General features: G+C 37.5%; 1 protein-coding gene across 1 annotated transcript; it reads right to left on the reverse strand.

Annotated features, from left to right (window-relative positions):
• Window positions 1-10,631: 10,631 nt before the first annotated feature.
• On the reverse strand, window positions 10,632-119,154 carry PARM1 (prostate androgen-regulated mucin-like protein 1). The gene is made up of 4 exons (XM_074274597.1): window positions 118,443-119,154; window positions 42,002-42,769; window positions 19,147-19,225; window positions 10,632-10,831 (listed from the first exon to the last, which is right to left on the reverse strand). The coding sequence occupies exons 1-4, from the start codon at window positions 119,137-119,139 to the stop codon at window positions 10,747-10,749; spliced, it is 1,629 nt and encodes a 542-aa protein (XP_074130698.1). The 5' UTR covers window positions 119,140-119,154; the 3' UTR covers window positions 10,632-10,746.
• Window positions 119,155-144,179: the final 25,025 nt, after the last annotated feature.

Consider the following 144,179-nt stretch of genomic DNA (forward strand, 5'->3'; position numbering starts at 1 on the left):
GATCTGGTTCATCTCATTGTTGGAGAGGGCCACGTCCATCAGAATACATCCTCATACAGTATTGTTGTTTAAGTATACAATGATCTCATTTTATTCAGCATCAGTTCATGTAAGTCTCTCCAGGCCTCTCTGTATTCATCTTGCTGGTCATTTCTTACAGAACAATAATATTCCATAACATTCATATACCACAGTTTATTCAGCCATTCTCCAATTGATGAGCATCCCCTCAGTTTCCAGTTTCTGTCCACTACAAAGAGGGCTGCACAAACATTCTTGCACATACAGGTCCCTTCTTTCCCTTCTTTAGTATTTCCTTGGGATATAAGCCCAATAGTAACACTGCTGGGTCAAAATGGTATGCACAGTTTGATAACTTTTTGAACATAGTTCCAAATTATTCTCCAGAATGGCTGGATGTATTCACAATTCCACCAACAATGTATCAGTGTCCCAGTTTTCCCACATCCCCTACAACATTGAGCATTATCTTTCCTTGTCATTCTAGCCAATCTGAGAGGTGTGTAGTGTATCTGCAGAGTTGTCTTAATTTGCATTTCTCTGATTAATAATGACTTGGAGCATCTTTTCATATGGATAGAAATAATTTCAATTTCTTCATCTAAGAATTATCTGTTCATATCCTTATCAATTGGAGAATGGCTTGATTTCTTATATATATTTTGGAAATGAGGCCTTTATCAGAACCTTTGACTGTAAAAATGTTTTCCCAGTTTATTACTTGAGTGAGGGAGTTCTTGATTATGACCCAGCCATTCTCTGCCCACAGCTACTACTACACTAGAAGATACATGAGAAATATGGCAAATATTTAAATTAAATTAAAATAAATAAGGTAAATTTACCTTGAAAAGACTTGGAGTTTGCTTGTAGGAATGGGCATTGGAAGAGTGATTGCCACTTGTGAATTATTATAAAGTTGTGCAGTTTTCTGTGTCTCACTGTTTCTTAAGATAAAGTTTCACATAACAACCATGAAATTTGTCTTGATCTCCAATTGTTCCCTAATATATCAATCATGTACAACAAATTTGCATTTTCAGAATAAGCATTGCTGCTGAATTGTCTGTAAGGAGGAAATATTCACATCATTCATGGAATCCAGTGTGTATAGGAATAAGACCATGTTAAAAATGTTATTTTTAAGTAAAAATGACTGATAAAGATTTGAAAGTTGTTTATAAGGTCTCTATGTGATTTTCTCATGAGTAATCTGAGGTCATTAATAAGAGCAGAATACAGATAATCTTACCCACTACTTTTATTTATCTTCTATGCAGCTGCCTGGTTGATATTCAAGGTTATTTATTTTTAAAAAATAAATAACAATAGTTTCTGTTCTGGCTAGAACTCTGAAGGTCTTCCTCATTCACTCTGATTCTTTAAGGAAGTCAAAGTAGGCCAGATTTTGCTTCAGACAAACAGCCCTGGGAAAGGCCTTAGCTGAAAATGGCCAGGTCTCCCACTGCATCCAGGATCATTGCCAGTGGTCCTGTCCTGTTTTGTGACTAGATTCTGATGATTCTGATGGAAAGAGAGGCTGATGACTTTGCAAACGCCTCCCTCACTTAAATCCACTTCACTTGCAACTCAAGACATCCCCCTCCTGAAGGCATTGGTACTCCTTGAGAATGAAGGATGAGCAGCAACAAATGAGGCTCTGAGAGATTTGGTGACTTGGCCCTGGTTACCCAACTGCTTAATATCAGAGACTTTGTACCTAAGTCTCTCTAGACTTCAGGCTGATCTCTTTCTTGCCTCTCTGGATTCTCACCAGTGTGTTGTACCACACTTTCTATCAGTTAATTGAAATGAATAGTTATTTACCCCTAGTTATAGCTCCAGACTTTTTTTTGGGGGGCGGGGAGGAGTTAATTTATTTTCACCATTATATATATGTGTGTATATAATATATGTTATATATAAATTTTCAACATTATAGTATAAGTGTCTCTTAAGGTCTTTCAAAAATCTCTTTCTTAAAAAAATAAATATCATCTATTTATCATCTATCTGTGTCTTTCTGTATATCTATCTATGTCCATCTATCTGTGCCTATCTGTCTTTCTGTCCATCTATTTTTCTATCTACTTATCTGTCTGTCTTTCTGTTTATCTGTCAATGTTCCTCCATCTATCTGTTTGTCTTTCTATTTATCTATCTATCTACTTGTCTGTCTGTCTGTCCATCTAGCTATCTTTTTGTCTTTCTATCTGTATCTGTCTATCTATCTATCTGTCTGTCCGTCTATCTATCTACTTACCTACCTTATCTGTTTGTCCATTTATCTGTCTGTCTTTCTATCTACCTATCTGTCCGTCTGTCTTCCTTCCTTTCTTTCTTTCTTTCTTTCTTTCTTTCTTTCTTTCTTTCTTTCTTTCTTTCTTTCTTTCTTTCTTTCTTTCTTTCTTTCTTTCTTTCTTTCTTTCTTTCTTTCTTTCTTTCTTTCTTTCTTTCTTTCTACCTATCTATACATCTATTTGTCTATCTGTGTATCTGTCCATCTATCTGTCTGCCTTTCTGTCCATCTGTCTGTCTTTCTATCTATCTGTTTTTCCATCTTTCTATTTGTCTGTCTGTTTATTTTTCTTTTGATCTATCTACCCAGTTACATGATGCACAAATTTAGAGAATTCACCCCAAATGTTCACCTTTTGTGCCTGACCTGTGGTAGAACATTTCAAGCTTGTGTTAGTCTGATCAGACTATTGGACACATTGTAACTTAACTCCAATAACATGACATCATTTTGGTCTTCTTTGCAAACAAAGGACAGCAAGCAAAAACCAACCAACCATGTACATATCCCTACGTTTATCTTTATGTTGCTGTTTATTAGAGCCACAGGTGAGAGTTAGATGAACGTGGACTATAAAAATGAATGAGTAGCCCTGAAGAGGGCTCAGCAAACCTTCCCACCAGAGGTGCTAGTCCTGCTGGAACACCCCATACACACCAACTATAAAACACAGACCACCTCATATAGAACACATATGTAATGTAAGATATGTGCATATGCATGTGCACATAATTTATTTTATTTATTGATATTTTTATTTCTATATAATTGTCATTTCAAAATATGTCCCTGCCTCATCTAATATACAAAGAACCATTTTTTTAAAACAAAGATTAAAAAAGAAAGAGGGGAAAAAGCAGCATTATAAAACTAACCTACACATGGACCCTACAAGCATATGCAACCTTCCATCGCCACGGAATTCCCCTTCTCTCCTAACCCATCCATGCAATAAAAGGAGAGTACTTTTGACTCTTCTCTCGGACCAACTTTGATCATCAGTTATACATTGTTCAGTTCCTTTTCATTGCTATTTCTAATTACATTTTTCTTCTATAGTTATTGGATATATTTGCTTTACTACGCATCAGTTATTTTAAATTTTCCCATGCTTCTATGAATTGTTTATATTGTGGTTATGTACAGAGTAATAACATTCCATTAAAGTCGTGTGGTAATTTTTTACTTAATCACACTAAGTCATCCTTCAATCAGTACGTACCCACACCATTTCCAGTTCCTGGCTCCTATGGATATTGTGGTGTATATGGGATTTTCCATTTTGTCTTTGCCTTCTTTGAGATATAAGCTGAAAGAGGGGTACACAAATGTGGACATTTCATATATTTTTTGGAAGCATATATATTCTGGACCAATCCCTTGGCAGTTTAGGTTCAATATCGGGGTGAAATGAAGCATTTATATAGACAATTTTATAGTTAAACAAAAGGGATTATTAGCCATGGCAGGAGAAGGATTAACAAAGATAGGCCTTGAGGAAATCTAGAGTTGATTTAGTTAAGTGATAATATCTTGACTGAGTTATCAATTGTTTTTCTTTAGCCAAGCATCAGCGAGAGCTCCTGGGACTTCATTATGTCAACTTTTTTTTTTACCTAGGCTCCCAAGACAGGGGTCAACAACCTGAACCTTTGGTCCTCTGAGCCAACCAAGCCTTTTAAGGAGATACTCACATAAGTTGTTAGGATAGGTATTGCTCCCATTACAGCATAATTCCCACTTGCTTTCCAAAATGATTAAATTGATTCATAGTTCTACGGTAGTGTTTTAGTGTGTTTGTCTTCCTGTAACCCCTTAAATATTGATAATTTCTAAGTTCTGAGAATTTACTGGATATGAAGTAAAACCTCAGAGCTTTAGCTCATTCTTTGTAGTCTATGTGCTTGTGTGTGTTGATTTTTTCCCCTCCAGCCTAGTTAATGCAATACCAGAATATAAGGAGCTAAGTGAAAGACAAGGTGTTAATGTGTTAAAATGAAGTGTAAAGATGAGTTGACACTTCATTAGCCCTTTCCAAAGTAGGAAAAAATTGCCCTGTAGAAACTGGAAGGGAAGGTGATTGTTGGCTGGCTAAATATTGGCCTTACCCTTGTAGAACTCTTTAAAAAAACTAAGCCGGTCTGCTGCCAAGATATATCAGAAGCAGTTATCCCTTTAAAATGATCAAGAGGATTCGATGGAATTGGAAGCACTGAAATTTTGACATCAGGGTCTTTGTTTTACTTCCATCACGTCATAAAGGCATTACCCCTATGTTGCTCTGTGAATGTTGCCTACCTGGAATTAAAAAAGACCTGAGTTCAAATCTCAGACACTAATTGTGTGACCTTGGATAAAACACTTAATTGTTTTCCTTATCTGTCAAATGAATTGGAGAAGGAAACGAACTCCAGGATCTTTGACATGAAAACCCCAAATGGGGTGCAGACAGGCATTTATTCAAACTAAAGAACAATAAATATTGCCTGAGCCACAGCAGAGACTTAGTGAATGAAGTCACCCACTGCCAGATTAGAGCCCTGGTGACTAGAGGATGATGATGATGATAATAGAAATAAAACAGCAGTTTAATTTATGGCATTTATATGATACTTTAGGATTTGCTAAATGCTTTCCATCCATTATCTCATTTGAATCTCCACACCTTTGAATTATAGCATAGTATCACAAAGTAATGAAACTGTTCCTTTAAAATTATTTTATGGTTTGTAGTTGTGGAAAAATTCAGAATTGTCCACAGCAGCTGTGGAGAGAACACTTGTTATTCTACATTCCATAAGTTGAAAATGCTCCCATCTAGGGACAGGTAATCTGGAAACGTTCACACGAGAAAAGCTGTGTCCACCCCTTCCTGACATCCAGCTGATCTCAAAATTGACCTTTACTGTGATTGGTTTAAGCTATTCCTGCTAATGCTGCAGAATGATGCTTAAAAGCCGTGTATAAAAAGAATACATTGATTTTATTTCCTTAGTATCTACCCAGCCAGCTGAATAATAATAATAATAATAAAAAAACCTTCTTGTTTGGTCTCTTGATTTCTTCTTACTCACCAACCCCATCTTCATGGACACATTGAGATTGATCAGGAATGACTCTTGGGGGTCACCTTCAAATTTAATTCCACCAGACTTTTCACCAAACTGTGTTCTTCATCTGTAAGAGTGCAAGGCTACAAACACAGGATCCCTGACTCTCCTAAGCTTTACTTCTGTACCTAAAATTCCATTTAACAGCAACCTAATTAATTTGTGGATCAGAGACTAATAGTCTTTCAGAATCTTAGAAATTAAGTAGATTAGAGCAATTTCCCCAGCTTAGAAATGGGGCCTCGAGAGATGAAATGACTAGCCCTCAGGTAACACTGGAAGTAAGCAGGCATTGCTAAAAAGAATTTGGGATTCCTGGCTCCAAATCCAGGTTCAAACAGCAAAATACCCAGTTCAAACTGCACTGTGGGCCTAATGAGCTAGAATGATCCTCACCCAAGATTCTAAGTCTGATGCGAAATATAAAGTTAAGAAAGAGAAATCACAGTAACCAGACACGCACTTAAAACAACTTTAATGGGTATGATAATAATTGGTACGCGGGGTGTCTTAGGACAAATGTGGTTACAATGACATCAAATATCCAATCAACTTGCCCACTTGTGTTCTTAGCTTTCAAGAACAGTTTTTCCCATCCCCAAGAAAAGTAAACCAGTTTCTTTTCTATTCATTTGGTTTTCTCCATCATCCCTTACAACCACTACTTTTAAAAGCAAGGTGTGAGTGATACATTCATTTGACAAAGAAGGTTAAAGGCAAAGAAGGTGAATTATTGTACAAATTCGCATCTGGTGCAGCTATGATCTGTCCTCTCTTCTGAGAGGAAAAGGACTGAATCATGCATCTGTGCAAGAATGATGAAGGACCAACAGGTGACACGAAATCCAAAGAAATCCCACCAGGGACCAGGCAGAAGATGGGATGTTCTACAGCTCAGCTGTCCTCGGGGCTTGGGGCTCCTTAATATACCATCCTGCTATCTCTGGCCCCTGACGTTACGTGACAACCCATGCCGATCATGCTCCATGAAGCCCCCTTTCCACTGGAAGTCGGAGACTGGAATTCAAAGTTCTAGGCTGGTAATGTCCAGCAATCTACTACTGTATGAGGGGAGAACATAGCCATCATGACACTCAGATAATGCTCGGATACAAATATGCTTTTGCATTTGGAAGTGGGAACAAGAGATTCATGTATCAGCAAATGAGAAACTTAAATACTTATATGCCTACATATTTCTTAATATTTATAGTGATTTTCTCCAAAGGCTGAAAACACAATGCCTACATGGTCTCATTCATTCTCACCATTTACCTGTGAGGCAGGTGGTGGAGGGAGCATTGGAGATGAACCTCAACTCCATTTTATAAATGAATAAACAAAAATACACAGGGGGTGGGCTCCTTAGGCAGGGTCACATAGAATGGGCCCCAAATCACATCCCTTTATCCTATGTCTTGATGATCTAGACAGACCAGCCTGTATGCCTACTTAATAAGCAGTTTATCACCCAGTTGTACCTACAATGTTTTCCTTAGGGTGAAGAGAACTTAAAAGTCTGTCTTCCTAAGCCAGTTATATCATTTATCAGCATATTACTGGTTTCATTTCTTTGTCAGGATGCTTAAAACACACTAACTAATGATCAAATCAATTCTTTCACATAATGACAAAAGAGACCATTATTATTAGGGCTTTTTGGAGGGGCGGTCATTCAGGGTGTGATCTATATCTCTGGCTCCCGGATCCATTGATGTAATATCTTCCCTTGGGATCAGGATGGTTCAGTTTGAGCAACCATTGCTTCAGTCTGAGCAGGATTCCTTCAGGAATAAAGTACCACCTTCTGCAAGAAGTCTTTCCCAATTCCCTTCATATCAGTGGCTTCCCTCTCCTGATTGTCACCAATTTGTAACATATACATATATGTACACACACGGACATACAGGTATATACACAGTACATATATGTATACATGTTTATATTACACACATATGGGATATATGTATATATCAGTTGCATGTTTTCTCACCAATTAGTCCGTGAGCTTCTTGAAAACAAGGATTGACTTTTCCCTTTCCTGTTATCCCCATTGCCTAGCACTTAATAGATGCTTAATAAATGACTGTAGACTGATAAACCAATATGAAAGACAATTGGAACCCAGCATAAAAGACACTCCAGTGAAAAAAGATACTTCTTGGATCCTATTGACATGAATTGTTACTCTTATGAACTCAAATGTACATCCCAAGCTCCACATATTTAAAACAGAATTTATTATCTTCCCTCTGAACCCACCCATCTCAGGAACTTCTCTATTGTTGTGAAGGACATTATTCTTCCAGTCATCTGGGTCCTCAATTTCAATATCATCTTTGATTCTTTCCTGATATAATGAATTGCCAAATCTAGTCATTTCTTTCTCTCCTTCTGTCACATATATTCCCTTTTCCTCACTCATGTAGCCTCCAAACTAATTATCTATCCTTATCTCTCATCTGGACTAGAGCTTTGTAATTAGTTTCCCACCTTCAGGTTTCTTCCAATTTCAATCCATCATTCATAACAGCTGCCAAAAGGATATACTTAAAGTTGTAAGGCCATTTCAAAATGGCTCTTGCATGTCTAGCATCAAATGTGGTTTTCTTTTGGACGCTTAAACCTCTTCCCAATATGGCCCCTTCCTATCTTTCCAGTTCTCTGACACGTTGTCCCCTCCATGGTTCAGTTATATTGGCCACACACATTCCACCTCTTATCTTTTTTTCAACCTTTGCACCTGTACTGGAACGTACTCCTTCCTAACTTCCAACTCTCAGAATCCCTAGTTTTCTTTTAAGATGTGATTTAAGTGCTTCTTCCTAAAGGAGTTTTTTTTTTTCTTGTTCTATTAACTGCTATGACTATATATTTTAAAACTACTTTCCATCTCTGGATTTATCTGTGTATACTGTTTCATTAGCATGAAAATTCCTGCAGGCCAGATAGTTTTCACTTTTTATAGGTGTCCTCGGGGCTTAGCACAGTGCTTAGCATGTAGTAAGTGCTTAATAAATGTTTGTTATTGATTCCTCAGGTAGAGTCTGAACTCTCTCAGGACTGTTTAAAACTTCAGGGGCAGACCCCAGCATCCAGAGGAATTGACATCTCTTGGCTTAAATGCTGCAAGGGTACCCTAAAGTTAATTTACATGTCTTTTGTTTCCCAGGGTGGGGTTCTCGCCTTCCTTCCTTGCTCTTCAAAGGGCCCAAACTCTTGGGAGTCCATGAATATATCAGCTACCTGTCATGTTGGATGCTGGGAACATAAAAAGAAACATGAAACAGGCCCTGTTTTTGAGGAACATCCATGTTAAATTTAGAACAATTGGTATGGTTGAGTAGGGGAAGAATGAGATTAGAGATTAGCCCTTTCTACCTTTTTCTTTAAAGATCCTAAAAGGAACATGCAAGAAGCTCCATAGCTAACAAGTAATGTGAAAACTACTCCTATTCCTGAAAATACAAGAAGATAAAATAGGGGGGGGGAAAGATTTGTTTTTTTTTAATTATTAGATAGATGATGGCTAGCTAGCTAATGAGAGGTTGTTTCCTTTGTCTTTTTAAAAAATAATCTATTCTTTAATAAATAGCTGCTGTAATGTTTATCCCTATTAAATTCTTGTAGTGAAGGATTAAGGTGGTAGAACGTCAATTTTGGCACCTGAAAGCTTAGGAAACAATTCTACTTCTGGACAGTGATGGAAGAAAGGATGTATACCGGGTAATTACCCCTTCTTATTGTTTAGGGGTATAATACATCATTTGCAGGAGACCAGAGAGATGCAGGAGAACCACAAGTTCCTGTAGGCCAAACATAGATCTATCCACAGCAAGGGTTGGATTGTAAGCTCCTTGAGAGCAGGGATCTATTAATTTAACGATTAATTTTGCCTTTCTTCATATATCCAAAGTTTAGTACAATGTCTGGCAGGAGGTAAGTGCGTGAATAAACGCTTGTGGACTGACTGAAATAATACCTGACCAGATTTCACAGTCTCTCTATCATTTAAAAAAAGAGGGTGACATGTTTGAAAACAAGTACAAAGTATTTTGAATTTCACCAGGATATGGACCTTGCAAAAGTCAATAAATATGGTGATTAAAGCTATAGAGGGGAAATAATTGCTATTTATTTGTGTGGGCCTCATTTTATCCGAGTGAGCACTGTCCTGTAATGGTTCTTTTTCCTTAAAAAAGTGCTGGTATTTAATCAAGTTTCTTTATGCAGGAAATAAATACATGCCTTGGCGTGTCTATATAGTGAATTAGAGGAGAGTTAGTGAGTGCAGGAACTAGGGGACAAGCAATGAATTGATCACGCAGTAAATTCCCTATCTACAGGAATATGTAGGTGAGAAATTGAAGAAATGCTTCAGAATTCAGCTGTGGCTGACCTTGGATTACTGAAAGGCAATAAGACCATGGCCAGCAACCTCAAGGGCTCGTGGAGAGGGTGCTGTGGTCAGATAAACTGCAGCCCACAGCCTACCCAGAGGTCTCTCTGACAGCCTTTTCTGCATCCTGCCCCAACACATGCCCTGATACCCAAATACTCTCTCAACTCCAGAGGGGCTGGGGCTCTTCCTTGCCTCCCTCTCTGCCTCAGACTTTTAAAGTTTACCTTAAAGGACCCTCATTGGGTCCATCAAAAAGCTTGCAAGCGCATGGTTTCCAAGGAAGCTGGATGCCTTTGGCATCTTTAATCCGAGACACCTTGTGAAGCAAGAACACGTCGGGATCTGAAGCTTACTTGTTAATTCTGCCCCTCGGCAGGCTCCCTCCTTTCATGCGCTTTCTATTTTGATCATTCCTTAATTAGGAGAAGAAAGAGCCTGCAACCATTTCTGCAGAGCTGCAGCTGGGATCCAGGACCAGATAAACAGAGATTAAAAAGGAATTGGAGAAACATGAGCTTCTGCAGATGAAAACCCCTCTAGTGATCATTTTCTCTGGCTTTCTTTTATGGAGATTTAATATGATTTCCCACATAAAAGCCATCCATGCTCCCCTAAAAGTATATCCCTTCTCCAGAGCAGCCAGGGTGGTCTCATCTTCCATGTTGTCTCATTCAGTTGAGATTTAGTTTGGATTCACCTAAAAATGATAGCTCTTTTTTTCCCCCTAAGGAGAAGGGAAGCAGAAACCAGAAGAGAAGAAAAATAAAAATTAAAAAACAAACAAACAATAAAACCAACAAAACAGGCCACAGGATTGTTATTGAATGCATATCAGGTAATTAGCATTAATGCTACTGGATAAGCACTTTTAAATTAAAGAACATATATGTCTTGTCCCATTCCGTGTTTCTCTGTTAGGAATCATCATAAAGTGGGTTGTTATAATTGCCCCAGGATCCGTAGTCATGATCATCCAGCAGCCTTCCATAGGAAGAATGCCTGGAAGAAAAGGGAAATGAGAGAGTTGGTTACTTGGAGTGGAGTTGGAGCTACCCCACATTCTTATCTCATCTGTATCTATTCTTATTGCAAAGGCAATCGGGGTTAAGTGACTTGTAACTGTTAAGTGTCTGAGGCCAGATTTGAACCCAGATCCTCTTGACTTCAGGGCTGGTGTGATATATTTACTATGCCATCTAGCTGTTCCTTTGTGGTAAAAGTATAATCTAGATCTTGGTAACATCACTCTCTCTATATTACCCTTAAGAAATACGCCCTATGTTATTCTGGGTATAGAATCTACCCATTACCTCTTTCTTCTGGGCTTTTTAATACTTTAGAGGTTCTGTGGCTGATGAGATTGCCCATGTCTTATCCACTGCCCTTGCTACTTGACATGTTTTTTTTTCCATTCATAAATGCTACTTCTCTATGATTCTGAAAGTTAGAAAGTGTGACAAGCTTCTTAGGCAATTCCTTTCACCTTCCTTCCCCTCATGCCTTCCATACTTCTTGTCTCCAGTTTCCATCACTGGTTATTCTCTGATTGGGAATAAAATCGATATATTCTAATAGAAAATGAGATCCAATGATTGTTTTTAAGTCATTGGATAGAGTTACATCACAAAAATATGGAAGCATCAGCAATAAGATTTTTCTTGTGTTATAAAAATGTGAGAAAATTAATGTAGAAACAATGTCTTTGATCTGATGTCCTTCTGATCTCCTTTGAAGCATGGAGTAGGTAGATGGTTCAGTTGATAACAGTGCCGGACTTGGAATCAAAAATGCTTGAGTCCAAATTCTGCCTAAGACATTCCCTAGCTGCTTGGCTCTGGACAAGATACTTAACCACTGACTTCCCTAGTTTCCTCATCTGTTAAATGGGAATAATAATATCATCTACCTCCAAGGATTGATATGAGATCAAATGAGATTATATATATATATATGTATATACACATGTATACTATATATATATACATATATATATATTAGTGTTTTGCAAAACATAGTGTTACATAAATGATAGCTGTTATTATTTTAAAATAATATTTTATTTTCCCCAATCACATGTTAAAACAATTGAAACATTTTTAGAAAATGTCAAATTACAAATTCCTTCCTCCTCTTGCTCCCATCCCTCTTCCTTTGGAATTAATCTCGTATCATTGTATTACTGAGAATAGCTAAGTCATTCACAGTTCTTCATCATAAAATATTGCTCTTCCTGTGTAACTAACTTAAAGGAGAGTAGCCATGACCTTTGCCTTCAATCAGTGTCATCTAAGGGGTCCTCCACAAGGAAGGACAAAAGTTTCTTCTTAAACTGAAAACAGGTCTTTATGTAGAATAGCAATGATAATGACTGTTAATGACCATCCAAGGTGGAGGATGCTTCTTTGGCAGTGAGGAGCAAGGCAATGGAAACTCCCCAAACTGTGAAACTTGTACACCTGAATCAAACAGAGCAAACTGCCCAAGCATCAGTCTGTCAGGAATGTTAACTCTTAGTATTCCATCTGTTTCTTCCTCCTCCTCCTCTTCTCACACTGGAATTCTTGCTCCCCTCTGTACTGCTTTTCTCAAATACTGAGGTGCTCTATGGGACCCAGCAGCAGGTGAGGATCAAGGCTGGTATTTTCCGTGTGCTTCAACCAGATGCAGTTCAGATTTCAGTTTAAATTTGTTTCTTAATTTAGAAATAAATGCTGATAAAAATGGAGGGCAGGATGTAGGAGATGGGAATATGAATGGATGACAAGAGATGCCTAATAATTTTGCAAATATTTCAGGAGGAAGCTAATCCAAGACAAGTCAACAACCATTTATCAGGCAGGTACAATCTGGTGCCAGGTCCTGGGCTAGAGAAGAGGAGATGGAATAGGATCATTTATACCGGTCAAGAGGGATATAAAAAGTGTGAAAATGGTGACTATCCTCAAGGAACTCACAAATTAATAGGGGATACAGCATATAAACAAGTGTATGTATGCAAACAGCTCATAAACAAGATATAGAAAATGGAAGCTAGTAATGACAGAGAGAAGCACTAATATCAAGGGGAAGCAAGAAAGGGAGATGGGGACCTGAAGTACGTCAGGAGAACTAGAAGATGGAAAGAAAGGAGAGAATTTGAGACATGGAGGAGAGCCAGTGGAAGAGTTGGAGTTAAGAGATGTAGTATTATGTGCAACCAAGGAGGCAGTGTTATTAGAGCATATATTGGGGAATAAAATGCAAGAATATTCTAAAGGAAGACTAGGTTATGAAGGGCTTTGAATGCCATACAGAGGATTTTATATGTGATTCTGGAGCTGATAAACTTCTACTGAATTTTATTGAAAAGAAAAGGAAGGAGTATTAGACTTGTGCTAGAAAGATCAGTTTGATAATGGAATGGCAATTGAATTGGAGTAGGGAGAGACTTGAAGCTAGAAAACCAAGGGTGTAATGATAAATGTTTAACAACCAGCTCTCCTTCAAACCTATTAATGATTTTGCTTTTAAGGTTAATTTGCATTATTAACATTTTTCTATTACTTGAAGTCTAGGTAATCAGCATAATAATAAATCAAATCCTGGTCTGTAACATCTGCTAAACTGTCCACAGTGAGTTTAACAATCAATTTTTGTTTGCTGGTTCAAGATGGCTCTATCATACCCCTGAGAATGGCCAGTCTGCAGGCTGCTGTAATAATCCTAGAGACATGCTATGAATCTGTACCAAGGAGTGTCAGTGTCAGAAGGGAAACGGGGCCATATTCCAGAGATTCTGCAAAGGGGAAATGGACAGTGATAGACTGAAGAATGAGGCCTCAAAGATTACACCTGCATTGCCTGACTGAAGGACTGGGAAGATGGTGGTACCTTCAATAGTCATAGGAAGAAGAAAGAGTTTTGGGGAAAAGCGAATGAGTTATCACTCATTCACCCAGTTCACTGGGACACATAGAGTTTAGGATGTCTGTGCAACACCTAATTTGATATGCCCAATGGGTAGAATGCAAGACTGGAAGTCATGATAAATGTTGGGATCAAGAATCATTTTCAAAGTGATAACTGAGTCCACATAAGCTAATAAGAAATATTGCCCAGGGGCAGCAGAAGAAGGACCAGGAGAGCATCCTGCGGGATCCCTAAGCTTAGTGCACATGACCTTGGTGAAGAGCATGCAAGGGAACATGAGGAGGAGAAACAAGAAAGGGCAAGGGCATGAAAACCTAGAAAGAAGGCGGCATCTTCTTCCTATTAAAGGGAAGATGGTTATTGACAATGTTCAAGGTTATAAGGAGATCAAGAAGGATAAGAGTTGAGAAAATTCATTAGATTAGGCAATTAGGAAACTACCTGTAACTTTAGAGAGATCTGTTTCAGTGGAACGATGAAGACAAAAGCCAGAGTGCAGAAAGTTGAGAAAAAGAGGGGAAACCCCAATTATAGATGACTTTCTCAAAGAATTTAGTTATCAAAGGGAAGAAAGACATGGGGCAAAAGATAACAGGGATGGATTGATCAAGTGAAGGTTTTTTTTTTATTTTTGAAGATGAAGGAGATAAAGGTATGTTTGTAGGTAATAAGGAAGCAGTGTGTAGACAGGGAGACATTCAAGATGGATAATAGAGAGAGGATGGATAATAGAAAGGGAAATTTATTGGAGGAGAGGGGATGGGATAAGATGGCTCCAGCAGGTAGAGGGCTTAGCCTTGGTAAGGACTCCTCACTTAGGACAGGAATGAAAGAAAATACAGTAGCAGAATGCAGCTGACTGATAATAAGATGAGGAGGAAGAGAGAAAGGGGAGCTCTTAGAGAATGGCCTCAACTTTTTTCAGTGAAATATGAAACAAATCCGTCAGTTGATGAGGTATGGGAATGGGGAACAACATGAGGTTTGAGGAAGGATGAAATGATTTAGTAAAGCCATTACGTGAATAAAGATAGTGAATCAATCAGGAGAGATATAAAAGGATTGCCTTGCCACAGGGAAGGTGCTGTTAAGATCATGTAACATAAATTGGTACATTTTGTTATTTTCTCCAGCTCTACTCAGTTGCCCAAGAATAGGCATGAAGGCAATGCATAGTGGGAATAATCCAAAACTGGGGATTGGCAGGACATGAAAAACAACAAAGTAAAAGGAGCATCCAAAAACGAATTGGGTCACCAAGGGGAGTGTAATCAGTGCAAGGTTGATCTTCTGGGAAAGAGCAAAGGGGCGGAAGGATTGGAAATAAAGGTTTAGATGAAGACCATGTTAGACCCTGCAGGCAGAAGGAAAAGTGGAATAATCAGATTATAATCAGATAGAGGAATTCAGAGTTCATGAATATGGAGGTGGAGTGCTTGTGGATGGTATGATCATCTTTGTGCATGGCTGAAGTATAGTAGAAGAGGTCATGAGAAATGAGTGAATAGAAGAAGTTGGAGGTTAAGTTATTTGAAGGAGTATCAATCTCTCTCTCCCTCCCCTCCTCCTTCCCCTCTCTATTTCTCTGTTTCCCTTTCTTTCTCTCTGTCTTCATGCCTCCCTCCCTTTGTCTCTGTCTCTATTTCTGTGTGTCTCCCTCTCTGTCTGTTTCCCTCCCTTTCTCTGTTTCTCTCTCTCTCTTTCTGTCTCCATGCCTCCCTCCCTTTCTCCCTTTCTCTTTCTCTCTGTGTCTCCCCCCCTCCCTCCTTTTCTCTCACAGATAGAAAATAGGAGAATCAAAATTTGAAACCAAATCCTTTGACTACAGGTCCAGTGTTTATTTGTTATTCAGTCTTGCTGGAGAAGTAATGTGGTGTGGTGGATAGAGAATTGGTCCTTTGATATATAATCTCTGCCTCTGATACATACTAGCTATAATACCCCTGCGTGATCATTTAACCTAAGCATTTTTCTAAACCTCTAGTTTATGGACTAAATGCTAATCTGCATTAAAATGAAGAATTTCTACACTGTGAGTTCTCCACATCAGTGAAATCACATATATAAGCTTAAAGAATATTGGCATTTGTAGAGTGCTTTATACACATTATTTCATTTGATCCTCATAACTCTTATGGCATAATGATGTGAATGTAATTATAATCCATTTTTACAGATGAAAAAACTGAGGCTCAGGGAATGTAAGAGATTTGGCCAAGAGAGAGAGCTAGCAAGCATTAGTAGAATTTAATACTTCCCCCTCCCAGCCTTGGCCAGTGGTATTTTCATTTGGTTATAAAAAATGTCACCTTCATTGATTTTTGGTATAGGACATCAGTTGCCATAAACTAAGAAGTCTCAGAAAATAAAATATCTTCTTTGCTGCAGTTTTTTTGTAGAGATTTGGAGAAAATGTAAAAGGGGATTGATTGAACTTCTAGTTAGGGCAAGATCTAACCTCAGGGAAAAATACCTTTGAATTACTAATAATTTTCCGAGCATTGGATAAGAGCCTTTATAGATGAGTAACTAATTGTTGTTTGGTGATGGGGAGGGGAGGAATAGGGGAAATCCAAGAGACTGTTAAAACAACTCTTGATGGGATTTTTATTGTGGGCTTAAGATCTGTGAGGGCCATTAATCCATCGCTTCTTTTGCCCAAATTCTAATAGAGCAGCAGAAAGGGTTTTTCCTTAGGGGATTTCTGTATGAGAGATCTGTTCATTTAAGTTGTCAGTGTCAGATCAATAATGATACTCCATTTCCATCTCCATGAGAACTGTCAGCATTTGAGGGGGAGGGATTGTTCAAAGGAGACAACCAAGACCCATTTCAATTTGATATTTCATTGACCTTTCCCATCTGGGATAAACTTGGCTCAGAAAGAACTATTATATTCTTCTGGAAATTTTATAAAAATTTAATCAGACATCAGTAGGAGCTACAACAATTTTAAATGGCCTGTTAATGAAACTTGTAGATTTTATTTTATAGTCTTTTCTTGTTGGGGGATCAACACAAAAGCAATTGTTATTCTGGTTTCTTATAGCATATCAGTCCTACAATCCTAGGTACTGATTCAAGATAGTTTGTCTTTATCTTTCTTTTGGCTATAGTAATTGGTAGAATGTCTCCTCTGGGCTAAACCTAAACCAATACCAGAGATTCTACAACAGGAAGTCTTAACATTTTTGTGTGTTTTTATACTTTTAGCATTCTGGTGAAGACTATGGACCCATTTTCAGAATAATATCTTCAAATGGATTAACCAAAATATACATTTATATAAATATGGAGAAAAGATCAGATAACAATTTAAGGAATCCTGATTTACATTCTTGGTGGACTGGGGCTGGCTCACACTCTCTGTCGCTGTCTCTATGTTTCTCCCTCTCTCTGTTTTTCTGTCTTTCTCTCTGCATTGGTGGTTTGAGGTATCATTCTTGCTGTAGATCTTCCAGGCATGGGAAGTCTCTTCAGGAAATCTGTCATAGCTTCATAATTGAAAGGGATCTTTGAGGACAATTATTTTTGCAGAACTGGAAGCTAAATAAGGCTCATTGAGTTTCAGTGACTTATCCAATGTCAAAAATGTCTGGGGTATAATATGGACCCTATGTCTGGTGCTTTATCCATTATGCTATTTAGATTGAGGAAATTCCCAACTAAAATGGACTAAAAATATATTAAAAGTTTTTTCTAAGTCAGATGTTTGAAACTTGAAAGTCAGTTTCTTAGAGAAGTTGTTATAAATAATACTTTGGCTCATGGGATATTTGCTAGAATGTGATTTGATCCATTTAGCTACTAAAATACATATTTTATGAAAAAATATCAACAACAATACTATTATAATATTAATAAATATAAAAATGACACAACTTGAATATATGGACAGGAATATTTATTTTATTATTTACTGATGGTAAATAGTTGAGGAAAAGCAGGTTTTATTAACATTGGAGGAGGAGAAAGATTTTGAAGGTGATTCCAGGGTCCTTTTAATAATTATTTTTGCTTCTAGGTCTTCCCTATTTTGCCCAGGCTAGAATACACTCTCACCTCCACAGGGATTCTGCATTTATGTCAGACTTGATGCAACTTGCCCTCTTCACCCCTGCCTCATCAGTTTGAGCCCAAATGCATCTCCAGAACTCCTGAACTCAATCTATCCACCAGTTTCAGTTTCTTTCACAACAGAAATTACAGGTGTGTGCCACCATGCTTAGGCCTATAGATACTTTGAAAGAGACATTTGTTTTCCTTCTGGACCAGATTTATGTTTTCTATGAACTTTAAAAAAATTTTTGGTTTCTACATTTCAAAACAATTAGTTTCTTTTGCAATCCTATTAATTTTATTTTATCTACTTAAAAACATTATTCTGAAAAGGAGTCAAAGATTTCATCTAGCTTCCAATGGGTATCCAACACCAAAAAAATTAAGAGTCCACATAGAATGCCTCTAGGGCTGGTTCTCTATCGGCTGCCCATAGATTAAACTTAAAAGTTTTTCAAGATCACACCTTTTTTTTGAGAGTTGGTTTTTACACATTTACCAGCACACCCTGCGTAGCTCAGACTTCTTATTTTACCCATGAAGAAACAAAGTCTGCTACCTAAGACCTAGGTGACCTTGAGTCTTGCCCAAAGTCACGTAGGTCTTAAATGGGAAAGATGTAGTTTGAACCTAGATTTTCTGATCCAAGATCCAATATATGTTCTACATTTTGTGAAGCAGGCAAGAAATAAGAGAAAAAAGGAGGATAAGGATGATATAGATGCATTATGAGAATGAATTTTCTGATATGAACATGATTGAGTGAAACATATGTTGTTTTTCAGGTGTTTCTGACTTGTCAAAGATACTGGAGTGATTTGCCACTTTCAGCTCATTTTACAGATGGAGAAACTGAGTCAATCAGGATTAAGTGACTTGCCCCGGGTCACAGAGTTAGGGAGTGCCTTAGGCCAGATTTGAATTCAAGAAGGTGAGTCTTCCTGACTTCAGGCCTCGTACTCTAATCACTCAGCCACCTAGCTGTTCTTGAATGAGACATATCCTGAATACTAAATTGTTGAGAAGAAATAGAGAAAATAAAGAGACTGAGAAATCTGGGAAATAAAGAGACTCTGAAAAAATTTAGCAAATATTAGTGCCTTTCCTTAAGAGGATCTCTGATTTATTCTGGCTGTATTTTGTTTGCATGTAGCCATCCAGATCTTGGAATATAAACCCTTTTAGGATAGGGACTTATTTTATTTAAAAAAAACTTTCTTTGCATTCAATTGTGCTTGGCACATGTTAGATACTTAATAAATTATTTTTGATGGCTTATTATTGGCCAACAGTGCAGAGCTAGGAAATACGATTTAATTCATGAGGGAAAATAAGGCAAATGTTACCTGATTTTCAGATAGGCGGCTACTCCAAACACCAGCAACACCACTGCAATCACCGTCACAGTAATGGCTACAATGCTTCCTGCAAAGGAGGAAAAAAGATGGAAAGGGAGAGAAACGCGAGGAATTAATTGACTTGGGAAAGTACATGATTCAGCTCCCTGCTTAACCCCATTATTCTCTCTGGAGAAGACTGAAGGCAACCAGTTCATGTCTGCCATGCTTCCTAATGCATGAAGTGCAGGATCATAGTGAGGTGCAAGGTCTGGCTTCCATCAACCAGGCTCCTCTTCTACAAGTTCAGGGAGAGGCAGTATGTACCATGTGCATAAGCCACTAGAGTCCCCCATTTATGGAATGCTCTGCCTCCTCATCTCCATCTCTTGGTTTCCTTCAATCCCAACTCCAAACTCACTTTACCAGTCCCTCTTAATTTCAATGCCTTTCCTCTGCTGATGATCTCCAACCTGTCTTGTCTATATCTTGTTTGTTATAGCTGAGTGATCTGGGGAGACCCAGGGTTCCTCTCTTTTTCTAAGGTTTAGTCTTTGAAGGCTGAATGAACTTTTCCCTCAATCCCGGTGGGACCCCACTCAAACTTCTCTTCATGGGCTTGGGTGGGGATAAATTCTTTGAATAGATTGCCCAAGGCTGGGAAATTTAGAAGTAAATAGCATGATTAAAGTTTATTAGAATAGATCTAGCTCCTCACGGTAATATAAATTTTTTCATTAGTTGTTAGTCGGTCAGAGTTGATTGCCATTCTTTGGAATACCCAGTTTTCCAAGTGAGCCTGTTGCCATAATGGTCTTTGTTACTAAAGAGTGCTACTGATCTTTTTTATTAATACATATTATAGGACCTTATTAATAAAGTGATTAAATTACCCAGAAATTGTCAAACTTTTTAAATGCCACACAGTTGTTTGCATGTTTATTGAACTGTGAAGTAAGCTCCTCAAGGGCAGGGACTGTCTATTTATTTATTTGATCTTCTATGTATCCAGAGCACTAGGACAGGCCCGGCACATAATGCAGACTTGGTGACTGGTGATGATTGTCTTTACTGACCATTAATTAATGATGAAATAAAGTTGTGTATGTACAGTCTGGCCCAGGGATCTGAGACACTTAGGAGTATCCGTTCTAACTGTAGCATTGTGCGTGTAATTTTGGACCTGTTATTTAAAATCTCTGGGAATCAGGATGGCAGAAACTGTGCGAGACCAGTATCTTACACCATTTACCAAGGTAAGGTCAAAATAGATACACAACTAAGATATAAAAAGAGATATTACAAGAAAATTAGAACATGAAATACATCACTTATCAGTATAGATAGCTGGACAATTTATGATTTTAAAAAATAGAGAGCAAACTTAGGTGTAAAATGGTCTATTTTGATTACATTAAATTTAAAAAAATTTATAAGTAAAAGAAATATAGCCAAGATTATAAGGAAAGCATAAAATTGGGAACAATACTTCTATAGACAGTTTCTCAGATAAAGGTCTCAAATTTCAAATATATAAAAAACTTTGCCAAATATATGAGAATATGAGTCATTCCTTGGGAGTGGCAGGGGGGAAGGGAAAGAAAAAAAGGGGAAAATTTACATGATAACTTCATTATATATTTAAATAAAACAACAAATTATGCATAACAGATTTACAGTTTTATGTGCAACCATTTTTTATTATAATACGGTATGGAAATGTTTGTTTTATTCCATAAATTAAAAATAGAATAAATAAATATTTTTAAAAAGAATATCTAGAAAAACATTCCTATTTCAACAGTTTTTCCAAGTTGCATTTTTTTAATGATATAACATGATTCTGTTACTACATAATTTGTAAAAATGAGTAAACACTTTACTTTTGTAGCATGATGTATTAAAACTTATTTTGAATTAAAAAATCTTTGGGGTTCTGATTTTTCTCTCTCAACATGATTCATAAAAAATGTTAAAAAAGTAATATACATGTATAACCAGAAAAATGTTTAAAAATATCTCTGAATGTCTCATTATCTTCATAAACCTTGATTTGTATTACAACTTATATATAAAATAAGCCCAGTGGAAGAGAAGCAGTTAGTAGCCTACTATAATGATTGGGGGCATAGTAGGGGTTTAATGAATGCCTATGATTGATTAATAATATAATATGTGACCAAAATAATATAGCTATTTCTTTTAAAAATGTAAAGAAATCAGAACTCTTCCATCTAGATGAATGAGATTTTCTTCAAAGAACATATAGGTAGATGAAAAAATTCAATACTTTGATATGTGTTAGAAATTATGCTAAATGTTAGAAATACAAATACAAGTAAACAAGACAGTCTGATTTCAAGGGTTAGGGCATTTGGAGGACCACACAGAGAGATATAAGAAAGACAGAGAGCCAGAGGGGAGATAAAGACTGGGAAATGGCATAGAGGCCTGGACCTGGCAAATAAAAACAAAAATTCACTTAGCAGAAGTAGGTGGTTCAGTGGCTAGAGCATAAGATTTGAAGTCAGGAAGACCAGCCTTAGATGCTTACTAATTGTGGGAAATTTCTGGGGAAGAAATTCAACCTTTGTCAGCCTCGATTTCCATATCTATAAAATGGGGATGATGATAATAGCATCTATGCCACAAGAATTGATGTGAACAGTAAATGAGATAAAATGTACTAAACACTTTATAAACTTTAAAGAAGTATATAAATGTTAGCTATGATGATGAGAAAGGTGAGAGTGGATAGGATGCATTAGGGAAGAATGAGTAGTCCAGTTTGGCTACAATTCGGGGTACAGGTAGAACAGTATCATGAGGTGTCTGGAAAGATAAAGCTGGGACCAGACTGCGGGATCTTTAAGACTATGGAAAGACTAAGGTATTTATATTTGATCTTACAGGAGCCACTGAAGATTTTTGAGAAAGGAAGAAGCAGCATGGCTTCCTTCAAGTTCCAACTAAAATCTGCTCTTAATGCTCCCAGTGAGTAAGTGTGTACGGCTGTTTTTGAACTCAGGTTTTCCTGACTCCAGGCCCTGAATTTTATCCACTAAACCACCTGGCTGCAGGAGAAAGCTAAAGAATGCCAAAATTAAGTGAGTGGCAGGAATGTAGTAGGATGCTTTAAGATTTATTTTTAAATTCACAAACATTTTATTTCTAGGGGTTCACGCAGCTAAAGAGATGCAGCTCTGTCTGACTTCTGGTTAAGTATAATTATAAAATGAAATGATCAGAAATGTTCCTGCCGACTCAACACAAAGATGATTATTTCTTTAGCCCAAAGGACTGGGAGTCAACTCTCCCTCATAGTAAATGTCTGGCTGTTTTGAAGGGTTGCTTTCTGCTTTGGGGGAAAGGAGAGAGGTCTCCAAAATGGATTGAGATGAGACCAATTGAGAGTTCATCAAATGAAGACTCAATTTCCTAGATACTTAATGCTTCCTGATGATTCTTTTCAAATGCCCTGGAATTTTCACAAGCTCAGAAAAAGAGTGCCTGTAACCTAGAGGGAAGGGAAGGAGGCTCAATGATTGCCACTTAGTAATAAAATTTTGAAAATTAACCCCTTGCTCCTCTTTCTGTTTAATTATCCTTTTTACGGAGACTTTAAAGTGAAATTACATAAACTCTTTGTCTTCCTTTCCAAATTTCTCAAATTTGCTTCTATTTGCTTCAGGGATATTCATAGTTTTGGCTTTCTTGGGAAAATTTTTGTCTTGACCACCAAGATGCCAAAATAGTAATTTTCTACTGCAGACTTGTCCAACTCTGAAACTTCAAGATATACTGTCATATCTGGCCCTACAAGGTAAGACTAGAATAAATCCTCAAGAGTTAACTGGAGTCTCTCTCAGGTCTCTCCCCAACTCCCAAGTGCCCATTGCTATGAGTACAATCAAACTCATAGGGTTGTGAGTTGGGGGTTGGTTGTAGGGGTCATTTATAGATGTCCTCATCCTTTTGACTCCACCCAAAAAAGCAAACAATCATCGCTTTTGTAATTCCACATAAATGAATAAGACTGATGTATAAGTAGGGCTAAAAAAAAAAATCATAGGCTATGGCAAACATCACACCAGGCCTGACTGGAAAGGAGACTGGAAAAAACTCAACTCATATCCATATTGTGCAAAAGGGAGGAAGCTAAGCAAAGTCCCACTCAGCACCCTAGCCAGAGGTGTCTGTATCCTAGGGAAAGGAGAGTGAGTGGAAGAGACCATAAAAAGAAAAACCAAAAAAGACCAAAAGAAAAAAAAAAATAAAAATTTATAAGCAACTAAAAAACAACAGAGAATAGTCCTGAAAGAAAAAAATGAATGAAAGCTCAAAGAGAAAACCAAGTCACATTGAAGAAATATCATTTTAAGGAAAGTGAACAATGTTTGCCTGGTGAAAAGACAGAATCCCGTGAATGCATCAGAGATCATGGAATGTCACAACACAAAATTCCAGGAAGGTTCAAAAAAAGAAATGGAACAAAATTTAAAGAAGAAAATTAGGAATGAAATTATGTCAGCAATTGGCATTCATCATATACTTCTCCTTTTCTCCTTTGCTGGATCCTCCTGCAGATCACACGCTCTTTGCCCAGGTGTCCTTTGGAGCTTTGTTCTGGATCCTCTTCTCTACTCCCTCTATATTAATCACTTGATGATCTCATGGATTTAATGACTATATCAATGCTGGTGATTCTTAAATCTACCTTTTTGGCCCCAATCTGGCATCTCCATCTGCCTTTCCAATATCTTGAACTGGATGACCAGTAGACATCTTAAATATAATATGCCCCAAACAGAACTGACCAACTTTCTTCCTGTAGAAGGCTACATTATTCTCCTAGTTCCCCCAGACCTGCAACCTAGAGTCTTCCTGGATTCCTCACTATTTCTCACCCTCTACAGCTAAGAACTCTCAAGTCCAGGACCTGCCAATTCTATCTTTGCAGTATCCCTTAAATATGTCCCCTTCTTTCCTGTGACATTGCTAGCTCTCTGGTACTCATTACCTCAAGGTAGGACTATTGCATTAGCTTGCTGGTGGGTCTGCCTGCCTTAAGTTTTCCCACTCCAAAACATTCTCCATTTATCCACTAAAGTAATTTTCCCTAAAACTTAAATCAGATCATGTCTCCATCTCCACCTCCCACTCAGTAAACCCCAGTAGTTTTGTATTGCCTTTTGAAGCAAATACAAAGTGTTCTGTCTGGCATTCAGAATCCTTCGTAATCCACTTCCCCCCCTACATCTCTAGTTTTCTTAAACCTTTCTCTTTAATACAGACTCTCTGATTCTGTTGACACTGGCCTCCTGGCTGTGCATCGCTTGGCTCTGGCATTTTCTTTCTGAGGCAATTGAGGTTAAGTGACTTGCCCAGGGTCGCACAGATAGGAAGTGTTAAGTGTCTGAGCCAGATTTGTCCTCCAGACTTCAGGGCTAGTATGTCCCTGCACCATCTAGCTGTCCCCACTGGGCATTTTCTTTACCTGTCCCCATGCTTGGAATGCTTTCCCTTTTTTACTTGGATCACTGGCCTCCCTGGCTTCCTTTAAATTTCAACCAAAATCTTAATCTTCTATAGAAAGCCCTCTCCAATCCTTCTTAATTCCAGTGCCTTAATAAACCTCTTAATAATTAACATTAATTATTTTCATGTATATATATATAAACATACATATGTATATATGTGTACATATATGCACACATATGTTTACATGTTGCCTTCCCCATTTGATTATAAGTTTCTTGAGGGCAGGGACTATATTTTGTTTCTTTTTTCTACCTCTAGCACTTAGTATAGTGCATGGCAAATAGCAGGCACTTAATAAATGTTTATTGAGTTATTAAGAAAAAGTGAATAAATGATGGAGAATCTGCTTTCAAATTAATGGAAGCTGAGAAAGATTGTAACATAAATAGAACATGAAATTACTGGAGAGGAGGAAAATTTGGCAGCAGAGAAGCAAAAGGCAAATATGTTAAAAGAACATATGAATTGTATATGTCAAAGAAACTTTCCTTAAAGACAGAATGTCTTAAGAACTATAAGTATCCAAAAGAACATAACAAATTGAAAAACTTGCATGTCATAATTCAGGATACAATACAAGAAAACTGTATAGAACTTCTGAATACAGACAAAAAAGCACCAATCAAGCGCATCCATGGATGGCTTCTAGGACCAAGAAATACCTGTTCACCAAACTCCAAGGCATAGTGGTTAAACTGAACAATTTTTGTAGATAATCAAGATAAAGACTTTTAAATATGAAGAAATAAGACCTGAAATTACACTGCATTTTATATTTAAAAAACATTAGAGATGCAATATAGAGTTCTATAAAGTAAGAGCTCAAGCTATAACAATGAAAAAGAGTGAACATTCAGAGAGGTATTTGAGGTTTTAATGCAAAAAAGAAGAAAAAAACAAGTCACCTTTACTTCTCACTACCCCCCTCCCGGAAATAACAACAGAGAGGTGGGTAGATTATTTGATTCAGAAACACTTTAAATAAAGGCAGGAAAAACATAAATAAGTATAAAGTAAAAAGAACTGACTAAGAATGAAACCAATAAGTTGGGTTTATAAACCACAGTTTAAGAGAAAGATTGATTTATGGGACAAAAGTAGTAAAAGGGGCCACCAAGGGATAAACAAGAAAAAAAATTTAAAAAGACTTACGGGGAACTTTAAAAAAATACAACCTGGACTTCCCCTAGTTTATGTGTGTGTGTGTGTGTGTGTGTGTGTGTGTGTGTGTGTGTGTGTGTGTGTGTGTGTGTGTGTGTGTGTAAGGGGGAGAGTTTGGATGTGTTTGGGAAGAGTGTATAATTAAATAGATAATGAGATTACAATATTCATAATTAAGGTTCAAATTAGCAGATACAGCAAGACAGTAGGAAAAACTTTTGGAATGGAGATTTTTTTATTTTTGAAAGGAGAACTGATCCAGATAGAGATGACATAAGGCAATGAAAGGCTGAAGTTGGCCTTAGAAAACAGGAGAACACCTATCTTAAACCTCCTGGTAAAGGTTCTGAGAAAAAAAATCATTCTTACAACAATTCTTTCTCTCCAATAGGTAATCTTTGGAAATCTTCATTATGTCAGTTAGATTTTTAAGTGGAATTTACTTTATAATTTACCTCTCTCTTTCCTCTTTTTACCAAGTATGAGAAGAAGAAAGAAAGTTAATCTTTGGGGTAGTCTGATGCACTCATCAGGTGAGCAACTAAGGGGAGCCTAGGGGCATTTCTATGCCCGGTATTTCTTCCTTTCAAGGGATAATCTCTTAGGAGATACTTTCTCTAGGTATGGGCTTTCTGCCAATAAGGATCAAAACCTTTCCTTAGGCCCTCTGACAACATGTACTGAGTGCTGTGGAGCCAACAGAAACACACCTTTGTGCAGGAGCAGAAGCAATTTTGTGTAAAAATCAAAACGAAAGTAATTTCTCCTCAAGCTTTGTTTAAAATAAAACGGAAAGTCCCCCCTTCTTGCTTTTGTTTTTAAAAGGTAAAAGTGGGTGGAGGAAAAAAAAAAGGAGTCAAAGGAGCAGGAGAAAAGGAGTCTCAGTCTAACAACAAGGAAAAGAAGATGCTACCTGACTATATTTTCATGAAATAGCTTAATTTTTCAGCTAGCCATTTTAGATGCTCCTAGAAATCTGTATATTATATACTAGGGGTGTCAAACAGAAGGTCCATGTAGCCCACACTTCTAAATGCTATTGAAACCCAAAATATAATTGAGAAATGTTTAACAGATTAAATTAAAATAAAACCTAGATAATGTTAACATATGGTTTTCTACTGTGCATACCCTTTGATTTAGCAGTCTCCCTACTGGATCTGTATCCCAAACAGATCATAAAAAAGGGAAAAGGACCCACATGTGCAAAAATGTCTGTGGGAGCCCTTTTTGTTAGTGGCAAGGCACTGGAAACTGAGTGGATGCCTATCAGTTGGAGCATGGCTGAATAAGTTGTGTTATATAAATGTGATGCAATATTATTTTTCTATAAGAAAGGATCAGCAGGATGAGTTCAGAGAGGCCTGGAGAGACTTCCATGAACTGATGCTGAGTGAAGAGTGTACAAGCAAGAGAACACTGGACACACTAACAAGTTTATGTGATGATCAACTGTGATGGACGTGGTTCTTCTCAACAATGAGGTGATTCAATGCAATTCCAACAGATTTGGGATGGAAAATGCATTATCTAGAGAGAGAGAAAACTATGGAGACTGAATATGGATCAAAGCATAGCATTTTCACTTTGTTTTCCTTTCTTGTATTTAGAAAAATAAAATTCTATTGAAAATAAATAAAAACAAAACCACCCAAAACATGGGTGTTTGTTAAATGCATGTTAAAATGCAATCTGCAGGGATCCCTATGTTGTGTTGTGATCTCCACTTATATTTGACTTTGCCAATATTGTAAACTGGAGTGTGACTCATGCGGTAAATCCAACTAAAATTGAGGGAGAATTGAGATTTTTCTAAATCACTTATAAATTTTGATGCCTGGTAAGTCCCTACCTCTATTCTCCTCACACTTTACTAAAAGGGTAAATTGTCCCCATCAGATTATAGTTTGTTTTCTTTTTTCTATTTTTTAATTTTAAAAAAATTGTATTAAAGATTTACAGTTGAAAGAGAAACGTCTTTAAATAAAGCCCTTTCTTTTGCTGATAAGAGAACAGAGTCCCAGGGAGGTAAAGGAACTTTCCTGAAGTCACCTTGTCTGCAGCAAGATTCATTCCAAAACATGAAAAGGCTAAATATCCGTTAAATATGAATATAAATATCCATTCCCTGCCTCTCCACCCCATCCTCCCCACCTCCGCTTCTGAACTCTGTGGAATTAGGCAGAGTTGAAGGTGTGTACAACACACTTGGCTTATATATTTCATATGCTTTTCAGGAATTATTTTTATTATGGTTATTAGTGTGAGTAACATTGGGTGTAGTGAATAGATGACCAACATTGGTGTCAGGAAGATCTGGATTCAAGTCTTGCCTCTGATACACAGACAAGTCTCGTAATCTCTCAGTACCCCTCAGCATCTTTTTGAAGCTACAAATTACAGAAGAATTGCTAATCCTCTTTTAGGCATTGAGAATTCTCTCTATGGATAAAATCACAGGTTGAAGCCCTTTCTCTCCTTCCAAAAAATAGTTATTTGGGTAAGGAATTGTCTTTTTCTTCTATGACCATTTTACTTATTGAAAAAGGCAAAAAATGACATAACAATGAGAAACACAGAGAAACTGCTTGAGAGAAAACACAGTACATATGCCTGGGTAATTTTTTACAACATTATCCCTTGTACTCCCTTCCGTTCCGAATTTTCCCCTCCTTCCCTCCACCCCCTCCTCTAGATGGCAGGCCAAAAGAGATTTTTAAAAGGGAAAGAAGCTATATGTTTTTATGATAGCTCTTTTCTAGGGGCAAAGAACTGGAAATTGAGAGCATGCCCATTGATTGGGGAATAGTTGGATATGTAATTGTGATGGAATGTTATAATACTGTGAGAAATGATAAGCAGGATGCTCTCAGAAAGACCTAGAAAGCTTTCCATGAGCTGATGCAAAATGAAATGCACTGCATGTAAAGTAACAGCGATATTGTGAGATGACGAGTTGTCAATGGAACAACTGTTCTCAACTATAAAATTGTCCATGACAACTCTGAAGGAGTTATGAGGAAAAATGCTGTTCACACCCAGAGAGTTCTGAGAGAACCTGAGGATAATTAACCAGGTAGATAAGAGTGCTTGAGGTGAGACATATATAGTCTGAGAGGACCTAAGAGAAAGCAACTCCTAGAAAATCAAAGTATCAATTGATGATAAGATAGAAGGCGTACAATCCGATAATTATGGGTTGCCTTATTATCTTATCTGAAAGAAATAAGAATTTGGAAATTCTCAATCTAAAATGGAGGTGGGAAACTACCCATGAAAAGATTCTGATTTGAGGCATAAGAAGCTAGATTAGAAGCCAAAATATTACAATTCAGAAGCCAAAACACAGAATCCAGAGGAACTGAGAAGCACAATGAAGGGGGAAAAAAGGAGTATAATTTCAAACTGAGCCCAATATATTTAAGACAAACAAGCTCAATTGCTTGTGATCTCAGGAAGTGGAGAAGGGAAGTAAGAAAGGATTTTGGAACTCAAAACATTGGCAGGTTCAGCAGTTATACTGAGGACCTGATCTGATTAGAGGAAAAGCACTGCTGCTTGAAAGAGCAAAAGGAGACTTTTCTGTGATTGTTACTCCATGCTCTCTCTTTAATTTACTGTTTCATTTTCCCCGGTTATATGTAAAACCAATTTTAAACATTTGTTTTTAAAATTCTGAGTTCCAGATTCTTTCCCTTTCTTACTCCTTCTCTACCCCCCTCACTAAAAATGCAAGCCTTTCAGTATTAGACATGTGTAGTCATGCAAACCATTTCCATAATAGTCATGTTGTAAAAGAAAACAGATAAAAGAAATCTCAAGAAAAATAAACAAAGTTAAAAAAAAAAGTATGATTCAATCTGTATTCAGACACCATTAGTTCTTTCTCTGGGTGTGAACAGCATTTTTCCTCATAACTCCTTCAGAGTTGTCATGGACAATTTTATAGTTGAGAACAGTTGTTCCATTGACAACTCGTCATCTCACAATATCGCTGTTACTTTACATGCAGTGCATTTCATTTTGCATCAGCTCATGGAAATCTTTCTAGGTCTTTCTGAGAGCATCCTGCTTATCATTTCTCACAGTATTATAACATTCCATCACAATTACATATCCAACTATTCCCCAATCAATGGGCATGCTCTCAATTTCCAGTTCTTTGCCCCTAGAAAAGAGCTATCATAAAAACATATAGCTTCTTTCCCTTTTAAAAATCTCTTTTGGCCTGCCATCTAGGGGAGGGGGTGGAGGGAAGGAGGGGAAAATTCGGAACGGAAGGGAGTACAAGGGATAATGTTGTAAAAAATTACACAGGCATATGTACTGTCAAAAATAAAATTAATAAAAAAGTAAAAAAAAAAAAAACCCACAATAGATAATAAAAACAAATTTCTTTTGGAATATAGACCTAGTAGTAGTATTGTTAGATGAAAGGGTATAGATGGTTTTATAGTCTTTTAGACATAGTTCCAAATTGCTTTTCAGAATGGTTGGATCAGTTCACAACTCCAACAATGCATTAATGTCTTATTTTCCCCACATTCCCTCCAACGCTTGTTATTTTCTTTTTCTATACTATTGGCCAATCTAAGAGATAAGTGGTTAGACCAGAGATCTAAGTACCAAATCTGATTATCTTTTTTTTTTTCAGTCTCATCCTTCTCAATCTCTCTGATGCATTTTAAATCACTGACTACATTCTCCTCTGGGTTTTTGGGGACATTACTTTATCCTGGTCCTCCTACTTGTCCAACCCTCTCTTTCATCTCCTTTCCTGATGCTTGTCCAGATCACACAGCCTAACTGAATACAAAGTTTTCTCCTTGCTCCCCTGACATTCTTCTTTTGCTCTTTCTCTCCCTCTCTTTTTCCTCTCTCCCCCCTCTTTTTTTGTAATCTCATCAGCTCATACAAGTTGAATTATGTCAATAACTAGGAGATGTATATGTCTAGCATGGTCCTCTCCCCAGAACGATAACTCTGCCTGATGATATTTAAGAGACATCTCAATCTCAGCATGTCTAAAACAGAACAGTATCTTCGTCCCTCTTTTAAACTTCCCACATCTGTGGAAGGTACCTCAATTCTTCCAAAATCTCCTGGGATCACAACCTTGCAGTTATCTTTATCTTCTCCTTCTTTTCCTTGCCACCCGTACCCAACTAGTTGCCAAATCTTGCCATTTCTAGTTCCACTGCATCTGTTGCATTTTTTCCATTCCTAAAGATTTATTACAGCAGTATCCTAACTGCTTTCTCTGATTCAAATCTTTTCTCATTCTAGTCAATTCTCTGAATAGCTGAAAGGGATTTTTCCACAAACACAGGCAGTTGTTGACTGCCCTACTCAGTAAACTACAATGGCCTCCCATTGCCACTAGAATCAAATGCAAACTTCTCTGTTTGACTTTTAAAGCTCTTCACAAACATGTTCCTATTTATATTTTCAGCTTCAGGTTATATCAATCTTCCAGCTGCCCTCTAAGATACATTCATTCAAACAACTCATTCTCTTTTTGCTCCTTACACATTTATACTCTCTTCTCTCTACATTTGCATGACTGCACCCATACCCAGAATGCACTGTCTCCTCATCTTCATCATATAGAGGCAACTGAGACAAGCATTTTTCAACATAGCCAATGGGAAAAATTATTTTTCTTAACTATGAATATTTGATACAATGTAGAAAGAGAGAAAATAAATGCATATAATTTGAAAAAAAAGTAAATATTCTTAGATATGTATGTATATTGTAACACATATATATCCATCCATAAATGACACAATCTGTTTACTTTTCTTGTCTTTGTCCCCTTAGTACCACATCTACTTCTCCTAAAAGCACATATGGGGTTGTGATGTCAGAGTCAAGTACAGTGGTTCCCTTGTCCTTGATGGGGAAAAAGTATCTCTCCTCTCCCCTTCCTCGCCTCCCTTCCTTTCTCTCTCCCTCCCTCCCTTTTCTCTCTCTCTCTCACACTCTCCCTCTCCATCTCTCCTCTCTCTCTCTCTCTGTCTCTCTCCCCATATTTGTCCATGTTCTATTTCTTATTATCAACTCCCCGATTAAATAGATTAGGATTCATTTATTTTAATTTACTGCCATATTTGTTCTTTTTTTTCCTTGTTACGTTTTACTAATTCTTATGTTAGAGGAGGAAAGCAAATAGTCTGGCTGTATATGGATAATATCAACTGATTACGAAATACCAGGCACCTTGCTAAGGAAGACAGGAGTTAGTTTTTTCTCTCAAGGAGCTCACAACACTATATACCCACAAAAGTAATGAAGAGGAGGAAGCAAGAGAAAGGAGAGGGAACAGGCAAGGCTCCCTGTGGAAGGTGAGATGTAAGCTGGGAGCTGAAGGGAGCCAGAGGAGCTGGGAGGCAGAGGTGGGAAAGGAGAGCATTCCAGGTGTGGGGAGCAGGCAGAGGAAATGCCTGAAGCGGAGAGATGTCCTGTTTGGGAAGCAGAAAGAGGTCAGTGTCATTGGAGAGAAGTCGATTCATGGAAAATTCCCGAGTGAATAACAAGTGCTTTCCAGTCTGTTAAAATATACCTATTTGATTTTTTGCATGTCATATTATTTGCCCAGCACTTTATTATTTTGTCAAAGAGCACTTTTTCCCACCTTTATATAGAATGCCACCAAGAATCGGAACTGATTTGATTTGGAGGATCTTCTCAAGTTCTTCCTAGAATGTCTCTGCCTATCCATTGTTAGCAACTGCTGTTGGTCATTTTTACTAATACTCATCATTAGTATTGTAATGTGTGATGACCAAATATCCTATGAAAAATGATTTTCTTTTCTTTTGAGTGCACAATAATACATGCTTATTAATCTCCCTTTTTAGTTTTGTTTTGTTTTTGCTTTTCCCAAGAGTACCCGTAAGACATCCTTCTATTTAGCTATAAATTCCTTTTCTTTTGCTTTTCTTTATAGAAAGAATGTAAAGATTGAGAGGCTTCAGCTCCTTCATCAATATAATCCGCTCACCGGCCATTGGACAAGGATGTTGTATTTAGCATACCCATAATCTAGTTAAAGTTTGTGTTTTAAATCAGTTTAAAACCCAGTGACTCTTAGCATTTCTGAGTCCTTTTATGGTATTTCAACCATCACTGCAAAATAGGAGGGAACCGCTCTTGGCCGAGGGCCACTTTGTACTTATTTTTGTTTCATGGGTTGCCATGGTGGGAAAAGTTAATTTCCAATCAATCAACAAGCATTTATTAAGTGCTTACTAGGTGCCAGGCAATGGGCCAGGCTACTGCCAGTGGTTCTCTCCATGGACAAGATAAGAAAAAGGGGCAACGAGGTGGCGGAGTAAATGGAGCACCTGCCCAGGAGTCAGAAGGACCCGAGTTGACATCTGGTCTCAGATACTTACTAGCTATGTGATCCTGGGCACATCATTTAACACCTATTGTCAGCATCCCTTCCAAAAAAGAAAAAAGAAAGAAAAAAGAAAGGAAAGAAGAAAGAAAAACCGCTTCCGTGTAACAGGTGCATTGTCTTTACGGAATGCTGCTGAAATTCTTGATAATTTATTCTTTTCAATATTTCTCCCTGAAATAATGTCAACTGAATTCAAGCCTATAATAGGAAATGATTTAAAAAATAGAATTAAATAGATTTTTAAAATAGATGTTGATAGAGGTGAGATCACATTCAGTCTATCTGGGGCAGCTAGATGGAGCACCAGGCCTTGAGTCAGGAAGACCAAGTTCAGATTTAACCCTCTTTGCCTCAACTTTTTCATCTGTAAAAGGAGCTGGAGAATGAATTGGAAAACCGCTTCACTATCTTTGCCAAGAAAATCCCAAACAGGGTCAAAATGAGTCAGGTACCATTGATGTGACTGGATAACAAAGTAGGTAAGTCACTTCCTTCTAAGGAAGAAGATGAAAATGCTTTCTTTCTTTACTTCCTTTTCCCTCCCCCACTTCTCTTTCTCAGGCAGACATCAGCCTGAAGCAGAGGACAGATTTTAAACTAATAGAAACTATTTTGAACAAGCCTCTGTGGTTTTTGGTTACCATGGTTCTAAAGCTGCTACATTGATTTACAATTATAATCTACCAAGAGAATGAAGATTTTCTTTCTCAAGACATACTTATTCATTTTATTTTAACCTATTATAGAGAATTAATATTTACATAAGTTTTCTATGCCTATTGTATTATATCTATTGTACTTATGTGGAAACTGAGGCTCAGAGGTTCATTAATAGTGTGATTTGGGGTTAATTAAATACTTCTTGTTCTATTCATGTGGATATATTGTATTTTTGTATTTATAATTTTTCTTTAATTCAGATTTTTGCATGTGCTTTAATTTGCTATTGGACAAAATAGTCAACAAGCATTTACTAGGCTTGGGGATAAGCATGGTATTGTGCTAAGCATCTACAAAGAAAGGAAAACACATATCCCTGCCCCCAGAGAGCTTATGTTTAATAGGAGACAACCTGAAAATAACTATATACATTCAAAAGCTATAAAGTATAAGTGGAAAATATTTTCCAAGGAAAGGAAACTAACAGTAGGAGGAAAGAAAGGTTCCTGGGGAAGGATTCTTGCTAGTTCAGAACCAGAAGATCGCTGCACACTTCAATACTGTATGAGGATGTATTCTGATGGAAGTGGATATCTTCAACATAAAGAAGAGCCAACTCACTTCCAGTTGATCAATGATGGACAGAAATAACTACACCCAGAGAAGGAACACTGGGAAGTGAATGTAAACTGTTAGCACTACTGTCTATCTACCCAGGTTACTTACACCTTCAGAAGCTAATACTTAATGTGTAACAAGAAAATGGTATTTACACACATATATTGTATCTAGGTTATATTGTAACACATGTAAAATGTATGGGATTGCCTGTCATCAGGGGGAGGGAGTAGAGGGAGGGAGGGGAAAATTTGGAAAAATGAATACAAAGGATAATGTTATAAAAAATTACTCATGCATATGTACTGTCAAAAAAAGTATAATTATAAAATTAATTAAAAAAAAAAGAATTCTTGCTAATGGTAGTCATTTGAACTGGTTTCCTTTTGTTCACCTTTATTTGTGGTCAATTCTTTTTAATTTCTAATACAATTTTTTTGTTTTTTTTTTTTTTAAGAATTAGGTCTACTTTCTTTTTTTGTTAATCAATGTTGTTTTCTATGTTGATCTGTTTTTCTTTCTTTCTTTCATTTATTTGTTTGTTTGTATATTTATTTGCTTAGGCAATTGGGGTTAAGTGACTTGCCCAGGGTCATACAGCTAGAAAGTGTTAAGTGTCTGAGGTCAAATTTTAACTCCTCCTGAAGTCCTCCTGACTTCAGGGCTGGCACTCTATCCACTGCACCATCTAGCTGCCTTAGATCTATTTTCTTAATTTTTAAAAACGGCTCTTATTTCTATTTACATTTTTTTTAACTTTTTATTTTGTGAATCTCTTCTTTGATTTTCAGGCTTTCTACTTTAGTCATTGTGATTGTGAGTGTGTATTTGTGTATTTTGTATTTGTGGCTTTTCTAGTTTTTGATTTTAGTTGATTTCTCAATTCAAGTCTGTACTTGTGTGATTTGAGGATGGTCACTTTACTGAACTGGGTCCCTTCCTCCTTATTTTCCCATTCTCTGCTTTTGCCAGGTTGTATTTGAAAGAAAAATAACCTAACACCAATACCAGAGGCCTTCACTTCAAATGAATTAGAGGCTGAAGTACTAAGGCTATGAGTTAAGAAAGAATTATGGGATACAGGTAGAAAATGTTCAAAGTCTCTAAGTGAGCCAACTGGCCAAGATGTAGGGGAGTTACTATTAGGTTAGAGAAAATTGATACTGGGCTTTTGGGAGAGGGTGGAGATGGCAAAAGCAGAGAATGGGAAAATAAGGAGGAAGCCCAGAGAGAAGGAATAGAGAAATATACTTTGAGTTGGCAATAAAAAGGGAAAATCCCCCAGCAGGTCTTCTGTTACCCAAAAAGCAAATCTGCTTCCTTTCCTCAAAGAGCTCCCCAACTGTCAACTACATAATCCTCAGGCTGAAGGGCACAAAAATAACCTGGCCAGCAGCCAACATAAAAGAAAAAAATAAATACTTCATCATTTCAGCATTTGAGGCGAACTTAATATGTTTATCAAGGAGATTGCTATATGTGAAAAATGAACACTGGGTTCCTTCACTTTTGGGGAGAGAGTGTTCACTCTGGAAACTAGGGATAGATTTTATTTTAAATTTATTTATTATTGGTTTTATTTTGTTTATTATTTATCATTGTATCTTTATAATTTATTTAGAAATAGAAACTCTTTGGTTTGTCTTTTAAATAACCTTTTTCATCTATGCCCCATCACTCTTTCCAGGCTCAGTGCACATTACTTTCTCTCTCACATTCAGAAATCCAGTCAAACTGGCTGTCTCTGTTCCTCACACGTGATACTCTTGTCTCAGTGTCTTTGTATTGGATGTTCTTCATGCTGGAATCTTAGGGCAGCTAGGCGGTACACTAAATAAAATCCTAGGTCTGGAATCAGAAAATCCTGAATTCAAATCTAGCTTCAGGGACTTATTAGTTGTGTGACACTGGGCAAGTCACTTAATTCTGTTTGTCTCTGTTTCCTCATCTGTAAAATGAGCTAAAGAAAGAAATGACAAAGCACTCCCATATCTTTGTCAAGAAAACCCCAAGTGGGATCACAAAAAATTTGGATGTGATTGAAAATGACTGAATAACAATAGCCTGGAATGCATGTTTTCCCTCCCTCTCTTCCCCTCATAGAACCCTTTCTTCCCTTAAGATACTTCTGAAGGATCAGTTTTGCTGTGCCTTCTTCCTAGTTCCCACCACACACATCTTCCCTTTCAGATAATTTTGTATTTATTTTCTTTCATACATTGATCCTACATATATTTACACAAATCCTTGTTGCCTCTCCCATTAGAATCTAAAGTTTGTTGTGAGTAAAGATTCTTTTGTTCTTTGTGTCACCAACATTTGGAACAGTACATGGCACACAGTAAGTGCTTTAAAAATGCTTCTTAACTGATTGTTAGGGGCTGAATCTCCGATTTCTTTGGCGTAGGGAGCTCCTCATGAAATTCTTGTGATAGCACTGTTAGTGCTATTCCTTCTCTGGAAGGTATAGTCTTAACAATATGTCTAGAGCAAAGAAAGATTTAAGTGGCTTGTCCTATGTCAGGGGCAGGATGTGAATCCTGGTTTTTCCTGGTTCTGAGGTCGGTGAGGAGGTATTATATCATGATGCTTCTCAATATCTTGTTATCAGTCACAGTTGTTTCTTCACATGCATCCATCAAATCTGATCATTGGTGGGGTGTAATTGAAGCAGTATCTCTGAGAGCAAACAGTTGGATGCCAGACCTGGGAGAGAACTCGGGACTAAATAGTCCATGTTCCTTTTAGAGAGGAGGAAACTAGCATTCTTTGTTTTTTAGAAAGGTGATTGAAATTTGACCTTCTTCAGGAACAGGGGAGAAAGCAGTGATCCCTGGTCTCATTCATGATTTAGGGCAAGCAGTAAGCAAATAGAAGACCCCTCAGTTCTCCTCTTTCATAACATATCAAGGAAAAGCCTTTAACAAGCATCCATAATATGGCGGGCACTCACTTAAGCACTGGCATACAAAGAATGGCAAAAAGTAAAAGGCAGTCCCTGACTTCAAATGCCTCACCTTCTAATAGAGGAGGCAAGATGTGAAAATTTATGTGCAGACATGATGTAGCCAGGATAAACTGGAGATAATTTCAGAGGGAAGGCACTATCATTAATAACTTAAGGTGGCACAGGTAATACTTAGTGGATCCAGGAATCCAACCTTTTGAAGACCCAATCTCACATTCTGTTCCCACAGCACCAAATTTATTATTCATTATAGACAAACTATTTTGGAAAAACCAGATTATGAGTGGATGTGCTGAAAAGCTTCCTCTCTCTATTTGAAAAGAGGGAGAATTTATCTTGAGGTGGCCATCCTTTCTTCAAGTAGGATGTTTCTGCTTCTCATTTGATTTTCACATTTTCAACCGGAAGCCCCTCACCCAAACCACAACATTGGGGAAATCTGAGAAGCCTACTAGAAGGGACACAAAATCAAAACAACTTGTCAAAGGGAATATCCCTCCTGGGATCCCAAAGACTTAGGTACCCCCAGAAAAGTTGAACCACCAAATGAGATAATATTTATGACAGTACTTAGCAGAGTGCCTGGCACATAGTAGGTGCTATACAAATATTTATTCTCTCTTCTTCTTCTGCTACTTACAAATCTATGCTTGATGAACATTTTTCAAACAGCGGGATGAAACTTAGTATTTTTCTTAAGTCAGGTGGGTCTTAACCTCTTATTAGGTCATGTATCTTTTGGAAGTCTTATGAAGCATAGAAATCCATTCTTAGAATAATGTTTTAAATGCATAAAATAAGATACATATGATTGCAAAGATAACCAATGATATCAAAATAATTGTGTATTTTTCCTATCCAAGGTAATGGGACCCTTGAAATCTCTTCATGATTCTTTGGGAATCCATGAACACCTGAGTAAGAACACCTACTCTAAGGTATACCTGTTTTTTCAAGAGTGACCTTCCTGGTTGGTATTTTCTATGTTCAAAGACAACATAAAATGCAAATAAGTGAAAAAGAAGGAAAATGCTCTGAGCTTCAGGCAGGATACTGACCCTGTGGTTGTTAAACACAATGCCAATCTATCATTTTCATCACACAACGCAGGAGGAGAGCAAAGAATAGTGCTCCAGAGTCACTTGCCCCAAAGCTGCAGAGCAGATGATGAACAGGTATAATAATTAGCACAGTCCAAAGATTCAAGAATCTTGATAAAACCATTGGTTGAATTGAGCCTGCTGGCAATGAAATGAATCACTTTGGTCCTGCCATATTTATTAATCAGCTCCGCAGATGTCCCAGACATTAAATCACACCAGGATTTGAGAATGGAAAATTAGGGGAAAATAAGATCTGGATTTTGGTGCATGAGGAGGAATCTTCTTTTTGCTAAAAGAGATGTTGGAGCTGAGGTCATTCCTAGGGAGATGTGAGACTGGAGAATAAGTTTATATCTTGGTGAAATAATCAACTTAATATGAAAATTGAGAAGAGCTTTCAAGACAGAAAGGAATCATCAATTCATCAGCATTTTAGGTGTATACCATAAGCTAAACATTGTGCTAAGCACTGGATATACAAAAAAGGCAAAAGATGGCCCTTACTTTTAATCTAATGGGTGATACTGTAGGGTCTGGAGCTCCTCAAGCAAGGGATTTGGAGTCACTCTACAAAGGGGCACCCCTCAGTACGAGTGGATTACTGATCCTGAGAAAAGAGGTCAGGAGCTCCAGTGTGATTATGCAACCTGTTTAATCAGAAGGGTTACTAAACAGGGGCACAGTGTGAAGCAGCTGTCATATAATTCAATGCATCCAAATCCTTACAACCCCTCCCCTCCCCAATAAATTTCAGGGTAATTATAGAAATCACACAAAGGGAGGAGGAGTTGAGAGGCATCCTTATATAAGTCACTGGAGATTTGTATTATGCTTAGCAGGCAGTTCTAATTTTGGGCCTGGGTCCCAGGTATCACACCAGCACCTAACAGCCAAGGTCATATGTGGACGCAGTGAAGGTTATGTTCTGGCCACTGTGTCCTTGCTATGTCTTGTTATAGTTTGCATCTGGTTACTATATCCTTGTTACGGCTTTCAACCCAAAAGGGACCCTATAAAGATCATAAATAAATATATGCAAACAAGTTATATGCAGGATAAATAGACTGTTGTGATTTGTGTTTTGTCTTTTGTTCTCGAAGAGGACATAAAAGTTGGGTGAGATTTAAGGCTGGGCAAGGTCACCAGTCTCACTTTTTCCCTCTGGAGCAATCCCAACACACAGTAGGCATTTAATGAAGTGGGACTGGGAGAAGCTTGCTATAAAAGAAGGGGTTGTAATTGGAACTTGAAGGAAGTCAGGAAGCCAGGAGGCTCAGCAGGGGAGGGGACAGCCAGAGAAAAAGCCTGGAATCAAGAAATGCTGTGTCTTGTTTGTGGAATAGCCAGGAGGCCAGTGACACTGGACTGAAGAGAACGTGTGGGAGAGTTCGGTTGGAAGGTAGGAGGGGGGCTTAGAAGGCCAAGCAGAGAATTTTGTGTTTGATTCAGGATGTGATAGGGAGCCACTGGAGTGGCTCAGAAAATCTCTTCAGTGGCTGAATGGAGGCACTTGCGGCCGGCAGACCTAGACTAAATTAATCCAGGTAAGAGGCATGTGGGGCTGCAACAGAGTCAGGGCAGCCTTAGAGAAGAGAAGGGAATGTATTCAAAAGATGATGCGATGGGAAACTCGACAGGCCTTAGTAACAGATTGCATTTGGGAGGTGAGAGAGAGAGAGAGAGAGAGAGAGAGAGAGAGAGAGAGAGAGAGAGAGAGAGAGAGAGAGAGAGAGAGAGCGCCAGGTTACCTCACAGGTCGTGTGCATGAAGGACTAGGAAGATGCTTTTGCCTGCTAAGGAAATAGGGAAAGTAAGGGTGGTGGGGGTAAGGTTTGGAGGAAAAGTCATTAACCTTTTGGAGAAGTTGAGTTTAAGATGTCTCCTGGACATCAGCTTGAGATTTTGGACATCGGCAGAAAGACGGAGGCAGGATAAACAGGGGAAATCATTAGCAGAAAGATGGTAATCAAATCCATGGAAGTTGATGAGATTACCAGTGGCATAGGATAGAGGGAGAAGAAAATGGTTCCTAGAACAGAACCCTCAGGGACACTTATTACCAGGGCTGTGATCTGGATGAGGACCCAGCAAAGGAGACAGAAAAGGCATAGTCAGATGGGCGAGGTTACAGACAAGAGTGACCAGCAGCAACAAAAGCTGCAGAGAGCTCAAGGAGAATGGGATTAGGGAAAAGCAACTTTAGAGAGAACAATTAATTTTAGTGGAATGAAAAGGTTGGAAGCTCAACAGTGGGGCAGGGACCGCTATAGTTCAAATTTAGCCACAAAAGGCAGAAGAGAGGGCAATAATTACATACAACACACACATATGTATATAAGTATATGGTATATATAGTATATGTATATAATAATTATTACCATCAACAGCATCAGCATTAGCACCATGGAAAACAAATACTTGAAGCTTTCTTAAAGACTCAAAAAAGACCAAAACACATTATTTTTTGTTTCTTTTTTCTTTGGTGATAAGCAAGGCTAAGTGACTTTCCCAGGATCACACAGCTGGCTTTGAACTCAGCTCCTCCTGACCCGAGAGATAGTGCTCTATTCATGTGCCACTTTACTGCCCCAGAACATTATATTTTTAAATATCATTTTTCTTATTTTCTGGGGCCTTTCTTTCTTTTTAAAAAAGTATTTTACTCATTGCTTTTAAATTTTTAAAGACTCTGAACATCAAACATCACATGAAAACTGAAAAGTACTTTCATCCAATTCAAAATTATGTATAATTTTTTGTTAAAATCATTATTATAATCTTTCTTAAAATTATAGCCTTTTATTTTCAAAATATATCCACGGATAATTTTTGACATTCATCCCTACAAAACCCTGGTCCAAATTTTTTTCCCTCTCTGCCCCCAGTTGGCAAGTGATCCAACATATGTTAAATGTGCGCAATTCCTCTATTATGTATAATTTTTTTAATTAAAACTTTTTGTTTTCAAAACATATGCATGGATAATTTTTCAACATTAACCTTTACAAAACCCCTCCCCTAAATGGCAAGTAATCAATATATGTTAAACATATATGATAAAGCCAATATATACGTATTATGTATAAATTTTTTAAAGCAATGGGCAGTGTTGTATCACCTCTGGCCTACATTGCTGAAAATAAATGTAAGCCATAATGAGGCCATCAAGAGATGCGATCTGTAACCATCATAGGATATTTGCAGAAACAGAATTATGTGTTTCTACGGCTAAAAGTAGGATGTTTACATCCATATGTCATTCACGCTTGCCTAAGATGTGCCACTCCAAACTCAGCACTTATTGGGTTTTTATCTGGCAGGAGTTGGTCCACTTGCCCATTACCTTTAAAACTAATTCGTACTAAGCATTGTTAGGTTCCACCGGTCCAGGTCCACTCCACTCACCTGAACTTAACGCGTGCTCCACTTCTTCCATGATTATCCGAGGGGACACTGTATTGCCGTCAGTCCCTTCCACCTCGTAGTTTGGCAGGGTCCCTTGAGAAGTTGTCTCTTCCACCTTGGGCCTGGATGAAGCTGGAAAAGTCGGTGTCCCACTAGGAAGGAGGTCGGCTCCATGGGGGGTAGTTGTGGGGGTTCCCAAGAACTCTTCACTGCTCTCTTTGTGGGTCGTGCTTTTAGCTGTAACGGAGTTTGTGGCCACACTGGTGGGGGACACCTTCGGGGGTAACCAAGATGGCAATGAAGATGCAGCCTGGGAGGAGGTGACTGCCTCTGTGTCTGACGGAGGAGGGGAAGCTGTACTTACAGCTTCTGTCTCGTTCCTGGTTGTTGGTGTGGCGGAGCTCAGTCCTGCAAGCGTGGTCGTAGTCTCACCTTGGCTGCTCGTTGGCCATGTTCTGACTGAGGTCTGGGTCTGGGCTGTTCCTTCGTGGTCCAGACCCACTGTGGTAACTGCTGATTCCTCTACGGAGGCTTGGCTCGTGCTCTCCGGGTCTCCAGGTATTAGTGATGTATTTCCAGGAAGTGGAGTTGTCTCAGCTGATAATGTCACTGTCAGCAATGAGCTATTCTGTGTGTTATTGCTGGAGGAGGTGGTAACATCAACAGTGTTTTGGGGAGGATTGGTCCAGGTTGAAGATAATGTAGTAAATTTTGCCGGAAGAGAAACAGGAAAAGTGGTTGATGTAGGCAGACTTTGTACTTTTAAACCTGTGGAAGAATTAATGACATGCTGTTAATATTAAGATAATATTATCCTAATTCAACCAATGGTATGCTGGCAAATATTTAACAACTGGCTTTTGGGGGGGGGGGAAAGCAATAAATCTGTACCTCTGAGACCCTATAAAGTTTAGATTACATTATTAACATTTTCTCTGTCACTGCTGGGAAATATTTAACAATTGGCTTTCAGGGGGGAAAAAAAGAAAAAAGTAACAAATCTGTACCTATGAGACACTATAAAGTTTAGATTACGTTATTAACATTTTCTCTATCACTGCTGGGAAATATTTAACAATTGGCTTTCAGGGGGGAAAAAAGAAAAAAGTAACAAATCTGTACCTATGAGACACTATAAAGTTTAGGTTACATTATTAACATTTTCTTTATCACTGCTGGGAAATATTTAACAACTGGCTTTCAGGGGGGAAAAAAGAAAAAAGTAACAAATCTGTACCTATGAGACACTTTAAAGTTTAGGTTACTTTATTAACATTTTCTCTGTCACTTTAAGTCTAGACAATCCATCAGTCATTTGCAGTATTTGTTGATTTCTACAGTATAAGTGTGGATATTGAAAATTTAAAAACCAGCTCTTCTGAGCCCATTTGACTGGCTCCAGCATACTCTCTCTTGTATATAGTTATATTTATCTCCTCCCAGTTTTGAAAGGAACTTCATGTTATCCTCTCTTCAGTTTTGTCGAGGAAATATTTTTTCCCCCAATTCATTTGTCTCATTTCATCTAAATGTCAAGAGAGAGTTCTCTGAAGGCTTGGGAGGAGTGGACCAGAGATAACTGGTCAGACAGTAATACACTGAAGAAGATGAATAACCATTTACTTGCTGTTTTCTTGCAACCCAGATTTTCCCTAAGCCTGGATCAAGGAAAACTGATGTGAGAAACTATGTAACCTCATCTTCAGGAATTCCTGTTGCATGGGATTTGATGGCAAGAGCCTTATTCAGTTCTGATGAGGAAAGCAAGTTGGATGGCATTTCTAGTTATAGTTAGTGGGTTCTAAGAGGGTGCTCTGTGCTTTTTGAAGGAGAACCAAGAATTTGACTCTTGCAGTGATCCTCAAACTTTTTAAATAGGGGCCAGTTCCCTCAGACTGTGGGAGGGCCGGACTAGAGTAAAAACAAAAACTCACTCTCTCTGCCCCTCAGCCCATTTGCCGTAACCCAGCAGGCAGCATAAACATCCTCAGTCCACTGCATTTGGCCCGCGGGCCGTAGTTTGAGAATCCCTGCTTTAAGGTATAGGGAGATCATTCTGATTCTTCCCCTTGAACTCATTTCACTAAATATTGTGCAAACTGAAGTGCCATTTGATTTCACAGTCATAATACATGAAGCAAAAACTGTGTCAAATGAACATTGAACATTTATTTAAATGTTAGTCAACTTATCTCCCGTGATGCTGAGAATTAGAAACACTTAAGAGCAGAATCTGGGATCATGAGAAGGAGATTTAAATGGATTTATTCCACCAGACAATGAGTAACTCATTTAAGATCATATCACTACTTGTTTGTACCAAGGTTCAGGCTTGCTATTTGTGCATGACTTCGGGCATGTCACTAAAGCTCAGAATCTCTATCTGTGAATGGATAACATAGAATTTGAACCAACCTCACAAACTTATTGATCAAGTAGAGGTGAAAATAAGTCATGTTTTAGTGTTTTATACAAATGCAAACAGTATTATTATTAGTGGCAGATGTTATTTATATATACATATGTGTATATATTTAAAAAAATCTTCAAACAGCTCAAAGAGCCCCAGTTAGCTTCCCTAATTTCTTTACTCCCAACCAGCCGTACTTAACCATCCCGCCATTTAGGCTGCCCTTCATGAAAGGCAACTGGCCAGTGGTTAAGGCTCAGGTGATGTGCCAGATGCAGATTCACTGTCTATATCTAGCTCTCTTCTTCTCCCTTTTGTGCCTGGTTTTGGGAATCCGTCTGTCAGAACCCTGATCTCCACCCCACCTTATTTTTTTTCTGTGGACAGTTTCACCTTGGTTGCCAGTCTCATGGACCAAGTCTCTCTTGGCTGATGCTGCCAGCAGACTGAGGCAAAGGGAAACAGAAACTCTGAATTTACCCCGGAGTGAATTCCAATATGTGCATGAAGTAATATTTTCCAGAGTTTTGCAGTGTACTTTAGAAAGCAGGGATGGGGGGAGAGGGAAAGATACTTGAAGCCTAAAGTGCTAAATTAAAATACATGAAAGAGAAAAAAAGAGAAAGGAACTCCCTCTTTGATGGACACATAGTAGCTTCAAAAGAGTTCCCGTATTTTGACTCGGGAGTTTTGCTATGGACTGTGGCAGTCCATTGAATATATAAGCATGTGAATGCCAACCAAAGTGTTTATTTTTGAAAAGAACTACTTAGGGAGGGCAAACAGCCTTCAATTAAGTTGGAGCCTGCATCAAAAAGAGTGAAAGCATTCTAGTAAGAAGTTGTTAAATTTCAGAATTGTCTTCCCTTTTATAGTCAATTTTAAGTAGTTATTTAGGCACTCTTCATTCTGATCTGGATCATATAGAAAAAGAAAAGATAATGGCAAATAAAGAAACCTCTCTCTTTTTCTCTCTCATAATTTATTGCATTGACAACAAAAGAGATTAAAATTATGACTTCACAAAAAATTAGAAATGATCATCTAAATATGTAAATTTTATTGGGTGCAAAAACGAATTTTTCCCTGGATTTATTATGTTGTTAAATCAAGGAATAAGAATGGAATGTATGCAACAAAGCTTTTTGATGAACTTCAGAAGTGAAAGTCTTTTAGTATTATTCTATAAGGCAAGTGCATGTAAGGTGACACTGCTAAGTTGCCGGAATTTGTTCTGGCTTTTGTGAATAATGATTTTTATGTACCTCTTTGAGCTAACATTTCTCTCTAGGAGCCAAAATATAATTGAAGTCTGAAAATTGTACTTTTGTTTTAACACTGTACTCAAAAGAATATCATATAGAATGTGATCAGAGGAAAATGAAAAGAACCTAAATGTTCTAAAATATTTAAAACAACTCGCTTTGTGGTGGCAAAGAAATGGAAATTGCAGAGATGCCCATAAATTGGGGAATGACTGAATAAGTTGTGGAATATGATTGTGATGCAATACTACTGTGCTGTAAGAAATGATGAGCTGGTGAATTTTGGAAAAATGTGGAAAGATTTGAGTGAAATGAAGAAATGAACAGAACTAAGAGAATGATTTATAAAGTAACAGTAAAATTCTTCTATGAATAATTGTGTATGGCCAAGTTATTTTGAGTATTATAAATACTTGAATCAGTTACAAAGGACCTATGAAGGATCATATCTACCCCCAGAGAAAGAACTGAGAAATAAAATTATGTACAACATATATGGGGAGGAAACAAGGGAGACAATTTGGAAATTTATATGTAATGAAAAAAATAAATTAATTAAAACTGCATTTGTGACCTGGGCAAAATCTTTAATATTGTGGTTGGAAATGCCAAAATTGATAGTTCAAAACTGAAATTCAAGAAGCATTGAGACATAAATCTGTTAAATACCAATGTATCTCAATTACAGTATGGCCAGCTAGGTGGCGCAATGGATAGAATGTTGGCCCTGAAGTCAGGAAGACATCTCCTTGAGTTCAAATTTGACCTCACACTTAATAGTTGTTTGATCCTGAGCAAGTCAACTGTCTGCCTCAGTTTCCTCATCTGCCAAATGAAATGGAGAAAGAAATGGCAAAACACTGTAGTGTCTTTGCCAAGAAAACCCTAAAAGGGGGGGGTGTCACAAAGAGTCAAACATAACTGAAAATGAATAAATACATCTCAAATACAGAAGAAAATACATAATTGTAAATTTTAATGCATTTGACATCTTCAAATGAGACATTTTAAATTATATTGCCATTTTATGAGTATTTAGAGAAAACTATTAAGTATTTCAAATTTATATACATCCTTATGGTGACAGTCACGTTAGTTTTCAAAAAGAGCTCTATTGAAAAAAAATCTTAGAAACTAAAAAATTCCATCAGTTAATATATATTAATATTTGTGAGAACAGAAAAAGCTTCATGAATGTTAAAATGGAAAAAATAAATTGTTATACAAGGATAGTCAAATTAACTCTTGTATTATAAAGTTTCAAACTAAAAGACCATGGATTTTTTTCTCAATAATATTTTTCCAAATATATGTAAAGATAGTTTTCAGCATTCATTTCTGTAACACTTTGTGTTCTAAATTTCCCCACCTCCCTTTCTTATCTTGCTCCTCCCCAAGACAGCAAGAAATGTGACATAGGTTATACATGTACAATCCTTTTAAACATATTTCCATTTTTTTTTGTCATAGTATAACAAGAAAAATCAGACCAAAAGGGGAAAAAACCATGGGAAAGAAAAAGCAAGCAAGCAAACAAATAGGTGAAAATACACATGTAGTCTCTATAGTTCTCTCTCTGAATATGAATGGCATTCTCCATCCAAAGTCTATCGGACTTGTCTTGGATCACTCCACTGCTGAAAAGGGCTAAATCTATCATAGTTTATCACATAATCTTGCTATTACTATGTACAATATTCTCCTGGTTCTGCTCCCTTTACTCAGCATCAGTTTATCTAAGTCTTTTCAGGTTTTTTTGAAATCAGCCTGCTCATAATTTCTTACAGAATAATATTAAATTACATTCATACACTGTAAGTTACTCCCCATTCCCAAACTGATGGGCATCCATTTAATTTCCATGTCCTTGCCACTACAAAAGGAGCTGCTACCAACATGTGGGTCCTTTTTGCTCTTTTATGATCTCTTTGGGATACAGATACATGGCTTTTTAAAATGTATGATTTAAATATGAGCTTTTGGAACAAATTTTCCTCTATATAGGAAAAATGAAGATGCCTGAGTTTCTTGTCCTAGTTAATAGAATGGGAAACTCAGAATTATATAAAACTGTTTACTGAAATTTGATTTGATTTTAAATTTATGGAAAACAGTGGAATTCATTAAAACTGAGATTATCTGGAATACACAGTGGATAGAGTGCTGGTCCTGAGTGAGTTCAAATTAAGTTTCAGACATGTGCTAACTGTGTGATCCAGAACAAATCATTTCACCCTGTTTGCCTCAATTTCTGCATCTGTAAAATGAACTGAAAGGGGAAATGGTAACCACTCCAGTTTCTTTACCAAGAAAACCCCAAATAGGGTCACAAAGAGGCAGAATGAAAAACAATTAAATAACAACACTCTAACCATCCCAACCAAAACTTGATGTGACATAGCATTTCAAGAGTGATAAAACTGATAATTCTGTAAAATCTAGAGCATTTTTTAAAACTGTTAGTTGTGTAATTGCTTTGTTTATGAAGTAAAAGTGTAAGTATGCAGTAGTGGAAAGCCTTGGGATTCTTTTATCAGCATCCCTGACTGTCCATTACATACAACTCTGCCAGTATATTATCTGCACTATCATCAGACAAGGTAATTATGATAAATTTGTGGTATATACTTATGCTGCAGCCCGCTTCAAAAACGAATTCCTCATAATTTGCTATGTAAAATCCTCAAATACCAGTGTTTTGTTTTGTGATGGCTTATTTTAACAATTGGTGCTTATTTTACAATATGATATGATAAATCGATGGGTCTTGTATATATAGATGTGAAAATTGGAAGCTTAGAAAGATAAGGAAAAATGAGCTGAAAGTTTTTGAAAAGCCTGACATGAGCCAAATGAATATAAACGATATAGTTTTAAGGGAAATCATGAATTTTGCTACAACTATAAATCATTTCCAGTAATAATAGTAAATAGTTGCATAGCCTTTTGTGCTTTTTCTTTAAAAAAATTTATATTTGTTTATATAGTCTTTTAAAGTTTTGCAAAAAGTATATTACAGATATTATCTCATTTGATATTTACACCCTGTGATGCAGGTGTGATTATTATTGTCTTTTTATAAATGGGCAAATTGAGGGCAGAGATCAATATACCCAGGGTTATATTGTTAGTCAATGTCTGACTTTACATGTCTATAAGTCCAGTATTTTATGAATTATGCAACACGGCTACCTCAATAGCAGTTAGAATTAATATTAACTTGGTAACAATTGTTGTGCCTTACTAAATTGTGGGATTTCCTATTGTTAGCTGGGACTTCAATTTGATTTAATTAATTAGCTAATTAAATGATTTTTTTATTTACAAAACATATCCATGGGTAATTTTTCAACCTTGTCTCTTGCAAAACCTTTTGTTCCAATTTTCCCCCTCCTTCCTCCCACTTCTCCCTTAACTGGCAGATAGTCCAATACATGTTGAATATGTTAAAATACATGTTAAATCCAACATATGTATTCATATTTATATAGTTATCTTGCTGCACAAGAAAAATCAGATTAAGGAGGAAAAAAAATGAGAAAGAAAACAAAATGCAAGCAAATAACAGAGAGTGAGAATGGCTTGTTGTGGTCCACACTCAGTTCCCACAGTCCTCTCTCTGGGTGTAGATGGCTCTCTTTATCACTGAACAAGTGGAACTGGTTTGAATCCTCTCATTGTGGAAGATGGCCACGTCCAGGGGAATTGATTGAATTTGACTTATACATAGTGTTAGTTCGATCCTATAGGATCCTATGTCCTATGTATATGTAGATTGTGGTAAAGTTTAGAGAAATATCCCTTCAAAGGCAGTAGTGAGATTTCCCCACCTTACTGACTTCCCTTATTGTTCTGATTCTCAGAGGCTGCAGACAAGATTCTCTCATTTGATTAGGAAAGTATCCCTTATTATGCTTCTTGAACAATGTGAAATTTGAAGTTGGCTCTTCCAGAAGACTTTTGACTTTTTCTGGGGTTCAAACAGAGTTAAGACAGCTTGTCCCCACATACCTAAGAAAGGTCAGTCTGTAATTTTTTGACCCAGCTCTCACTAAATGGTCTAGTGTTATAATAATTTTCCATTTCCTTTTCCAGTAAATTTCTCTTTTATAGAAAACCCTTCATATGAGTTTAGGACAAATTCCAATGATATTCTGGCATCTCTGAAACCAGAGATGAGAATTTAGGATCAAGGAAAAATCCTTATAGAAGTAGTCATTTTTCTAATTTTTATATTTACTAAGGTTTCAGCAATCCTTATGCTCACGGAGTTGTGCTATTAAAGTATATGGAATCCGTGAATGGAAATAGCAGATGAGCCTTCATTCACGAACTAATTTGGAGGATGATTAGTGTCTCTACTAATTACAGGACACTTTGTCTCATCCTCCCTTAGGAATCACACTTCATTTATTCATGTGAATTATAAGCAAAGTCTTACTCTGTGTGTGTGTGTGTGTGTGTGTGTGTGTGTGTGTGTGTTTATGACTGAAATAATAGAGAACACCAATAATTTCAAACTGCCTTTTTAGCACCCCAATTGTATTTCTCAAAGTGTTTTTTCTCTTGGATATAAGATATTGGGAAGCACATAAAAGCAGGAGTTTCTCATATTTAGGATAATTTCTTTTGTGAGAAAAGAGTTAGTAAACATACATTTATGAAGTGCTGCTATGTACCCACCCATTATATAGACGTGACTGTAAGAGTACCTTTAAGGTTTTATAGATTTAAAAGCATTCTCAGTGCTCTCATCATAATGAGTACGCAGCACAGTACAATGACAAAGCTCGTTATGAGTTGTACTGAGAAGAGTCAGATGACTTGATATTTTCCCCATCATTCTCAAAAGAAAATATGGCTTAATATCACATGAGATGTTCAGGGTGGGTCCCATGTGAATGTCGGATGGACTTCTAGTCCATACTAAACAGATGTTCAAGTAATAAATGAAATTATAACTCACTATATTCAAGTGATAATGAGGTATATCTGTTCACAACACAAGTTTTCCCCCAATTGCCTATTCCCCTGGACTATAACTTAAGTCTGAGAGACTTGGTCTACCCAAAGGCCCATTAAAGAGAAAAACATGCTTCAGGTTCCCTGGAAGAGTTGTCTCAGACCCTGCTCACCACTGATCTCACTATCCACTGTCAGGGTCATCAGAAGGAGACATCACTACCTTTGGATCTGGAGATCTCTGCCTCCTGCTCCCCATTAGATAAGGGGAAAAAATCCCAGCCTGCCTCTACATGGGACCTTTGGGAAACTTTATCTTCCCAGCTGTGTGACCCTGGGCAAGTCACTTAATCCTGCTTGCCTCCGTTTCCTCATCTGTAAAATGAGCTGGAGAAGGAAATAGCAAACTGTATATCCCATGTATATCTCTGCCAAGAAAACCCCAAATCGGGATGAGGAAGAGTTAGCCACGGCTGAATGAGCAAACATTAACAATCGATGTTCTTTAACTACATGGCAACTGAAGATGCTGTTCCTTGGATTCTTAACTTACGAGATAGCCCTTTTGTAGCCTGTAACCTCAGCCAAGTCTCATTTCCTATATAGCCAATGTTCTATCTTTTCTTCATCTTTCAGTCTCCACGTACATGACTAGAGAGTGTTACTGTCCCTTGCTAGTGACGCCATCCGATTTCTTTCTCTTACTTGTGCTCCGAGTCTGCATTCATGGGCAGGAAACTATGGAAAGCTTGAGAGTGCGGTGCCCTGAGAGAGCGAATTCATATTTAAGCTTGTTCGTTTCAGAGAAAGATGAGAAAGCACATCTATCTCCCTTATTTGGGCTTATTTCTGGAGTTTGCTAGTGAATGTTTGACAACCCTAGGGGAGGGACAATCACTTTCAAGTTTAACCTCCATTATTAACACTTCTTCAAGTAAGTCAGTTTGTTGGAAATTTAACAATTGATTCTTAGGAACCAGTTTGAACTGGCTAAGTCCCACCTCTCGTGTACCTCCTCACAGTGTAGATAGGATATCTTTCAGAATATGGTCTTATCCTTGTCAATGTTTCTCTGAATATAGTGACAATTATTATATATTATATATAGTGACAAATATTATAAATTGTTACAAAAACACATATCTGAAAAATACAATTCCATTCCTTTAGTTTCTTTGGACAGAATTTATGTACTTAGAAATAATATAACTGTCTTTAATTTCTCATCTCAATTTTCTAATGTCTGTCATTCTATCAGTCGGTCTGTCTTTCTGTCTCTAATTATCTAACCCATTAAGGCTTAATGCTTCCCTAAGACTTTTAGGATACCTCATGCAGACACATGTACATACATGCACACATTTAAAGAACTGACTCCTGGCGCATATCTGTGTGTATAGATATATTTATCTATATAAATGTGTGTGTGTGTGTGTGTGTGTGTGTGTGTGTGTGTGTGTGAATGTTTTGTTATACTCTAAGGACTGACTCATAATGAGAACCTACTTCCTCCACAGGAGATTTATTTCTGTAAGTGAAACAGCCTTTTATTCTGATGGGCTGTAACACAATTAAGTCTTATCTGGACCAGCCACACCTGGTTAACTGTCTCCGCAGATAGATTACACCAAGGTGAGAGTAACTGATAGCCTCAAATCTGTTGGTAAATTAGGGGGATGCTCCCCCCCAGCATGGGAAGACTTCTCCTGACCGAGTGAGCCGATTGTCATCTCCCCATTCCAAGGGACATGCCGGTGGTTGAAGCGGGTAACTGGGGTGCTTAGAGCTTATTCAGAATCACCTGAGGTCAGGATTCTAGAGGACAAATGGGCCCAGGGACAGCAGTGTGGGCCCAGTGTATGGGAGAATCCTTAAATCAGGGTAAAAGCGAGTTCCTGTTGGAGAGGCTGAGTGTATGTGTCACTATGGTACTAAAGGATTTTGTATGGTATGGGAGCTCTTTCCCCTGAGCTGGTGGGTATTTATAGAGACTAGTGACTCGCTTATGGTCACACAGCTTTTAAGTACCAGAAATGGAATTTGGGGCCGCTAGGTGGCACAGCGGATAGAGCACCAGCCCTGAATTCAGGAGGACCTGAGTTCAAATCTGATCTCAGACACTGAACGCTTCCTAGCTGTGTGACCCTGGGCAAGTCACTTAACCCCAGCCTCAAAAAAAAAAAAAAAAAAAAAAAAAAAAAAGAAACCAGAAATGGAATTTAATCCCACCTAACTCTTCTGAGCTCACGATTCTGCCCTCTATTCACTATGCACACTCTTAAATAATGGAATCATTTTTATTGACTGAGATAGTTATTGCTTTGTAGCCATCATCTTTTATTTATTTATTTTTTTGATCAGACCTTTGATGTAGGGAACTCCTGGTGAGAAAATTCTCCCTGCCACTGAAGACCAGTACCCACCGGCAAATTTTAGTTTTAGAGAATTTCCTTCAGGACCTATCAGGCAGGACCTTAAGCAGCAGGATGTAACACGCCTTAGAGTGAGGAAACGCTGAGTCCAACTAAGGCTTCAGTCACTTCAGGACTGTGTGATCATGAGCCTCAGTCTCCTTATCTCTAAAATGAAAGAGTTTGATTTGAAGACTTCTAAGGTTTCCTTTCACTTTATTTTTTTTTCCTTTAAATTTTTATTATTATTTTTTTGGGGTTTTTTTATTATTTTAAAAAATGTTTTCTCTTTTAGGTTTCAAACTATGATCCTATGCCTGACAAAGGCAACTCTTAGCTGACGTGTTTAATTGATTTCTAACCCTATCTTTTATACATGATTTTATTTATTTGGATGCCGAATTCAGTAAAATTGGCAAATGGTTATTTGTTTGCCATAATAATTAACCCATGGGTTATTTATTTAAGCAGTAGAGACTAACCTGTAATTAAATCCAATTTTCCTAAAACCAAAAATACTTGACATTGTGTTAGAGCTTGCTTGAAAATGGGCTTTTTTATATGCACAATTTTACATTATAGGCTACTCTTTAAAGAGTTAGCAAGGCACAGAATGCAATGATGATGATGGTAATAGTAGCTTGTGTGTGTGGGTATGTGTGTGTGTGTGTGTATTTATACACAATATATAAAGATATATAGACATAGCTCTTGAAAAGCACTTCACAAGTATCACATCATTTAAGCCTTAGAGCAGTCCTGTGAAACAAGTGCTATAACTGTCCAGGAGAGGTGGTGACTTACGCAGAGTTCTATAGCTAGTAAGTGTCTGAGGCGGGATTTGAATTCAGGTTTGTCCTGACTCTGGCTCCAGAGCTCTATCCATCATGTCTCTACCACTTTATCTATTTTACATCCCAGAGAAATAAATGAGGTCATCTGGGATACCTGGGAACAGACTTTCCCCCCATCAGTGGTTTGAGACAACAATTTATAAATTCAAGTAGAATGTGCTCCCAAAGCAGTGCTATCCTGGGGCACTTTTAATGTTCTTCCTTGATAGTCCCCTAAAAACAGAATAGATCAATCAGTGAATAATCCATTGCTTAGCACGGTATCTATCAGACAGCAGGTACGTAAATGTTTATTGAATTAAATATTGCCCCTTAGAATTGTACTTTTTTCCTTGCTATATTTTCTCAGTAATTATTCCTTTGTAAAAAGCTAGTTCGTGTTAATTGTTGATTTGATATTGTGGGAATGACATCTGGCTGATTGATTTGGGAGACATACCAGGTGGGGGCTCCTGAGTGACAATGCTATGGAAGATTGAGAAAAAGCCCCTCAGGCTTACCCCTAGAAACCTGAAAGGAGAAAGTGGGGCTATCTGTTGTACGCTCTGGGAACCCGACCTACTAATCTGAGTCTGATGTGGGATCATAGTCCCAGAGACCAGGTTACAGAAACATAATCCATTTGACTTAAGAAAACATAAAAACAAAACAAAACAAAACGATTTTCAGATGGAAACAAGATAATCCTTTCCCAAGTCTATTGCACTGTTGTTGTTTTTTTTTTTTTTTCCCCTTTAAAGCAAGTGGGGATATTTTAAAGACATCAAGTATAATTAAGATCAGAAGATCTGTGTTCCAATCTTACATTTTTTTCTTTCTTACTCCCCCCCCCCCAAATCTTACATTTTCTTGGAATCTTTTTAACTTTCAAGTGACTCTATCTTTTGGCTAGGATTTTTTCAGTTATAAAATGTGAGAGTTGTACTAAGTGATTTCAAGGGTTTCTTCTAGCTCTAAGTCTGATTTCATTGATATCCCATTAGTATGTGAAAGACGATATACCTGTCTGGCTGACCTGCTTCCTTACATAAGGAGTAGAGGGATATGTGGGTTACAGCTTCATTGTCACCTCTGCTTTGGGAGATAAGTTCTTTTTAGTGCTGTGAGGATTATATGGCAGGGTGGGACAGCCAGGCAGAATCCTGATTATTTTCTTGGCACGAGGAAGTTTCTTGGCTTTCTGGACTGGCCTTGTCTCTGCAAAACTGGTTTGCCTCTAAACAATGAGTCTCCTGAGTGTGGCTATCTTTTATTACATGCAATGAGAAATGGCTTTAGCCGGAGCTGAAGCCCCTCTGTCAGGATGGCCGTCTATGTTGGGGAACCGCTTTCTTTGGTTTAATCTACTATCATCCCTTCAGGGCCCCCAACCAGCCAGGTACCAGTAGAGGTAACAGGGGAGGAATTCGTTTCTCTTTGAGATTTTCTAAGATATCAACAAAAATAATTACAGATAAGAATTTAGCTCAATGGCTATTGCAGAAGGTTTCTAAAAACCATCCTAACCCTCTACAACAAATGCTTTGTTATTGTTCACTTGGGTCTGATTCTTTGTGACCCCATTGGGTTTTTCTTGGCAAAGGTATTGGAATAATTTGCCATTTTCTTCTCCAGCTCATTTTACAGATGAGAAAACTGAGGCAAGCAAAATTAAATGACTTTGGCACCCTCCACGAGGAAGTTTCTGAGGTCACATTTGAACCCCGGTCTTCCTGATACTAAGTCTATCTACTCTGACACCCATCTAACAATGTGTATGTTTCTATACGACCATAAAGACCAAATTATCAGATTTTTAAAGTTTTTTTTTATAATTTTGTGAAAATGAAATAAACAGATAATTTTTTTCTTTCTGAAAACCTACCACTGATCATTGCCTTTCATCTTTATATTTCATAGCATATCCACTTGGGATAAAATTGCTACTATATTTGTAGGCCTGTGAACTGGAGCGACTTTTTAGTTTTATTTTTTTAGCTAGTAGGGAAAGGCCTAGCTGTTCTGTACCTGCTTGATGGACACGTTGAGAAAATAGAACACAAACTATCAGAGGCACAAAGTTTCATAGCCATAATTCCCAATAAGGTGATTTGTGTGTCCACAGTATACCCAAGAGACCCATCCCTTTTTGTCAGGTTGCATGCAGGCTTGGCTAACTTGAGAATGTCCATTTTTCCATAGTCTTTAAGCATATCTGGTTATTCCCTCCTCTGCTCAACCATGCTACAAAATCACAACATCCCCAGAGTGGCCAAGAATCAAGCCCAAGGACCCCAGCGCCACTCAAAGGGACTCTGAGGTCACTGTGTGCTTAAGAGAACAGGGTGATCACGAGAGAGGATTTCTTTCCAACAACCTACTTCCAGTGAGATTCAAATCTAGTAAATATTTGGCGCACTCAACTGGCTTCTGATGCTGTTTCTGTCTACTAACCTCATTCCAGGCCATCCTTACACCTATTATATGTTATAGATCCCAATGATTCCTTTAGTTTGGGGCTGCCTGGGAAAAGATCTTAGATAAGGAATTCTGACTTTTCCAGGAAACCAAAGCAGTCAAAAAGACATTTCTAATCACTATCTGGCCAGCAGCCAGGACAGACAGTATCTGAAAATCATCATACAGAGCCTGTGCAAACTTAGAAGAACTAAAGCTATGTCTATGTAAAAAAATCTAATATTTATATGGCATATTTAGGTTTTTCAGAGTGCTTTCTGGTTTCCATCTAAGCCTTGTGAAGAATAATGAAAGTTGTTGTTAGCATCTATATGGAGCACACACGTTCTGTGCACTGTGTTTTACAAATATTTTCTTATCAGACAGATCTGCGAGGTAGTTTCCCCATTTTACAGATGGGAAAACTGAAGCATGGAGTGATTAAGCGATTTGTCTAGGGTCACATCACTAGCAAGTATCTAAGGAAGATTTGAACTATCTATTATGATGTCTTTTTCAACCTAGCCTTGGAGATATTTCATTTTGTCAAAATGAAAATTCAATCATGACCTGCAGAGGAAAATAAGACTTTTATTTTCATAGAGATCAGGATTTAGAGTTGGAAAGACCTGCGTTATACTCCTGCCTTATAGACTTATTAGCTGAGTTAACTTTGGACAAGTCACTTTCCCTCATCTGAAAGATGAAGAGGTTATAACTCAATAGACTTCAGGTCCACATTTATGGCACTATGAGCTTATATCCTTAATGATGGCGTAGCAGCAAATTTTAGGAATTTGGGTTCAAATTTTGACTCTTACACTTCCTGCCTGTGGGACCTTAGATAAGCCATGTAATTTCTCTCAGTCGGTTTCTTAATCTGTAAAACAGATGGAGGGGTATGTGTTGATTGAAGTGATTTCTAAGATGCCTTCCAACTAAAAAACAAAATTCCACCTAGCCAATGCCTCAGGACATACAGCAAGTAGGCTGGAACCATGGTATCCCTCTAGGATTTTGTGAATTTTGAGAATAGTCTCTATGAACACCAGAAAATGACCACCACAACAACCTATCACTTCCTTTCCATCAGATATGACTGCAGAATTCAGTTCTTGTGAGCTTAGCAACTGCTGTTGGTCAGCTAAGAGATTGCATACCTTAGTGGGGATAAACATCTCATCTAGAAGTGGTATTTAGCTATCTACAGGTTCATGGGGGTTGCAGTAGGGAAAGAGAAGAAGAAATAGAGAGAAAAGAAAAGAAAAGAAAAGGAGAGGAAAGGGCAGAGAGAGAGAGACAGAGGGAAGGAAAGAAGGGGAGAAAGGAAGAATAAGAGAGAGAGAGAGGAAAAAGAGAAATGGATAGATGGAGAGAGAGGAAGGAAAAGAGGGAGATGGGGAGAGAGAAAGAGAGAGAGAAAAAAAGAAAGGAGAGAGAAAGAGAGAGTGAGAGAAAGAGAGAGACAGAGACACACACACACACAGAGAGAGAGAGAGAGAGAGAGAGAGAGAGAGAGAGAGAGAGAGAGAGAGAGAGAATGAGAGAGAGAGAGAGAGAGAGAGAGAGAGAGAGAGAGAGAGAGAGAGAGAGAGAGAGAGAGAGAGAAGGGGGAAGGGAGGGAGAGAGAGGATTTCATAGAAAAGATTATTGTTTGTCCCTCATTCTCCAAGAGGTATGACATTAGGAAGGCCATGCCGTGACATTCAAGTGAGTTGGATTTGAGTGAGTGAGGGCTGAACAAGGTTACCTGGCTCACTTTCCCTTCCAGACCACCTGGGTCCAGTAGCCAGATATAACCAGAGAACATTTGCCTTAATCAGCGTGTCAGTGTGAGCACAGGACTGGACTGAGAGTGCGGCAAGGAGACCTTGTTGGAAAGAGGTGGGATGAAGGGTCTCTTTGGAGTCCTTGCCTGGGAGATCCTTTGCTGTTGCTTTTTCCTGGAATTAATTCAGGGATGTCATGGAGTAAATCTCTACTGGTTCCTCCTCATACATTATCCTTAGGGTTCATTAGAATGATGTGCCTTTTGATGTAAAGATCCGGGCCCGCCCCATTTGGTTCTAGCTGCCTCTTAGGCAAGGCTATCTCTTGTCAGGTTCCTCTGGGTCACAAGTTCTCATTCCCTGGGAGGTCACTTTTGGCCTTACGCCCAAGTAGAAGAGAGATGATAGAAGGGATACTGCTGGTGTAGGATTAACAAACAGGCAAAGGTCAAGCCAGTCTGTGGGCTGACAGCACTGCATCGGTGCAAAAACGAATCTGACCCGGTGTCGTGGACATCACAGCAGCATGCAACTATGGGAATCCAGGAACCCCCAACAGCCAAACACTAGCTTCATTTAAAGAGCCTCCTGCATTGTCTGCCTTATGTATGTGACGGCCAGAGAGAGCTTTTCTAGACCTGTAGACAAGCATGTCTTCATTAGGACTGGGCAAAAGATTCTTCAATACACGGCAATAGAGTGCAGGTTTATTATTAAATACTTTCCTGAGGGGACCCAGCAAAAAACTGCCCTCTAACCCATCTGGATGGATCTCCTTATCCTCAAAACAAGATCACAGATCTAGCCCTGGAGAGGACCTCACAGGACACGTGATTCAGCTCTTTCATATTCTCCAGCTAGGAAAGAGGGGGGCAAAGCACTTAGGAATTCCCCAAGTTGGCACAGGCAGTAAACAGCAAAAATGAGATATGAACTTGGGTCTAGGGAGGCCATACTACCTCTAAATGTGTATGAGCAAATGTGGATCCTGCCATCCTCACAAAATTCATTAGGAAAATCTACTGATGAAACTTGATTTCTCTATGTATGTGTGGCTATCTTTCTTTCTAGCTATCTACCCATTCATCATCTATCTATCTAGTCTATTATCTATCTACTGATATATCCACCTATCTACTACTACCTACCTATGTATTTATCCATCCATGAATCCATCTATCTACCCATTCATCATCCATTTATCTATTATCTATCTATGCATCCATCAATCTTTCTCTCTACCCATCTATCATCTGTGTATTCGATTATCTATCTACCTACCTACTCACCTACTCACCCACCCATCATCTATGTTTATCTATCCATCCATCCATCTACTTATCATCTATCTATCTATCTATCTATCTATCTATCGATCTATCTATCATCTATCCATCTACTTATCATCTATCCATCCATCCATCCATCTATCCATCTCTCTATCTATCTATTTATCTACCTAAAGTTAAGGAAGTTCTGGGGTTGTTTTCAATTAATTTTGAAATGTGACACATGCCTGAGGACTTAGTGGCTTAAGTAAGTTCAGGCAAGCCAAGGAAAAACACATCGACAATCAGGGTCATTGTTTTTAGTTGAGCTAATAGCCTGACCCTGGCTTGTGCTTATGAGGAGTATTTGCAAATTCACTAAAATAGCACCCCGTTACTGTTCTGGCTTCTAAACATTGGCCCAGCAGAAAACTGCTTCTATAAAAAACAAATAAACTGAAATTGTCTTTGGCTTGTGTTTGCTTTAGCTCTACCTATAAGAAACTTATGGGATGAGTTATTTAGGACTCTTGAATTTTACATTTCATGGGCCTTCTGTGTAGCCCAGGACACATTCACCACATACATATACACATTTTAAAAGAAGGTTGCAAGGAAGAGGAAGTATTTTTGCCAAATGAGGTCATAGGATTGTACCGCGCCAGAGTAGGAAAGGCCTTGGGTATCACCTGGCTCATTTATTTTGGTTAATAGATGAAGAAAACAAGACTCAGACAAAAGTAAAGCAATTTTCCCAGGATCACATACCTAACTGATGCTGACGTGGGGCCTCATGATGTCCAAGTCAGTTCTCTTTCTATCACATCTTAGTGTAAACAAACAAGGTTTCCTTTGTCCCCATTTCCCACCATATTAAAAGTTTGCAAAAGTTAGCTTTAGTTAGTGAAATAACCTTTACAATATTGGGTACATTTTCTGGATTCACCATCATTGTCTCTATGTATATATAAATGAAATTCGGGTTTTCTCATGAGTAGTAACCTGTGACAACTGAGTACATTTCCCTCCAGATTTGTAGGACATGGGCATTCTGGGGGGAAAGGATGAAAAGAATCCACTTTGGTTGACTAATGGGGAGAAGGGATGGACTGGAGTCAGAATGCTGCCTGGGTCCACTAGGCAATCCTCCTACCTAACCTAAGAGCACTATTTGTCTGAATAAGACAGGAGTCCTGAGGCTCAGTATGAGATTATAATTGTGAATGTATGTATTCATAAAACAAAAAGGAGGTTAAGATGCTAAGCTGGACCAGGATTCAATTCAGTTCAATTAAATTTTTATTAAGCACATATTACAGACTTTTAAGTCATGGTACCAGCAATATGGCAGATATGGTCATCTTCTCTTTTCCAAGCAATTTTAAAGTTTCCTTCCTCAGCTCCACTTCAAGGAATTATGCGTCCAGAAGCAGGGTAATTATAGTTAAATCCAGAAAAAAAAGATGGGATCTCTGGCAAGGTGAAATATTTTGTGAACACTGGAAAAGTGATATAAAATATATTTAGTGCTATTCCCCAGTCAACTTCTATGTTCCAATGACCAGAAAATAAACAAATGTGAAAGACTGGACAGGGTCCAATACCCCAGGGTTTCAGGGTCTTTGCAAGAATACCTCCATATCTCCTGTTCCATAAAAAGTGGCAAATGTTGTCTCTGCTCCGTTATGACAAGAAAAAGTGGCGTGAAGAAAACCTGCTGACTCCTAACTAGGACTATGCTCAGGGCTGGGCCCTCTTCAAACCCGCAGTCATTTGGAAATTCCAAATTCATCAAAATCTCTTTAGTAGTATTTCTTTGCCTCCAATCTGCCCTTTGATCTTTAACCAATTTTACACATTGCAATATAAATTAATTAACATAAAATGGTTTCAATAATGTTGCTATTCACCTGAAAAAAAATCCCTTAAGGGAAAAAAGCCAACTATTTTAGACATATATGCAAGGTACTCTGGGATATGGCCACAATCTTCCTTATCCAATGTCTTCACAAATATCCACAGGAATGGCCTCCACAAATACCCATCCAATGTCTTCCCTCAATTCCTCCAATATTCTTGCATTCATATCCTTCAAGTAGTTCCTTCTACCTTCTCTGCATTCAATCAAGCCTACAAGCTTCCCCTCTTCCCCTTCATTTTATCTGACTAGTCTAATTCACAATCTTTTCTATCGAATTCTCTTCTTTGCGTGAATGATCTTTTGTGCATATGTGCTGTTCCTCTAAATATAAAGTGTGATTTCTGACTCATTTTTCTTTAATGTAATAGGAAAGGAGCAGGGACTACGTCTAATTTATCTTTTTTGCCATTCTCCTTTACACCCCACTCCAGCCAATACCGTGCTCATCCTATGTCAGTATGTCAAGGTTCTATGATTTTATTGGCATGAGAAATCCGGAATAAATTTTTTCTCCCCACGAAGACTGTATGCAAATAGCTGATTGAGGCTCAGGGAGATTAAGTGTATCTCATAATAGAGCTCAACAAAAATTTGTGGGTTGACAAATTGAGCACTTAAATTGAAGTCAGTTACTAATTACTTTAATTTTATAAGAGATGGATTTTGTATTTAAAATCTCATCATTTTGCAGACTTTCCTGATCACAAGTCAATAAATATCATGTTCAAGAAAGGACCCTGAAGAAAGGATTGATCACTGGAGACTAAATTTTAAAGAAAAAAACAGCAGAAAATTTCAGGAAGGAAAATGACAGTGTTGAGAAAGTGTACTGAAATTTCTGGGAGACAGCCCAGAGGAAAATTTAGATTTCTATAGACAATCATGCAAGTGGGTGTGTGCATGATTGTGTGTGAGTGAATATGAGTATTTATGTATGTATGCAAGAGCGAGTGCACAGCTAAGGAGGGAAAGTGGGGAAGGCCAGGTCTGCCTCCAGCACCATGTTGGGTCAGGAGCTGAGACCAGGAGCTGGGCCAAAGATGATATCAATAGGATTGTGGTGAGGAGAAAGGATGTAAATGAATTTGGACTTTTTTATTCGACTCCCTGCTTAAATGTTTGATTAGCTGACGTTATTGAAAATTCTTTACTTGAACCAAGACTGTTAAATAAGTCAGTGAAAACAGAGTTGGATTTCAAGTCCAGGGACCAGGATTCAGCCAATTCAGCTGTTTATAATCTATCTGACCTTGGACAAATTACCTCACCTTTTTGGGCCTTAGTTTCTTTTTCTGCAAAATGAAGGACTGGAATAAATGATCCCCGAGGGCCCTTTTAAGAATTTAAATATAGGATCCTACAATCCTATATAATCGCACAAGTTGTGTGACCCTGGGTAAGTCACTTAACCCTGTTTGCCTCTGTTTCCTCACTGAGCTGAAGAAAGAAATAGCAAACTACTCTAGTACCTTGACCAAAAAAATCCCAAATGGGATCACTAAGAGGAAGCATGGCTGAAAATCTCAACAACAAAAATATATATTCACTAACAGAAAAAAACAGATCTCTAAATTAAACATTCAGCTAAAAAACTGAGAATACCAATACATTTTGTGACTCCTGCTAAGCACCAAACAAAATTATTAAAATGAAGAGATTGAAAAAAATAAAATAAAATGAGAAGCTACATATTTGGGAAAAAATCCCATTAACTGGTCTTATTTAACAAAAAGAACTGCCAGCATAAAAACTGACAAAGAAATCACAAGTAAAGAAGAAATAAAAGAAATTATTGGAAATTATTTTGCCAAATAACATGCTAACAATACAGATAATTTAAATGAATGAATGTCTACAAAAAAAAGATAAAATTCCTCAAAATAGTGAATTTAAATAATCCAGTCTCAGAAAAAGAAACCGAATGTGATAAATGAACTCTCAAAGAAAACAAAAATACCCAGTAAGTTATTAAGCAAAGAATCTACAATATACAGTTGTATATTTCAGATTTTTATATTAAATAGATTTTATATTAAGACCAGGGAGAATTTATATCAGGAATGCAAGTCTGTTTCAATATTAGAAAAACTATAAACTCAATGGAAGTAGTTCCAGATCCTGTACTGAAAGGCAAGACAATAATTCTTGAAATCATGTGACGATGACCATTCCTTCAGGAAATACAAATTAACATACTGAGGGTTCTGGACTCTTATCATTTGCTGATCAAAGAAAGATTCAGATTAAGTATATTCTAGAGTTCCTGGGGTATAATTGACTATATGCCATGGGCATATAGGACTTTTCAGTAGTGGTACATTACTGAACACATGCACATCCACACACACACACACACACACACACGTAACATACATGCATGCATGTGTGCATACATAAATATGTTCATGCGTGTATAAATAGTTTTCTATATGAGGTTTACATATAACTATATGTATAAGTATACATATCGACAAGTAGTTGTGTAAACATATATACCTATGTGTGTGTATACATCTAAGTATACATGTCCTTCCACCTAAGCATAACATAAATATTGACATTTATATAGTGCTTACTATGGCCAGGTGCTGTGGCTGTGCTAAGTATTTTACAATTGCTATCTCAGTTAATAGTCACAATAACCCTGCCACATGTCATTATTATTCTCATTTTACAAATGAGGCAAACAGACTGATTTGCTCAGGTTACAGAGCTAATAATTATCTGAGGCTGGATTTGAACCCAGGTCTTCCTGTGTGTGGGTGTGCACATACATTTATTTATGTACTCTGTTCTTTGATTATTAAGTAGAATTTATTTCCTTATTGATTCCATGCTGAGAGAATTTACAGCAGCATCTAGAGAAAATCAATTTTATTATGACAAAGTCATTGAAATAATGCAGTCAAATGTGTGATTAGCAAAGGACGAGAGCCACTGAGCTAATTTGAACTGCATGGCTCTGAACATCCAAACCCTCCAGACAACAAATGGTGAAACTCCAGAAAGAGAAGTAGAGTTAAAGGACAAAATGTCACCGATTCTCTGGCAACCTTGCAGGACTTCATACTTAGCACCGGGACAAGGCCAAGCTGCCAGAGTATGGGAATCGCCAGTGAGTGATAATGAGTGGTACCTGGTGGTTAAGCTTAAGTTAAGTTGCCTTTTCCCTGAGTGTTGAACAGAATGAGTCAGAACAGATCTAGATTCAACTACTGCCAATGGTACTAATTAGCTGGGTGATGTGGACGTATCACTTCATCTCCATGAAGTGAATTTCCATGTTCATAGTCAGAGAAACTATGAGTTCTTTGATGTTCAAAATAGAGCAACAAAGCAAAGGGATTTTGTGGCTGACAGATATAGGTAATAAAGAGAAAAATGTAAAGTGGATGAATACAGAAACTTGCCTATGTTGTGAACAAGGTGTCCCTGGATTCATGGTAGGAATGTTTTATTGTGACTTTTCTTAGGATTTCGGTTCATTAAATGTCTTTCCTTTCAACTAATTATGCACTCTGCCTGGTTAGAGAAAATGTAGAGGATGATGGGAGCATAAAATATAATTTTGAATAGTGAGGACACACAAAGTATTCTGGAGTCAAAGTAGGCATTTTGTGACTTCATATACAGAAGCAGGGTGCCTTATTTGCTATATTCAAATTGGGACTAATACCCACAGTACCAATCTCACAGGTATTATTTGAAATATAAATAATATAGACTATATAAAATGCTTTGCAGAATTTAAAGCGCCATATAAAACCACTAGTTATTACTTTTAAAATCCTCTCTATTCTTTAAAGTAGTGATTAGCAAATTATAGCCTAAGAGCTAAATCTAACTCATTGCCTCTTTTAAAAAAATTTCAATAGTTTTATTTTCTCAATTACATGTAAAGATAGTTTTCAACATTAATTTTGTAAGTTTGAATTCCATTTTTTTCTCCCTACTTTCTTTCCCTCCCCATTCTCAAGACAACAAGAAATCTGATATAGGTGATACACATACAATCATTTCAAACATCTTTTCATATTAGTCATGTAGTGAAAGCAAAATCAGAATAAAAGAGAAAAAACACAAGAAAAAACAAACAACAAAGCAAGCAGTATGCTTTGATCCACATTCAATCTTCATAATTTTCTCTTTAACGGTGGATGACATTTTCCATCCAAAGTCTATTGGACTGGTCTTGGATCACCGTATTGTTGAGAAAGGCTGTCTATCATAGTTGATCATCATATAATTTTGCAGTTACTGTGTACAATGTTCTCCTGGTTCTGCTCCCTTCACTCAGCATCCGTTTGTGTACTTTTCTCAAATTCATCTGTTCATCATTTCTTATAGAACAATAATATTCCATTACATTCTTATACCATAACTTTTACAATCATTCCCCAACTGATGGGTATCCACTCAATTTCTAATTCCTTGCCATTGCAAAATTGCTGCTACAGACTCAGTAATGACATTACTGTCATTTGACCCAGCAGTGATCTGTATCCCAAAGAGATCATAAAAGAGGGGAAAGAACCTACATGTACAAAAATATTTGTAGCAGTTCTTTTTATTGGGGCAAAGAAGTAGAAATTTATTGCCTCTTTCTAAATGCTTCATGAGTTTTTTACATTTTTACTAAAATGTATTGTTTTATTAAAATTCTTATTTAAATTTTGATGAAAAATAAAACTCATTCTTGTGGACTATATAAAAATAAAGAACTGGATTTGATCCTCAGGCTATAATTTGCCATTTCAGTCTTTAAAATTTAACTCAAACTCCCTTTTCTTCATAGTCTTCCCTAATTATTGTGTTGCATATCTTTATCTTTCCCCTCTCTGAACATCTTTTGCACTAACATCTATTATTGAGCATTTCAAAGAAATGTTCTTTAATTGTTTCACAATAGAACATTTTGTTCCTCCCAAGAAGGCTGCACCTTGGGGACCTGTGCTTGGCCTTGTACAATTTGAAATTTTTTCTTAATTGTCTGGATAAAGGGAAATGTATCATGATCATTAAACTTGCACATGATACAAAGGTGAGAAGGATAGCTAAAATACTGGTTAACACAACACCAAAGGATCTTGTTAGACTAGGATACTGTGCCTAATTTACTAACATGAAATTCAACAGGAATAAATGTAAATATTTATACTTGGGTACAAACATCAATTATGTTTTACAAGTATAAGTTGCAGGAGACAATTGTTTTTAAAGAAAGCTTGGGCAGAGGGAGAAGTATGGTGTTGGGTAAGGGTTTGAAAGCTTAATATGGGCCAAAAGAGTGATGGATGTGGTAGCCAAATAAGTTAATGAAATCCCAGGCTACGTTAAATTAGAGATACCTTCCAGGAATAAGGAGGTGATATACCCACTGTATTCTATCCTCATTAGACTTCACCTGGAGTATTCTGTTTAGTTCCACTGCCAGGGTTTAAAAGTACACAGCAGAGCACAAAAGAAAACCTACATGGGAGCAAAGTTGGACTGCTCTGAACACAATGTCAGTATTTGTTATATAGGCTTTCTTGAAATGTAAATTTATTGTTTCATATTTTGAATCATCTCATATTCTGCTATGTACAAGGCAATGTTTTTTTTTCTATTTTCTATTTGTTTTAAATAAATAAAATTTTAAAATAAAAAAATAAAATTTTCCACTCCCCACTGTATTTCCATGACTATTAACATGCTTTAGAAGAAAAGAAATCAGAATCACCAGGAGCAATTATCCAGAAATGCAAATGCATGACAAAAGGGAGGAAAAATCATGGGGAAGGCATGCATGACTGGAGACATGGGCAAATTTCTATCATTGGGCAATGCTACTATTCTCATTACTTCCCTCAAGAGTTAATACTTTTAGAAGTGATGCAGAACAGAAAAAACCGGGGTGATAGGGTAAGATTTTTTTTTAAATGCAATGGAGAAACTAATTATAGGGAGCTAAAATTTGGTGCTTTGGAAGCTTTCATTCCCTGAAGAAGACAAAGAGATTAAAATAAGTTTATAAATCATGAATATAGGAATAAATGCTCAGAAAAGACAGAAAGAGATAGATATTGATGAAGAGAACAGGGTAAAGGAATCGTTCTTACAAAAAATGCAGATTTCAGAGAGGCCTAGAGAGACTTACATGAACTGATGCTAAGTGAAATGAACAGAACCAAGAGATCATTGTGGACAGCAACAAGATTATACAATGATCAGTTCTGATGGATGTGGCTCTTTTCAACATTGAGATGATTCAAACTAGTTTCAGTTGTTCAGTGATGAAGAGAGCCATCTACAACAAGAGAGAGAACCATGGGAACTGAGTGTGGACCACAACATAGCATTTTCATTCTTTTTGTTGGTGTTTGCTTTCATTTTATTTTGTTATTTTTTCCTGTTTAATTTCATTTTTATTGTGCAACAGGATAATTGTATAAATATGTATGTATATATTGGAGTTAATGTATATTTCTACCACGTTTAACATATATTGGATTGCCATCTAGGTGAGGAGATGGGGGAAAGAAGGGACACTGGAACACAAAATTTTTCAAAAGTTAATTTTGAGAAATTATCCTTGAATATGTTTTGAAAATAAAAAGCTTTAATTAAAAAAAGAAAAAATATGCAGAAAGATTTGAAAAACCCTAACAAAGAACAACTTTAAGAGTTGAGGGGTAAGAGGGGATTTTGAAAAACAAAACAAAACAAAACACCACACACTCAATTGATGAGGCAGCAGGAACACATACAAATAAGCAAGAAGAACTATTTTTTGATGAATTGCTAAATAAAACAGAAAAATCCCATAAATTATATAAAATTCTAAAACCAGGGAAAGAATTGACAAACAGTAGGGAGGTCAAAAAGGGAAAGAGCCTGTGATAGAATAGAATAGCATCATTGTAAATTAAACAAAACTCAACACTGAAATAAAATACTGGCTTAAAAGAGGAAGGGGAATAACAACAATTGAAAAAAAAAAAAACCAACCAAATAAATAAACCAACTCTAGAGAACTTGATGAACTCTCTGTATACTTATTTGTTTCTCTCCTATTCTATTTAATAATAATAATAATAGCAGGTATTTATAGTGTCTATTGTGTGCCAGGCACTGTACTAAGTACTTTACAAATATTATCTCATTTGATTCTCACAACAATCTTGGAAAGTAGGTGCTGTTCTTCATTTTGCAGATGAGGAAACAGAGGTAAATGGTGGTTAAGATCACCCAGTTAGTGAGTGTCTGAGGTTGAATTTGAACTCAGTTTTCTTAACACCATGCCTACTTAGTGACTCTCATTCACATTATTAATATAGTTAAAGTCAAAAGATAGTTCTACATCAGTGTTTGCTCTCAAGCTTTTCCAGTTGGTTTTATATATATGAGAAATTGATGGAATGAAAAGAGACCCACCAAAGGAGTATTTCTTTTTCTTGGCCCTTAATCACTTGTCTTTCCAAAAATCACCCTATCATCCTCCCTAACTAGACAATAGCCTCATAGTTGAGCTATGAAGATGTCATGATTAATCAAACATAGATAATTAACAGTTAATATATGACCCAGAATGATTTGCATCACAGAAGTAAATTTACACAGAGCAGGATCAATTTTGTAGATTTGATTTTAAAATAATACCTCTTTGTCTCAGCCTCTTACCCAGGGTTTATGGGAGTTTGGCTCATGCTAGATCTCCCCCCCCCCAAAAAAAAAAAAAAAAAAGGAAAAGGACCCTCACTTTCCATTAGAGCACTTAGGATTTCTCTTTTAAGGCCAAGTTCAAGGGCACATGAGTTGGACATCAACCAATCAATCAATCCATTAATCATTCTATATACAAAACAATGGAATCACCCAGAGTCTGATGAGGTCAGCACCTTATCAAAGAGTTTACTTTGTCAAGGAAATAACACCTTGTTAAGGAAGTAAGAGAGGGGTTCAGGAAGGATTTGTCAGGTTCCTTCTTGGTACTTCTCCTATAATCATCTTACATGAATCACACATTTTCAAAGAGCTAGAATATATTTAACACTAAAAATATACCAAGCAATATAACTTAATCTTTCTTGGATGATTCAAAAATTGCCTCTGGATCTCATAATGCCCAAGAGACATCATTATGAATATGAGTTACTGTGGTAAAGCATGCTAATACCTATTAAGAGAAATTTCTGGTTGATGATAGAATATGGATGACTGAACTTACAATATAGAAAAAAAAACTCATAACTTTTAAAAACTGGGATACCAAAGCGGGACTATTGTTAGTATTTTACACTACCCACCGGCTTCCAGTAGAAATGTATGGCTATGAGAGATGGATTACAAGGAAAGCTGAGCACTTCAGAATTGATGCTTCTGAATTGTGATGTTGGAGAAGACTTTTGGGACTCCCTTGGAAAGCAAGGACGTCAAATTGGTCAATACTTAAAGAAATTAATTCCGCTGTTCACTAGAAGGTCAAATACTGAAACAGACACTGAAACAGGCATCATAGAGAATACCTTATTCCTGGGATATGCTCAAGGATCTTAAGACCCAGAGATGGAGATGTTGCTTGGCTCAAGAACGTTTTGTATTTTATAGGAGCATGGAATGGCTACATAAACCCAGGGGGTATGGTTCTCTTCTCCCCCGGGGGAATAGGAAGAGGCAGGCACAAGGAAATGGAAGAAACAGGCTTCAGAATGCATTTTCTTGCAGATGGGGCTGATCAAAGTGAAATATGGCATGTAAATGTGTGTTCGATTATTTTTGTGCAGAAGGGAGCACTGTTTTTCACTCTGATACAGATCTAGGAAATGGACAGGACTGATCCCTCTGCCCAGCCTGCCATGAGGTGAGGATGATAATGGTTTATCTCCCATCCCGCCATCTAGCTCAGTGGCTCTTGCTTGGGTTTTTCTAAAAAATTTAGCATTATAGTAAGCTTGATTGACAAAGCACCCCCATCACTACACTTGTTCACTGGTATTCTTTTCCATTGTAGGTTTCAATAACTCTTAATTTCAGTTTCCATTTCATCATGGCATTTCACACGATGAAAAGCATGGGCTTTTACAGACTGCCGCTTGTAAAAAGTAATGTGAAAATTGATAATTCCAAATTTCAAACTCTGGTTTTCCATTTTTAATCAATCAACTAATTAACAAGCACTTATTAGGCACTGTGCCAGGCACTGTCCTAGGTGCTGGACATACAAAAACAGAAATGTCCCTGACCTCAAGGAGAGGGAATTCTCTCAATCAAGGGAGATTCGTGTGTGAGTGTGTGAGAGTGTGTGTGTGTGAGTGTGTGTATTTTTTTCCTTTCTCCCATTTTCAACTTAATATTATTCTGGTCAGGATTTAAAATGTGTAAAAGGAAAATGACAACATTGTTGTTCTTGAATTGATAGTCATGTCTGACTCTTTGTGATCCCATGGACGATAGCAAAGCAATGGGATTTTCTTAGCAAAGATATCGGAGTGGTTTGCCATTTCTTTCTCCAATAGATTAAAGCACTCAGAAGTTAAATCATTTTCCCAGTGTCACACAGTAAGTGCCTGAGGTTGCATTTGAACTTATATTTTCCTGACTTCAGGCCCACTCAGGCATCTAGCTACTTCAACAACATAGATGACAACATAGTTTAACAGAATTGTCAGATGACAAAGTACTGAATGATAATTTAATATATCATACTGTAATGGGGAGGGAAGTTAGGAACATGTAATCTCTAAAGTCATTCTATCCAGCTCAAGTATTCTGAGTTTCTGATAAGGAGATGATGTAGCTTTTATTTTTATTACTCTATTTCCCTAAACAAAAGTTGGGCCCAAGAACACTGAACAAGGGGTGAGAAAACAAGCACTTAAGGGCCTAATGTGTCAGGAATTATGTTGTGTTTTATAAATACCTAATGAGAAAGGAGGTATTGCTATCCCCATTTTATAACTGAGGAAACTGGGACAAAAGAAATTAAGTGATTCCCCCCACAATTTGGTAAGTTCTTGTGTGATATGATATAGTAAATAACATATGTGTGTTCTTAACTGATAAAAACATATGCAGACTTTCTGACAAGATAGCCTACAAATGAAAAAATAATATAAACAACTTTATTGTAATTTATATAGCAAACTACCAATCAAATTATGTGGTAAACAACTTAGGAATAGCTAGAATTATAAAAAACCCACTGGCAACCCAGTCATCATCCTGTTCCCATGTGCTGGCCCCTGCATTCCTCACACTTGAGACTCCAGCTGATCTGTTCAATTGGGGGAAGTGCTGATTGACAGAGACTTGCCAGATACCCACCTCAGAGGAGACACATGGCTTCTTGTTGGGAACTTTGTCATGTGTCTGCTATGAAAGAAACTCATTGGAACTTTTTAAGAGAGCAGGTTGGTGATTAGAGGGTGTTGTTTGTAAGTTTTGATGAATAAAGTTTGATTTCAAATATTGAGAAATGTATGACTAATTATTATTTCTGTTGCATTGCTTATCAAATGTAATGGCACATTGGCTATCTGTGTGCATTTTGCATTATGCAAGGGATTTTAAATTTGTATGTGCATGTGCTTTTTTGTATGTGTATCTTATAGGCCTCCATAGGCCCCACAACAAATTTTGCAAAGTGGTGAAATCTTTGGATCTTTCTACTCAAAATAATGTTTTAAAATGCATAAAATAGATAGGATCACAGAGGAAACCATATATGTTGGAGGCAGTTAAGTGGCACAGTAAATAAAGTGCTGGGGCAGGAATCAGGAAGGCTTTACTTCAAACCTGGTCTCAGACCCTTCCTAGCTGCTTGAGCCTGGGCAAGTCACTTAATTATGTTTGCCCAGCTTCCTCATCTGTAAAATAAGCTGGAAAAAGAAATGGCAAATCACTCTAGTTCTTTGCCAAAAAAAAAAAAACAACCAAAAAAAACCAACCCTCAAATGGAGTCACGAAGAGACAGACAAAACTGAACGACACTTATTGAAATATAGAATCCTTGTTCTAAAAGATGCAATCTGAATTGGTGAAGAAAGTTCTCACACTGGAATTCCTCCTACAGAAAAAATTGCATAGTCTTTGCATATTCACGTACAATTTCTCAATGCCTAGTTTAACTTAGTCTTTCAAAGAAAGTCCAGAATAGTATGAAAAAGGGTGCTGAGAGCACTTCACCTTGAAACCAGACAAATCTCTAGGAATAGTGTTAACCTACTTGAATTCCTTCCCTTCAAACCTTGCCCCCACTCCCAGCTAAGGAGTTACTACTATCAACAACACCATTATTTTCCTAGTCCCTCGGATTGAAGTCCATTATGCTCAGTGTTTAGCACAGGGCCTGGTGCTTAGTAAATGCTTGTTAAATGACTAACATACTCCTTAGTCTGGCATTCCAGGTTCTCGATAACTGTTTTCTCAGTCCCACATTAGGCTAAATTCCTTCTAAAACATCTTGCCACTCAGACTTTGCTGCTTGCTATCCTCTTGTCCCTACTTTTGTGCTTTTGCTAATATTGTTGCTTTCTTTGTCTGGAATGTCCCCCATCTCTTCAGTCCCTGGCAGATAGAATTCTACCCTTTTTATAAAGCCCAATTAAATACCACTTCCTGCATGAAATCTTTCCTGGGATCCTTTGATTAAAAATGTCTTTCACTGCATCCTTTCCTGCTTCATATCAATCTCACAAAGCATTTTGTTGTATGTATCTCCAATGCACTTATTAGATATTGGTGTGCATTACCTATTTCTTTTATGAAATTATCAAAATGATATTGTAAATTAGGACTTTGAGGAAGTAAGTCAAAGAGAGAAAGGATGAGAGGAAAGAAAGAAATCTCCTTACCAGACTATAATCCTCAGGAAGACTCTACCTTATAGATAGATACCTAACAAATATTTGTTGAATTGAATTATCACGCTAAGCATCTAGTATAGTATTCTGTACATAGTAGGTGCTCAAGATATTTGTTAAATTAAACTGAATTGATTTATAAAATACCCCCAATCCATACTGGATCTTCTCTGGACAGGATTCACAAAACGGAGCTTCTCTTCTCTCCTTCCCCAATTTCTTATTTTATCCAGGGCCATTTCCAGTCTTATTGGTCTATAACTGGATGCAGATGCTTCCAGAGGAGAGTGTGAGACTGATGACTTTGCACAGCCCTCCCTCACTACAGTCCAATTCAATTGTATATCTTGGTCCTTTTTGAAAATGAAGGATAAACAATAGCAAGTTTTGTCCAATAATTCTCAGACACTGACCAGGGATCTCACCAATGTTTTCCCTGGTTTCCAGGTCACCACTGATTCATGTGTTAGCAAATAGATATTTGTAAAGCATTTAACATGATACCTGGCACATAGTTGGAGCTTAATAAATATATATTTTTATCCCCTTCCCTTTCTCCTTCCCCTTCCCATTCTTCTATCTTGCTCTCCCCTCCAAAGAAAATAAGATTTAAAGAGATCAAGCCACTAGTTGGAGGCATTATATGTATGTTATTATTCTGTGTGCATGGGATGGAGGGTAGTCCTTGACAAGTGTCAATGATACATCAATAAAGAGCATCAAACTTCTTTTAATCTTAAAGAAAATGGCTTTAGACAGTCTGCTTAAGAAGCAGATTATTCTCTTCTGGAACAAACTGTTCCACAAGAAAAACTGGATGGAAGTTTTTACTTTTAAGATTAAGTTTTACACTAGGGAATATAGGAACAAATGGACTTTTTCCTAAAATAGTCAGTAGCATCTATTTAAAACCGTCAGTAAACATCGTATGTAATGGGGATAAACTGCAACCATTCCCAATAAGATCAGGAGTGAAACAAGGTTGCCCACTATCACCATTACTATTCAATATTGTATTAGAAATGCTAGCCTCGGCAATAAGAGTTGATAAAGAGATTAAAGGAATTAGAGTAGGTAATGAGGAAACCAAGTTATCGCTTTGCAGATGATATGATGGTATACTTAGAGAACCCCAGAGATTCTACTAAAAAGGTATTAGAAATAATCCACAATTTTAGCAAAGTTGCAGAATACAAAATAAATCCACATAAATCATTAGCATTTTTATATATAACTAACAAAATCCAACAGCAAGAGATACAAAGAGAAATTCCATTTAAAATAACTGTCGATAGCATAAAATATTTGGGAATCTATCTACCAAAGGAAAGTCAGAACTATATGAGCAAAATTACAAAACACTTTTCACACAAATAAAGTCATATCTAAACAATTGGAAAAATATCAAATGCTCTTAGATAGGGTAAGCAAATATAAAAAAAGATGACAACACTACTAAATTATAAACTAATCTATTTATTTAATGATATACCAAGCAAACTCCCAAGAAGCTATCTTACTGACCTACAAAAAAATAACAAAATTCATCTGGAAGAAGAAAAAGTCAGGAATTTCAAGGGAACTAATGAAAAACAAAATCAAATGAAGGTGGCCTAGCTATACCTGATCTAAAATGATATTATAAAGCAGCAGTCACCAAAGCTATTTGGTATTGGCTAAGAAACAGATTAGTTGATCAATGGAATAAATTAAGTTCACAGGACAAAATAGTCAATAACTATAGCAATCTAGTGTTTGACAAACCCAAGGACCCCAGCTTTTGGTATAAGAACTCATTATTTGACAAAAACTGCTGGGAAAGTTGGAAATTATATGGCAGAAACTAGGTATTGACCGACACTTAACACTGTATACTAAGATAAGATTGAATTGGGTTCACGATCTAGACTTAAAGAATGAGATTATAAATAAATTAGAAAAACATAGGATAGCTTATCTCCCAGACCTGTGGAGGACAAAGGAATTTGTGACCAAAGAAGAACTAGAGATCATTATTGATCATAAAATAGAAAATTTTGATTAAGTTAAAAAGTTTTTGTACAAACAAAACTAATGCAGACATTAGAAGGGAAGCAATAAACTGGGAAACATTTTTACAGTTAAAGATTCTGATAAAGGCCTCATTTCTAAAATATACAGAGAACTGACTCAAATTTATAAGACTACAAGCCATTCTCCAATTGATAAATGGTCAAAGGATATGAACAGATAATTTTCAGATGAAGAAATTGTAAGTATTCCTAGTGATATGAAGAGTGTACCAAATCACTACTGATCAGAGAAATGAAAATTAAGACAACTCTGAGATAACCACTACACACCTGTCAGATTGGCTAGAATGACAGGGAAAGATAATGTTGGAGGGGATGTGGTAAGCTGGGACACATTGTTGGTGGAGTTGTGAATGTATCCAATTATTCTGGAGAGCTATATTCAAAAAGTTATCAAACTGTGCATACCCTTTGACCCAGCAGTGCTACTACTGGGCTTATATCCCAAAGAGGTCTTAAAGAAGGGAAAGGGCCTGAATGTGCAAAATGTTTGTGGCAGTCCTCTTTGTAGTGGTTAGAAACTGGAAAATGAATGGCTGCCCATCACTTGGAGAATGGCTGAATAAACTGTGGTATATGAATGTTAGGGAATATTATTGTTCTGTAAGAAACAATCAACAGGATGATTTCAGAAAGACCTGGAAAGACTTAGATGAACTGATGCTGAGTGAAATGAGCAGGACCAGGAGATCTCTATATACTTCAACAACAATACTGTATGATGATCAATTCTGACAGACTTGGCTCTTTCCAACAATGAAATGATTCAAACCAGTTCCAATTGTTCAGTCATGAAGAGAGCCATCTACACCCAGGGATATGACTGTGGGAACTGAGTGTGGACTACAACATAGCGTTTCCACTCTTTCTGTTGTTGTTTGCTTGCATTTTTGTTTTCCTTCTCAGGTTTTTTTTTTTCTTTCTAGATCTGATTTTTCTTGTGCAGCAAGATAACTGTATAAATATGTATTCATATATTGGATTTAACATATTTAACATGTATTGGATTACTTGCCATCTAGGGGAGGTGGTGAGTGGAAGGAGGGGAAAAGTTGGAACAGAAGGTTTTGTGAGGGTCAATGTTGAAAAAATTACCAATGCATATGTCTTGTAAATAAAAAGCTATAATAAAAAATAAAATAAATAAACATTTGTGCTTTCCAAAAGTAAAAAAAAAAAAAAAGACAAAGTTTTGGCCATTTACCAATTCATGACCACTAGGCAAATATGAGAAACTGCCCATTATGTTAGCACTGGCAGAAAAATGCATTGCCTTGGTTTTTTTATTTAATTGGGTCAGGTAGACAGTATGACTTAAACTCCGCTTGGGTGCAGTCTTTAATAGATGCTATCCTGGGAGTCTTACTATTTGTATTAGTATTTAAGGTGCTTCCTGCTTAGGTCAGATGCTTAGGGAAGTGAATGATAGTAAAAATGCTCTTGAAGCATCTAACCTACAGAAAGGAAAGGCTCTCAGGGAGAGCCTAGCTCACTGAGTTCACATGTCTGAAAGACACATGTTTAAGCAGGAGGGGTTGGCTATCCCACCCAACCCTACATTTTCCTATCATTATTAGTCCCTGTTTATAAAATCCACTCAGAAAAAAGGCCAAAAAAGTCTTCATTGTTTCAGATAATAAGACAAGAACAAAATGTAAAAAGGGTTCATTGATCAGGAGGACTATCTGATAAGTTAGATAAACTCCCCAATTACCTTGATGAAATTACTACCTTTTGTCAAAGGGTCTCTCTCATGGAGGCCAGCATATATACCCTGGTGATTGTGGAGAGGCCTCAGAGACATTGTTTAACTGATTCCTCTTAACTGAGGAACATCACTAATGATTAAGAGTCAGAAGAAATGGTCATAATTAGAAAAGATACATCTACTTTGTATCTTATAAAAATGTCTGTTCTCTCTCTGTCTCTCTTTTTTCTTGATGTTTCTGTTTCTTTTTGTCTCTTGATTCTCATTGTCTGTCTCTTTCTCTATTAATGTCTTCTGATCTCTGTCTCTCTGGGACATCTTTTCTTTTTATCATGCTCCATTAGAACAGAAAAGTGTGATTACAACATAGTATTTGTACCTTTTTGTTGTCGTTTGCTTGATTTTTTTTTTTGATTTTTTTTTCTGGTACAACATGATAAATGTGGAAATGTTTGGAAGATTTGCATATGTTTAGCCTATATTGGATTGCTTGCTGTCTAGGGGAAGGGAGTAGGGGGAAATGGAACACAAAGGGGAGAATGTTGAAAACTATCTTTGCAAGTATTTTGAAAACAAAAAGCTATTTTTTAATTCAAATTTTTTATTTTCAAAATGTATGCTTGATAATTTTCAACATTTATCCTTGCCAAACCTTGTGTTCCAAATTTTTTCCCTCCTTTCTCCCCACCCCTTCTCCTAGATGGCAAGTAATCCAATATAAGTTAAACATGTACAATTCTTCTATACATATTTCCAAAATTATCATGCTGCACAAGAAAAATAAGAAAAAATGATAAAGAAAATAAAATTCAAGTAAACAAAAACAAAATAGTGAAAATGCTATATTGTGGTCCACACTCAGTTCCCACAGTCCTCTCTCTGGGTATAGATGTCTCTCTTCATCACTAGATCATTGGAACTGGTTTGAATCATCTCATTGTTGAAGAGAGCCACACCCATCAGAACTGATCATCGTATAATCTTGCTGTTATACTGTGTATAATGATCTCCTGGTTCTGCTCTCACTCACATCAGTTGATTTAAGTCTCTCCAGGCCTCTCTGTATTCCTCCTGCTGGTCATTTCTTACAGAGCAATAATATTCCATAACCTTCATATACCACAATTTATTCAGCCATTTATGGGCATCCACTCAGTTTCCAGTTCTTTGACACTTCAAAAAGGGCTGCCACAAAACATTTTGCACATGTGGGTCCCTTTCCCTCCTTTAAGATTTTTCTGAGATTGAAGAGATCCCAGTAGAAACACTGCTGTGTCAAAGACTATCGCACGGTTTGATAACGTTTAGAGCATAGTTCCAGATTGTTCTCCAGAATGGTTGGATCTGTTCACAACTCCACCAACAATGTATTGGTGTCCCAGTTTTCCCGCATCCCCGCCAACATTTGTCATCTTTTCCTTTTATCTTAGCCAATCTGACAGGTGTGTAGTGGTATCTCAGACTTGTCTTAATTTGCATTTCTCTGATCAATAATGATTTAAAATACCATAAAAAGCTATTATTAAATTTTTTTGAAAGTATAACTCATCAGAAATGCACATAATAAATTCTGTTTCCTTTTTTTCTAAGTTCAGGTAAGAGACTAGTTCTTGAAAATGGACTTTCCATGCCCAGGATATTGCAGACTTTGGGGACACTGACAAAGTTTCTGCAGAGACATGTACTGGTGGTAGCATATGTGGATAAAGCCATAGATGAGAAGAGTCTAAGAGAGGAACCTCCCAGCTTGGGGAGTTTCCTTGTGAATAAACCACAGTTAGAAAGTTTGTTTATTGACTTCCTGGAGAAAAATGTCAACTTTATATCTTCTCAAGAAGGAAGAGCAACCTTTCTGTGCTTCCACTGCCTGGAGAGCTAGTCCCTCACCCTTCTGGGGAGGTGGGAGAAAAGCTGGATCATTTCCATCCTTCTGTCATTGCTAAGAGTTGCTCAGATGAAAATACAGGCCAGAGATTGTGGGCGTGCTTGTTTGGCAGCCATGAAAGTGTCTTTACCTTCTAAAGGATGTCTAATGGGTTATTAGAATGCTTTATTTCTCCATTTATTTATAAGCTCCTGAGGGTCCTTTGCATCTCATACACTCACAGAATGGGAGTAAAATAAATATTGCATCATGACATGAGCCTTATGTGAACTTTATTTTGAACATTGCTTTCTCCCCCCCCCCAAAAAAGGACCCACATGTGCAAGAATGTTTGTGGCAGCCCTTTTTTAGTGGCAATAAGCTGGAAACTGAGTGGATGCCCATCAGCTGGAGAATGGCTGAGTAAGTTATGGAATATTATTGCTCTGTAAGAAATGACCAGCAGGATGATTTCAGAGAGGCCTGGAGAGACTCACATGAACTGATGCTGAGTGAAATGAGCAGGACCAGGAGATCATTGTACACAGCAATAGCAAGATTACACAATGATCAACTCTGACGGACGTGGCTTTTTTCAACAATGACTTTCAATGGTCTTGTGATGACAAGAACCATCTGTACCCAGAGAGAGGCCTATGGGAACTGCGTGTGGGTCACAACATAACATCTTCACTCTTTTTCTTGTTGTTTGTTTGCATTTTATTTTTTTCCTCATTTTTTCCTTTTTGATCTGATTTTTCTTGTGCAGCAAGATAATTGTATAAATATATACATATATTTGATTTAACATATAATTTTTTACTATGTTTAAGATATATTGGATACTTGCTACCCAGGGAAGGTGGTGAGGGGAAGGGAGGGAAAATTGGAATATAAGGTTTTTTAAGGGTCAATGTTGAAAAATTAAGCTTTAATAAAAAAATTTAAAAAAGAAACTGCCTTCCAAAATAAAATCCACCCTCAACCCTCTAGGATGGAGACTAAGGAAAGAAACTGACCCTATTTGGCTCAAGCCAAGTCTTTGTGAACTCAGAATCCTAAGAAACTGGCCCACAGTTTACAGAAAAGAATATTACTGTTTTGCTATGTGCCTATATTTAGATCACTTTGGTTCTGTCTCAGGAAAGATTATTTCTGTCTATGAAGCTCAGCAACTTTGACAGATAAAACCATACTTAGTGTTTTTAGTAAGAGCTATATCACTCTTATTACTGGATTCCTAATTGCATCGCTTAGAACCGGATAACAAAAATGTTGCTCACGCCATGCTTGCATGTTAAAATGTTGGTTTTCTGAAACAGCTTTGCCCAGGACACAGCACCATCTGTCCACTTTTATTAAGGCAAAGCAAAAGAAAGGTCATTTAAGACAGAAACTCTGCTGTCTGTCCCAAAAGCAATCTTCAAAAATGTTGCTGCAGAAGAAACCACAGAACATGACTGGGAGGAAATGGATTTCCTCTCTGCCCTTGGAGATGGGCTTTGCAAAATGACTTAGTTTGGGGAAAAACAAGCTCATCACTTAGAAGCCCAGATACTGCTGTAATGTCTGTAACCAAAACTTGCAGCTAGGGAGCAGCAGAGTGCACAGAGCCCTGGGCCTGGAGTCAGATATTCCTGAGTTCAAATACGGCCTCAGTCACTTCCAGGCTGTGTGACTCTGGGTTAAGGGACCTGTTCATCTGTAAATGAGCTAGAGAAGAAAATGGCAAATTATTCACTATCTTTGTCAAGAGAACCCCAAAAAGGGGTCGTGAAGAGTCGGACAAGAGTGAAATGATCGAACAAACAGCCAATATTGGCGCTAGCCATTACTTTTCTTCTCTCCAAGTAACAAAGAGAACGAGAATAAAGATGAGGATAATGTGCATTTATATTTCATTTGATGATTTCTCTCTCTCTTCCCTATTCAGGGAGACTAGCAGAACGGAGATTAGGATCAGCATTTCCTATAGGAGTTAACAAATAGACCAAAGGTTTCAGCCTAGTCAAGGACAAATAGCTGGGAGAGAAACCAGATCTCTTGACCCTAAGGATATTAAAAAAGGCATTCACATAACACTTTTAGGTTTTCAAAGCATTTCCCAGATATTATCTCATTCAGTCCTCACAATACCCCCTGGAGAAAGTGGGATTTTAATGAACCCTATTTTAAAAATGAGGTTTAGAGAGATTTAAGTGATTTGCTCAGAGTAACCAAGCAAGTGAAGGCCTGAGGCAGGATTCAGTCAGGTCATCCTGACTTGAATGCCAGTGTTCTATCTATCAGCTGCACTAAATTGCTAAATGAAAAGTTAACAGGGCTTAAATTTCCCCTTGGGACCACAGGCTATAAAAGTTGAAATAGACCTTAAGGATCATGAAGTCCAGCCTTCTCATTTTATAAGTGAGAAAACACGGAGGCATTAAAAGGTTTTCACCTGAGGTCACACAGTTAGTGAAAGTGGAATCTGAACTCAGGCTCTCTGACTCAAAAATCTAATGGCCTTTTCAAAATGCCAAGCTAATTCTCAGATGAAAAAGATGCAAAAAGTTGAGACTTATTTTAATTACTATCCATATAATGGATGGATTCTTATATAATGAAAAGAAACTGATTTTTTTATGTCCAGATCTGTAAAAAATTGTTTGTAGAATTTTGATTTGTAAAATCTTATGTTTCAGTAATCACACTTAGGGAGGAAATTTAAACAATATACCCTACCCTTTAAAATATTTCTTGCTAAGTTAGAGGATGTACTTTATTTTTGGAGTTTGGGTGACTAATTAGAGATTTATGACTAACTTCTTTGCTATATTTAGAACACTTTGTCTTTTCTTTTGCAGGAGACAAAATACAAAAATAGAAGTGGAATTAAAGTCTATAAATATTATTACGGTTGGTATAGTCATAAATGGGGTAGCTAAGTGGTGCAATGGATAAAATGTCCGCCCTGAAGTCAAGAAGGCTCATCTTCATTGATGAGGTCCTGAATAATTGGGTCCGGTTGGCAAAGAAAAAATAAAATATTGATGGAATTGATGTGAATCTAGTCTCGTCCCAGTTAGGAAGAAGTCCATCTTCCAGATTAACCCTTTTGTAAAGAGTGCCTTTTGTCTATCCCTCAAACCTCTGTGCATCTTTAAACAACCATATGACTAGCATATGTTTAGGCAGGTCTGGGAGTTGGTCTGCCAGGTGCATTCCAAAGAGCTCCTGGATTCCCTCCCTCGGAGTTCCCATCTCTACTTCTCTAAGAAACCCCCTAAGCTGTATGTGCCTATAAGAGATCTGCTTATAATGAAGTAAGTCCACTAGGAGCAACTCTTTTCCCTTCAGAGTGCCTTTAATGGCCTCTTTCTTCTTACTGTAGCTAAATCTCTTCATTGGATTTAACCAGCCTGTGAATGGCACGCTTAGGCCTAATGGCATATTCCTCAATGGAATCTTCCAAATTCCTTTCCTTTGGAACCCTTTTGCTCTCCCAACTCTTTCATATTTGCTACTCCTGGTGCCATTTTACCTCTTCCTTTGTCAGTAACTCCTTCCCCTAAATAAACCTTCCTTTTAGCCAAGAGAAGGGCCACTGTGAATTTTGTCACGTATTTATTTAGAACTGGGTGTTGCTGTTCCAATCTCATCAGAACTGCTCCCTGAGGCAGGAAAGGGCACTTATGAGGATCAGTGTTATAGCCCTACCTTGCTATGTCCAGCCAAGAAATCCAAATTATGTCAAACCCCTGAGGTTAAATTTCCCTATAAATCTGTCCATGGCTCATGGCATCTTTGCTGAATCTCTCTTGGACTTATAGCTGCATTCTGTCTTGTGGTGTCTTTCCCTTCATCCCTCCCCCATGTCTCATTTGTCTCTCCTCTCATCCCCCCACTAGGCCACAGAGTGTCTCTCCTCTCATCCCCCCACTAGGCCAGTGTCTCTCCTCTCATCCCCCCACTAGGCCACAGAGTGTCTCTCCTCTCATCCCCCCACTAGGCCACACAGTGTCTCTCCTCTCATCCCCCCACTAGGCCACACAGTGTTTCTCCTCTCATCCCCCCACTAGGCCACACAGTGTCTCTCCTCTCATCCGCCCCCCAGGCCACACAGTGTCTCTCCTCTCATCCCCCCACTAGGCCACAGAGTGTCTCTCCTCTCATCCCCCCACTAGGCCACAGAGTGTCTCTCCTCTCATCCCCCCACTAGGCCACACAGTGTCTCTCCTCTCATCCCCCCACTAGGCCACACAGTGTTTCTCCTCTCATCCCCCCACTAGGCCACACAGTGTCTCTCCTCTCATCCGCCCCCCAGGCCACACAGTGTCTCTCCTCTCATCCCCCCACTAGGCCACACAGTGTCTCTCCTCTCATCCCCCCACTAGGCCACACAGTGTCTCTCCTCTCATCCGCCCCCCAGGCCACACAGTGTCTCTCCTCTCATCCGCCCCCCAGGCCACACAGTGTCTCTCCTCTCATCCCCCCACTAGGCCACACAGTGTCTCTCCTCTCATCCCCCCACTAGGGCACACAAAGTCTCTCCTCTCATCTCTCCATTACACCATGTGGTGTTTCTCCTCTCAATCCACAACAAACCTATCCATATCTTTCTTCTTCTAGCTAACTCTTTTTGGGTATATTCTAAGGGCATATTCTGACCCCATGGGATGCTTCCTTTCTCCTGGTTAATTGTAACTTCCACTAGGGAACTTTTCTTTTCCATCATTAATTATTAAAACTTCTTTCCTTGTTGACTATTTGTTCTTCCAACTCTATTTCGTTGTTGCCATTCCTGGTATTTAGTATATCTCTTCATTTTGTCTTTAACCTTTTTTTCCTAATTATTTTTGTCAAAGAGAATGGTCACTGGGAATTCTTCATGTGACCTAACCTCAGCATTTGGTATCAATCTCAACATTTGGTGTTCTAAATCTCATCATTTGGTACTACAACCACACAAGTCTGGCCTCAGACATTCACTGTCACTGGGACCCTGGACACATCACTTAAGCTATTTTTCTCAGTTTTCTCATCGATAAAATGAGCTGGAGAAGGCAATGGCAAATTGCTCCAGTATGGATGCCAAAAGGGGTCATGAGGAGTCAGAAACAATTGAATAACTACAATAACAAGTATCTGCACTTTGTCAGATCTGTGTATTTTAGGGAGCTGAATGGAGAATAGGAGAGTCTAGGCAAGACCAACCAGAAAGTCATTGCATGGGATGAGAGGTGGGGAGGTGTTAGGGGTCTACACCGGAGTGGTGGCAGTTTCAGAGGGGAGAATGGATATATATGAGAAATACTGCCAAAGTAGAGTTGATGGGATTTTGCAACAGATTGTATATGGGAGGTGAGAACTAAAAAGAATACTAAAAGATTATAAACTACCAAAAATTAGAGAAATACTAGACATATGTTTGCTTTATTTCAGGATTTGGCTAAGAAATATCATAAAAACAAGAAGTTTTAAAAAACCGCTGAGAAATAATGCGACACCTTTCTCCCATTCCTTCCTACATTTCAAGAAAATCATGCTCTACATTTGCTGCAATCTTCTCACTGTTCTAGTGTTCTTCTGTCCCCTGATGTGGAGGCGATGGACTGACCCTTTGCTCTAGAATTGAGAGTCAAGCTGGGTTCTTGCTTACCTATCTGTCAGTCCAGACCCTGTTTAACTTTTCTGCATTCAATCATTCCCAAGAGAATCTCATAATAATTATTCATATTAACTAATGTGTGCATCAAGATCCAGATGCTGTACTAGAATAGGAGTTTTGTTTGCTTGTTGTTTTGTCTGGGGAAGGACTTGGAGTTCAGTTGATTACAATAATTACAGCTGTCCAAAAGCAGTATAGAAAAGGATAGCTCAGAAGGGAAGGGGAAAGGAACAAGCATTTATTAAGCACCTACTTTTACAGTGCAGTGGAAAGAGTAAGTACTGAACTTGGAGTCAAGACTCCTTTTCCTGAGTGGGGTCAGATACTTACTAGTTGTTGACCTTAAGCAAGTCATTTTATCCAATTTGCCTCAGTTTCTTTGTCTGTAAAATGAATTGGAGAAGGAAATAGCCAACTACTCTAGTATCTTTCCCAAGAAAACCTCAAATGGGGTCCCACTTTTTGGATATGGCTGAAATGACCGAACAACCACAGTATGTGGCAGATGCTGTGCTAAGTGTTTATAGATATTATCTCATTTAATCCTCACAATAACAATAGGAGGTAGGTGCTAATATTACTACTCACTTTATAAAACTAAGGAAACTGAGGCAGACGAGGTCACATAGCCAGTAAGTGTCTGAAACCACGTCTGAACTCGGATCTTCCTGACTACAATGCCAGTGCTCTATGTGCTTCAAGAATAGGTCTGTATGATCACTTATCAGGGAGGTGGCAGAAGGCAGCCTCAAGCATAGACTTGGAGTAGATGAAGCCTTCCAGTTCTGAGAGTCTATAATCCTTAAATATGTTTATATCTGCAAGCATATAAATGTCTTGCTGGTAGAGCTGTGATCTAGTCTAGCCAGTCTGAACCTATGCTCCAGAAGACCGCTAAGCTGCGCTAACTCTGACCGAGTCATGCTATTATTAGTCCTATATCTCAAAAATACTGAAGAAAAAGAAAAGGGGCCCATATAAGGAGAAATATGTATGTGCATTTATGTGCAATTCTTTTCTTAATATCAAAAAAAGGAAGGGGAGAGAGAGGGAAGAAAGGAGAATGAAAGGAAGGAAGAAGGAAGGAGGGAGGAAAGAATGAAAGAAGAAAACAAAGATGAAAAAAGAAAGGAAAAAAGAAGGAAGGAAGGGAGTAAGGAAGAAAGGAAGGAAGGAAAAAAACAAAGAATGGAAGAGAAAAGAAGGAAGTTAGAAAGAAAGGAAGAAAGAAAAAAGAAAGGAAGGAAGAAAGAAAAAGGAAGAATGGAAGAGAAAAGAAAGGAGGAAGGTAGAAAGAAAGGAAGGAAGAAATCAAGGAAGTGTACAAATTTCTAATAGTTAAGCTAAGGAAACCATGGTATGTGAATGCAATGGAATGTTATTGTGCCAAAAGAACTCAACAAGCTGGGCAGTTTCTGCGGAAACTGAAGAGGTCATTATGAAGCTGTGAGAGTAAGTGAGCAGAACTAGAACAATGTCTATGATGACAACATTACAGGGAACTTTGAAAGACTACACAGAACTCTGGGGAAGTCACTGATTAAGCAGGTTTCCAGAGGACTAAGCTGAGACCCACTCCTGTTCTTTTGCCAGAAAGCTGCCTGACTTAAAATAAAAAACAGAATATATTTGTGGGTGTGGCCAAAGTGGGGATTTGTTTTGTATAACTGTAAACATTTTTACGTGTTTAAAAAAAATGGTGAGTTTCTATCTTTTTTTGTCATTATTATTCATTTCAAGAGAGGAAGAGAAAAGAAATGCTTGTTAATTGGGGAAATGTGTATTTCTGTAACTATTTGATTATTATACCACTGCCTCTTCTAGCAGAACTTATTAATTCAGATGAAAAGGTTCAATACTTGGAGCCTCATATTCCAATCTCTGCGAGGCAGTTTGCTTGTTTAACACTTGGACTGGGATTCAGATGATGTCACCTCCCTGCATAGCTAAGGTGCAGCTCGTTCTCAGGAAGCATTTGGCCACAGGACTCGGATGTTTTCAGGTCAGAGGCAAGAGCCATCTGAAACACTCAGATTCTGTCATCCCTCCACAAATGGCACACTCAGGCTACTGGGAAGTGTGCATGTCACCAGCTAGTCTGGACGGATGCCCAAATACCAGCTAATTTAGGGTTTGTAGGAGCCACTCAAATCGAAACTAGGCTACATTTGAGTGAAGGATGTGTGCACTGTGGGACGGGAGGGCCTGGCCACAGCCCCACCCCTGCTGTGGGCAGGCTCACAGAGAGCTGCTGGTTTGGTTTCAAGGTTGAAGCCTGATTGTTTTGCACGTTGTTCAAAATAAAAAATGGATTTATTAAAATTTTGCTTCTCATAGTATAAAGTAATGGAACTGAGCTCAGGGTAGTAGTCCACTAATGCCAAATGAATTGGAGAACTGAGACATTAAGCAGAAAGGTCACATCCCTAAAATTCTAATATTGGGGGCACCTAAAAAGGTGAGAGGGATGAAAGAGAACAAAATAGCTGCCTGATTTGTCTAGACTGGCTGTCTGCCTTCATCAGGTTCACAGAATAATTGTCTGTCTTTGCATAATTTCCCTTCCACAATGCTTAGACTGGGCAAGAGAAAAGAAATTAAAGTCTTACAGGAAAACCAAAAACTGAAATTTTGCTGTTCAGTCATTTCTGATTCTCTGTGACCCCAATTTGAGATTTCCTTAACAAAGAGACTGGAGCGATTTGTCATTTTCTTCTCCAGCTCATTTTACAGATGTAGAAACTGAGGCAAAAAATGAAGTGACTTGCCTAGGGTCGCCCACCTAATAAATGTCTGAGACCAAGTTGGAACCCCTGACTCTAGGCCTGGTGCCCTATCCATTGTGCCTCCTAGCTGCCCCACTAAAAAGTACTAAATCTAAGTCTATGTTGGACTCACTATGACACCTCGTTGGCCCAACTCGTGATTGTACTAGTTTGGGAGTTTAGAGCAAATTTATTAATGAGCCAGCTGATGAACTTCTATTCATTTATGAAGGAATTATATGGTGTCCCAAATGTCTTAGTGCAGTATTATACTTTAATAACTTAAAATTTCCCTAAGACTTCTGGGGTACCCCATAAGAATTTCTATACTTTCTAATTGTTTTTTAATCTGATGTGAGGAAATTAATAAGGTAACAAGTCAAACAGCTGGTGGAGGGGTGGGGATCTGGCAGGGTAACTGATTAATATATGGCAGGGGATAGCCCTGCCATCCACACCTAGACTAAAGGGGGTGGTGAATAGGTGGGAGAGTTGTCTCTAACCTTGCCATATGAGGAAACAGCTCCTGATAATGGGTATTAGAACACTCAGTGTTTAATGCTCTTCTTAGGTTCCTCAAAATTAGTGGATGAGATATTTGTCAGAAAAGGCAGTGGGAACTGAGGAGTAGGATAAGCAAAAATCATAATTAGTTACCTCTAAATAATGAAAAGGGCAGCGAGGTGCTGGGCCTGAACTCAGAAAGACTCATTTTTCTGAGTTCAAATCCAACCTCAGACACTTACTAGCTGTGTGACCCTGGGTAAGTCACGTAACCCTGTTTTTCCTCAGTTTCTTCACCTGTAAAAATGAGCTGGAGAAGAAAAGAGCAAGCCATTGCAGCAGCTTTGCCAAGAAAATCCCAAATGGGTTCAGAAAGAGCTGGATATGACTGAAATATATTGAATGACTAAACATTATTGAACACTAAGTAGATAATTTTGATTATATTAAGTTGAAAAGTTTTTGTACAAACAAAACCAATGCAGACAAGATAAGAAGGGAAGCAATAAAGTGGGAAAACATTTTTACATTCAAGGGTTCTGATAAAGGACTCATTTCTAAAATACATATAGAGAATTGATTCAAATTTATAAGCCATTCTGATAAATTGTCAATTAAGAATAGAAAGTTTTCAGATAAAGAAATTAAACCATTTCTAGCCTTATGAAAAGATTCTCTAAATCACCAATGATCAAAGAAATCCAAATTAAGACAGTTCTGAGGTACAACTTCACACCTCTCAGATTGGCTGAGATAACAGGAAAAGATAGTGACAAATGTTGGAGGGGATGTGGGAAAACTGGGACACTGATACATTGTTGGTGGAGTTGTGAAAGAATCCAACCATTCTGGAGAGAGATTCGGAACTATGCCCAAAAAGTTATCAAACTGTTACATACCCTTTGATCCAGCAGTGTTACTATTGGGCTTATATCCCGTATGTGCAAGAATGTTTGTGGCAGCTCTCTTTGTAGTGGCCAGAACCTGGAAACTGAGTGGATGCCCATCAATTGGAGAATAGCTGAATAAGTTGTGGTATATGAATGTTATGGAATATTATTGTTCGGTAAGAAATGACCAACAGGATGATTTCAGAAAGGCCTGGAGAGACTTACATAAACTGATGCTGAGTGAAATGAGCAGGACCAGGAGATCATTATACATGGTGTAGAGGGCTGAAACTCCAAAAAGGTATGCTTGGATCAGACAACAGAGCACTTAAAACTAATTACCTATTCTATATGAGATAATGGCTCTATGCATATATTTAGATGAGATGATGATGATGTGATGTCTCTCCTCACCATTGATGCTCTTGGCTGCAGGAGGCTGGAGACTCCAGGCTCCAGAATCCAGGATACATCTTTGGCAAGCCTCGTGGAAGCTTGCCTGCCTCCTTCACTTCTTTCCTTAAAGACCAAGGACTTTAGTTTATCCTGGCTCTGGCTGACCCTGAGGCCCTCCAGGGAGCTAGTCTGGACATAACTATACGAGCATCAATTCTGATGGATGTGGCTCTCTTCAACAACGAGATGATTCAGGCCAGTTCCATCTTGTGATGGAGAGAACTATCTATCTACACCCAGAAGGAGTACTGTTGGAACTGAGTGTGGATCACAACATAGTATTTTCACTCTTTTTGTTTTTGTTTGCTTGCATTTTGTTTTCTTTCCCATTTTTTTCTTTTTGATCTGATTTTTCTTTTGCAGCAAGATAATTATATAAATATGTATATACACATTGGATTTAATTTTTTTATTAAAGCTTTTTATTTTCAAAACATATGCATGGATAATTTTTCAACATTAACCCTTGCAAAACTTTGTGTTCCAATTTCTGCCCTCCCTTCCCTAGATGGCAAATAGTCCACATATATTGGATTTAACATTTATTCTAACATGTTTAACATATATTGGATTACTTGCCATGTAGGGGAGGGAGTGGGGGAAAGGGAAGGAATTTGGAACACAAGGTTTTGCAGTGGTCAATGTTTTTTTTTTTTTTAATGAATTTTTTTTCCTTTTTTCCTTTCATGCTCTTTTTTTTTTTTTATAAATTTTTTATAATTATAACATTTTCTTTGACAGTACATATGCATAGGTAATTTTTTTTTTTTACAACATTATCCCTTGTACTCCCTTCTGTTCCGAGTTTTTCCCCTCCTTCCCTCCACCCACTCCCCTGGATGGCAAGCATTCCCATACATATTAAATATGTTATATAGTATATACTAGTGCAATGGTCAATGTTAAAAAATTATCCATTTATATGTTTTGAAAATAAAAAAGCTTTAATTAAAAAAAGAAAATGAACAATAATAGATACTAGAAAAATAACCCTGTGATTTTTCTCACCTATAAAATGAAGGAACTGGAAGTAATAATCTCCCAGAATGCTAAATCTAGAAGACATCTATGCTTTTATTAATTTAATTTCTTAGTCATGCAGCAATGTGGGTATTAATCAGACTCAGACTGATTCTGAGTCTGGCTCTCTATCACTTGCCTTCACTATCTTATTTTTACACATATTAATACAACACTTGATTCTTATTACACGTGATATTTTATGTTTAATTTTAGACACAAGAGACATAATGCCAATTACATGTAAGCCTGGGACTCTATAACACTTAAAATCTTGAAACTTAGAAAACCACTAACCCACTGCCTTAATGGGTACCCGTACCTTGTAAATGTATCAGTCTGCCTGAGTGCTCTGGGGCCTAGTGGGCTATTCATTTTTCAAGGTCAGAAAGGAATGGACACTACAGATGAAATAGGTCTGCTGTACTTTAGAAAAAATAGAAAGGTTTCTTCTCTGCTGCCACATAACTTTTTACCTTTAACTGGATCTTCCCACTTCCATCCCATGGCCATTTTCTCCTGACTGGGCAGAGTTCACCATCTCTCTCCAGCCCTACGTGTACCATCCTGGACTTCTGCCATCTTGCTGCTGTACCCTCCATTTCTTGACCATTTCCACCAGGACTTCAAGATCTCTTTCTGGGCCCAAGCTGACCTAATCCTAGACCATAGGATCCTAGGGACAGAACCCAGGTTGTCTCTGACCTCATTTCACAATGAGGAAACCATGGCTGGTGCATATGGAATGGCTGAGTTTTATAGTGTAGAGCCAGACTTCAGAGCCAGTTAAGCATCTCTAACAGTCCCAGACCCACCTGCTGCATCCTGGCCAACTTCCTGCTACATCACTATAGTCATACACCATCCTCCTAGTCTTCTTGTTCCATCTTTCATTCTGACAAGAGAAATGACAGCTGAAGGCATGTCATTCAATTGCCCTCTGACCACTCAGTTTCCATCCCAGGGATCCTCCAGACTAACTTCCTTTCCCAGGTGACCACTCCTCTCTACAAATTGGTTTCCCCTAATAGAATGTAAGCTTTTGGGGGCAGCTAGGTGGCGCAGTGGCCAAAGCACCAGCTTTGAAGTCAGGAGGACCCAAGTACAAATCTGGTCTCAGACACTTAATACTTCCTAACTGTGTGACCCTGGGAAAGTCACTTAACTCTAATTGCCTCAGGGAAAAAAAAAATCAATAGAAGTTTTGTTTTTTTTTTTTTTAAGGAAAAAAGTCAAGTTCTGTGTCTGTAAGCCCATCACTCAGCATAGTGCCTTGCACATAGGAAACAGTGTATAACTTTTTATTCATTCATATACAAAAAGGCTCAAAATTAGGTCTTTAAATTTAATTATATATGGTAACCTAAAGTTTTAAGCTTAAACCTGAATTAAGACTTTTGGGCACTCTGTATTGGAAAATGTCTCTTACTGATCACTAAATTCTAGCAAAAGTTATTTTCTCTTTTCCCATTCCAAAATATCTAGGTGTTTTCTATTTTTAAAAAAAGCCATTCATTATTAGTGAGAAGCCTTCCAGCAGTGGGGATGTAAACTCTGTAATATGTAAATGTTTCTAAGGCATGCAGTTTTTGACTTTCACTTAACAAAGGGACAGTCATTTATTGCAAGAGCTCAGCTTATCGCTCTATCTGCCATACAAGATGAACTGCTGCCATCAATATTATACAAGCACATGGGGCTCCTGACGACCTAGGCCGATGTTGCCCAAACATATCAAGAAGCATGCTGTGTGGAGCTCCCTCCCTATCCTGTGACTCCCAAATCAAGTCTTTAGATAATCAACTCCTCTGCTGGCTCATCTTTCCTGGGCTGAGGAAAATTTCAGATTGCAAACCAAGGCCTTCATTAATCAGCAAATCTCTGTACCGACTAAAATGCACTGAGAGATGCATGATTTATTTATTTGATTCTGTCAGCTAAAAGATATACATCTGGCCAAAGATACATAAAAGACTAGATGGCATTTTGTCAAGAAAGGGGAAGTGAGCTCTGGTGTTTAGCCAGGTTGATTCTAAACCAAATGTAGCTGGGAATTCTCCATTAAGACCTCCCAGCTCCTGGGGCTCAGATGAGCCGGACAGGGTCCACATACTTCATGCCCATATTTATCTGCAAGGAAAGGGCTGCACACCTAAAAACATAAGGAAGATGGGAATAATATACAATGAGGCACAAAATATCTAGGCACCTGGTCTAGTTAGAATTAACTAACATTAATTTTCCTGCACATTTTATTTTTCAAAAAAATCATTATTGAAATCTTTTGTCATATATTCCTGAATAGATGATGATGGCACTGGAAGAGAGAGTGAGACTGACAACTTTGTGTAACTGTGTCTCACTTAAATCCAATTCATGAACAAGTCAAGACTTCACCCTATAAAGTCATTGGTCCTCTTCAAAAATGAATATATTTCTTTGAAAATCATTTTATTAATATCTTTCTCAAATTATAGCATTTACATTTCCTTCCCATTTCCTCTACCAGAGAGTCATCTGTTATAAAAAAGAATAAAGAAGATAGAAATATCTTAGCAAAACTCATCAATATATATGTATTTTTTAAAAGCCACATGGCTAACATATGCAGTATTCTATGTTAACCATAATTTCCCACCTCCGTCACAGAGCTGGATAGAGCTGCTTTCTCATATTTCTTCTTTGGGCCCCACAATTTATTCATGTATTTATTTTGGCTGAGGCAATCAGGGTAATGTGACTTACCCAGGGTCACACAGTTGGGAAGCAGTAAGTGCCTGAGGTCACATTTGAATTCAGGTCCTCCTAACTTCAGGACTTTCTACTACCACCTAGCTGTCCCTGGTTTTGTTTTTTTTTTTTTTTCCTTTTAAAATAACTGTAGCATTTAATTTTTATTGCTTTTTAAAATTCCCATTTATGTTGTGATCATCATAGTGTGCATAGTGTTCTCAAGTCTGTTTATTTCTTTGCAACAATTTACAAAAATCTTCATAAGCTTTTCTGTATTTACCATACCACAGTACTATTGCATTTCATTCACTTAGTTTAATTTGTTTAACTATTAATGAATGGACAGGCATCTATTTTAGTTAGAGTTCCCTGATACTTAAAAAAACCAAAAACATACTGCTACTTTTAGTGTAGATGACATCTTTTTTGTCTTTGATCTTCTTGAGGTTTATACCTTGTAATGAAATCTTTAGAGTCAAAGAATATGGCTGTTTTAGTTATTTTCTTCATGTAATTCCAACTAGTTTTCCAGAATGGCTGGACCAATTTATAATAACAGTTAGTAACCAGTTTACATCAACAATTTCATAATGTGCTTGTCTCAGAAGAATACCTCCAGTACCGACTATCTCCATATTGAAAATTGCTTGTTCATATCCTTTGATGATTTATCTATTAGGTAATGGAATGGTCATATACTTCTAGTTTGTTAACTTTCTAGCTTGGATGTCAGATTCACAGATATTTGATAATCATCTGCTTTCATTCTTACTCTAGTTGCTTTTCAATTTCATATAATAAAATATTTTGTGTATTTTATTTGGTTATGAATTTACATAACTGTGAAAGTTACTTGATCTAACGCTCTTTAAATATTTTTACCGAATGATCTTTAATATTCAGGCCATGGTATTCACTGTCATATATTTTAAGATGTTGTGTTAAGCTATATTTCTGCCAAACTATTTTTTGGTTTCCTAAGAAATCCTTGTCTACTGATAATAACAACAACTTACATTTATATGGCACTTTAAATTTTGCAGAAGACTATAAATATTATCTCATTTGATCTTTTATCAGTTCTCAGAGGTAGCTAACCCAATTTTATATCAAGGAAACTGAGGCAGACAGAAGGTGTCTTCTCAGAGTCAAAACAGTAAGTGCTGAACTCAGAACTTCTTGGTTTGAGGTCCAATGCTCTATCTTCAAGTAGCTGTTTTTAACTAAGTAGTTCTTTCTTGGCTAATATATGTATTCAGGTTTATCAAAGCAAAATTGAGTTATTGGGTTCAACTCTTTCTGATTCTTTCTTTTCTAATCTGTTCTACTGGTTTATATTTTAATCAGCACTAACCTCATGTGCTTATTTAAAAACTCAGAATTTTAAAATAATGTTTAAATTTTTTTACATATAATTGGAAAATATTAACAAAATAAATAAAAATTATTTTTAAAAAATTTTGCCCATTCCTTAATGTCACAAAGCTACTTAAGAGACAGGATTAAAATTGGCAAAATAGAATAGAATAGCAATAGAATAATTGCTGTTTTCTGTTGAATTTCTTCTTGCAGGAAAGAAAGGAAAGAAAGAAATATTAATGTCTTTTGCTTCAAATCTCACCAGTGCCTCTAGTGAGAACCACTATGGTTCCCTTCTCTGAATGACATATTTTATTCTGGAAAAAACACCTGCAAGTCTATAGAACTCAAGAAATGTGTTGCAATAACTATTTTTGATGACATAGAGAGTCAAAGTGGATTTTTACAACCTCCTCATGATGTGGAGAAAGACTCTGAACTTTAAGAAAATGCCTTTTTAAACCTTGATCACTTAGATTCTTTGTGTGTGTGTGTGTGTGTGTGTGTGTGTGTGTGTGTGTGTGTGTGTGTGTGTGTGTATAAATAGGTTGCCCAAATTCTATCAAATCTGGGAGGGGGGAGTACCTAGGAACATGCTCATAAGTTAGTACATAAGAGATGGAGCCTAAAAGAGAGCTCACTGGAGCCATATATTCACTCTTAAAGGTTGAAACTGTATTAAGCCCCGTCTTGATTCCTATGAAATCTATCTCTTTTCTGGCCTGGAGTGCATGAGGTACCTTGCAAATGTAGGCTGCTTCCAAAAAATACCATTGCACAAGCTAACAACTGGCTCTCTTCCATTCTCTGAGTCTATAGACAGACCATGAAATAGCAGGATCCCAAGCACCTTCAAATCATCACTCAAAGGTTCAATGATTAACCAATCCACAAACATTAAAAACCTACTATGTACTGGGATAACTAGGTGGCCCAGTACATAAAGCACTGAGCCTGGAGTCAGGAAAACTCATTTTTCTGAGTTCAAGCCCAGCCTCAGACACTTCCTAGCTGTGTGACCCTGGCCAAATCACGTAACTCTATTTTCCTCAATTTCCTCATCTATAAAATGAGATGGAAAAGAAAATTTCAACCTGCTCCAGTATCTTTTCCAAGAAAACCCCACTAGGGTCATTAAGAGCTGCACACGATTGAACCCACTGACCACCACCACCACCAATTATTATGTACTGGACACTGTTAAGTACTGGGGATTCAAAGAACAGTCAAAGACACAGTCCTTCCTCACTCCTAATGGAGGAGATGAAAACAACAGTGTACAAAAATAATACCTACTGGGTGAATTGGGAACAATCAACAGAAAGAAGAAATTAGAATTAAGAGGGACTGGAAAAGTCTTCCTGTAGAAGGTGGAATTTTAGCTGGATCTTGGAGGAAGCCGGGGAACCTAAGGAGAGATGAGCAGGCAGAGCATTTCAGGAAGAGGGAAAAGTCAATGAAAATGCCTGGAATCAAAAGAGAGAGAGAGGGTTCTTGTTGGAAAGAGAAATCTGTTATCATTGGATCTGAGTGTGTGTGTGTGTGTGTGTGTGTGTGTGTGTGTGTGTGTGAGAGAGAGAGAGAGAGAGAGAGAGAGAGAGAGAGAGAGAGAGAGAGAGAGAGATAAATATAACAAAATTAGAAGGGAAATACTATTTTAAATCTTTTTTTGTTTTTGTTTTTTTCTCATGGTTTTCTCCTTTTGTTCTGATTTTGTTCTTCCAATACGACTCAATGGACACACACACACACACACACACACACACACACACACACATAACATGAATGTATATGTATAACCTAAAAAAAATTAGATTAAATTAAAAAACAAAAAACTAAAAAGGGAAGGGCAGGTTATTTTTGATTCTAGAGGTGATAGGATTTTTTTGAATGAAAGCTGTGAGGTTAACATGGTAAGAACTGCTCTTTAGGAAGATCACTCATAGAGATTAGCATTTGTTCCTTTTTTATTATTAAAGCTTTTTGGGTAATTTTTCAACATTCACTCTTGCAAAAAACCTTGTGTTCCAAATTTTCCCCTCCTTACCCTCATCCCCTCCCCTAGATGGAAGGTAATCCAATGCATATAAAATGTGAAAATATATGTTAATTCCAATATAGGTATACATATTTATACAATTATCATGCTGCACAAGAAAAACCGGGTAAAGAAGGAAAAAACTGAGAAAGAAAACAAATTGCAAGCTAACAACAACAAAAAGAGTGAGAATGCTACGTCGTATTCTACATTCAGTTCCCACAGTCCTTTCTCTGGGTTCTCTTCATTGTTGGAAAGAGCCACATCCATCAGAATTGATGTTCTTTGTTCTTGAAGGTGATGTCATAACATGCAAGTGAATTGGATTTAAGTGAGGGAGGGCTGTGCCCTCATTGCCTTTCCTCCAGAGCCATCCAGGTCCAAGGGCTAGACACAGATCAGGACCCCTGCAGATAGCCCTGGATGCAGGAGAAGATGGATGTAGGAGGAGATGCTGTAGGAGACTTTGGCCTTTTAAGCTCAGGTTTTTAACAGATCTTTTAAGGCAGGTGGCCAAGCCAGAAATGATTGCTACATTCTTTCTGAATCAATCAGGACCCACCCATGACCACTTGAGTATTAAGCTTAGACTGTCAGGGCTGAAAAGGACCCTAAAATTATATAATTCCTTGGTTTATCAGATTAGGAAACTGAGACCCAATGCCCAAGTCCCTTAAAGAGAAATGTTTTCAAAATATTTTTATATGAGCAATCTTTGGCATTTCCAAACCCTTATCAGAAGGCTACATTCACCAAGGGAATTAAGTCCCAGACAATTAAATTTTCACTCAAAGCCATGAGGCATAGCCATTATGAATGGAAATCTTATGCACCAAGGCTCAAGCCTAAATTCTTTACTGTGTTTTGATTTTTAAATAAGAGTTTCTGAATTTGCAGAATTTTTCCCCATCATCCTCATTTTAAAAGTTTGAATTTAGTTTAATATAAAGTTGAGAAAGTTATTTTTAAATAAAATCTTGGAAAAGGAATGAAAATTCAAGTTAAAAACATGAATTTTAATCACAAGTCTTATCAATTCACTTTGCTACCGGGCATTTGGAGTATATTGTTGTTTTTTTTTTTTTTCCCCCATTTCTAAGACCAACCTAAATCCCAATGCAGAAGATGTAGTTTTAATTAATTTCTTTTCAACCTAGCAAACAGTTCCATGCATGAAATGAGAAGCACTAAGTAGAATTACAGATTCTCCAGCAAACTCAGATTTACTAATTGTCCTCCATGAAATTGCAAAGATTGGGCATTTTGATTGGTGGCTAGAAATCAGTCACTGTTTACAAATGATTAGTATTAAAACCTCTGGCTATAAAAGATCTTCAAAAAATATAATATAACACAGTAATAAAATTATGTGATGATCATCTGTGATCGACTTGACTCTTCCAACAATGAGGAGAATCAAGACTTATGATGGAAAGAGCCATTGGAATTGAGAGAGAGAACTATAGAGGCTAAATATGTATTTTTCACAACACAATATTTTCTCCTTTTTTGTTGTTGTTTGGGTTTACTTGGTTTTCTTTTCTTTGTTGTGTTTTTTCCTTTTGATTTTTCTCGTGTAACATGACAAATTTGTAAGAATTGCACATGTTCAACCTATATCAGATTGCTTGCTATCTTAGGGAGGGGAAAGAGAAAAAGACAAAAAAAATGAAACACAAGGTTTTGCAAAAATGAATGTTGAAAACTATCTTTGTATCTATTTGGAAAAATTAAATACTATTAAAAAAGAAAGAAAAAGGAAAAATATAGTGCAAACTGACCAAAAATATTGTCTGTCAGATTTGAGCATCTATCATCTGCTTAACTCAATTCAAGAAATATACTAAAGTATGTTAATTAATCATCAGTCATTTATTGATACCATATGTAAAGGCCTAAGGGTGAGACAAGGATAGATAAGGCTCAATTTCTGCCACTCATTAGAATTTGTTCCCAGCATATGTGGCAGATAAATTATGAGGCAAACAATTACAATGTGTGAAGATGACTGATATGATCTAAAGCGGAAATAAATAGGCAGTGGGGGAAATTCTGTGTTTTCTTTAATTAATAATAATAATTATTATAATATAATAATAATATAATAAATATAATATAATAAATAATATAATAATAAGTCTTTCTCCTGGTTCTGGTTGTACCAGTCCTCCTTGAGAAATGCTACACAAAAAGGATTTTTAGAGGGTCAGTTCTGGAGCTGTATATACCTTGAGCTTTCAGGTCTAGATACAAATAAAAAGTTCCAGTGGAGAAATTAGCCCCACTTTATATGGTGAATGGCTTGGCATTTGTCAGGCAGTGCATCCCTCACTGGAAATCATTCTCCTCTACTTGCAATTGAGTTGGATCCTCATCCAAAGCCAGGAGTGGAGGTGGATAGCAGTGCTTTTCCCTTGCTTTGCCAGCATGTAGCTCTCCCCTATTGGATTCTCCATTTTCTTTACACAGATATATTATATATTCTATCTATCTATCTACACACACATACACATACACACATATATCTATAGAGATAGAGAGGGGAGAGAGAGACAGAGAGACAGAAAGACAGAGAGAGAGAGAGAGAGAGACAGAGAGAGAGAGAGAGAGACACAGAGAGACAGACACACACACCGAGAGACAGAGAGATAGAAAGACAGAGACAGACAGACAGACAGAGGGAGAGAAAGAATGAGAGAGAGAGAGAGAGAGAGAGAGAGAGAGAGAGAGATTGGTCTCTGTATTTTTAGAGATGCCTCTGGAAATAACTGTTGCTTACTCTAAGGTGACCCCACCCCTAGGAGATTAGAGAGTATCTGGGGCCATTTAACAGGGAGATAAGAAGGTGAATGTCCTCGGTGTCCTGAATAACAACTACACCCAGAAGAGAACCTCAGCAAACTACTGCTGGTCCAATCTGTTTGACTGCTTGCACGAGGGATGGCAGTGGTCTCCAGGCCGACAGCTAGCAGGCTTGGGCCTAGAACCACCATACCTATGCTCGAGACCTACAATTTTGGGATAATTTGAAAAAAAAATCATGCTGAAGGGATGGGCATCCCTCCCCTCCTATTGGGCAGGATTCCACATGATGCTGTTGAGATAAACTTGCTGATTCTCCGGAACCAGAGGCTTCTCTGGAATCTGAGATAGAGGCAAATATGGCAAATGCGCTCCGGGTGGTTTGCTGAGGACAGGGATGTGCAACACAAGTTTCACTTCTGAATTACAAATTGTGAACCGTAATTGTCTCGGTCTCCTTTGTGTCTCCACCCCATTCTCTAGTTCTATATCTGTCATCCTGTCTCTATTTTAGATTGTGAGCTCTTTGAGGGCAGGGCCTGTCTTTTGCCTCTTTTTGTGCCCCCAGACCTTAGAACAGTGTCTGGCACATAGTAGGTACTTATATAATATCAATTGATGCAACTCTCTGTCTCTGTCTCTTGTCTGTCTCTCTCCTCTTTCCTCCCCTCCTTTCTCCCTTTCCCTTCGCCTGCTCTCTTTTTCTATTTCCCTTCTCTCTCTCCTTCCTTTTCTTTGCCTCCCCCTTTCCTTCCATTCTTCTTCCTCCCTCCCTCTTCTCTCCCTGCTTCCCTCCCTCCCTCCCTTTCTTCTCCTCTCTTCTCTTGCTCTATCTCTGTGTCCCTCTTTCAGTATCTCTCTATCTCTGTCTCTCTTTCTTTGTTTCTCTTTCTCTGTCTCTCTATCTCTGTCTGTATCTGTCTGTCTGTCTGCCTATCTCTCTTTCTCTGGCTCTCTATTTCTCTCTCTTCTCTTGCTCTCTGTCTCTATCTCTCTCTCTGTCTCTCTCTTTATCTGTCTCTTTCTCTCTTCTCCTTTCTTCTGTCTCTCCATCTCCCTCTTTGTCTGTTTCTGTGTCTCTGTCCCTCTCTCTCTCTCTTCTCCTCTCTTCTTTTGCTCTCTCTCTGTCTCCCTGAATCACCCCTCCTTTCTCTCCTTTCTGTTTCTATATGTGCACTTAATACTGACTCAGTTTCTTGTCTTTGAGCTTAACATACCAGACCCTGGGGGATAAGACGTTAGGGACTCCTGGGTCTCTTGGGGGAAGCAGAAGTGGTTTCCTGCCTTGGAGAGGATGACCACTGACAGGAAGAATGAAAAACCTAGCACGATGAGCTAAAATTCCCCAGAGTCGCCTGGGCTCTCCCCCATAGCGGTTCTTGATCTCACCAACTCTGGGGGGCCCACCTGGATCTACCTGCACTCTCTGATCCCCAGAGCTAGCCAGGCAGAGGGGCGCAGGCAAGCCCTGACAATGGCAGGTGTTCTGTCCTGGCACAGGATCCTGAAACGCCATTTAGGCTTTGCCCAAGCGCACTGCCCTTGACTCTGAGTGGGCAGCGGGACAGGTGACAGAGTTACTGAGCAGGTCCCCTAACACAGTCCGTATGGCAGAGACTTAGGAAAGCCCACCGGTAATGCGAATAATTTCAAGATTTGCCTTGACTTTGATCTTAAAGGAGAAGGAGAATAAGGAAGCCACAGCCAGGAGGAAGTCACCAAGCAAACAAACAGGCCGGGCCATGCCAGGTTTGTCAGCTACACAGCTCAAAGGAGAGAGGGTCAGGCTGCGTCCTAGGCACTTGACGGCCTCAGGTACTTTCTAGCTGTGTGATCCTGGGTGAGCCACTTAACCTCCATGGGCCTGAATCCACTGGAGAAGGAAAGGGCAAACCACTCCAGTGTCTCTGCCCAGAAATCCCCATGGTGTGCTGTGGTCCATGAAGGGTCAGATACAGCAGAGAGACTGAACAACAACAACAAATGTGCCAGGAAATGTGCTAATAACTGGGGGTGAAAGTGAAGAAGAAAAAGAGGAGGAGGAGAAGGAGGAGAAGGAGGAGGGAAAGGAGGAGGAGAAGGAGGAGGAAGGGGAGGAAGAGGAGGAAGAGAAGGAGAAGGAGGAAGAAGAAGGGGAGGAGGAGGAGGAGGAGGAAGGGGAGGAGGAAGGGGAGGAGGAGGAGGCAGGGAGAGAACATCAGTCTTGTATTCAATTCTCAATTTAATTGGAAAGACAATATTTAAACAGCTATGTAAAAACAAGTTATAAATGGGAAAATTAGAACTAATCCACAGAGGGAAGGCATAAAGATTAAGGGCCTCCAGTAAAGGCTTCTTGTCAAAGGTGAGACTGCCTAAGGCTGAAAGGAAGCTAGAGATGAGGAAGGAGGGAGCTCCAGTATGGGGACAACCAGTGAAAATAGAAGATGGGGGCTCTCATCTGCCAGTGTCACTGCAATAAGGGGCACTGGAAGGAAAGAAGGGGCAGGAAGATTGGAAAGGCAGAACGGGACCAGATTATGAAGAACTTTGAAAAACAAACAAAGGGTTTTATTTTCTGTCCTGGAGGTAATAGGGACCTCTAGAGTTTATTAAATGGGGTGTTTGTCACATGAGCAGATGTGTTCTTTAGGTAGATCAATTTAACAGCTAAGTGAAAGATGGACTAGAGTGGGAAAAGAAATTTCCTCCACCTTGTTGAAGATCTGGGCTCTCCAGGCAGGAAAGAGGAAAAGAAATATATTGGGAAAAAGATGATTTTCATATGTGTGTGTGTGTGTTTGGGTATATGTGTATATATAAATTTATAGAGAGATACAGATCTCTACAGATATATATGTATGTATATCACATACACACACATTTGATTTTTTAAAATTCTGGGGGTTATAAGTGATTGTGCTCCGGGAAGGATGGGGAGAAAATATATTGGGAAAAGATAATTTTAAGAACAACTACATTAATTTTTTAAAAGAATGGGAAGTGCAAGGGGCAGTATCGGAATGATGCCCTCTGCTTTGGGCAGCCTCAACATCCCCCTGAAAGACTGACTTATTTGGCAAGTGTCTCTAACAACACTGAGGGAATGGGCCAGAGATGCCCCAGAATTGACAGGCACACTGGTAAGATGACATCCCTGGGAGCCAGCCACCTGGGGTTTTTGCTTTTGCCTCTGCCCACTAAACAGGTGTAGCTCAGAATCCCCAACTGGCAGCAGAACCATGGGATGATTGATTCCTAGTCCCTTTTCTGCCCACGAGGGAGGGAGGAACAAGTGACTTGTCCATCCTGGGCTGCCAGCCAAAGGTAGCCAGCACTTACAATTTGGTTGCCTTGAAAGTTCACCTTTTCAGCAGTGATGTTATTTTTTATGTTAAGGGGAAAAAATTCAGTTGGTTTGATTTAATGAACAGTGGCTCGGTATAACACTCGGGAGAAGTTTTTCCCTTAAAGAGATGGGAAAAGAGGCAGGAGTCAGGAGAGAGGATGGGGACGAAAGTTTAGGAGAAGAAAAGGAGGAGAGAGAAAATGTGTAAGGCATGGTCATTCTCTGTTGGAGGTATCACAGGAGTACTGCCAGATTAGATTAACATGTAATTGGAAAATACTTGGCAAAATAAATAAAAATACAACAGAACACAAATGATATTAATAATGTGGTTTTCCAGGTCAAAATGTGCTAGCTTTATTTATAGCTGAATTTGATACCCTGGGGCAGCTAAGTGATACCTAGAGCCAGGAAGACTCATTTTCCCGAGTCCAAATGCAGCCTCCGACACTTACAAGCTGGGGGACTCTAGGCAAGCACTTAATTCTGTCTGCCTCAGTTTCCCCAACTGTAAAATGAACTGGAGGAAAAAATGGCAAACGACTTCATATCTTTGCCAAGAAAACCTCAAATGGGTTCACAAGGAGTCGGACATGTTTGGAAAACTGAACAACAATCACTGTTCAATAGTCTAGAAACATCATGGGGCGTGGAAAGAGCAATGACTTCGGCATCTGAGGGCCGGGGCACTCCAGAATCCAGGGAAAATTGGTAAAATAAAGGAGCTGGATGGCATGGCTCCCAAAGCCTCTTTCCATTATAAAATTAAGATCCTATGGTCAAGTTGTTCATTGTTGTCCATTTGTAAATAAGTCCATATTATTTATAAGGAAAAAAAAAACCCCAAATCAATGTGTTTCCCTTTGTCCTAGATTTGGTCATTGACTTGGTTCAAGAATGACAGTCTTTTTCAATTTGAGAAAAACAAGATTTGTGGCATATGGTCTTATTGGCTACATTTACTATCAGTAGTAAAGAAAATATGGGGGGAGATGTACAGGAAAACTTATGAATCAACAAATGCAGAATAAAACAAGGAAAACCGTGTACGGAATGACTACAGCAGTTTAAATGGAAAGAGTCAACTAAACAAAACAAAAAAAGAAAAGCTGTTTAATAAAAATGACTGCTGGTCTCTAAAAGATAGATGAAAAAAAATGTCTGCCTCCTTTCATTGGAGTCTATGAGTATGGAATTTTTCCCTAGGGGTCACAAGTAACTCTCTGAGCATGGGAAAAGAGGGGGATATATTAGGAAAATTTGACTTTTAAAATAACATTAATAATTTAAGATTTTTCTAGGGTCACAAGTGATAATTATCTGGGAAGGGGAAGGTTGTGATGGAAAAATATTATTTTTAAGAACAAAATATATTCATATATTTTTGAAAAGCTTGAGTCTCTCTGATTTCCCTGGATGGGAAGTTCAGGGGCAAACTCTAATAGGTGAGGGAGCTTTGATCTACTCAGTTTTGGATCTGGGCCAGATGGTGTCTCCTTAGGGAATTAGGTGGAATTCAATATCCCCAAGCTCCCAGAGGCTCACCACTTTATCTCTGAACTTAGTTCAGTGCTTTGCAGCTCAAAGGTCCCAAGCTCTAGAGATGTCAGTCAGCCTCTCAGACAGCTGAGATTATAGGTATGGGCTACCACGCCTGGCAGGAAACATTTTAAAACTTAGAAGATGGGAGAAAGTGGGAGGGAGAGAGAGCCTCCTCTCTCCCATACCATGACAGCAGATCTTATTTTAATTCATTTCTTGGTTCATTTTGATTCAAAGGTACACCAGCCTTATTGGAACCATTCTCACCTGACCTTTTCTGCTTCTAAAAAATTGCTTGAGGTGAAAGGAGAGAAAAGAGTCAGAGCTTGCTGTTTGGAGACTGTAATTAATTTTTATATGCAAAGTTTGTTAGCAGGAAGCCAGGTTCATTGGGCTAGTAAACGCTGTGTACTGACAACAAATTTCAAAGGTTAAACTGTGATTGAAGATGTTAAAATGAGAAAAACTGTCCATTATTATGGAGAAATAAATGTTCATTCTCAGTCATCATAATGGAGTGCATTGAAGGACGGACTTGGACTCAGCAAGACCTTCCTCAGACATTGATTATGTGATCTTGATCAAGATACTTACCTTCTCTGGAGCTCGTTTCCTCATCTGTAAAATGAGGAGATTGGACCCAATGGATGTTAAAGTCTAAGCTCTAGCTTTCTCAGGGGATTAACCTTCATTCCTACCCCTAAAACCACAGTTCTACTACCTTCATGGAAATCTACATAGTAAAACATAGTAGAGACTATTATCTCCATTTTTCACCAACTCGCGGTTTGTATCCCTTTGCAATGACCCTTGTCCCAGCATTTGGTTAATGTTCAGAGCTTGATTTTTACTGAAACAATATAAATATGAACACCCATCTAGGAAAAAGGTGATATGGAAATGGGGGAGGGAATAATAATATTATTTGTCACAATAAAATATTTTGCATTTCTATAGATTTGAATGTTTGCAAAGTTTTTTACAAAATTATTTTGTTTTATAATGAGAAAAGTTATTTTATATTATTCTATTCAATAAACATGTATTAAGCCCCTACTAAGTGACAGACCATGCCAATTATTAAGTAGAGGACGACAAAAAGGGACCATTCCTGAAAGACTTTACATTTTAAAGAGAGGAAATAAAATACAAATAGATGAATAAACACAAAGTATATACAGTGTAAATTCATATTATTATGGAGGGGGAGGGGAGCAGAGGAGTACCCACATCTAGACTGAGGAAGATGGTGGTATTTGAGCTGAGCCTTAATGACAATTATGGATCCCATGAGATTGAAGATTGATGTGTATGGGGAAGGTGGTGGGGTAGGGGATGAAAGAGATATTTTAGGCAAGGGGACAATAAGCAAAAAGCTTAAAGCAAAAGCATAAATTAAAAAGACAGAATATCATGGAATATCAGGGAGCAGTAAGTAGGTCAGTTTGACTGGAATATTGAATGTATAAGGGCAAATAATGTGAAATCAGTCCATTAGGATAGGTTGGGGCTGAATTGTTTCGGCCTTAAAATGTCAAATCAATGATATGAGGTTCTTGCTCCTTCCCTCCTTCCTCTCTCCCCCTCCCTCCCTCCTCCTTTTCTCCCTCTCTCTCTCTCCTTCCCTTCCTCCCTCCCTCCTTCCTTCCTTTCTCTCTCCCCCTCCCTCCCTCCTCCTTTTCTCCTTCCCCCTTCCTTCTTTCCTTCCTTCCTTCTATCCTTCCTCTATGTGCAGGAGGGTACATTTGAGTGGGAGGGATGGGTGATGGTGATGGTATTTTTTTCATGGATTGTTCTTTAACATTTAAAAGTCCTCCTATATCCCTTTCAATATTCCACAATAGCAAATTCTACTTCCAGGCCACAAATCATCTTACTCTACTTAGTTCTGCTGTCCAGAGAGGCTGTTCTACTTGCTTAATTGGTCTTGTTCTCACCTGCTCCTGCCTTTTGACCACACTGATAAATAATCATAGCCTGGTACTATTAAAACATTATCATCAGAAAAAGATAATGACGAATGCTGGAGGGGATGTGGGAAAACTTGGGCACTAATACATTATTGGTGAAGTTGTGAACTGATCCAACCACTCTGGAGAGCAATTTGGAACTATGCTCAAAGGGCTATCAAACTATACATGTCTCTACTGACCTTGTATCCCAAAGAGATCATAAAAAAGGGAAAAGGATCCACATATGCAAAAATGTTTGTAGCAGCTCTTTGTGTCGTGGGAAGGAACTAGTGGATGCCCATCAATTGGAGAATGGCTGAATAAGTTATGGTATGTTAATGTTATGGAATATTGTTGTTCTGTAAGGATGTAGGGTGATTTCAGAGAGACCTGGAGAGACTTATGTGAACTAACACTAAGCGAAGTGAGTAGAACCAGGAGATCATTGTACACAGCAACAAGAAGATTATATGTATGATGATCAATTCTGATGGACGTGGCTCTCTTCCACAATGAGATGTTTCAAACCAGTTCCGATGGTTTTGTGATGAGGAGAGCCATCTACACCCAGAGAGAGGCTGTGGGAACTGAATGTGGATCACAATATAACATTTTCACTTTTGTTGTTGTTTGCTTGCATTTTATTTTCTTTCTCATTTTTTCCCTTTTTGTTCTGATTTTTCTTGTGCAGAATGATAACTATAAATATGTATACATATATAGGATTTATCATATTTTTAAACAACTTTAGCATATATTGGATTACTTGTCATTTAGGAGAAGGGATGGGAAAGAAAGGTGGGAAAAATTTGGAACACAAGGTTTTACAAGGGCCAATGTTGAAAATTATCCATGCATATATTTTGAAAGTAAAAAAAAATATTATCATGGTTAGAAAAATAACTATGTATATAGTCCTTTTAACCCAACCTCATTTCAGAGAAACTTGTATAGTCAAAGATTCTGTAGAAAATTCTCAGGTAATGTGATCAAGCAAGTCCACGAAAAAACCCGTCAAAAATGCTTTAAATACTAATGAGATAACCTAGAACTATTAGTTCTAGTAAGACTATTACTTTGATCAACAATCTATGGAGAATTTTGGATTTGCACAATGCTTAATTCATACACTAATACACTTTTACATTTATTATTACATTATTAATACACTCATACACTAATCAATATCTACACAGAAATCTCGTCCTATTTAATGGCAGTGACCGATTGTGCAGAACCACTTAGCTTACAAGGTTTAGCTATACCTTACTTACTTGGGCAACTAGTTGTCTTGATGGATAGAATGCTAAACCTGGAATCAGAAAGGGAATATGGAATCCCAACAGAGATAGAGAACATAACTTATACTGCTCTACAGCAGTCCCAACAGGGCGTCTCACAAAAGCTAGCCCTTCCCTCATTGGGGTTCCCAAAAGGGAGGACATTAGCTATGTCCTTTGCAGCCCAGCCTATGGCACTGCACACAACCCAACCTAATAATCCCCCAGATGGGTGTCAACTGCACATTTTTGATTGCAAAGGATCAGTCCATTTCTTTTTTTTCTGATATTAATTAACAGGAATGGTTTGTCCAAGTTGTAGGAAACTGGTTCCAGTCAAGTTGATAACCAAAGATTTTCTCATGGTCAATTCTGTCTCAAGGATGCTGGTTAATGATACATTTTCCAGCCCAGGTTCCTCTCAGTAATTAAACCTGCCTTCATTAAGCCAGGTGAAGGTTAACATGAGTGTTTTTTGAATGACAGAAACCTGGGAAGAAGCCAAAGACATTGACATCGGCCATGCTCATGTTGTCAGCACGCATCCAAGGATGATGACCAAGTTCTCCACCACAGGATATATAACACTGCACACAGTTATAAATCCATAATTAGGCAGTCTCCAGGACCAGGAAACCATGTAGTACTTCGGAATTACCCACGACACAGACGCTAGCCTTCACACTTTCTCATTAAATTCTTGAGTTTAACTTCCAGCCAAATGGAAGTGTGAACAGAGGCAGACCACCCAGTTTCCACGCACCTATTTTAGCAAAAACCTAATAATAGCACTGACTAAATAATGATCATGAACTCCAATGATAAATTATAAAATATGTTTCTTCCACCTCAGAACTATATACTTAATAGCCTACAGGAAATTTTTAAAAAAAGGAATTCTAGACAACAAAAGCAGTACCACCTTCGACACACATAAAGAAACTGAGATCCCACAAAAGGGAAAATGACTTCTCCTTGTTTCCCAAAGTAGGAAGGAGAGAGACCAGGATTTGAACCTCCTTTTTCCAAATTCAGTATCCTTTCCCTCACGCCATATTGATAGCTCAACATACCCTGATTTGGAATTGCAAATAATTTTGCTACGTTCTCTGCCCCACTCAAAGGCTTAAAATTCATTTGATAGAGGAGATGTAATTTATAAGTTAGTAGGTCCTTTGGGCATGTTCTCTTTTGTATGTGAAAATAGCTTACTGACAGGAATTGTGTGAATCTTGTGGCTGGAAAGACTGATGTGTGACCTGGAGCAGCATGCAGAAATAAGTCAATTAAGTGAAAGAATCATTGCAACTTGTCAAGGAAAAAGAACTTAGAATCTGATATTTAGCAAATAGCACTAGTGACACCATACATAGTACAATGTAGTCCATACACAGGAAACTTTAATTAATTAATTAAAAATAATTTTTTATATTAAATACCCCTTATTATGTCAGGTATAGAGCTAGGGATACAAAAACCAAAACTAAAACTAGAATAGTTATTACTCTCAAGGAGTTTATATTCAATTGAATGAGACAACTAGCATACATACAAGTATTTATGAAAAATGTATACTGTATGTATAAAATAAAGCAAAGAATAACAAGCTTGTTATTCTTGTTTTTTCGCATTTTTGTTCTTATTTTAAAAAATACAACATCCAGTATATAGCCAAAATTTTGTGACAGGATAATTCAAAAAGGGGCAACCCAGTGGGATTCTTCTGCCTCCTTCTGTGGTTACTCATTGGCAAAGGCAACTCAATCTATTTTTAAGGGCAATGGATAGAATAAGTAGCAGAGCTTCAGGGATACAGTGGTAGGTGACCAATGTTATCAGAAATGGAACTATATTTTTGAAGGAATGAGCCTGAGATAATGGCATTGTTTCATATTCAGAACTTTGAGTATTTACATAACGACATGTAAAAAATATCTAATGTCTTATAAACAGCAGGTAGTCTGAGGGGCACTTCTGAGTTTTACAACAATGAAGGAAAAAGGAAAAAAACAGCTTTTCCTGGGGACTTTGGCTCCTCTCCCTTCCCATCATACTTTCATATGTTATTATTTTGATGGTGATAATGATGCCCTTTAAGCAGTCACCCTCATACTTCTTGTAACGTTCTGGAGGGGGTCTATTAGGCTATTAGAGTGATTTATACTTCTGAATTTGTTCATGTTTCCCTATAAGTCCTTTGTGTTTTATGAATTTTGTGGTGGGAGAAATAAAAGCTATCCCCTATGTTTTTGTTACTTAGGCAAGAGTTGGGGATTCTGTTACTTGCATTTGGGGAAAATTATGATCAATTATACATAGGCTTTGGAGCCACCCCTTTGAGTTTTGGGTTGTAGTTAAGAGCTAAAGAGAAAATGACTTTCTAAGAGTCAAGACCCATGACTGAATCTGCACTGTTTGTGCTAATAGTACTGGTGGGGATAGGGGAACAGAAGCCTGGGCTCCAGGTGCATATATTCTGTACTTTCCATACAAATACTATTTTCTCTCAAAAGACTATATGCTATTTGAAGGCAAAGACTTTCATTTTTGTCTATGTATTCCCAGGGACTAGGAAACAGTGGGTTTGTTATAAAACTAAATTTCGTCAATGCAGGTACTTTCTTCAGTAACACATTCTGAAACCCATTACATCTTAGAATTCTGCTCTCACTGCCACCACTACCACTATCACGACTCCTGCTGCTTCTATTGCTGATACTAATAAGTCACATCGACATAATTAGTCATGAAAAATCTCAGCACCCTAGCAAGCTCTTCAAGACCTTAAGTTGTAGAACAAAAGTTACCCTGCACTAATAGAGTGAGTTTTTTAAATTAGGAATTCCCAAACCAATGAAATCAGAGGTCAACCCAAAATTCCTACAAATATGTTTTGTTTACATGGTGTTTTCACATATTATGTCATGTATTATCTATTCTGATTGATTTAATTCAACATTTATTAAGAGACTGCTACATTTCAAACTCCATGATTGTAGCAGAGGATATGTGATAAAAGACTTGGTTCTTGTCCACATAGGGACTGACAATCCAGAAGGAGATATAAAAGAGGTATGCAGATAATCGCAAAATTACATAAGAAAAGTACAGAGTAGTACCGCAGATTAAGAAGGGAAAGATAATTTTGGGGGCCTGGAAGTCTCCTAGAAAAATGCATAAAGGAGGTATCCAGTGAAGGTGCCCTTGAAAAAATGCAAGGCTTTCAAAGTGGAGGGAAGCCTATTCCGGATGTAGAATTGGTGGGATCAGGTATTATCTTTTCCCTTTTCCAAATGCACAAACTGAGGCTAAGCCGATTGCCCTGGAGCCAAGAAACAAGTAAAGGAAGACTTGAAAACAAGTCTTTTGTGGTTTCTCCAGTAGCCAACTTTGTTTTGACTCTAGTTATCTCATTGTGGGAATCTGAAAGATTCAGATTTGCTCCTTTAGAGAAAATACATTCATCAGCTGTATTTAGTAAAAATTCAAATTGGGAGGGTCCTTAGAGATCATTTAGTCCAAGTCCCACATTTTACAGTTAGGAGAAATTGAGGCTCAGAAAAGTTAATGACTTGACAAAGGTCACATAAGTAGTAAACAGGAGTAGAATCCCAACTCAGATTTTCATATTCCCAAATCTGCATTTTTCTTTCCATTGGATTTTTATTGCCCTCTTTAAATATTTCTCTAGATGTTTGATTTAGCATATTAATAGAGAGGAAGAAAGTGCCAAATCTATTTAATTATGAGTTTTACTTTAAACATGACAATAGAAGCTCATGGAGTGTAGGGATTCTTTCTTTTTCTTCTCTTTCATTCCCTCCTTTTCTTCCTTCCTGCCCTCCCTCCTTTCTTCCTTCCTTCTCTTCCTCCTTCCTTTCTTCCCTCCCCCTTCTTTCCTTGCCTCCCTTCCTCTCTCCTTTTCTTTCCTCCTTCCTTCCCACCCTCCCTCCTTCCTTCTTTCCTTGCCCACTGCCCAGACTGTAGGAATGACTGTAAGTAGTACTTCTTATCTGATACTCTTTCACATGGTTAAAGGTTTCAGGTTGCTGAACAGCTGCAATTCTTAAGTGGTGACAGTTTAATATTGAACTATCTCATATAAATCATTCTTATTTAAGAATTATTGATGAAGAATTTTGAAATCTCAGCATTAAAATGAATGTAATAAAGTGAATCAAAACTGCTCTTCAACATTTTTATTTTCATTTACTAATTGGTAGTTGAGGTCTAGAAGGCATCTGCTTGATGTAATCCTAAGTATTAGATAAAGTTGATACCTTTTGATCAACAATTTTCTTTTTTAAAAAACGAGGTGTTAAAGAGTGCAGGTTGCTTTCAATTTTAACTTTTTTGATTTTCAGAATTTCTATTCTTGTATTTATTTGTTTACTTTACCATTTTTTCAGTTGTTTGCACAATTCCCTGATTTTTTTTTCTCTTTTGTTAATGAAAGTGTTCAGAGATAACATTTTCTCCTAAGGACTATGTGGTAGGAGCAATGTTCTAACTCCCATGCAAGTTAGGTGAGTTTTTTCCTTTAAAAAGTACTGAAACCATTGTCCATATTTAACTGGCTTAGTAGTCTAGCAGTGTGCTATGATGAGCTTTTATATAAAATGCTCATGATGAGCTCCAAATTCTCTCTCCTGTTTAGAAGACCATGATAGGGAGCTCAGGCAAGGATATTTCATTTAGTTGTATCAACTGTATGAGCTGATTACATCCGTGCTGATTATCTTTCACCTGTTCTGACCTAATAAATCTGTTTGTTCCAGAATCTAACTCAAATACCAGGAGACTGTCCTTAGACAGGGCCCAGTTCAGGAAAAAGAAAAAAAAACTTCTTTGATATATCCAAAAATAAGCACAGGGCACTGAGCTAGAGTCAGGGACATCTGAGTTCAAATTTAACTTCAGACACTAACTCTTATGTTAGATTTAGTTTCTGTTACACTGAATTTCCTCAGTTATAAAAAGGGGATGATAGCAATTGCACTTACCTCTTTGTTGGGTGGATCAAAAAGGATAATAATATTTGTAAAGTGCTTAACACAGCCCTGCCAAAGCAGTATAAATATTTTGAAAATGTTTTCTTGTGAAAATACTAGGTCAAATCTAGAGAGAAGCTGAAGCTGGGAGAAGATAAGAGAATTTACTCCCTATTAAAAGCAAATCAAAATTTTACAGGATCTCAAAACTTGTTTTCTAGCATCAGTCATCCAGAATATTATGGAGTTTTAGAGCAGATCCTAACATGTAGGATGATGTACGTATTTTCATGCTCTGGAAAGTTATGATGAGCCTTCAAAAGAAAAAAGAACAAAAGTCTATAGAGAAAAAGAAAAAAGTTTATAGAGGTCCATAGTTTCTGACAGGAGCTTCTTTCTTGTTCTTCTTTGTATATTGAATTTTTAAAATTTATTAATGATGAAGTTCACTTTGAAATTTAAAAAAAAAAGACTTCCTTCTTTCCATAGATGGGTGGTAGATATAGATGTAATTTATTTGGTACTAGATATAGATAAGAGTACATTCCATTCACCCAATTTCACCACATCAGAATTGTCCTTGATTCTTCCTTCTTCCTAAAGCTTGTTAGCTAATTAGCTGCCAAGTTTAGGCAATTCTACCCCCCCCCAATATCTCCAGCACATAAGCCCATCTCTCTCCTCAGAAAGCCATCATTTTAGTTCAGACCCTCATCACCTTTCATCTGAACCATTGTTTCTTAATTGATTTCCTTATCTCAAGTCTCTTCCTGACCTCTCTAAATCATCTTCTTCCATAATAAATGATTGAGAAAACTTGCAGTAGGATTGTAAAAAATCCTAATTTCTTAGGACAATTGAAAAGTAAATGAGAATGGCAGTACTTTTATATTTTTTGGCTCTATACAGTCCAATGGAGAGTTGAATTCAATTATCAAGCACCTTTTACAAACAAAATATATTTTGTCCTTGTTTTGGTGTAGAAACCACACAAGCTTTGTTTCTTTTTTTAAAGTGAAAAAGAAATGTAAAGGACTATTTCTGACATTGTTGAAAATAGACATCTATTTTAAGTGTGTATAAAAATGTCAGAATGAAGAAAAAAAGGGGAAATGCTGTAAATATTAGTTAGGATTGGTTCCCAGTAAGAAAAGCCTCATTCTACCTTTCCCTTTTTCATAGCATTTAAATATTCAATCTCAGGTTTTTGGTTTTTTGTTTGTTTTTAACAGTTGGTTTCTTGAAAATTTCTTAAAATAAACAAAAAAGGGGGGAAGATGGGGAGAGATGGCATAACTTTAGGGACCAAAAAAAATAATGTTGACAAAATAATTCCCTTTTCATTTTTTTACAACTCTCTACAAATCCTTCTCTCTAATGTAAGCATAAACATTTTATGATTCAGTATTTTTCTGATAAAAATAATCACATAAGATACTCCTTTTGGTTGAAAACAATCTTGGAACATAATTGGATTAATTTAAACTTTTTTTTCCCAAGGGGCAATAGACTTCAATTCCAGACAAGTAACATTTATAACCACTGCCAAAGCACAAACTAAGAATTTTAAAAAAACGAATAAAAAAGTCCCCTGTTATTTTCACTGATTCTACTAGACTCTCATCTGTATATGGCACTTTAAGATTTACAGCATAATTTCCTAATAACAAGATGAGGGAACTGAGGCTTCAAGTGTTCTAGTGATTTGTTCAGGTCCCACAGCTAATAAATGTTGAATCAGGGATTGTAACTGTGATCTTTGGCTCCAGATCCAATATTCTTTTCTTACTATACCACATTACCTCTCAAAAGCAAAAGATGTACCCCAGCATTGGTCTTTCAGAACAGAATGGGGGACAGAAACATTCCTGATAAATAATTCTATAGAAATACAGGCAGGGGTGTGCTGAGCCTGCTCTTATAATCTTTGATCCGTTGTTAAACTTTCATTGTGGAACATTTAGATCTTGGATATCAGCTAAAGCTACAGATCAAGGCTTGGATTATTTATTTAACAAACTGTCTAGTTTTAAGAAAGTAATGGATAATATGTTAATAGTTCAGAACATACGTTTTCCCCCTTGGAGGGCCAGTTGTTAAACATTTACCAGTATACTATTCCAGGTCCCACCTAGACACTCCTTAGAGCACTGCAAACATAATAGGACACAAAGTGAACTCAGCACCTGGAGGCTATGCAGGAGGCCTGATACCAGTGTGATCCCCAACATCCTACAGGGACTTGTCAGGGTTAACCTGAGGGTTGTAACCAACTCTCCATCTGAAGAATTATGCAAAGAGGAGACTATTAAGAATCATTGGGAGTCCACTTATCAACACACACAGGTGTTACATGAATAAAATTATAAGCTACTCTTTACAAAAATAAAAGAAAATAATTGGAAAGGTATGAATTGTACATGGTTGGGTTGTGCTATAAAATACATAATCTTAAATTAATTTCCAGATTTAGTACCATACCAACTAAATTAATAAAGGGGTTACTTTCTGGAACCAGACAAAAATGAAAAAAATTCATCTGGAAGAATAAAAAGACAAGAAGCTTATGGATATAGTGGAAAAATGTAAGGAGAAAGAGATCACACAGTAGCAATCATAACAATAATTTGAAGCATGTAGATAGTACCATGGATGGAGTACTGAACTTTTAGTCAGGAAGACTTGATTTTGAATTCTGCTATGTGATCCTAGGCAAGTTGCCTAATTTTTCTTTTCTCAGCTTCCTTTTCGATAAAATGAGGATAAAAATAGCATTTACTTCACAGCATTATTATGACTATAAATGGGATAGGACATATAAAGGCTTTGCAATACAGGCTAACGCTTTAATTATAATTATTATCATTTATTACTATAAAAATAGAAAAGTTGATGAATGGAACAGATTAGGTTAACAAGATCCAGAGTCAACTGAACATTTTAGCATGGTATTCAAGGATATAAATGACTAGGATTAAGAATCAATATTCAACAGAAACTGCTGGGAAAGTTGGCAAACAATCTGAAAAAAATTAGACTTAGATCAACAATTCATATTATACATAATAGGCCCAAAATAAATATATGACCTAGTTATGAGTCCATATCTTTCCTTAAAGGAGGAAAATGCAAACAGGTACCTTTCTCATTTATGGATAGGGGAAGAGTTCCTGATATAACAATATAACATGATCAAAGGAGGCAAAATGGACAATTTTCATTGTATAAAACGGAAGAGTTTTTGCATAAACAAAATCAATGCAGTTATGGAAGGGAAAGAGTTAATGTGAAATTTTTTCTGACAAAGGTCTAATTTTTAACAAATGTAAGGAATAGATACAATTATATAATAAATGGTCAAGGAAATGAACAGAATTCTTAAGGGATGAAATTCAAGCTGGCAGTAACTACATGGAAAAAAAAAAGACTCCAAATCACTAATAATTAGAGAAATACTAAGTAAACTCCTTCTGGTATTCTGCCTCACATCTATCAGATGGCAAAGTTAACAAAAGAAGAAATTAGCATTGTCAGGAGTTGCGGTAAGACAATTAAACTAATATTCCTTTGATAGAACTTCATATTGGTCTGGCCACACAAAATTGTGTATGACCCATGACCCTTTGATTCAAAGAGATCAAAGTCAGAGGAAAGTATTCCTATGCACAAAAGTACTTACAGAATCACATTTTCTTAAAGCAAAGAACTGGAAAGAAAATGGGTATCCATCAATTCGGAAATGAGCAAATTGTTGTATATGAATGTAATGAAATACTATTTAACCATAACAAATGAAGAAAAGGAACCTCATTTAAAGGAACCTGGGAGTCACACAGCATGAGCTGATCTTGAATATCAGCAAAACCAAAGGAATTATTTATATAAGGACCAAATATTGTAAATGAAAAGAACTTTGAAAGGCTTTAAAACTCATCAATGGAACGACCAATTATAATTTCAGAATACTGCTGATAAAATGTCTTCCACTTCTTAGTGGAGGGGTAATGGACTGTGGGTACAGACTGAGAAATATTTTCAGACATTATAGATACGACACGAATGTGTTTTTCTTGACAATACTTAATAGCTATAAAGCAAGATTTTATGGGGGGGTTGACTTGAAGAGAGTTTAGGAGTAGTGATCATTATGCAAAGAAAACATTAAATATTTTAAAAATTCACAGAAGAGAGCAGAAAGCAGTTTGGAAAGGGAAACAGGTAAGAAAGGCATTGGAATTGTAATTCTGAAACTATATCTATATACATATTATATATATATCTATATACAGTATGTAATTGATTTCTTATATTCTCTTTTATTATTTGGGATTCTTTTTATGAATTTTGGATAAAGAAATGCCTTTTTTTTTTTTGGTTAATGATTTTCTAGTTGCTAATTTAAAAAAAATAAAGAATCATATGATTCTCACTATCTTTGCTACTAACCTCTCCCATATTCAGAAAAACCCAAGACTGGTTCCTTCTGCTTTGTTGCAAAAGGCTAACAGAGTGCCCCTGAGGACACACACACAGACAGACACATATCACCTAATTAAGGATTCAGAGATACAACTAAGCAAAACAAAAACAAATATCTATTGAAAATTGCATTTTCCTGAGTGCAAAAGGCTTTATGGTCTGAAGTCACCTTCAAATGACCATCTTTGTCCTTGGTGAAATAGGAATTAGGGAACCACTACTATTTCTGGCCCAGATCTGCTCAGTACTAGTTCTATGTCTAGTCAGTGTTTCTCAGCCTCAATTTCTTTCTCAGTAAAAGGAAAGCTCTGGACTGCCGTTTTCTAAGATCCCTTCTTACTTTAACAATCTCTGAAAATCTCCCATTTTAAAACGGTGCCTGAAAATCTACTTTCCAGTTTAATAGGAGGCAGTGAATAGAACGCTAGGCTCGGAGTCAGGAAGTCAAATCAGATGTGTGTGTCTCTGAAGTCATTTTAACCTCAGTTTCCTCATCTGCAAAATGGGGATATTTAGCACCTACTTTCCGGAATTGTTGTTAAGGATGAAATGAAATATTTACAAATCCTAAAACATTCTATACATGTTGCCTATTATTAATAATAGAGCATAAAAGGATGATCCAAAAATACCAGAAGCTTAAATATTACTTGTTAATTAAATATGTCATTAAATATGGACTTGTTAGAAATTGATCACGTCAATGGCAGGGACCTGGGAGGTCTTTTACTCCAATCCCCGTCCTTCCTTTACGGAGAGGAGCAGGCAGACAGGTTAATTAATTGGCCGCATGTCACTCAGGACTTCAGTGGCTGGGCAGCGATGGCAAAGTTGGTCCTTTGACTCCTGACTCGGCGCCGTCCTCTCCCTGATCCAGCCCCTAACTTTTGGGTTGCTGTTTTTGGGTTAGGTTTTTTCATGTTGTACTTGAGGTAGGAGACCAGCTTTCTTGGCTATTTCTCGGAGAAGTACGACTCGGGCGACTCTTAAATTAGCTTTCCCTGGGCTTCAGCATGCGCCCCTCCCCTCGGCCCCCGGGATCTACAGAGCTCATTTTGGAGCTCGGAGGCAGTAGACAGGGTGCGGGTGGTCTCCGGTCCCCAGGGAGGGGGAGGTAAAGGAGGTGGGGGCGGGGGGCGGTAGCGCTGGAAGGGGGGGGGGGGCTGTCTGAGTGAGTTCGCTGCCCTGCGTATAGAGAACCAGTGAGTGGAAGAACCTCTCCCCCTTGCCGACAGGCAGCCGCAGTCCTGACTTCCTTCCGTCCCTCGGATTTCCAGCTGCTGCTCCTCGCTCCCCTCAGTAGCCCACGCTGCAGCATCGCAGCATCCCACAAGGGTCGAAGCGGGAGCAGGCAGCGCCGGCAGACGCCCTCCCAGGCGGTCACCGCCTCCGCCGCGGGAGGAAACCTCGCACCCCGGGGGTCCCGGGCAGGAGAGCGCCCCGCTTTGCCCCCTCACTCCGCGCCATCTCCGTGCCCAGCGCTGCCGGCTCCGGAGAGCCCACGCAGTCTCTGAGTAGCCCCCAAGCTTGTGCTCTGGGAGTGGAATTGGCGCCGGTGAGCGCCCACCTGTTCTTCTCCCCTGGCTAGTCTGTCCCTAAGTATCCCTCCCGTCAGTGTCGCAGCCGGTTCTCAAGAACCAGACGCGGGCACAGAGCGGGTTCAGGTCTAACCCCCTCCTCTCCCGGCCGTCCCCAGCCCGCCTCCAGATCCCAGCACAGACCCACGCTTCTGTGCGCCGGCACCCCAAGACACCCAGACACGCAAGGGGAAATAAGAGGCTGAATCGTCTACACCGGCGAAGTTCATGTCACCACCCTCGAAACCCCAACCCGGGTCTTGCCCCCAAAACAGAACTTAAGCCAAAGTACCTGTCGCGAAGACGAGCAGGGCAAAGAGAGTGTGGCACACCATGGTACCCCCGGGGCTCTGGCCTGGGCTCCCCTCGAACTTCCAGCTCCTCCTCCTCCTGCGCGGAGAGAGGGCCCCCCCAGCGAGACGCTGGCTGCGAGAGCCAAGCGCCTTGTCCGGTCCTGGACGAGCTCTTCCGAGGCCCCGGGACGCCCCGCGCACAGCCCAGAACGTTCGGGGCTCGGCTCCCGGGGAGCGCGCGCACTCAGCAGTCCGCCCTCGGGTGCCGGGCGAGCCTCTGCTCCATCCCAGTCCAGCTCTGCCGCCGCCGCCGCCGCCGCTCTGCTGCAGTGAAGCCCCTCCCACTCGCCAGTCCCTCCTGCTGGCCTGGGCTGTGATGACAAAGTCAACCCGATCCTCTCTCTCTGCTCTCCGGGCCCTTCGCTCCTGTCCCCTCCCCTCCCGCAAACGCTTGGGTCCCGGGAGCTCCGGGCCAGGGCGGCCCCTGCTGGACAGTGAGGATGCGAGTCCGGGGGTAGGGTCAGGGACTGCTGTCCGTCCCGGTTCTCGCCCTGAGCCTTTGCATGGGGGTTTCTCTCGTGTGGATGTGAGGCGCACTCCTGTCAGTACTATGCCTGTCTCTCGACCACTTCCCTGTTCAGCGTCTCGGGACGCCTGCTTATTTGCCTTGCATCTCACTTTTTCCCCCTTGTACATCTGCTCCGATGTAGTGTCCTGGGTCCACAGTACCCAACTGAGCTGATCCCCAATCTGCCAAGATCATTGCAGCGGTCTGTTTATGCATAATAAATGTTCAAATGAGCAGCCAGAAGCACTACCAGTCATTACTGCTGCAGGGGTTGTCTAGTGAATGAAGGCATTAAGGGACCTTCCTTTCTGAAGAAGTGGACAAATGAGGAAAATGCAACTGCATCTTGTCAGAGGCTTCTCCTTCCCAAAGCGGCCTCCCGCCCAGAAGCCAACGGAGAACTTGGGAAAGAAAGTCCAAGGACATAGTCTTTCCTCTGTAATGAAAATAGTAAAGGACATTTTCATATTTCTTCTTTGACTCAAACTTAATCATTAACATTACATAGCATTCAGCTTTGATTTTTTTATTGCCTCTTTCTATTTACATTTTGAAGGTCCTGTTTTTCTGGTTCTGCTTATTTCACCTTGAATCAGTTCATCAGTCTTCCCAGGCATCTTTATATTTATTAACTCTTGCATCATTTTTATGTACCAGGTTTGATTCACTAATCAAAGGACTTCGACTTTGTTTCTGCTTCTATAAAAAGTATTTCTTTAATTACTGCAGGACATCTGGGACTTTTTATATTAGATCTCCCCTAGTCTCCTGGACCTTGTCATCAATTACTGCATCTTAAGGACCACATGACCTTCCCAGGTGCTCTGAATCTGAACTCTGCTCTGAATTGTTTCCCCTAATTATATAATGTGAACTCCCTCAGTGGGTGAGTTATCTCCTTTTTTCTATGTGAATTTCCAGAGCTTAGCACTTAATATAAGCTTGTTCATTACATTGGATATATTATGGTTTCACTGTGAAATCTCTAGGTTAAAGTTTATGAGTATTTTCTTAGCATAATTACAAATTGCTTTCCAGAATGATTGCATCAATTCAGAGAGCTACACAATGTATCCGTTAGTGTTCCTGTCTCTCTGCAGCCCCTCCAATAAATATCTAATCTCATTTTTTTCTTAACTTTTTTTTTTTTTTCTGAGGCAATTGGGGTTAAGATTTGCCCAGGTCACACAGCTAGTGTCTGAGGTCAAATTTGAACTCAGGTCCTCCTGACTTCAGGGTTGGTGCTCTATCCACTGCACCTAGCTGCCCCTCTTGGTAACTTTGACAATTTGCTAGGTATGAGCTGAATCCTCAAAGTTATTAGTGATTTGGAGCCATCTTTTATATGGTTATTAGAAGTTTTTGAAAACTTCATATTCTTTGTTCTCTTATCTGGTAGAGAATGAGCTTTTATGTTTTTTGTTAGTTACCTGTATATTTTAATTAACTGATTTTTATAAAAAAAATCATATGATGCAGATCAAATCTATTACTTCTATGCTTATCTTAGACATGTTGCTTTTTGTTCTTGCAAAACTTTAAAAATTTTATTTTTAACAGGGGATGAGGGGTTGATCCTTAGGAACTGTATGCGCCATCATTTCACTTTTCAATCACCTCTGGGGCCCGTTACTTGACTCACTCTCATATTTAATCTTGAATTATATAATAATTCAAGGGCATGTTCAGATATTTGCTCATTAATTAATATAATTTCCACTTCTTTTTGCAAGTAATAAAAGAAGCTCAGAGACCAAATTTAAGTCATCAGTTTTTAAGTGTTTAGTAATCTGGAGAAAACTTCTTTCCAGTAAATAGTAACTCCTATATCTATATCTATATTTTAAAATCTTGACTCTTGAGATTAAATAGGCACAAATTAATTAACTAAACTGATTACTTGGTTCTTAAATATGCATTTAATTAACAACTAAATGAATAACAAACAATCGGAATATTTTAGCCATGAGAAAGATGTCAATACAAACTATTACTATTGCTGCAGATGTATTCTCTTCACTTCTGGAAATAGTCCAACAGCGTTTTCTTATTTGGCTTACCAAAGAAAATCTCATTAAAAGACTTCTCTTCAATCTCTTCTAAAAATAAAAATTACAATAGTTTTATAAAGAATATTCTTACATTTTCTCTATCTTCTCTGGCTTCTCTTCAGGCAGGATAGGAAAAAAATTCTCCAGTTTCTATCTCAGGTTTATCTACAAACTTGATCTTTATACTATCTCTTTATCAAAGAATGGTTGACAATTCTAAGAAATGTTTTTCTTTGCCCCCTTTTTCTGTCATTTCTATTGTTTTTCCTCTTCTCAGTTGCTACAAAGGTAGTCCAAATGCTCCAAACTTTCACATTCAATTCAATCAATAAACATTTTTATGCACCTCCTATCTATGCCAGACAATGTGTCAGTACAGGAACTTAAAAAAGAAGCAAAAGCTAGTTCGAACCCTCAAAGAGTTTATAATCTAATGAGAGAGAAAATGAGTAAAAAATATATACAAAGAAGGCTATGTATAGAATATATAGGGAATATATAAGGGAAACATTAGATTTAAAAGGGATTGGGGAAAGCTTTTGGTAAAAAATGCAAATTTATGTTTTTCAAAGGGAACACTTGAAAAAGAAGTTATACATATAACCAAAACTATCTGTCTTTGGTTAAGAATTCTCCCCTGGCCATCATGATGTGACACACATTTTGTTTTGTGTTTTTAAAGTAGTATTAATTTATTGTGATATAGAACCTAGTTTCTATCAAACGTTCCATTTTTAAAAGTTTTAGTCAATTAGTAAGTTCATTCCTAAATGATTTGTATTCTTGATTTTATTGAATACTGTTCTAAGTTCAATTAATTATAGATTTGCATTGTCAAATCTGTTTTACTGATCTGCTTTTGTGTTGTTGGTGTTTTATAAACCAATATCATAGAATTTTGAGGATTACTGATTTATATAATTTGAGATTTGGAAGCAGTAGTCCCTTTCTGGATCTGTTATTCATTCATAAATTTTATTATTTTGTCTAACTCTAGTAAGTATTCCTTTGGTAGTTTAATTGGCATAGCATTAAACCTGAAAGTTAATTTAGGTATAATTTTGTTATACTATTGCTCTCTAGCCATTAACAGTTATTTCTATCATTCTTTATTTCTTTAAAGTGAATTTTAATTGTAACTGTAGTGTTTGAGCGTCTTGGAAGTTTGACTCCCAGATAGTTTATGTATTTTGCAAATATTTCAAGTGAGACTTAAATTTCCTATTACTATTCTATTGATGAAAAAAATTTTAGTCTAGTTTTTTTGCTGATTGTTTACAATTTACTATTAACTGTGATGTCTTCAAAGAAGAGAGACAGTTTTGTCTTTTCTTGACCACAAATATACCTTTACTTTTTAGTTTTTAAACCATTGCTGGCATCTCAAGACTTATATTAAATAGAATCAGGCAACTCCTATATTTATTGGGAAAATTTGTTTCCTCTTTTCATTTGATCCAAACTTATGGATTTGGAAATATACTTATCATTAAAAAACATTGTATGTTTTACATTTTTGTATTTTTTTAAAGCATAAATTATCGTTAAAATTTGTTTTTGCATCTGTTGACATAATTATGTGGCTTGTAAGATTTTAAATGTTTAATTATATTATTTCCATAATGTCAAACCATCCTTGATTATATATATTAATAAATTAAGTTTTATGATAATGCATTTCTTTAGAGTATTTCTCCAAGTCTTTCGGCCAATATTTTTAAAAATAATTTTGAATCAATATTAATTAGCTTTATTAATCATTATTTCTATTGCTTTGTTTTATCCTTCCGTTGTTTTATAGGAACAAAGTCTCTGGCTTGTAGACTAAATGTCACTAAATGTTCACTAAATGGCAATGAAGCCATTCTCAGGATTTATCTAGTCCAGGAGACTAAGGCTCAAATAAATCATTGACTTAACTTCTTGATAGTTTCACAATGCATGAGTAATTAAGGGCTTCCCAGCCTTGACATATATTGCTGAGTGGATTTCCTATTGTGACATAGCAGAGTAGTGCCCAACTAAATGGTAACATCGTTTCTGGATATTTTTTTCGTGCAAAAAAAAAAAAAAGTTAAGCAGAATTTTTTCTATGTTTATTAAATGTTACATGGCTAGCTAGTATTTCATTTCATTCTACTACTGAGCTTAAAATATTGGACTGACTTCAATCATGTATGGTTGACATTGGGTATTAGGACTGTAATGGGGGATTTGAGCAGATGATTTTAGCTCTGCCTGGTGCCCACCCATGGGAATGCTTGTTGAGTTTCAAGATATAGTGAGCTACTTCAGTTCGGAACATAGTTAAGTATTCTTCTGTGACTGTTTCTGACTACCTTCTGACAAAGAAAAGTTTTTAAATGGTTACTGAAAGAGAATCCAGTGCATATGCAAAAAGCACTAGTTCTTAAATTACTTTCCCTATTTCTTGGTGTAATAGAAGAAAAAATGGTCAATAATTTGGTGCTGTTGGTTTTTGAATGAATATAATGCTGAGGAGTGAAAATATGCCCTTTTTTCTTTTTTTAATTTTTGTTGGGGTGATTTTTGTACTTCCATATTTTATCTTTTTAGTAAATATCCATTGGAGAAAGCTAGACCAAACTAGAAAGAAGTGCAGCTAAGATTTCCTTTACAATTAATCAACAAAGATCCAGAAAATGAACCAGATCCAATCTTGCCTGGAAAAATTTAAGAAAAAAAATTATAGTGAGTCATTTTTTCCAGTTCAAGTCAGCATAAGGGGACAGATATAGAAGTCTGTTGATATTCAGGTTTCGTTCTAGCCAGGAACAAAAAATTCCCTCTTCTCTAACATGTTCACTCAGCATTCCCTCCTTCAATATTCACCTTATGGCTATACAAACTATCTAACCAACTATAGGACACTTGAATTAATGGTGGCAAGTCTCCCAAAGAAACAAAAGAGAAGATAACTGATTAATAATGTAAATAAAATAAAGAATAGTATAAAAGAGAAGCAAAGAGCAATGGCATTAAAAAAGTATCTCCATACAAATAAAACATATTGATTTCAAAGACAAGATGTATAGACAACGTAAGGATTATAGGGCTCAGATTCCAAAACTCTAAGTCAAGGAGAAAATATTGCAAACATCTAGAAAGAAACAATTTAAGTATAGTGGAACCACAGTTAGGAGAACACAAGATTTAGTAGCCTCTAGATTAAAGTGATCTGAGCAGGATGTGCTGAGAAAAATCTAGAAAGTCTTCCATGAATTCAAGCAAAGTGAAAAGTATTGTGTACAAAGTAATAGCAATGTTCTGGGATGATCAGCTGTGAATGATTGCTATTCTCAGCAATACAATGGTCCGTGACTACTTTGAAGGACTTACAATGAAAAATCCATACTCAGAGAAAGAACTGATTGTGTCTAAACACATTTAAGTATTCTCTCTGTCTCTCTGTCTCTCTTTATCTCACTTTATTTTTCTTGAAGGTTTTTTTTGGTAGATCTGTATTTTCTTTTACAACATTCATCAGAAATTGTAGGAAGAAATGGAATGATATATTCCAAAGAGCAAAGGAGCTTAATATGCAGCCCATGATGACCTACCCTGCAAATTTGAACCTAAATATAAATTCTTAAGATGAACAGTTAACAATACGAGGTATTTGAAACATTCTTAGATGAAAAACCGGGCTTGCAGAAATTATTTGATTTTTAAAATTATATTGATTTCCAGAAAGACAAGAAAGACAAATTTAGCAACCAAGGAAAACAAAATAACAAGTGTCATGAATAAAATCTGGGAGAGACAATTTGTTAATTAGACTAGCTAATTACCAATAAATTAATGGTCTGTGGTTTCTCTGGGTAACTGAAGTTGCCATGGGAGACCCTTCATGCCTTACATCAGACATATACCTTCTCAATCCCAGTTGGTGGACATTTAAGAGGAGGTAGGCTAAAAGTCTTCAGTTGCTCCTGCTGTGAAGGCTGCTTCTTTATGAGACTCAGTAGCCTCCAGGTATGTGGGCAGGGGAAGACATTTCCATGTAGACAAGTCTAGCAAGTTTTCTTCTTGAGTTGGATTGCCTTAAATGATAACAGAGGGGATCTAGGACAAGGAGATATGTTTGTGGATGGGGAAGGTCTGTCTGAGGATGTTTTTTTGTTTGCAGAGTAAATAAAAAGTAAGGGTTCTTGTTCAGGTAGATATCTTGGGGTAGGGAGAAAATTACCTTGCTCAGTTACATTCTTCTAAAACTACCTGACCTTTTCAGGAGTTGAGTCTTAACAAAAATAAGAGAAAAATGATGGATCATAAATTAATAATTAGTTATTAATATGATCATATAATATTACTTTCTTTCACCAGAGAATATTAAGATATTTATTTCTAAAGGCATACAAGGAGAAAAAAGCAAAAACAGAAGTCAAATCAAAATAATATGGAGATAACCTGAAGCATCCTAGATTAAACTTCATATGCTTGCCTAAATGTAAATCAATGTTTTTCCTCATATAAAAAGACAGAAATAATCATATAGACCAAAATATATAGACCAAATGTAATAAAATGTATAGACCAAAATGTAATAAAAATAATTATCCATTCAGCAGTATAGACAAAAGACCCAGACCAAGATGGAAGCTCAATAATGAAATCTTAATAATAAGGGGTCAAAGAAGAAGTCATAATGACTGTGAAGAGAAATGGGATGAACTCACTTATAAAACAGATTTTTTTCCTCTTTTATGATTATATTAACTTGGTTTATTTGTTTACTTTCTAGGTATTTTACATGCCTTTCAAGAAGATTATTTCAAGAAGATACATTATTTTATATGATTCTTACAGCAACTTCATAAATTAGGTAAAGCAGATATTATTTTATTTTATAAAAGAAGGAATCTATGCTAAAAGTGGTTAAGTACCTTGCATCTGACCAAGAATCCAGATCTTTTGACTTTTGCTTTATATGCATTTTATACTATTGTCTACAAGAGCAAAGTTTGGTGATGCAATAATAGTCCATGGGAGTCCAGACTTTGCTAAGATTGATATGGCAAGTTTGCATGTGCCATGAGATTCTTCAGTCATTTATAATTTTGCTCAGATGGTGATGAATCCCCATTAAAGTTATCAGAAGGCTAAAAGAAGTTGGGTATCAGATTCCTGAATGACTGTTATCGCATTTATTTCTGCAAGATTATGCCATAATGGAAAGACTCCGGAGTCATGCTATCATTTCTTTTATCATAAAGTAAATTTTTGGATATCCTTTTGTTCTTCAATTTAATAGTTACCCTATGCAGGGGGATCTCTGATACTTCCGTTTCTATTGATGGGACCCCTCAACTTGATATCTCATAGTTATCTTTCTTCCTCCATTTCAACCCTAACTTTTAAAGCTCAGTTTCTTCTACCTCCCCAGTATTGTTTACATTCACAGAATCATCCCTTGAGCTCAAGCCCTGATCATCTATTATATGGAATTCCAATTAGCTGCCAGTCTCTTCTTTTTCCAAAATATAGCTGCCAAAATAATTTTCCTAAGTTCCAGATCTCACCACATCATGTCCTTCATTCTTCTGTGTTTATACATTTTGTCTCCTAATAACTGAAATATGCTTCTTTCACTTGTGTCAATTGAAATCTTTTGTTTTCTTTATGCTCAAGTTCAGATAATATGTTGACCATGAAGTCTCTTCTATGGCTGGACCCATAGGAAAGTGATTTCTCCTCTCCCTTATTTTCTTAGGGTAATTAAATGTCTTATCTTTCTTTTCCTTTTATCCTACTCTATTTTGGTTTGTTGGGGATGTGCAGGCTTTTGATGAGACAAGGCCCGGGTGAAGTAAAAGAATTTACTAAATTATAAGTAAAAGTAGAAGTTTAAGTTTATTATAAATCATCAAGAAATCTCAAATGGAGCAGAACTCTTAGATGGAATTAGAATTCGGTCCGTTCTGCTCATCCGCCCATTCTTCCCACCCTTGAATATATGATTTGAGACAATACAGAGCTATAGGGTTTGAATAGGCTTCAGTAAGGATATAGAAAGTTTGATTAGTGATAGTTCAAATTGTATAGAGCTTAAGTGGAGGTACTTAAGGTGAATTCAGTTCTATTGATAGTTAAGTAGGGGTACTTAACTACTTAGCTTTAGTTCAGCTCTGTAGAAAACTTGGATGGTGTCTGCTGAACTCTATAGAAAGGTAAATTAGTGGTATTTAACAGAGGTGGGATTGGGCTGGCTTCTAGGTCACGATAACGTGGGAAATGACTCTTTTTGGGGTTTCCAGCCTCAGTTTCCCTTGTCAGATTCCCATCAGTATCAGAATTGTTTATATAATGTATATTTTCCCAAATGAAATCATGAGCTCCTTGAAAAATTATTTTTCATCTTTGTAGCTATATCACTTTGAGCAATGCCTGGTAAATAATAGGTAGTTAATGAATGATCATCAAATTGGACTCAGTTCCTTTTGTTGTCCCTGTTATAATAGAATTTTATATTCTAATATATAATTATGTCATAATAGTTATAATAGAAAAAGCATTAATTTTGGAATAAGAAGTCCTGGTTTTAATCTTTTGTCATTTAATATATGTGTGTATATAACTGTGTGGTACAGAAATGGTGAGGGAACACCATTTAATAAAAAAAGCTGGAGAGAGCTCTAGAGAAAAGCAAAGTTTATTGTACATTCTCGCGAGAAGGGCGTCCCACTCTTCGAGTAGACTATCGAAGAGAGGAAGCGCCTCCTGTGGGCAGGACAGCACCTTTAATCCCTAACGCAAAACGCCCCCTCCCACCACTGACCCTCATCCTCATTGGCTGAGAGTCTTACATTCTAAACGCGAGATCTACCCATGAAATTGAACTTGACCAATAAGTACATAGTTGCCCATATTTGGATGAAATAGGGAGATGTCATAGGAGGGGAAGGCAATGCCCTTCAGAGTCCTTCAGGCCTACTCGAACTCTGAAGTAGATGAAGCCTTACTCGATTTTCACAACTGTCTTGAAAGATCTCACCTCATCTCATTCATATATATTTACTATATTTATAGCTATTTCCCATCTCTCTAATGTGCTTCTCAGCTCTAAACTTTATGATGCTATTCTCCCATTCTGAGAAAGTTGTATGTATAATTTTATTGTTCTTCTATTATTTTAACGAAATTCTTATTTTCTTTTGGTAGAGGAAAGCATTGCAATCCATAAGTCGTAATTCCTCCAGCTTCTTGGTGAGCCTCTGTAAATTCAATTTGCTAATCAAGTTTTTTCCTTCTCTAAATGCTTGGACTCTCATGTCCCTATATTTTTAGTCCAATCAGTACGGTGAATGAGGGCTTTAGCATCTCTGCTTTGGTTGCCATGGAGCTAGAGATTGTATATTTAGGGGATAATTATGGAATTCTTTAATGCAGTGTAGCTTTATATGGGGCAATTTCAAATGAATTTGTCTATATCATGAAGGATCTGAAAAGCAGTTTAGTTCTGACTTCTTGGTGAATTTTTTTTAGTAGAAGTATAGGATTTGGAGTTGGTTTTGACTTGAGGAGTTTCCCAAAAAATATTTGTGGTTCAATTGTTACCAATTAAGTGTTTACAATTTCCAGTTTCCAGTTGTGATTTTGTTATAATGATGTATATTACCCAGAATTGGCTAGCTTATTTTCTTTTTATCTCTTATCAGGAGTTCTTAACCTGGGGGTTAAGAATTTGTAAATTTGGTTTAAAAAAAAAAATAATTACTTGAGGATATTTGGTTTCTTTGTAATCCTTTATTTTTTTGTTTTATGCATCTAAAACTATTATTCTGAGAAGGGGTCCATTGATTTGACTAGACTTTCAGTGGGGTCCATGACCCTAAAAAAAAGATTAAGAACCCCTGTTTTAGGTGCAGGGCAGTGTTGAAGTACCCATGAGGCAGTCAAAACTTCATTAGGTTGGAGATATTTTTACTGGCCTAGTGTAATTAGAACACCACATATCTTTAGATTCAGAATGACAGTTTAAGTGTGCTGTCTTCACAATATGGGGATATTTATGAACCATGATGATCTCATTGTACTTTTCTATTCCAAAAGAACTTAGTGCTTTTCCTGTAGGCTGAGTTGAAAGCTATTCCTTTACTCTAAATGAGGATTAAAAAAATAGAAAAAAAAAACCACTATCATCTCAGATTTTTTTTTTTTTTTTATCATGGAGAGTGTGGGCTGAAGGAAGTGTGATTTCATTAGTCTATGAAACTTTACCTCCTACCAATGCAAGATGATAAACAACTACTATGGTACTTCTAGAATTGCTTGAGAGAATAGTGACTTGACCAGAATCAGATACCAGGACAATATGTATCAGTGGAAACTTGAACCCGGGTCTTCCTGAGGCTAAAGTCAATTCTCTAATCACGTGGCTGGTAGAGACAGGGCTAGTTTGGGAGTTAGGAAGATAGTAGTTTAAGTCCTGGTTCTAACATATTAGCTATGTGACTGGTCAAATCATTTAACCTCTGAGTGCCCTAGGCAATTAAAACCATAAATTACACTCAACTGTCTTTTACCTTCAAACCAAAAAAATCCCTTCAGTTCTCTTTTTTTATTGCTATTTTTTATTATTATTAAAGCTTTTTATTTTCAAAACATATGCATGGGTAATTTTTCAACATTCACCCTTGCTAAACCCAAAATCTTTTGTTCCAAATTTTCCCCTCCTTCCCCCCACTCTTAGATGGCAAATAATCCAATATATGTGATATATGTTAAATCCAATATATGTAAACGTATTTGTATAATTATCTTGCTGCACAAGAAAGATCAAATCAAAAAGGAAAGAAAATGAATAACAAATAAAAGGCCAACGAACAATAAAAAAAGTGAAAATGCTATGTTATGATCCACACTCAGTTCCCCCAATCCTCTCTCTGGATGCAGATGGTCTTTTCATCACAAGATCATTGAAAATGGCCTGAGTCATATCACAAAATGAGTCAATTCTCACCAATAATTTCAGTGTCGGAAATTTACCTGGAAGGCAGTACTGAGAACTTAAAAAAGTTCAAAGATTTTCATTGCAGAATTTATGGAATTGAAAAATAAGGAAAAGGTCAGAATCTAAACATGTGGAGGAAGAGGGGATGGTTAAACGACTTGTGTTTCTATAACGTACAATCCATTTCAACAGATAAATGAAAAATACAGCTGTTTTAGGCCATCCCACTGGTTCAGGTTTGGGATTGGAACCGGATGGGACATTCATAGACTACAAAATATCCAATCACAAGAGTTTTACTTAGCATGAAAAGGCTATTTAACAAGGGTGCAGCATTGGTTGGAGGCAGTTCTCCTTACTCCACATTAAAAAAATAGCTCCTCATGCTGACTTTTGCCATCCAGGAAACAGGGGCATTATGGGCTTCCAGGGCACTTAGCACCTTCCATTAGCTGCTGAAGCTATCAATATCTGGGGTTAAAAGATGCACTTGTCAGAAGATGCACTCAATGTGGCTGAGAGCTGAGACACTGGACTTCTGATTTTGCTGATAAATGGAATTCCCTCTATGAATGCAAGTTGGCATTTTCTCTGCAACACCCAAAGTCAGTCAGAAGTGAGATTTTAACTCAGATCTTCTTGGCTCCAAGTTCCATCTCTCGAGCTGCTATTACATACTATCTTGCTTGCTTTAGAGAGAACCATTTATTTTACAATGATTAAATAAATATGAAAAAATTAAGAGTTTCATTGTAAGGCGCATCCCTCTGGGAACTAAATATTTACAAGTCCCTAAGGTACAAGTTTACAAAGTTCTGTTTTTAACAAGAGAAGAAAAATTCTCAGAACATTTCAGGGAGGAAAAAAAAAAATCATTGAATTAATCCATTTAACAGGATTAGTTTTTTCTGAAAAGCAAAGGTGATGTATTTTGATGGAACTCTGATTGTAGATATTCCCTCATTTAATGAGAATCAACTCTTGGTGCAATAACTGGTACATAGTAGGCACTTTAATGCTTTACTGAATGACTAACTTCTATAGCAATTTAAAGAGCGGCCTCTGAAACCGAAAGATTAAGTGACATATTATATGGCTAATATATGTCAAGAGCAGCATTGGAATCCAGTTCTTTCTGACTCCTGTCTTCTCTATCAGCTATGTCTCAGTACCACTATAATTTAATGGAACAGTTTATTTTGCTCACTAGCTTCAACAGCTTCTCCCACAGAGACTGATCTTAGAATGTCTTTTAAAGGCAAGGGGATCTTGGAGGGAGATTTTAACTGTCATTCAACGAGGAATATGAGAGAAGACTGAGATTTAACTGTCATCCTGGAGAGAATGTTAAATGTACTGGCCAAAAGAGAAGCCATAGGAAAAAAAAAAGACCAAGAAAATGTGTTTTCTGAGATAATTGAGATTGACTCTTACCTTGCAATGAAGCATTAATCATAAGTAAGCATTAATATTATCCACAAATACATTTGAGTGGAGTTAGTCAGTCCATCAAGTAATATTTATTAAGCACCTGCTATTTGCCAGTGCTAATTAGGTACTAGGGGAAAAGAGAAAAAAAAAAGAATCCCTCTCTCAATTAATCAATAAACATTTATGAAGTACCTACTATGTGCCAAACATCCTACTAAGTGTTAGAATACAAAAGAAAAATCATCCCTTTCTCATCCACTCAATCAACAACATTTATTAAGTGCCAACTATGTGCCAGGCACTGTATTAATCTCCAAGACATTCCCTGCCCTCTAGTTGCTTACAATCTAAACCTGTAAGTTCTGTCAAGGAATTTATAGGGACAAACAAGATATAGACAGAATAATTTGGGGGTAGAGAAGACATTATGGCAAATGCTTCAGATTTTATCTGGAACTTAAGGGAATCAAAGAAGTAGAGATGAGAGAAGAAAGTATGGGAAGCAGCAGAGGAATCATTAAAAAAATTAGAAAGTCTAAAAATTCATTTCCCAAATGATGCATGTTCAATGTCTTTTTCTCTGGTATTCTAGAGGGGAATTCTTTCCTCTGGGTCCCTACCTGCAAAACAAAGGAAAACAGCTCAGTGAACTGGTAGTCCTGAGCCCTGTCACTAAATCACATTTGTCCATCACTCTACCCTGGCTGCTTAGCTCTGCCATTTTAAGAGTCCACTCTTCCTGGGGAATGTAATGTGTAGAGAAGAATGTGTTGCCAGTTTAGGAGGAGTTTTTACTATACCTTCTTAATTTCTATCTACCTCAGCTTTCCTAACTATAAAATGGGAATAGTAACAGTTAGAGATTATTAAATGAAATCATATTTGTAAAAACCTGTAGCCCAGGGCCTGGAACATAGGCTTTGAAATGTTTCACTTCTTCTTTTTCCTTTCACAAAAATTTTTTGTAAAAATTAATTAATGTTAATTGATTGATTGATATCGGGGAGCTAGTAAATGGCAATTAATATAGAGGAAGAACCCAATGAATTGGGACTATAAGCAAGACAAGGACATCTCCACAATGCTGAGGGAAGAAGGAGCCTGCCTCTGGTGATCTCACCCAGTGTGGCTTTGGAGAATGAACCTAGAGAAGTGAATTTTGAGAGTTTCTAATACAAAAAGATTTCTTTGCGGTTTCCTTGTGCCCAGAATTCTCTCCCTTCTCATCTTCACTTCCTTGTTTCCCTAGCTTCTCTGATGTAAGTGGAAACAAAGACAGAAGGAGGTGACATTTTGGGGTGAAGTAAACATGTTGAGTTTGAAGTACTAGGGAGATTTCTCACGTGGAGCCCACATTAAGAGGTGATTGCTCTGTGAATATTGCTAAGAATATAGGAGTCTCTACTCCATCCATGGATGTCTGGGCCAGTCCATCAGTGATTGGCTAAAGCACAAAGCCAATCTGTTCTCTGAAATAGCCTAATTATCAGTTAGACGTGACTTAGTGATTAATAGGTTTTCTAACATATCTATGGCAATAACAAGGATACCTTGATCTATACTGATGTCTCAGAGCACCTGAGGTTGTCATAATTGTCCAAGGTCATAGGATCACCATCAATCTACTTAGATAACAGATATTTAGATCTGACTGCAATTTATTGTGGTCCCTTAGGAACATTATCTTGCAAAGACTTTCAGCACTGCTCTATTGAAATAAGAATCACTACCTTGTTTCCATACTGGTATCTAATGAAAACATAATCTTATGTAGAAAAATTCTACCAGTTTATTCTTCTTGATCTTTGTGTGTTCAAACTTGCTCTCATTTGAGTCCTATTTTATTGCCTGGAAAAACTGCCAAAGGAGAATTAACCACTAATTTCTTTCTGACATAAGAGTTCACACACATCAATTAGAGGCTCTGGTACAATTTCTTCTCTTCATTTTACAGGGAAAGGGAAAAAATTAAATTAAGATTGGAAAAGCAAGTGCTTATGTTATTTGTATTTTTTATGCTGAGATGTGAATTTGGGTTTAAATACCATGTCTGCTGCTTTCTACCTGGATGATTTTAGGGAATTCCCATTCCTGATGGGCCCCTTCAACAGTAAAATGAAGAATGTAGACCAGATGACCTCTGAAGTAGGTCCCTTGCATTTCTCTCTCTGTTCCTATAATCACCACCAATTTCTGGATATTCATCTGGATAGATTACTACAAGTTACAGGTGTGGTCATCAAATATGATTAGATTTGGAAATGACATAGATGGGAGATTTGTCAGCCAGTGTTATTTTTCAAATGCTCTGGCCATTTCCACCAGATCTCAGTCAATAAGAATTTATTATTTTTAAGTGTTTACTATATAAACAGGTTATGAAGGGATTCAGACGCTTAAAAGGCATTTTATACTTGATCCTTATGGTGACAGGGAGCTATTAGAGTTTATTGAATGGGGTGGAAGGGAGAGTGACATGGTGCTGATCTGCAAAAGATCATTTTGATAACTGAGTAAAGGATGGGTTAGGGTCAGAGAAAGGCAAGGCAGGAAGATTGTAATAGTCTGAGTGCGAAGAGATGAACTAGGGAGATGGCAGCGCTAGAGAGAAAAAAAAAAGATTTATATGAGAAGGGCTACAAAGGAAGTGTATGTGTGTGAGAGAAAGACAGACAGAGACAGAGACACAGAGAGAGACAAAGATAGAGAGAGACAGAAAGACAGAGAGAAAGATAGACACAGAGAGATACAGAGAGAGAGACACAAAGAGAGACAGAGACAGAGAGACAGATAGAGAGAGAGGAATAGAGGATGACACAGGTTACAGTGAACACACTGATTTTTAAATATGCGATTTTACAAAAATCATAACATAATATATTGAAGTTAGGGAAGTTTTTTTTTTTTTTAGAAAAGTCTCAAAATGCTACTGACTTTACTTCTTAATAATTCAAAACATGAGGTGAATCAAAATGAGACCATCTGCTTTCACAGCCAAAGGGAAGCAGAGAATTGGGTAATTAGCTGGCAAAAGAAGGAAGTAGAGAAGACCAGATTGGATAATTTGTACCCCAATGTGGGATTTTTGGCGTGGGGTAGCCAATTATCCTTCTTTAGTTAGATAAATGCTCAATCCTCTGCATTTCTTTGGCTGTATGATTTCTCAAGATAATTATCACTATTTATCTCCTTTAAGCTAGATGGGACCAATCGCCCTTTCTCAGGTCGTGTGATTACACTGTAGCATGATTCTTCCAAAGCAGAGCATAATTTGAGTAAACAGGCTTCAACCTTACTATCTTCACACACTAACTCAACCTTTTTAAAGTCAAGTGTTGATTATAATGATAAATATGAAAAATCAGAATAATTATTTTGCTTATTGCACTTGTAATGTACTTATTGACGTGTGGATCTAGGAAGATGCTCACATGGCTTTTCTGTTCTTCCTTTCTTCCTCCATCCTCTCTTGTGAGCTTTCTTACTAGCCAGAAGCTCCTGGGATATTGGCTGCTAGAAATGTTTGTAGGAGAATTTTGACAGCTCACATGCACACACCCACACACACCCTCCCCCTCCCCAACACATATTAAAAATCATTTGCTTGGAAAAGCTTGGCTGATTCGGTGTAAACATTTTTGAAAATAGTGTCTCTTGTCACTTTCTTTACTGCTATAATTCTACACTGAAGCTCTTGCCATATTATTGTAGGGTTAGCACATCTCACAGGTAGAAGTAAGCCCAGTGAACTTGTGATATTTTGGGAAAAGATCAAGCTTAGATGAGCTCAGAGGAAAGACTGATTTTTCATTTCTGGCCTCCTCAGATTTATCTGGTTTTATATATACTAGAGAAATGTTTGGAGGCAGCGAGGTGAATAGATCTCTGGACTTGGAATTAGGAAGACTCAACTTCTTGAGTTCAACTCTGCCCTCAGGCACTTCCTAGCTGTGTGACCCTGGGCAAGTCACTTCACCCTGTTTGCCTCAGTTTCCTCCTCTGTAAAATGAGCTGGAGAAGGAAATGGCAAACCCCTCCAGTATCTTTGCCCAGAAAACCCCAAATCCAGTTATGAAGAATTGGACAGGACTGAAATAGGACTGCACAACAGAAATAAGAAGTGATAGCTTGTAGTATAACGAAGCTTGGCATCCTTGTATTCTGATTTCTACTCTAGTATATTTTCCATGCATTACATTAAACCAATCCATCAATCAGTAAGTGCCAAGTACTAGACCTCCTTCCTTCCACTGGATGCACTTTATACTTAGGTAGCATGGAGTGTATGCACGATAAAATGAGGCAATTAGAGATTTTAAGTGATGCACTCGACATTACATGGACAGTGACATAGTTAGAAACATGTGTTAACGTTCTCAGAACCCCAGAAAAAAATCTGTAGATAAAAGACTTGATTTTACTGCTGGTGCCTAGTTAATAGCCAAAAAAGGAAGAGAAAGAGAAGAAAAAGGAGGAAGAGGAGAAAGAAGAGGAAGAAGAGGAGAAAGAGGAGGAGGAGGAGAGACAAGAGAGAGAGAATCAAGAAGGTGCACAACAGAGTCAAATTCTGTCAAAAGGTTAAGAGGAGCAAAGATTGGAAAAAGGTTATCCAATTTGACAATCAAGAGATCACTGATAAAGTTGAATAAAGAAGTTTCAATTGAGTGATATAATGGGAAGTCATATTGTAAAAACTTAAATAAATGAAAAGAGAAGGGAAATTAGGAGTGTAGTTTTTTTTTTTTTCTTTTAAAAGAATTTGTCTGTGAAAGGGAAGAGAGGCAAGGAAAGTAGATTGAGGGGAAGATAAATTCTAATAATGGTTTATTTTTTTTAAGGATGAAAAACATCATGAAGGCATCTTATAGGTGATGAGAAAGGAACCTCCCCTGGTAAGGGAGGATTGAAAATTAGAAGGAAGGGGTTGATTGTTGGTCACTCTGCTGGAGACAATCAGTTGGCATCAAGGGCACAACAGCTGGCCTTGTTGAAGAAAAGAATCATCCCTTCGTCAGATATTGGGGAAGGAGGACGATATCAAGGAGATCATAGCTGTGAAGAAGAGCAGAAAAGGGAACTCATGGATGACCTCTATCTTCTCAATAAAGTATGAGGCAAGCTACTTAGATAAGAAGGAAGGAAGGGATGGTGTTGGAGACGAGGAGGGGAAAGAAGGATTGCAATAGATGCTGTGGAGAGTAGAATAGAGAATGTATTCTGGAGGAATAAAGAGAATGCCTTGCTCTAGTGAGAGCCCTTTTTGCCTTGATTACTTGATTTCATTTAGTTACATTCAGAGCACATAAGCAGTGGAAGAAAGAGTTAAATGGTAATAGGGACAGTAGGTTGATATTTTCCAAAATAGGAGAAGGGGAAAGGGATTTGAGAATAGAAGAAAGGATATAGTTGAACTGGTTCACTAGAAGATAACTGGAAAAATTAGAAGGGGGTGATGGATTTAGGAGATCGTTGAGAAGAGGAGATATATTTGCTTAGGATGAAGGTGAAGAAGAGAAAATAAGAAAGGATCAGAGGGAAGTACATACAAGCAGAATAGTTTTGAGACCACTGTGTGGAACTTATTATGTATTTTTAAAAAAATGTAACCAGAATTCAGTGGAAATCCAGAGTTTTATATAGAATCAGGAGGCTGTCTATGTATATAGAAATTCATTTTATTTTTGGAGTTTGAATTCACAATAAAAACAATTTTTAAAAATAGGTTTAGGAGAGTAAAGCAAAGAGAAAGATGGAATGTTAAGAAATTAGTATGATACAGAGATTATGGAGTATTTGAGCATGAGAATGAAGTTCTTAGGTGCAATCTTGAGATCAAGAGTGTGATCATCCTTATGTATAGCTGAAATGGAGTGGAAATGATAAGTCATGGGATTTAAGAAGACTGAGGAAATAGGAGGTTAGTATGTTTGAGGGGACATCAATATATAATTTTAAGTACCCTGGAATAAGAGTAGAGTGCAGAGACTGGTTTTGTAGGCTGACTACTGATCTCCTTGAAAAAGAAGGAGAATGACTTGGAGTCAGGTACATAACTACCATGAAGATATAGATTGACTGATAAAGCTAGATAATATGGTGGACAGGTTGATGTGTAATGATCACAAAGGGATAATCTGGAAGTTACAGGGGACAATCAAGGAATATTATAATTTCTTCTCCAAGGATTAGCACTGAAGGTATTAGAAAAAGCAGAATCAATGATGGAAAGGATAATCTGGGGTTTAGACTTCTGAAGAAAACAATGTCTCTGTGAGTATCAAAACTGGATGGAGTAAGAAAGGAAGAAGTCTAAAAAGAGGAAAAATTCATTAATCGTGAATTAAGACTAATTCTAAGTCTAAGAATACTATACTTTGTACTAAGTGTAAGAGTAGAGTGAGACATGCTGAAAGAATGGCAATATAAACTGTGAAGCAGAATAATTTGGAAGTCAGGAAGCTGGTGATTAAACCCTGTGGAGACTGTATTCCTTAGCGCTTCACAATGAAGATTTTTCTCTGGTTGTTATTTGTGGGTTTGATTATTCAGTTCTTGTTCTCTGTATTCAAAAGCTCTAGACTGTTTCCTTCATTATGATGTTTAGATTTTTGATTGATTTGGTTGTGATCTTCTGGGAGAACTATGATTCTTAAGTATTCTCTGTGTATCTTAAAACAAACAAACAAACAAAAACAGTTGCTTTGGCTTGTATGGAATCATTAAAAAAATATTGCCCTTAAGATGACAGGGAAAGATAATGACAAATGTTGGAGGGGATGTGGGAAAACTGGGACACTGATAAATTGTTGGTGGAACTGTGAATGGATTCAGCCATTCTGGAGAGCAATCTGGAATTATGCCCAAAAAATTATCAATCTGAATACGTTTGATCCAGTAGTGTTTCTATTGGGCTTATATCCCAAAGAGATCTTAAAGAAGGGAAAGGGACCCACATGTGCAAAAGTGTTTGTGGCAGCCCTTTTTGTAGTGGCAAGGAACTGGAAACCTTGTGGATGCCATTAGTTGGGCGATGGCTGAATAAATTGTGGTGTATGAATGCTATGGCATATTATTGTTCTGTAATAAATGACCAGCAGGATAATTTCAGAAAGGCCTGGAGAGACTTACATGAACTGATGCTGAGTGAAATGAGCAGGACCAGGAGATCATTATACATGGCAACAATAGGACTATATGATGATCAGTTCTGATGGATGTGGCTTTTTTCAACTATGAGATAATTTAAACCAGTTCCAGTTGTTCAGCAATGAAGAGAGTCATCTACACCCAGAGAATGTGGGAACTGAATTTAGTTCACAACTTAACATTTCCACTCTTTATGTTATTATTTGCTTGAATTTTTGTTTTGCTTCTCAGGTTTTTTCTTTCTTTCTAGATTTGATTTTTCTTGTGCAGCAAGATAACTGTATAAATATGAACACATATATTGGATTTAACATATATTTAACATATATTAGACTAGCTGTCATCTAGAGGAAGGGTTGGGGGAAGAAGGGAAAAATTTGGAGCAGAAGGTTTTGCAAGAGTCAATGTTGAAAAATTACTCATGTATAAGTTTTGAAAATAAAAAAGCTATAATAATAATAAAATAAAATAATATTGCCTTTTGTTTATCTTCTGGCAAATTTTCTTCCACTCTAGTATTTTTGTTTTCTGAATCTGTCATTTCCTCTTTTTCAGTGCTTCTAGTCATTTGGAAATATTCTCCATCTTATCCTCTAAATTAAGAAGTTGCTTATAACAGGAGAAAAAAAGGACTATATATGAATACAGAACATGATTTCTTATGTCACTTCTGATACTTATTAATTGTTGTACCTGTGGTAAATCACTCAATTTTTCATTTATAAAATGAGAATATTAAACTGAAGTGCCTCTGTCACTTTCAGATTTAAATCTTTGATCTTATATCTTATTGTTTGTCTTTTTAAATTTTGCATTGAATATTATGATTTCTGATCTAAATTCTTTCCTATTATCTTTTTAAAAATTTACTTCTTTTTTTTGGGTGAGACAGTGATGACCTCTACCCAAATTGAAATCAGAGACTCCCCAGGTAGAAAAGCAAAAGAAGGATTTATTATGATCTTATCTGAAAGAGCAACTCCTCACAGACAAGGTATCTCAGTAGAGAAATGCAAAGCACAAGTTGCAAAACTCAGGATTATGCAGACCCTAATGAAAAAGTCCCCATCCCCTTGACCTCTTCTCCCATTGACTGGGGAGTCCAGGCTCACATTCTAAAGTGGAAAGCTATCCAGAGACTAAAATTCTACCCAGAGGCTGAGAAGACTAGTCAGTGGCACACTCTCCAAAAGGTCAGGGGGGGGAGAAAAGGAAAATATATATTTATCTGAGATAAGCGAACAGCTGTAGCTTTTGGCTATAACACAACTTGCTATTGCAAAGTTTCAAATTATAATGTGGCCCTAATTATAGTTCACCTTATTATGAGAAGTTGAGGCCATATTTTTATGAGAGGTCTTCACTCAGTCCATCCCATTCATTTTTGAGCCATTCCGGACTTTCTTTATATGAGTCTATTGTCTCTGAGAAATCCCCAAAGATCACAAATATAAATATATATATATATATATATATATATATATATATATATATATATATATATATATATATATATATATATATATATATATATATATATATATATGTATAATGTAGCTCATTTAAACTATAGGAATTCTCATCCCAACTCCCACTCCACTGATGAGTTAAGTCCCAGGGCATGGGCACCTCTCCCCCATAAAAGGAGGAAATACCTTTGAGGGGTCGGGAATGATTCTCTGATATACTAGCTCAAGCTCTCACTGGTCTCCTTTCCTAGAAAATTATCATTTGAGAATCAATTTAATCAGCTAATTTTATGTAGCTTTTAAAAAGGAGAATACAAATACGTAAGAACAGTTACAAAGAACAGTTAGAAGTAGTGTGAGAAATGGATGGGTGTTTGGTTTCTACAGATTTGAAAATTAAATTACAGAAATTAGACTTAGAAGATTGAAACCCACAAAGGCAGAAAGAATAATCAAAGAATAATCTTTGTCCTTGGCTTCTGATGCAAACTGCTGCCAACAAATTAGGGAGCATGACTGGGATACGTCTAGAACACCCAATAGTTGGATGGGAGTTACTGCTGTCCAAAAAATAAGATTCTGGGACCTTAATGGGAAAATGGGAAATCCAGCATCCTACGGGCTGAATTTTCAAAGCTGAGTCATTAAGGAGATGGGGATGAGGGAAGAGACCTAAGGTTGGAAGTGAGACCTCTATTTCTTGTGTCTTTTTCTTCTATCTATCAGGCAATTTATTAATTTCTGAAAAACCTTCCTATTCCATCAATCTGGATACTTTTTATATGGGTCTGAGAAGACATAAGGAAATTCCACAGTTAATCAGAGCAGATATCTTGTTGGTTATCATTTCACTTCCAAGAGTCTTAAAGGACTTTTCATTCTAAGTCTTTTGATTGATTGATTTGTCTTGATTATTGATTGAGACACATTCTGACCTAGCTAAGTTATCAGGGTTAAAATGAATGGTTTTGGCTCTAACATTGCAGTGGTATAATATGTACATATGTGTTTTGATCCACTGGAGTTTTATCCATTTTTTCTTTCTTCCTCATGGGTCTTTCTGTTCAATTATTTTCTTGTAAGCTAGTTTGATATTAAGGCTTTCTCCTCAGGACTTTTGGATTATCTGCTTTTTCTCAAATCCCAGAGGATTATTTCAGGTTTCCTTCTTTGGTCTTTGGTCTATCCCCTTTTTTATTGTTGCAAAGGTTTCCTTGAGACTAAGCTTCCTCTGACTTCTTGGCCTGGGGAAAATGGATGTCTGAGCTAGATGTTTATCCAGAGTAAGTTCTATAGGTAGAAGACTGGTTCTAACTGAACCCTTTCCCTGAGTAAGAATGTTTTCCCCCTTCTAGTTGACTCTACTCCTTGTATCTTCTGTAACTCTTCCTTTTTTCCCTCCCCACCTTTTGTACATCTACCTATTGCTTCTTATGGAGTTGTTGTTGCTGTTGTTTTTGTCTTTCATTCTCTTTTATTGAAGTTTTTTATTTTCAAAACATGGGCAAGGATAATTTTTCAACATTCACCCTTGCAAACCTTGTGTTCCAATTTCTCCCCTTCCTCCTATTCCCTCCTCTCGATGACAAGTAATCCAATATATGTTAAACATGGCAAAAATATATAAATTGAATATAGGCATATATATTTAGACAATTATCTTGCTGCACAAGAAAAATCTGATCAAAAAATAAGAAAAATGAGAAAGAAAATGAAATTCAAGCAAATAACAACAAAAGAAGTGAAAATACTATATTGTGATCTCAGTCTCCAGTCCTCTCTCTCTGAGTGTAGATGACTTTCTTCATCACAGATCATTGGAACTGTCCTGAATCATCTCATTGCTGAGAAGAGCTACGTCTATCAGAATTGATTGTTGTATAATATTACTGTTGCTGTGTACGATGTTTTCTTGGTTGTTCTCATTTCACTCAGCATCAGTTCATTTAAGTCTTTCCAGGGCTCTCTAAAATCATCCTGTTGGTCGTTTCTTACAGAACAATAATATTCCACAACATTCATATATTGTAACTTATTCAGCCATTCTCCAATTGATGGGCATCTGTTCATTTTCCAGTTTCTTGCCACTATGGAAAGGGCTGCTACAAACATTTTTTCACATGTGGGTCCCTTTCCTTCCTTTTAAGATCTCTTTGGGATCTTAATAGATCCAATAAAACACTGCAGGATCAAAGGGTCCTTTGGGCATAGTTCCAATGGTTGGATCCATTCTTTTGTCTTTCATTCTTGAAGAGTATCATGGAATCAGGGAGGTGATGTCATGATATGCAAGTGAGTTGGACTTCAGTGAGAGTGAGCTGTGCAAAGTCACCAGTACCATATGGGTCCAGTGACAAGATATGGATCAGAATGACTGGAGAGGGCCCTTTCTTGTGGAGTAAGGGAAGAGTCAGGCAGATATAGGAAAAGAGTAGGCTAGTTAGAACCTGAAATCCAAGTCATAAAAAGCCTTTTAAAATATGTATTTAATATTTTCCCTCAGTTACAGTTTAAAAAGTTTACATGAATTCATGTAGGGCTTTCTAGGCTTTTTCTGAGAGCATCCAGTTCATCATTTCCCACAGATAATATTCCTCAACAATCATATACCACAATTTATTCAGTCATTTCTCAATTGATGAGCATCCTTCCATTTTCCAAGTTTTTGTACATATAGGTCCTTTTCCTTTTTAAAAAATCTCTTTTGGTAATCATGCCTGTTTGTTAGTGATATTGTTAGGTTAAATTTATAGCCCTTTGGGCATAGATCATATATTTTATCAATTTGGGTCATGGCTCTTAGTTTTTTGGGTTTTTTTGACTATGTTCCCTCTATTTTTGAGAAATAAGACCTTATAAGAAAAACTTACTTCAAAATTATTTTTACAATTACTGTTGCTAATTGTATTTCCCTCTATTCATTCTATTTTCTCTTTCTGTTCATCCTGTTGATCCTCAAAAGTGTTTTGCTACTGACTACTCCCTCCCCCAATATGCTCTTTCTTTTATTATTCTTCCCTTTTTCTGTATTTCCTTCCTCTCTTGTTTTTCTTCAGGATAAGGTAGATTTCTATATCCATATTGAGGGTGTATGTTATTTCCTTTTTGAGCCATTTCTTATGAGAGTAAAGGTCATTCACTCCCCTTCTCCTCCCCTTCTTAATCTCCAATATAAAAATTTTTCCTGTTTCTTTTTATGACAGATAATTTACACCATTCCACTTCTCCCTTTTCCTTTCTCCCAGTACAGTCCTCTTTCACTGCTTAATTTTGTAATCTTTTTAAAGTTATTATTCCCTTATATTAAACTCATACTTGTGCCCTCTGTCTCTATAATACTCCTTCAAATTGTCATAATAATAAGAAAGTTCTGAGTTGCAAGTATCATCCTCCCATGTAGGAATGTAAACAGATAAATTTTATTAAGCCCTATGACATCACTTTCTTAATTATATCTTTATTTTTCTCCAGAATCCTGTATTTGAAAATCATATTTTCCATTAAGCTCTGGTCTTTTCATCATAAATACTTGAAAATACTGTTTTTCATTGAATATACATCTTTTCCCTTGAAGAATTATATTCAATTTTGCTGAATGGGTCATTCTTGGTTGTAATCTGAACTCCATCATATTCTAAGCCCTCCAGTCCTTTAATGTAGAAGCCGCTAAATCTTGTGCTATCCTGACTGTGGCTCCCTTATGCTTGAATTGTTTCTTTCTGGATGCTTGCAATATTTTCTACTTGACTGGGACTTCCAGAATTTGGTTTATAATATTCCCCAATCAGCAGATTCTTTCAATTTCTAATTTACCTTCTGGTTCTAGAATATCAGGATAGTTTTCCTTGATAATTTCTTGAAAGATGTCCAAACTCTTTTTTTGATCATGACTTTCAGGCAGACCAATAATTTTCAAATGATTTTTCCTGAATCTATTTTCCAGGTCAATTGTTTAGATATTTCAAATTTTTCCTATTTATTCAATTTTTTTTTGTTTTACTTTATTACATCTTTATTTCTCATAAAATCTTTAGCTTCCATTTGCTCAATTCTAATCTTTAAGAAATTATTTTCCTCAATGTATCTCCTTTTTCCAA

The sequence above is a fragment of the Sminthopsis crassicaudata genome, chromosome 6, assembly GCF_048593235.1.
Source record: "Sminthopsis crassicaudata isolate SCR6 chromosome 6, ASM4859323v1, whole genome shotgun sequence".
Taxonomy (NCBI): domain Eukaryota; kingdom Metazoa; phylum Chordata; class Mammalia; order Dasyuromorphia; family Dasyuridae; genus Sminthopsis; species Sminthopsis crassicaudata.

Coding starts and splice junctions, on each gene's coding strand:
- PARM1 (XM_074274597.1), bottom strand. CDS start 119,139: ATGTACAAGGGGGAAAAAGTGAGATGCAAGGCAAATAAGCAGGCGTCC. Junction 19,226..42,001: donor GGAGCACGCGTTAAGTTCAG/GTGAGTGGAGTG, acceptor CCTCCTTTGCAG/GAAGCATTGTAGCCATTACT. Junction 10,832..19,146: donor GCCGCCTATCTGAAAATCAG/GTAACATTTGCC, acceptor CTTTTCTTCCAG/GCATTCTTCCTATGGAAGGC.